Here is a 144,179-nt window from a genome sequence, read left to right as displayed (position 1 = left end):
TGATTGCCCGCCGCGATGAATGAAGCCCTTCATCAAGCCAAATGAAGTTGGCTTAAAGAAGTGCGTTGAAATTCGTTTATGAGCGCTCACCGAACTCTACATGCGCTAATAGAATAACTTAAACATTTTTATTAATTCCTTGATCTGTTTTAATTATTATGTATGTCATGCATCTATTGTAGCCACGTAATAGTTGAAGCACAATTGAATTGAGAAGTGGTTTGACGTATTTATTTACTTCATTTAACCGTGTTATACGAAACATCATTGTGCCTTAAAATTCCATAATACGGTGAATCGCGGGGTACCAGTGAAGAAATTGTGAAAAAACTGCTGTTTTCGTTTTTTATTATGAATAATCAAAACTTTCACGAACAGAAGTCAAAAGCTGTTGAGTTTTATCTCAATTTTGTACCTCTGGAGAAAAAAAATGCTTGATGGAACTCAAACCTCCATCAAGAGACTTAATCAGTTCTGCTCAAGCGACGCGTGTTCAGTATTTCGTGAATTGCGTGGCACGAGTAAGCCCTCCCGACCGCATAAATCACCGTAATACACTATTATTTCTACAATAATAGCACCTAAAACACTGCATGCATATACATAACTGCATGCCGTGTTTTCATAATTTCACATTAGTGTTTTATGTTTTAATTAGCGGTAGTCTAGAGGCATAGGACAAGTTTTTTTATGGCTTTGGCATTAGCACACCACTGGTAGTCCTGGGCCCGAACTGACGCGACAAAAAATTCTTAAACCTAATACATGTATTACAACAGCTCATTAATTGGCTGTTCATGCTCTCTGATCTCTACTGATTTTGATCCTAAACGGCCGTTCTTTCATTCATCTCTCTCAATTTCCCAACCTCTTTCCGTCCAATACCGCTTACAGCGTCTCAACGCCTTCAAGTATCTCATACATTCACTTATTCTATTTATTTGGAATTCTCCCAAAAATATTTTCTCTTTCCTGTATATAACTTCGACGTTTATTTTCCTTTCCGTTTATTTTATTCTTCTCCGCACACCCATACCTCTATAAAGTGTTCAATGCACACTTATTACTTCTGCCTTTAATATCAAGCTCACGAGTCGTACATACGTAACTACGTTCCATAGTTGAGGGGTAACTAATCTTACTTTTAAACCTTTACTAAAGGGTGGTTACAATCTACGCCCGCCTCTTTGTAATTAATTTTTAATAAAAATATTACCGTTATTATAATTATACCTTATCATAGTTCTGTAAAGTTTAAATTTCCTTGTCCTTCAGCAAACAATGCAGATCTTCAGTCGTGAGTATGGGTTCGAAATAGCAATCTAGTGATCCCTGTTATCAATTCACCCAGATGAGTGACAAAGACAGAAAAAAAGGGTACATGTAGTATTCACCTAAAAATCGTATCCTTTTTGCAGAACGCAACCCTGGCAAACACTTGTGAAAACGTTTTCCCCGAATGAAAAATAGTTTTAAAGATTAATGAATGTTTTTCAGTTTACTTGTAATATTTTGAATCTGTGCATTTCATTTGGAATCGTTCAATTTTGATGCATTCACGAAAGAATAACAATTATAATATTTTCAATAAAAGTTTCTTATATTTTTTCTCAATTCATATATCCCGATTCAAATGTCAATGGATAATATTTCCAATTCACTAAGGCTGACTGAAAAATTAAAGCTTGGTCATCAGCAAACGTAACTGATTTCACGAATTCCCCGCCCACTTTCATTCCTACCTCCAGTTCTTCCCATGCCTCTTTGATCATTTCCTCTTCATACAGGTTGAACAGCAACGTTGATAATGGGCAACCCTGCCTTACACCTCTTCCTAACACTGCCCATCCGGACTCCCCGTTCCCCACTCGCACCTGAACAGTCTGAGACATGTACAGGTTGCGGATCAGCCTCCTTTCCCTCCAATCTATTCCAATTTTCTTCAATATACTCATTAGTTTTTCCCAATTCACTCTATCAAACGCTGTTTCGGAATTTACGAAACAGGCAAATCCATCCTGGTTGTATTTTATATTCCTCTCGATTAATAATCTCATTACTGCAAGTGAATCACGCGTACCTCTCCCTTCCTAAATCCAAACTGGTCATACCCTAAGTAATCATTTACCCTACTCTCTATCCTTTTGTTTATGATTCTGAGAGCAACTTTAGCTGCGTGGGATATCAAACTTATTGTCCTGTAGTCCTCACATGATGTAGCCTTTACCTTTTTCGGAATGAGAATTAAAACTGATCTCACAATGTCTTCCGGCCAGATTCCTTCCTCATAAATGCTACGAATCAACCCAAATAGCCTCTTCCTCCCACATTTTCTTATACATTTTAAAAGTTCTGCAGGAATGTTATCCACCCCCACGGCCTTATTTAGCTTCATCTCCCTTTATTCCCTTTCTATCTCATCGTCGAGTATGCCTGGACCTAAGCTATCTTTCTCTACGCCATGTTCCATATCTATGTCTAACTTTGTTGTTCTAAGTTCTTTACCCTACAGTTCTTATGTTGAATAATGTAGGTGAAATTTCCTCGATTATCACCTCTACTCGAGTTTTAAATTATCGAGTGTTTCAACACCATCCGTGACACGTGGAGGTAGGCTGTCATCTGACCCTTGGTGGTGTGGAAAGGGGAATGATACAGGTAAAAGCAATCTCTGCCTCAGCGTGGAGGTGGAGGAGGATTCCAAGGAAGGAGGACGCCAGGATGACGTCTTTTCCAAAAGCTCCCTCCACCGCTTCTTCCTTCCTGAGAATCCCGGGGAGGGGGAGGCAGGGTGGGGAGGGAGGAGGGGATTCAAAGCGGTTGGCGATGGGGGATGGAAATGGGGTGGAAGAATGGCTCTTTCACTCGCGAGGGGAGGCGCATTGGAGATGGATCTTCCTTTATTTTCGTGAGCGAGGATGCCTTCCGTGATGGTGGGGTGGGACGGCTTAAAAGGCGGAGCTGAGAATGAGATGTTGAGGGCCGAGGGGAGCGGCAGGGCCGGGAGGAAGACTGTGCCTTGAATATTTTCGGTTTTTGCGACTCGCTTTTCAAAACCACTTCCCGTCACATTTTGCACGACCTAAGTGAAATCAGATAAGGATTCCTTGTTGCCAAACAATTTCTTCTTCGAATTTTACGTGCATTATTGATTTTTAAAAGGCTGTAGAGGGAAATGGTATAATTGAAACAAAATAAGAATTCCACTCCTAGACACTTAGTTCAGCAAAAGAATTACTATCCCCTAGAGAAGACTGTTGACAGGGAAATAAGTTCACCGACATTTGCTCAATAATTCTGACAAGATAGTCCAGACTCGTACGAGATTTGAATCACAAATAAAGAGAACATTTCCCAGAGTTGGAATAGCGGAATTTAACCTTCACAGCGGAATTTTGTCAGCCTCTATTCAAGTAGCCACTTGTTAGACGATGGGAGGCTAAGTTAGTGTGACGCACGACCGTCAGGGGGTTGGCAGTGTCACTCCACCAAGCACGGTCTGCATTCTCGCGTGTATCGCGAAAAAAAAAAGATTTTTGAAAGAGTGCTTGTATTTTAAATGAAATTGCAATTCTTAATTTTTGACTCATATTTCGGACAACAATAGAATACCGAAGAAAGTGGTATTCCTTTAGCTACTAAATAAGCGTATGCCACCGATAGCTGATTCCCAAGTTTAGCATTTTCCCCATAGTCTTTAGAAACAGCCGTTAATTAAGTCACTTTGGTTGTGAAGAATAAAAATAATAAGCTGTTTTTGGCTCTTTGGGAGAAATGCCTTGCAAGGTAATATATGGCCTTTAATTCACTGCCTTTATATGAGAAAAATTTATTACGTTGACGGATTATTTGACAGTGATTATCGGAGCCATCCTTGAAGTACCATGCTTGTTTAGCATTAATTTAAAAAAATAAAATGGGCGAAGCACCGCCAGAAAACCAATATTTGACAATTGGTTCGAATGTTTAAATTCAACATGAGAAAAATATAACTTGAACAATGTAGTCTTAGGCTTTATTAGGATTCTGACTTCCAATAAATAAATTTAAAATGGCAATAGAGATTTATAGCTAAACACGAGTACTTCCATAGTAATTTTATTTGGAACTCCGAATGACGTACAACCTACCTAATTTTCTTAACACTGTATACCTACCTTTTTTTAACACTGTTTACCTACTTTTTAACGCTGCTTATCTACTTTTCTTAGCACTGTTTTCCTAGTCTTCTTAACACTGCCCATTCTGACTCCCCATTTGACATACGCTTCTAAGCAGTCTGGTGTAGGCTATGGATAAGATCATTATGCCACCAATATCCTTCCATATTCTGTAATGCATTCATTGATTCTCTTAAATTTGCGCTATCAAACGACTCCTTGATATCTACGAGAGAAATATTTACATTCGGGTTACATTCTATGTATTTATTTACAAAAGTAACTTCAGTACTCCCATTAAATTACTCATACGTCTCCACTTCATGAACTGAAACTGCTAATTCCCTGAGTAATCCTCTCTTCCATTGGTGATCTACGTACAACCTTATCTAAGTACAACCTTATTTGTCCGTAAAATCAAAAGTGAAACTCTGAAGTGTCCTAGACGGCTGCCTTCCCTTTTCTGGAATCAAACCTTTCCTTTGAAATGAAACCAAACCTTTGGAAACAAAGCCTGTCGACCAAATTTCCCCCAAAAACATGCTAAGGAGGTGTTCATTAAATTCTTTCTTTCACGTTTCTATTTCTTTCATCATTTGGACACTTCTCATTTCCCCCCTCCCCCAAATCACTCCTTTCAACCAACGCCATTTTCACTCCGCTATTTCTGTCATTAAACGCTTTTAACGAAAATGCCCCATCCAGGGGCACTTGAAATCAGGCATTTTCTCTGATCGATCGTATGCCTGCTCTATTTCATTCTTTCTATGATTATTCGTAGGCAAGTGGACCAGGTTAATGAATCATTTAGTTGGTTCAGTCTTAACACATAACAACAACTATTTATATCTCACCCGCTATATGTATCTTGACTGCGATTCTTTCTACCTTTTCGTTCAACACTGCTGCCACCCCTCCCGTCCTCTCTCTTACCCATTACTACGGATCCAGTCATTCCCGCTAGCCTTTTATTATCTTGCCTCGCGAAGCCCTTCAAGGTCGATTTCCCCTCTCCATGTGCCACCATATATTGTTCATTATTTCTCACTCATCAAAACTTTCCTAAATTTCAAGTCCCTATTCTAACTGGTTTAGTTCTCCTCTTTGTCTTTTTCTATGTAAGGGTCGATTTCCCCTCGGAAGAATTTCGTGTCATGACCACGCCTGAAAATGGAATATGAAATATGTACATTTTTCAATATTACACTTGGACGGACGACGAAGACGACATGCCTAGCCGTTTTCTCAAGCCGCTTTATTTTTCAGAGGTCGCCTAGTTGGACTTATGCTCTGTGTCACAATATATTTAGTTCCTATATCTTCCTGGAGGACCACCAGCAGTTTCTTTGTTTTTATTATTATTTTTTCGTATTGTTTAGGAGTGTAACATTATTTGGTCTCTTATATTTGTCATAGGGGCCTATTTTATTTTGTTTGGTGTATGTCATAGCTCCATTAGTGTTTTCTTTTAATTTATCAAAGTTTATTTTACACTTAGTCAGTGAGAAGTCTGAAAGCTATTCTATGTTTGTTATTTGATATACCATCTCGTTCGTTTTCTTCCCAGGGGGGGGAGACCAAAAGCCAGCCTCAGCGTCTTCCTTTTTGTACCATTTAATTTATCCATCAGGGATCTACTGACTAGTCCCATCCAAGCAGGTGCTGCGTAGGTCAATACTGGTCTTATTACTGTCGAGTGTATTAGTATTTTTACGTCTCGAGGGGTGGCGTTTTGTCTAAGAATCGGTGCTAATTGCGACCTTATAGCGGCCGCCTTATCTCGTATCTGTTTAATATGTATTTATGTACTTGGACGGTACAGAAGAATGCAAAAATATAAATAGATAACGCGTGAAAGAGCACTCACATTTAAGAAAGTTTAAGCTTTCGGGCTTCTTTAGGTAAGACTTCAGGTTGTTATATAAAAATTTATATATATATATATATATATATATATATATATATATATACATACACATATATATATACACATAAATATATATATATATATATATATATATATATATATATATATATATATATATATATATATATATATATATATATATATATATATATATATATATATATACACACGAGGGTCATCCGGAAAGTAGTACCCGTTCGTGAAATAAAGACACAAAAGTAAATATTAACAAACAAAAAATTTTATTTGAAAGAGGATACTTTAAACTACTTCTCAACATAATCTCCAAGCAAATTAAGGCATTTGTCATAACGTGTGACAAGTTTCTGTATTCCTGCTGCATAGTCCTTCGCCGCCAGCTCATTGAGATACGCGAGGGACCCATCTTGCACAAATTTTTGCATAATGCAGATGGTGTTTAACAATTTCATGAACAATTGTTCGAGAAACATTGGGAAAATGCTCACAGATGTCATCAATTGTGACGCGCCGATCGTTCCTCACGAATTCGTCAACTGAGCTCACCAGTTGGTCTGTAATGACAGACGGTCTCCCCGAACGCTCATCGTCGTGTGTGTTCCCCCTCCCCATGTTGAAGTTGCGACACCACCGCCGAACAGACGACTCGTCCATTACATTGTCTCCATACACCTCCTTTAATTGGCGATGAATATCACATGGGCGAACGTTTCTTGCATTGAGGAATTTAATCATTGCCCTCACTTCACAACTGGCGGCGTTCTCAATTTTTTTAAACATTGTAAACAATCACAGAAACAACACAGGCAATGCTAGCGTCACGCAACTTGGCTCAGAGAAGGCAGACAAGCCACTGAAGCTATCTGACCTCGTCCAGCGGCTACTCGCGTCGTCAGCACTTCATGCGGCACGAACGGGTACTACTTTCCGGATGACCCTCGTGTGTGTGTGTGTGTATATATATATATATATATATATTTTTTTTTTTTATACACACGAGGCATATTCATAAAGCAAAGGCCGTTTGCTTTTATTTAAATGTTGGCGCTTCAGAACACACTTTTACTCTGCAGCGCCATCTACCGATTCATTGAGAAGCTATAGCAGCATTTGTTTTGTTTCAGAGGTCGTTTGCTTATCCGTGCATGTAAACAACAATGTCCGCGACAATCGTTTCATCCCGCCAGCTGTGAAGTGCGTTGTTCTGTCATACGAGTCTTGTATGCCTAAGGATTGTCGGCTGCTGAAATTCAAAGGGAGTTATGCCTGGTTTATCGACCTACAGTTATGAGTTAACGAAAGGTTAGACAATAGTGGCGTGATTTTAAAAATGGACAAACAAATGCCCATGACGAAGAGCAAAGTGGCAAGTTCCATGCCGAACAATTTTCTCAACTTGGACGCACTATTGCCCACAATATTGTCACGGAAAATCTGGGATACCACAAATTGTGTTCAAGGTGGGTGCCGAAAATGCTCACCAACCACTACAAAGGGCAAAGAATGTCCAATGGACGAGAGTTTTGGGCCCCCCCACCCCCTCCGTGCAGTCCTGACCTTGCACCTATCGACTACTTCCTCTTCTTACTCTTGAAGCAGTGGCTCTGGGAAAGGTTTTGTTAACCCGGCGAGGATATCTCATTCGAGAACACGTGTCACGAACTGCGGCAGTCGTCGAGAAGCCTCAGGCGCTGATTTCAGAGGACCCGGGGCGATCGCTGAGGATATTGGCGTCAGAATTGAATGTTATTGAGCGAACAATGCGTCGGATGGCAGAGGAGGGCCTACGATACAAGTCGTACACAATAAACGTACGATACATGCTATTTTAGGCTGCCAGAACAAAGCGGATTGCTCGCTGCAACCTGCTAGTGTGTTCTCTAAAAATGAAGCTGCCGGGCGAATCAGATTCTTTTCTGATGAAAACATTTTCGCCGTTGACGCAAAGATCAACCGGAGAAATGATCGCTGGCTCGCCCACGACCCCGAGGACGTCCCGATTGCTACTCGAACATAATTTATGACTAGCGTTCACGTCCTAGGTCTTATATGCAGTGAGGGTGATACCAGACTGCCTAATTTCTTTGAAAAGGGACAAACTATGACAAAAGAAGCCTATCAGCAAATTTTGAAACAAATCGTGAAATCGTGGATGGTAACCGTGGCCTAAGGGAGACAATATGTCTTTCAACAGGATGTTGCACCAGCTCATACGAGTCATTTAGTCCAAAACTGGCTCTCAGACAACATTGACACGTTCTGGTCAACGGAGCCCGGACTTGAACCCCCTCGACTATTATGTTTGCGGCGTAGTCGAAAGAGTTAGCAATAAGACGAGGCACCCTAATGTCGCATCTATACGCCCCGCTATCGTAGAAGCATTCGCGAATCAGGACTGCGCTGTTTTAAAGAGTCCGTGCGATCGATTCAGGATTAGATTAAAGGCAGTCATTGTAGATGAAGGGGGTTACATTGAGTAATGTTACCCTTGACAGATACCACAACTTTTAAGTGAAAGGATTTTCATTTGTATTTTTTAAATAAATTTGCGTTAAAACATTAGGTTCATTTTTCCAGATTTAAGCGCAGCAACTATATATATATACACGAGGGTGGTCTGAAAAGTTTCCAACCAAAAAGAAAATTTCAGGAAAAATTTCTTATATCTTTGTTTGGCCGGGAACTTTTCAGACCACCCTCTATGTATGTATGTGTATGTGTATGTGTGTGTGTGTGTGTGTGTGTGTGTGGGTCGCGGTAGTCCAGTGGGTAGAGCGTTGGACTGCTGACCGGAGGGTCCCGGGTTCAATTCCCGGGCACCTGCAGCTCCACCCAAGTTAAAGTGATTTTCCGGGTACCAGGTCTTCCTGGGAGACCATAACCGGCACATGGAAAGAAACTGGCCCCCCCTACCCTGATATTTGAATTTCACTAGCCGTCGGGCTTAGTACTGGGTGAACTCTGCCATCACCTACCAAACCGATCTTCGGGTTAATTACTGTTATGGTTTATATATATATATATATATATATATATATATATATATATATATATACATAGGAGAAAATTTATGTGATCAATTAATGGCACTAAGATGCATTTAGGACAGGAAGAGCGGTTCGGGATTAGTACTGAGTGAAATCTGCCAGCACCTACCTAACCGACCTTTGGGTTGATTACTGTGTTGATGGTTTATATACATATATATATATATATATATATATATATATATATATATATATATTCATTCACATGGAAATAGATATAAGGAAAACGGATAGGAACACATATAAAGGACCAACACAATAGAGGTGGGGAAGGCGGAATCGAACGGATCACAAGAGTAAAAATATTTCACTGGGACTCGAACACCGGATCTTTCCACTTGCCGGGCGGATGCTCTTAACCTCTTGAACTGTCGAGGAAACGCAATTTATCCTGAGATCCGTGGGTCTAATATGTCGCCTAGCGCCCCGATTCTCTCGCCAAGAGATGGCGATATATATATATATATATATATATATATATATATATATATATATATATATATATATATATTTACATTAAACACGCACGTTTTTGTATTCGTACGAGTGTATTTGCCATTGCACATGAGTACATTTGTGCGCAAAAATACGCGGAATGTGTTGGGGGGGGATGTTACAAAGCGACGAATGAATGCGTGGTGTGACGCAGCGAGCAGAGAGAGAGAGAGAGAGAAGAGGACAGAAGGGAAGTGTCGGAGGAGGCGTGGAAACAGCATTTCTTGAGTTGGAGGGTAGCTGGAGGGAGGGATGAGGGTGCAGTTGGCTCTCGCAGGGTTGAATGGGGGAGAGGACTCGGAAAATTTGAAGGTGAGAGTGATTGAAAAGTCCTCTTTGTAAAGGGACGGGCTTGGAGGAGAGTGGGTGGGGAGGGGAGTTGGTTGGGAGGATGCTCTGGGAAGGGGGGGGACCTTTTTTCTCCCTTTTTATTTTCTCCGGCCTTTTTCTTCCCCACCCTCTCTCCCTCGAGGAGGGGGGGGTAAGGGGGTGCTTCGTCCCCTTCTCCGCCCACACTCTCCAGGGACGACGTCGAGGGACAAAGGGCGGGCGTGGGGCGGGTTTGACATTCGAACTCGGCGGCGGGCGGGGGTGGGAGGGTGTAATGGACTGTCTAGCGCCCTTGCCCCCCCTGCCCCTCGAGAGGGTGCCGCCTGATAGGAGCGCCGAGGGCGGACTGCGTGTGGTTGATTCGGGGTGTGAGCGTTCGCCCCCGGGCAGGGTTGCCAATTCCGCGGCGAGTTATCCTTCTGCATGGGAAAGGTAGATTGGTGATGAGGGAGCGTCGAGAGGGTGGCAGGGGTGTAGGGTGAGGGATTGGGTGTTCGGGGGATAAGGGGGTCGAGTTGGAGTTGGTTGGGGAGACAGGGGTCAGGCAGGGGGGAGGGAAAACGGTGTGGTGTTTTTTATAATGGGGTGGTTTGGAAGATAGCGCGTCGTATTGATTCATGGAAGGTAGAAGAGGCGGTAGGTATTCGAAGCGGACTCACTAGGCCGCTGAACATTTGGTAGTATACTAGTTCTAAAAAATAAATTAAATGTATATTTACTGTATCGCACAGTTTCTAGCGTAACGTGGTGGAAATCTTTAGAAATTAAAGAAGGCGATTGAGTTCACCACGCTGAAAAGTTTTAATCACGGTCTTGGTTTCTTTGTGGTGTACTATTTATATTTAAATTGTCAACATTTGGACGACACACAGAAGGAAGGGGAGGAAAGACCAAAGAAATGATGAAAGGGGGGAAAGAGGAAGCGGGATTTGGGGTAGGGAATGAAAAGAGAAGGGAGGAAGGAAGGTTGGAGGAATGGCAGAGGATGATTCCATCAGTTAATGGCATGGTGATGAGGTGAAGGACCAGGAGAAAACACTAATGGCGTGTGGATGAGGGTGATGGGCGTGTCGGGCGATGGGCTTGGGAGCTGGGCTGACGTGGTGGTCATAGGGAAATGCAATAGTGGGGAGTGAGAAGGATATAGAGATTTCAATTCTTTAGTCGAATCAGTGAAGACGTTACGCTGTAACTAAACCTAGGTCGTAATTAAAACTTTTTACGTGGGGGGATCAAGTGTCCTTTTTCATCAAATATTTTTTAGATGAATACAAACTCCGTCCAGTCCAATCAGATCAGAACTAATCTCCATCAGTATTATTACACTCTCTTCCCTGTGGGTGGGAACTCCGATATTGGTCATTTGCCTCTTAATGTCATTATAATTTTCCATTCATGTGGTCGCATCTGCTTTTAAACGGTCTGTGCGTTTCTTCTTCCAGCTGCCTGTTTACGGGTACTTTAAACGGCTCATGTTATCCTTTTTCCAACATAATCCTCTTTTCTTCTCATTACCGGGTGTTCATATTACTTGCATTCACAATGTCAATTCATATAAACTCACATTCAACCACCTTCTGCTCGCGCTGAACGTAGAAATCTCGGTGCCGAGTTGAGAAGTCTCAGACACTGCAAACACTACTTTAGACCCGCCATTCCCTCAAATAAGACTTTTAATATCTCCAGTTATAGGGCATGTGCCTCGACTGAACGAAAATTATCTTCGCCGACATTTTATTAGCCTTTAGGCTGAAGTTATTCCTGTTTTTACGTTTTAATCGTGACTGAACCAGTATAACCGTCACACTTTCTAATGATAAATGATAATTCGGTGTTCTTAAGGATTCAAATGCTAAATGCAAAAAAATGAATATTACATACAATGTGTTATCAAAAAAAGACCGGACAGATTTTATTCTGCGTAAACCGTTCAACGGATCGAAACGAGGCCCAATGCGCCATCTACCGACACATCTGACGATGAGAGATATTGCGTTTGTTTACGTCGAGAGGTGTTGCGTTTGTTACGCAGCAGCAGCGGTACGTGTCTTAACCTGTTCGTCGCCGCGTGCAACGGCAGAAATGAAGGAGCTAAAGGAACAGCGTGTGTGCGTGAAATTTTGTTTCAAACCTGGCAAAAGTGCGACGTTTAGAATGATTCAGAAAGCCTTTGTTAATGAAGCTATGAGTCGACGCCAGTGTATTGAGTGGAACAGTCGTTTCCAATCGGACAGAACCTCGAAAGATGAAGATTCGCGAACGGGGCGGCCTTCCACTTCGACAGACCCAAACCATGTCAATTTGGTGTACGATTTGGCGCTGACAAATCGCCTTATAACTGTTAGGGAGATAGCTGAGGAAGTGAACGTTAGTTTTGGATCCTGCCAGACAATTTTGACAGACCTTTTGGGAATGACGCGCGTCGCATCAAAATTCGTCCCGCGGGTGCTGACTGATGAACAGAGACAGAAACGTGTGAAAATTTGTCAGAGACTCCTGAATCGAGCAAATGCGGACCTAGAGTTTCTTAAAACCATCGTAACCGGTGACGAAACCTGGGTTTACGGGGCGCGAAGAATCCTCCGCGCCCCGATTCGCGAGTGGCCGTGATGCGTTGGTGGGGAACCCGTGTTGCACACACATCACGAATTCCTCGTCGGCACCCCTCAGCTGAACCACCCGCATCCCCCTCCCCTCCCCATTCTCTTAGCCCGTGTTTGTCCCTTCAATTTTTTATGCTCCCCCCCTTCCCACAAGGGGTTGAGGGGGAGTGGCGGGCGGAACCCCAGTTTGGGGTGGCGTCGGGCAGCCACCGCCGTCGCCCCAAATTGCTCGCTTGGAGAGTCCCGATTCCAATGTGCTCGAGTCCCCCGGGATGGGGGAGGAAGGGGGGAGGAAGACGCCAGGCGGGGGAGGAAGAAGTTGGTGGGCGTGCGAAGGGTTGCCGCCCGAGGATTGGGGGAGAAGGGGGAGAGTGAAACTGGCGTCCAAATGGGGCGCGAAGGGAAAGGAGAGTCGAATGGGACAGGCCCAGAGGAAACGCCACGTGACACTGATTGCCAAAAGGGTATTGGTTTCGAGGAAATTCCCTCGCCGCCTGGACAGGAATCCGTCCTCCAGGAGAGAGGGAGACAGGGAGAGAGAGAGGAGAGAGAGGGAGAGAGAGAGGAGAGAGAGGGAGAGAGAGAGGAAAGAGAGAGGGAGAGGTAGTAGGGGAGTGAGTGAGTGATTCGTACGATTCCTTCCTCCGTTCGGTGGAGAAGGAGAGAAAGAGATGGGTTTGAGAAGAGGTCGGGAAGTCTCTCCAGAAGGTATTTTCCCCTTCCTTCTTTTTATTTTCGCTCCGTGGAAGCCAACGGCGACGTCTTGTCTTCTGTGGTCGGTCGCTCCTCGGGTCTCGTCGTGTGCCTTCATTGGAAAAAGAGAGAGCGGCATATTTATTTTGGCATTTGCATTGGAACGCGAATTGCCTCGTTTTTCGGAAAAGGAATTCGGGCTCTTTATATCGACGCACTCACATGCACTCCAAAATATCTGTCTCCTTGTAGGCTTTCTCTCGTCTCTTGTTCGATGGTGGTGGTGCCTTGATACTTTACGGCCTTTTCGTGGTGATTAAGAAGCGTCCGGCCTTCCCCATTGCCTCCCTTCTAAATTTTGCGAAATTATAAAGCTCCGAATAGAAATTACCTTGGTTGTACACTTGCGGTGTTTTTAAAGTGAATGCTGTTTGCATTCGGGGCCATTATCTTTTATCTTAAACCAGAGATGGAATTGTCATTTTACAATTTTACAATTTGTATTTTCGCTTTGAATGAAGTATTTTGCCGCGTACGGCGCGGAGTTGAGTTTGAGTCCCCTCTCGTGATTTTATGTCATTACTTGAAGAGTATGACGAATGGAAAACCGACGGGACGTGGTTAAATTTTATTTGCAATTAGGGTAAGAGAAATGGAATTGTAATGTAATATTATGTTCGTACGGAATCCATGCAGTGACAAGTAGAGGAAAACTAAATATGGTAAAATGGATTATGATCATCAAGCTTGCTTATGAGTGGAAACAGCAATGATTTTAATGAATGAATGAAATTAATAAAATTGGAAAAGATAATCAAATCAGAATGAAATGTCATCAAAATTTTTTAAATTCAAAATCTGTGCATGGCCCTTCTTAGATATTGATTATCTATTTAAAAAGCCTCCGTCATTTTGGATACGGATGGAACACCCGAGGTTTTTGTTGTGGCTCCGATGGAATTGTCGAGGCCACATAATGCGTAAGCACACTGAGCCACCAGGATACCAAAGGGAGAGAGATCAGCCATTAGTGGATGGACACCACCAATGACAGATTCAGGTGACACATCTACATGGAAAGGGTTTTGTGCTATAAGATGGAATGTGCATTGATTCATTTACGAATGCGTATTCATATTTTTGCATAACATCGCACGTACGATACGTAATAGGCCGATGCCCCACGGCCCTTGTGGCGGCTGATGTAATGTGCGGGTGTAAAGAGGTATCTCTTGAAATTGCCTGAATGGTTTCTCCCATGGAGCTCAAATCCTCAGCACTCGAGGCTCGATAACACATGAAAATTGACGAATATCCCCATTTTCTCCCCACCGGTTCTGACCCTGCCTGCCTGCCAAATTTTAATTTTCATTGCTCAACTCTTCAAGTTTCTTGACCTGATCCGAGAGACGAATAGTCTGCAATTTAAGTCCATTGATATATCCCGTCAAATTGTAGTTGAACATTTGGCAAGTCATTCGAGGAAGATTAACGAAAAGTTTTTACTCATAAATGTTTCACTAAAAATGTAGTTTTCCGCCATATTCCTCGCAGATACTTTACCCGTATGTCATTTGAAAATTGGCGCATATAATTTGTTTTGAGATGAATTACCCATATGGATCATGCGGTTGCAGACCAAAGGATATTTAGGTTTTCGGCTTTATTTGGAGAAGTTATCCATTGAGGAGGAAATGTTTATAATTTGGTGAAGTCCCCTCTTTTATAAATTTGAACTAGGTTTATATACAGTATTATCGCCCTGGATTACTTATTGTGCTGAAACGTAATTCGAATTGATAAAAACTTTTGTTAAAAAAGTGAATTTCATCAAGATTTTGTTGAAGCCCTCCGAGTTGGCATTTCTCAATAATTGTTATTCATCAAATAGCGGTGGAAAATAACCATAGTTGTGCAGAAGTAAGCGAACAATAAAAAAAAACTCGTTCATGAATTCCTTCTATGGCTGAAAAACGCGTTAGTCCAGCGAAACTTCCTTATGTTCCGCGTTCCGTGGGCGGAGAGAAGTGTTTGGACGTCGCGAGCACGTTACACGAGCTCTCAGTTAATCTCGCAGCCCCTTCACGCCGCCGGTGAGACAATCAGGGGTGCGGCAAGGGGGTGTGTGCTCAGGGCATTCACTCCGCTAACTCTTCCAGAGATTCTCTCCCTCTATTTACAGGATCTCCGGGAGCCTTAGCAACGCGATATTTAGCTTCGTTGTCGTGGTGACCAGAGGCGAAGGGTGGTGGGCAGTCTCGAATGCTCCTTGGAGTGGTGGGGGACGTAATTGTCCAAGGGCCAGGGCGCCACTCTCTCTGCCCTCCCCCCCCCGGCCACCCCCACACGGAACAATTTCGTAACTCATGGGGAAATAAAGTTCCACGTCCGTAGCATCAAAGCAAGAGGGCTGGATAATCGATTTGAATAGATCTGGGAAAAAAGGAAATAAAGTTTTGCCTTCCCCCTGATGAACACGTGAGTGAGCAGCTTAAGACAATAAGTCCATCCCTTCTAAGAAAACGGCAGCGTATCAAAGTCTGTAATCCAGGTAAAATTAATTTTCATAGGAAAAGGGTTTTATGCTGCAGAAAATATTGATGTTATTGCGGTAATCCACAGTTTCGTATCCAACGCCTTTTTATTTTGCTCTCCGTAAGCCTGCGCAAGTAAAAGTATCTTCCACATCAGCTGTTACCTTTCAATTCTAAGAATATTCAAGAAGATTTACTAAAATGGGGAATATGAAAACAGATATGTATTTCAAATGAGTTGAATCAACTAAGAGTAATACTGTTATTAAATAAGACGAAAGTAGGTCATTGCAGGAAATAATATTTGTAATATCATAAATTAGATGTTTTTTTTCATTTTTTCTTTATGCCCTCTTTATAAGTCATGTGGAATCAACTGGAACTTATTCACATTTAGTGTTAATTATATTTTCTAATATTAAACCGGCAGTAAATAGCTTTGCCTTAATACAATGTAATTGCACAAGTTGATTTTGGAGCGGTCCCCTAAGTATGTACTTACCACTTGGAATGTTATCAATATCTTAGGAATTATAACTACTTGAATGGTAGTCATCATTTCCAAAATTCTTTGATAAATATTTTCAGACACAGTTTATTGAAATAAAAAAAAATTCATAATCTTCTTATCCTCCAAAATTTTTCTGAAAAAGCGATACTTTTTCTGCCCGACATGATCTATTTGATTGAATTAAAATTATTAAGGCTATTAATTTTTACCGTGTTACAATATTTTAAAGCATAAGATTAATCATATAGTATGCCAAAATGTTTTTCTGTTCATGACAATGCTGTTGAACGAAGAGAATAAACTTTCACGATCTGCATTTGAGGTTCAAGGACTGTCTGGAACGACGGGAGGCTTTCGGGGGTAAGCGAGGACGAATGTGGTGCTTCCATTCGATTCCTAATAAAGATTACCGATATTTTTTTTCACGATTTACATAGAGGGCATAAAACAGCCAAATATTTATCACCTTCTCGTTTTTATACCATTGTTTTCAAAATAACTATTCCAGCTTGCACTTATAATTATCTTTACTTCACCTCTCTTTTATGTCACTTAACAAACTTTGAGCCATTTTTGAAAACACCCTTTCAGATCTTAATTGTTTAATTATCTTAAAAATTAGCAGATTATCCTATTTAGATTAAAACTTCGCAAATCCTCGGAAGGGCTGGCAGGGTGTTTCAGGGTAACGGTCATTCTCGCAGAAATTTAATTATTTCATACACAAATCACTCATCGTTTGACTCGCAGATTTTACGTCATTTCGTTACTATAAATATGAGACAAATCAATTGTAGTTTCTATTAATATGTGAAAAATATCAGGGGTTAGTAGGCATTTTAAGGAGTAGGTAAGGCATTTTAATCGGAAGGAATTTAATGAAAATGAAGGAATTATCGCTGGCAGTGGACAGCCTAGAATTGAATGTTCTTGGCCCCGTAGAGACAGCTGTTGGCATTTACCAAAATTGACTTCTATTAGCTTCCCCGCAGAGTATCCTGCAGAATTTTGCAGTTGGCTGCATTGTATCCGTGCCCTCGGTTCTGTATATAATGACTGAAATGAAACGGAGCATCAACCGCCAGTCGCTTTGTAAGGACCCTCACCAGGGGCGGCTGGCAGGGATATTGTCATCACCATAGTGTCAAAGACGCTTGTCACATACGAGTGTTCCCGTAATCGCTCAAGACGAATGAATCAGAGGGGAGCCTTGAAACAATCTTTGGACGGAGAGAACGTCTTGTCCAGAATCCGAGCGCACATCTTCTTAAAAAGCGGCCGCGTAGAACTCCTCGTACCATCGGCTGAAATCAAAATTCTCCTCAGATCGCCACCTGTTTCTAAACGTTTATTTTGGGCTCACTCAATCACAAAATTTGAAGAATAAAAACAGGCCGCAACGGTCTCACTTCCAGTGGCTTGGAATTTGATCCACCTTTCAATATAGCGACTGCTTCAGACATAAAGGTAGGAGTTCATTCTAATCAAATTATTGGTTTTTCAAATCTTCAAAACCTATCAGGTAAACTGAATGGCTTGACTCAAACTTGACTGAAATGGTCAAGTAAATGATCAGAATGTGTTCGAGAGATATCAAAGCAAACATTGAGGCTGAAATCCAAGAGCAAATTTATTCACACGTACTCTCATCATACATTTGTTGAATGAAAAATACATTTTTATGTGTTTGAATTGAGAAGGTAGGAAATATGCAGAGCTAGGAAGTGCGTTATTTTAATATATTGTATGGGATATAGGGATATTTTGCGCCATTCGAATTTCAGTGGTCTATATATAGTCCCATGGTTCTTCAAAAACCAACCACCACACTGTGAACTACAAAAAAATCCTCTTATACCAGGGGTACACATTTTTTTTTTAAATCCCGAAACCTATTTTCAATGTCAGGTGGTGAAAATTGAATATTAAAAATCGATACCTTGAGTCATGAAAATATGTCAAATACATTCATGTATATGTTTGTAATGAAAAGCGTTTAATCCAAAAGATATGGAATCGAGAAGCATCGAAGTCTCGCCCACAAGGTGGCGCCCCCTGCCGTTTGGAAGAGGGTGGGGAAGGGAGGGGAGGAAATGTTGCGGGGCGGGGGAGGGTGGGTGGGTGGGTGCATTGGTGTTAAGGCGTGTGAGGGAGTGTTGTGGCATTATTCGCGTTCCTCCGGGAAGGGTGGCTGGGGAGAGGGAGGCGACTGACACATGGGGGAAGTGGCTGTCAGGGTTGCCCCCTGGGATGCAGAGTGCCCGTAAGATGAAACCTCAAGGGACTGGGGGGGGGGGGACAGCGGCTGACTTCGTGGAGGGATGCGGAGGGGGTGTTTTCTCGAGGTTGGCTGAGTTCCCCATCCCACCCCTTCCACCCTCGCCGCTCTCTTGAGGCGATACCCAGGGGGTGGGGGGGGCGAAAGATTTGAAGCCGGACGTAGAGATTGCCGACGACGAAGGGGGTGGCATCGACTCTATCTATAAACACTCTCAAGGATGTGTATGTGTATCAATGTGGATGCGAAATGTATTTATAATTTAATGCATTGAAATACACATTCGATCACCAACGACTCATTTTTTATATCTAAACCCACGCCCTACCTTCAAGCCACCCACCCAGGAGGCATGTGGCAGGGGGTGTTAGGTACCCCAGTATTGGGTACCTAAGTGCGTCCGACGATAGTGCTTAGAAACTAGCGCTTAGAAACTAGTACTTAGAATCCGCCGTATTTTTTTTTATGTTTAGCATTTTTTGCTGTGATCGCAAATCATGACTGATAAAGAGCTCTAGATGTATATACATCTACATTTACGCAATATCCTGCAAGACTCCATTCAAGAGCGTATTCTAGGGTTGCAATTTTAGTTGCAATTTTATTTTTAGCACATATGCTGCTAATCACTTAAGCACACACGCACGCACGAGCACACGCAAACACACATATTTGGGTCATGGTAGTCAAGGGGGTAGAGCGTTGGACTACTGTCCGGAGGGTCCCGGGTTCGATTCCCGGGCAAGTCTCTGGGTACCTACAGCTCCACCCAAGCTATGTTATATTTTAGTGTATCAGATCTTCCTGGAAAACCATATGTTATCACAATCAGCGTCGTGTGAGCCGCCGCGTTATCGTGGTGGAAACGCCATGCATTGTTTCTCCACATGCCCGGCCTCTTTCGGCTCACTGTGACCGTCAGCCTCTTCATAACCTTTAAGTAGAAAATTTTGTTGACGGTTTGACCTTGAGGGGCGTCTTTGTAATGAATCAGTTTGCCAATTGAAGAAACACGCCAGCATGACCTTCACATTGGACCGGGACATGCGAGCCATCTTTGGTCGCGGAGAATGAGGACCTTTCCACTGAGAAGACTTGGCCTTTGTTTCAACATCATAACCGTTAACCCAGGTTTCGTCACCGGTTACGATGGTTTTAAGAAACCCTGGGTCAGTATTGGCTCGATCCTGGAGTTCCTGACAAATGTCCACACCTTTTTGTCTCTGTCTTTCATCAGTCAGCACCCGCGCGACGAATTTTGATGCGACGCGCGTCTTGCCAAAAATGTCTGACGGGATCCAAAACTAATGTTCACTTCCTCGGCTATCTCCCTAACAGTTAAACGGCGGTTTTCTCGCACCAAATCGTTCACTAAATTGACATGGTTGGGGTCTGTCGAAGTGGAAGGCCGCCCCGTTCGCGAATCTTCATCTGTCAAGGTTCTGCCCTATTTAAAACGACTGTACCACGCAAAACACTGGCTTAGACTCATAGCTTCATTAACAAAGGCTCGCTGAATCATTCCTTATGTCTCCGTAGCACTTTTGCCAAGTTCGAAACAAAATTTCGCGCACACACGTTGTTCCTTTGGCTCCTTCATTTCTGCCGTTGCACGCGGCGACGAACAGGTTAAGACACGTACCGCTGCTGCTGCGTAACGACTCGACGTAAACAAACGCAACACCTCTTGTTTTAGTCTTCAAATATGTTGCTAGATGGCGCACTGGGTCTTGCTTCGATCCGTGGAAAGGTTTGCGCAGAATAAAATCAGTCCGGTCTTTTTTTGATCAAAAATTGTACATAATGTATGTACACCAAGATAGCATTAGCGAAAAGAAACACAGAAACACACACGTACAAAACTCACACGTAATCCGAATGTTCGATGGCAATACAGGTGTGCCACCTTTCTCAAGGTATAGAAGACACTCAATGAGTATGGAGTCGGAGGAGAAAGGTCGTATTGGCACCGAAAATTCTGAATATGAGTGAGTTTCGTAAGGGTGGGTTTCTGTGTTTTTGTTCACTACTGCTATCTTGGTGTATTTTATTATTATCCGTGAGACGTCCATTCAAGTTTTTTGTCAAATCTTATAAATTCGATTATCTCTACCATATTTAAGAATTAGTGAAAGGATAGACTCATTTTTCGAGTTCAATATGTTAAGTGTGTCACATAAGCATAAATAAATATACCTGAAAAAAATATGACGCAGCAGGAAAAAAAACCCAGGACTCCTAGCATGCCTCACACGATAGGACAGTTCCATAATAGTCTTATGCTGATAAGGGGGTCAGCTTCGAGACCTGAAAGCTTTTTAAGGAAAGAAATAGCTTTAGTTTTATGTTGCCTGTTCTGAATTTCATTTTGCCTTCCATTTTACAACAATGAGTGTAAATGGCCTTAAAGTATTTCGTATATACTCTACGATTTAAGGGTTTACTTGGTGAAAGTATCTGATATCCATGTATAAAGATTTTGTGCTATTCCATCGACTTAATTTTAAGATACATCGCACTTCGCTGATTGTCAATCCGATGATGCCGTAAGTCGATGAAACGCGTCGTATCTTAAAGTCTGTGGGAATGTGCAAAATGTTTTAATACGGATATTTCTTATACTTTATTTTTGTGCGTACTAGCGAACACACATGCCGTGTAAGCACGCCCAAGATTGCACTGAGACGCAAGAAACGAATGAGGGTAGGAGAATGTGTGCGGGGCTGAAGAAGAGGAAGTGGAGTTAATGAAGGGAAACGCTTGGGCGAGGGAGGGGTGGCTTTTTCACGGAGAGGGCTTTTGGGGCTGGCTTATCTCGAGTTCGGATTGAATGGCGGTATTTTTTTAGCGTGTTTGCTCTCTTCGAGTTCAGGAGCCGTTTCAACCGGGACTTCCCGCCGCGGTCAGGTAGATCACTCAATCCCGGTAGTCGACGCGTGCGTGATGGACTGAGCAAAAGATCAAATATCTCTTGTTTGGTCATTATTCATGAGTGCGGAGGTTGAAGAATGGACTTAAGTCTTACTTAATCTCTTTATATTGTCGATAAAAAATCTTCTCCAACTTAGAAAAGGCTCTTGCTAGTTCAAAATTATCCAATATCGTTTCTATGGAAAACTTCATGCACCATCGTAAGGATTTCCCTTGGAAATGTGCTCACCCTTATCAAATATAAGCAGAGTAAACAGAGATCGCATGAATAGATCTATTTTTAAACTTAGAATGTGAATTATAAGGAGTACGAGGCAAAGAGTGTGCATGGATGCAATGAAAACCTAATTACGTTGATACTCTTTGCTGATATTTAATTAATCCCAGTGAGAATACGTGCGCAATAAAATCTTAAGGACTCATATTTAGATTCAAAGAAACCTAATATTGGCGATGCAGAACTTTTATCGTTGCAATAATGCGATACACCACACACAATGAGCAGAAAAATAAAAAAACACAAAAAATGAAAAAGAGTCACTTCTTTTGTAGCTGGAAAAGAGTCCAAATTCCAGTTGACCCTGCCTTCTTCTTCAGTGAATGCCGAATTTACACTGCAAACGGTGGTGACGGCGACCAAAATTTACATGAATACATAGTTGCAAGTGTGAATTTAAAGATACAGGGTCGCACCCAAAGGTGGTAGGACTAATTCTTTTACAAGAATTTCATTGAGGATATACTTACATCGACTTAATAATCTTCAAAGTATGCTCCTTGAGCTGCTACACACTTAGTATAACGTTGCTCCCATTCCCCGTACGCCCGCTGGAAATTTTCTTTGGGGATGTCGTTGATGACCCTCGTCGAAGCCTCTTGAACGGCCTTTATCGGGTCAAAACGTCGTCCCTTGAGCTGTCTTTTCATCAGGGGGAAGAAGAAGAAGTCCGGTGGTGCCAGATCGGGAGAATTGGGCGGGTGCGGCAACGTGGCAACGCCGTATTTGGCCAGGAGCTGTCTGGCGACTAAACTAAAAACGGTGTCCTCACTCAACGACAGCCCGCAGGCGACCGAGGTTGGCGTTGGTCAGTTGCTAAGAGCCCCCTCCACCTTACCCTGCCAGGCAGACCCCCCTCCACCGCTCCGTTCGCGCCAGAGAAAATCAGTCCTACCACTTTTGGGTACGTTCCTGTATGTTCCCCGAAGTATATTTGAGTTAAGCAAAGTGAATGAAAGAAAAAATACAATGCACTTTTTAGAATATCTCCTTTTTCATGTTTTATACCTCCGCCAGATATTGTTTAAGATATACATGCTATTTGTGATTTTAAATTTCCAAAGTGTTTATAGTTCTAATTGGGTGTTTTTTCCATGTGAGAACCAATTCGATATGGTTTACAAAATAATTCAGGCGAACACAACAAACTCCTCTCAACCGCTTCGAAATAAAACAAAATAATTCTCGTTTCCCCGAACTCTGGTCTCCATTACAATGGTCTCATTGAGCGGAGCCATCGAAAGAAGTTATGAGGGGGGGGGGGGAGCGTGGCGGGTGCTTCCTTCCGAACGAGCAGAAAATTAAAGCCTGGGGAAAAAAGTTTGTTTTTTATATTTACTTCTTCCCTTAAAAAAAACCATTGCTAGGCACATTTTCGCAATCGCGCAGATGAGTCGCATTAGTCGAAGTACCACCCAGAAATATCCTAACCGAAATAAAGTCACGTGCAAAAAGAATTAAAGAGAAGAGTGGAAGGAAACATTTTTAAAATCGATCGGCGAGTGGAGTTATTTTAAAAATAGAATGCGAAGCAACCTCTCGAGTGAGTGGGCTTGCACTGGACGGTACTTGGTTCACCAAATCACGGACCCTCTGTCTTTGATGTGAGTATGAGAGAGGTAGAGAGGGAGGGAGGGGGGGGTGGGAGGGAGAAAAAGGGAGAATTTCCGTGAATTCAATGTCGTCGTCGCAGCCGGCACAAAGCAATGTCTCCACTTCACTTGAGTTAAGCAAAAGGCCTCGGAGTAGGTGGCGCCGTGCGAGAGTCCGGGCTTCCCGAATTAGTTCGGGAGGATGTGTGCGATCTACATTTGCACCCGATGCTGCTCTGTGAGGCACCGTCGTGGCAAGGAGTGATTTTACGCCGGGCGGGCAAAATCAAAATTACATGGTGCTCAATCACTAGGCACTAATGGAGAAGTTAAATAATTCAAAATACGAAAATGTTTTCAAACACTTCTAACACAGCATACGGTCTTTAAAAATAAATCATATGTTTTTCTGCGCCCACGAACGAGATGAACTGCTAGTTACTAGAACGATAAAATAAAAGTGAAAGCATATATTAATTACCTGAGGACTATTAGTATTGTAATTATTTCTTTGGCGCCTGCGTACAGCGTTCGTCTCTGATCACTAATCATTGATGGAAAATACGACATCGAAAAACGTTTCTGCAGTCTGTTTTTACGGTTCTGTTGCAGTTATTTTAATACATGTACACACAGGCGCCAGGCACGAGTAAATCATCATTCAATCTTAAGATTGGTTTAACTCACTCGCCTTATCGGCTAACCTCTTTAAATCGGCCCTTCTTCTTTCACCGCCCGCCATTATCCGTTCAATCGGTCTCTTACCCGGCCAATTCTCAGTGATTTCATTCAAACGTGTCGTCTGTTTTGAATTTAAATGAATACTGTGACAAATCGTGAATGATGACGTCGGAGTAGTTTGAAACCGGAATCTCTTGAATCAGAAAAAGTGAACGTTTGTAATCTTGGCATATATTACCGGAGAGATGTAATTTTTACGCCATGCAGTTTTTTGAAATTCGCGCATTCCATTGATCATTACCGTATTTCATTTGTAGTTTAAATGTAGAAATAATTATCAAAATCCCTACGTCACATTCTTCCTCCTTTCCCTTTTGAGTATTTTGCGATGGATTAGTTTTCTAGGTTCAAATTCTTTTCCAAAATAGTTTCCACTTTTTTAAGTTCATTCCAGAAGAGCATTCCAAATTTGGAAGGAGTATATCAACGATCCTTTCTATAATTACATACTATATTTAGAGAGCCAGCAGGCAGCAAGTGCATACAAAGCTTATGAACTCCATACTGTATGCACAGGTTTTCTGTTGGTATTAAGCTGTTAGTCACTGGTTTTTACGTTTCCTCTTTAGTTTCCTTCAGTTATTTTCCTATTTTTTAAATATAAACTTGGTGTTCCCATATTTGACTGCTACAGATATTTCTTAAGAAGAAGAGCCATTAATATATGTGTGGTAGTTTCTATCGAAACAGGGAAACAGGGACCATCGAAGAAGCTGACGTTTATCTTTCTGTGATCCGCGAGTCTGAAGTCTGGAACCGCAAAAATATCCGAGTACTGGCGCCTATTTTTCGGGGTGAATTTGACGAGCAGAGGGTGCAGAGCGCGCCGCACCCAGCCGGAAACATCAGGTAATTATCACCTTTGAGGCTTTCGTGCGAGAGTCTCGTACAATCCCTGGCTGAAGCACTGCCCTCCGGGCGTTGCATTACAATCTAGGAAACCTCTGAAAACGGCATTCCTGACGACATACGTGCTGCCCCCAGGGGAATTTTAGAGCGACATTTGTGGGACGACAAATGCAAGATTTGAAAGAATTACTACATCCCCACGACCAAACCGGCGACGGCGACCAATTCTGATGTTGTCGTTCTTCACGGCCATCCCACGTACGCATGCCATTTTCGTGATGGAGTTGTTGGCACAGAAGAGAACAGCATCAATGCTAAGGAAATGAGAAGAACGGTCGAAATACCAAGCTTTATGTCCGAGCTTTGGCAAATATACCCGGGATGGTGATTCAAACTCATATAGTTATGAACATGGGAATGCTGGATGGAGTTACGGGATCACTTCCAGCAAGGATGAAGTGCATTCCAGAATGCAGAGCTGGATTGGATGCACTTTTGGGTAACGGCCGTTGTACGCATAGCGGTCCATTCGTCCCACCCGCACGGATGACCGGTCGTCATCGTCGAGGCCGAGTCATCCATCCATCCAACGGCGGCTGACGAGGCCGCCATTGGAGCCCGCCTCCTTTCTGCCTTAATGACGGCCGCGGAATCTGATGTTGGCCGGGGACTCCAAACAGATCGTTACGAAATGTGGCTTATAACACGATTCAATATTTTACCGGCACATTTGTCACATCTGAGTAGGTTTCACAGGTTTTTCGCACCCCTTTCCATGCCTGTTAACATATTTTCCTGGAGTGGGCTTTTTCGTTAATGATATCAATTCATAATCCATACGCTTTGCCCACGAATGTGAATATCTTTTTACACCCTGCCTAAAACTTAATTCCCAATGTAGTATTTATTTTATTTATTACGATTGTTGGGAGAAATCATGAGGAGGCAGGAAAAATGGATGAAGGGCGTATTGATCGGCAGTGGGATGTTGAAGACAGTATCAGAGGGGAGAATGTTGGGCAAACAAGTGAAGGGCAGGAATGGGATAGGGATGTTGGATGGGATGAAGGGAGGAATGAAGTAGTCAGAGATGAAGAGGGACCTGAGGTAGAGTAGGATGCGGGATTTTGTGTTTTGTTTGGAGTAATAAAATATTTACTTGGTAGCTGTGTCCATCCAAAAACCTACCTAAACCGGCAGATTACCTGACAAAAATATTTTTTAAATTTATTTTATTTCGCATTTTCATATAATCACTGTAAAAATCCTGCACTCTTTGTTATAGTGATTGTTGCCATAATTATTCATGGAAACGAGGAAGGGTTAAGTAGGGAAGAAGGGACTACGTACTGTATTATGTCTCAATCTCGCCCCAACAAAGATGCTCTTTGATTATTATTTGGATTAAATCCCATGCTAATTACTTAATTGTCATATTTTTATGAGTAAAATGAAATAAAGCATCACTATAACTCTTATTTTATTTCAACTGCATCTATGTATGTGGTACCCATTAAGCCACCATTAGAGTAGTGGTGGTTGGGGTCAATTCAATTCATCTTGAGGGCTTGCGGCATTAACAATTACGTTTTTCGTAATTTCTAGTTAACAATGAATATGTAAAATAGTAGGAATAATGGAGATAATGCTCATTGCAGGTAAATACCCTAGAGAAAGTGAGAAATACTTCCATAGGCATGTGATACCAGCTAATAGCAACAGAAGGATAGGAACTTCATTAAAATGTCCGTAATGAATAGCAGCAATAAATGCCAGATGAAATAAAATTAAAGTAATGGGCTAATTAGGTCGAAAAGAGAAATACATGTATGAAAATAGTTCTCAGATCTCCCACTTATTGTCAAAGGTTGTTTTTTGGCGGTTGGCGGTTCCGGGTGGAACAAAAGTTAACTTTCTGATCCATGGAGGATTGTCAGGATCCATTCTGTCAGCCTATTCACTAAATAAAATGGTATGTATTTTTTTGATTTCGAGCTGCTCTTCGCAAAGGTTTTAGAGTTATAATACCGACAGCAAACCTGTCACATACAAACAAACAGAAAAAATCGGAAATTGCTTAGACCTCGTATGATACCCAAGGGGTCTTAAATCTGCATTTCCAACAAAATCCTTAAGGAGTTTTTTTATGAAAGCGGAATTTTATACTAAGTGCGGAGAAACTGTTAACTAGATGTACGAGTCTCTCGCACTCAAATCTCAAATGGAAATCACTGAGGGGAAATTATCCAAGTTTTTTAGGAAATTAGCCAAGGATTTCATTCAGCGTTTTTTTCCGCAATACCTATGCACTCACGCACAAAGTAACGGTAATAACATTTAAACTCATCAAAATGTCGCTCCGAAGATTTATTCACGTTAAATATTTGAATATTCGACGAGAGAATAATATTGTGAATATTATTTGAATATCGCAGTGCACGTTAGGATTTCTGATGCCATATGGAATATTTTAATTCATTTTTGCACTTTGCTTGTCCCAAGAACATGAATCTAACGACACTTATGTAATACAAATGGGTGACAGTCTCATTATACGTGTATTATTATATAATATTGATCAATGAAGACTCAAGAAGTAAAATCAGCGTGCTGCAATAAATATCCCTTGCCATCATTCCGAAATTTCATATCGACCAGGACTGCGACAAAAATGAAACCATTCCTTGGGATGCCGTTAGAGTCGAGACGACGCCCGTTTGCATTGAGCGAATCTATTTTTAAGAGCGATGTGGACAATAATAAAATTTTATCTGGTTTTGTAAAGATTTTCCTTAATAAATTCGATTTTGTGTTTTCAAGACAATTTATAATGATATTTTTAGGATTTCAATTTAAAATTTCTTAATACTTCTTCAAGACTTCTTAAAAATTAATAAAAATCTCATTCCATAGGACACACTGCTAGGAAGGCTAATGAGAATCTAGAAATGGCGTAAAACCCCTTGGAACAAAACATTTAAAGACAGTAATATAGTATATATTTGTTTTTTTCCAGTGTAATCCAAAATTTGTTAGACCAGTTGGGAGCTTTTTGCTCGACGGTAACAATTTCAGTTTTCAGAGTTCTAATTGCGACACCACAACTGATTTCCTAATTGGCATATGCTATTTATTGCGTGAAGAGTGTTGGCCTAATGATATGAAGAGTTATTTAGGTTCGAAAATGGTATGCATACCTCTCGGCCCTTTGTCACTTTTGTAAAAAAATGATAAAACATTTCCTCAGGTCTTCATCAGCACAAAATGAAAAGCTAATACAAAGAGCCATATTATTCCACCACACCCTCGCAGTGGGGACAATAGTATTTGAAGAACCTTTCGCAATGATTAATTGCCATACTTCCTCCTCTATTCGAAGTGGATCCAAGGATCCATCCCTCCTTCTTTCGCATCCCTTAGGAAATATCTTAGGCTGTAATAAAATCAAAATGATGAATTACTTTTATGAGTGACAATTGTGAATGTTGAATTATTTATATGAGAACACCAACTTTTCTCGCAGCATCGAATTATCAACTATATGGTACATTGCGACCCCTAAATTGATGGGATTATTTTCAATCGTATAATAACATGGTCTTCAAAATATTTCGTAGTGGAAAAAAAGGTTGGATCATTTTTGTTTTCATTTGAAAATGGTCTCCACCCTTAGGATTTTCCTGATTTTACCAGTGCCGTTATGTTATTCTCGTGACCATTCACATGGGTGCGTCACCTCGAACGCTAACGCTGATACTCTCGTAGTAAGAAAGTTGTGGAGAAGCGAGAACGCGTACTTGTAGGAGATTTTAATTTCCGTGTGCATTGGCCGAGCGGCGACCTGGAAAGAATTGGAGGAAACCTGAATGAGGCACTCGTGAAGAAGTCGGGAGGGTGTGGGTGGGGAGGAAGGCAATGCGGAGTCGCTGCTGTTTTTTTATTTCACGAGGGTTCCCAGAGGGGGCGTTCTCTTCCCTCCCCCGTCTCCTTCCCTTCGATCCAAGGCCTCTTTCGAGTCGTTTGGTGCGAGGGGGCCAAGTGGCGCGCATAATCGTTTGCCCCTCCCCCCCTCTTGCCAAGAGAGGGGCGGGGGAGGGAGGGAGGTGTTGGACCATTAGTGAAATTTAAAACTTCCACCTCTTCTGCGAACCGTTTCGAGGGAGCCTTATTCCGTTTTCCTACGTCACGTCCGTGTTTTCCTAGCGACGCGTCCCGAATGGCTGAGAGCAGTTTCCATGAGAACGATTCTGGGCGGTATTGAAAATATAAAAGAATAAATAAATGCATTGTGGAAAAAAAGATCGAGGAAAGAGCGTGCGTCTTGGAGCGTGTGGGCGTTGAAGGAGGGAGGTTTTGCGGAGGGTATTAGCGATGTTACAGATCCTTCTCCTGTCGTGCGTGTGAAATTCTCGGAAATGTAAATTCCATGAAAATATAAGTTTGGCTGTTGAAATGTGAGGGGGTTTGGGAAGTGATGTCGAAGTGATGGAGGAGAACTTCGAGATGGGAATATATCATGCCCTCAATAACCGTCGATTTGAATGTTAATTGAATTTTCAGCCCCATGATTTGAATTAGATATTTTCTACCCTTAAGATTCTTCCTCTCTTTCTCTCTCACGGCTTACCTTGAATTAAAACTGTGGCCAGCAATAGGAAGATTGATATAGGTTTTTACGTGCCCGTGAATTCAATTTTTTAGTAGTCATAAATAATAGATAGATAGAGAGCCGTCTTTATTTTAGGGCGAGATTAAGACGATGGAGTCTCTTTTCTACTACATAACCCCTCGTCACACATTTACAATATTAAACTTGTAAATAAATTACACGAATTACACATAAATAGCAATAAAATTATTGCATAAGCAAAAATGGGACGCTGAAGCTCTATTGTTTGAAGTCACAACGATCGTTTCGTTGAAATTAATGTGTAGTGATGCAGTTATACACCCGATGATATTGCTACGCGACGAAACGAAAATAAGTAAAGCTTTTAATCAATCAAAGTGTGCAATGAGCAGATTTTTCACCTGTTAAAATCCATATTTATCAAAAATATGAAAAATAAAATCTATCTCTTTCCCTCGAAAATGGCCAGGAAAAGAAACCGAAATTGAGTCCATGAACCGAGGACCGAAAAATATTACGGTTCTGATTCGCCCAGACTTTTTTCCAAAACAGTTGAAGAGTGAAGAGGAGAGAATCACTTCGGCCGTTTTTATGTCATTTTGGGAACGTAAAGATATGTAAAGAAAGGCGTACGGCGTTGAAAAGGGCATTCCGAAGCAGGATCTCCGAGGGGCAGATTCGAAGAATCGTTCGAGCACGTCATCCACATTCGGAGAAATGAAGAGGCGAGACGATGACAGAATGCGGAGGTGGAATCAATCAGGAGCAAAGAGAAGAGAAAGACCGCTCACTTACGTCGAACCCACGCACGGAAGGACGCAGGCCTTTCGCTTACATTTTCGCGGTAGCATGCGAGGAAAAGGGACGAGTAGATACGAGAGCTGCCCTTAAAGATTCCTCCCACCCGGAGTCGTCGTCCAACCAACCGCTAAATTTAGCGTCGATCCAGTAAGTAAAATAAGCCGCCGGGATGGAACGCACGGAATAATTTCTTTAAGGAATACTGCCGCCGCTCCCGCCCTAATATCCGTTTTCTCCAACCATCCGTATTCTCCCCTCCCCTCCCCCCCACCGCATTTATGACTTTCATCTTCCGTTCCTATTCCTTCATCAAGCGCCTTCTCACTCCTCGCCTTTTTCTGCGTTCCTCTCTCATCCCGTCACCCGGGCGACGCCAATCCACGCGCCGATTGTCTCGATTTAACCGCCATCTCTTTCTCCCCGTCCATACATAATGCAGCACTTTGGCGGGCGCTCTGGGGTGGGGCGTCACGAAGGGTGTGCTCCGAAGGATGAGTTGTCCACCCACCCCCCAAACCGCTCGTCCCTAACCTGATTTTAATCTGGGCGCCCCAAAATGAAGGAGCGAGGCGCAGCGAGGGTGCGAGGGAGAGAGAGGGTGGGTTGGTTGGGGGGTTGGTTGGTTCGCCGTCGTTCTCCCTTTTATTATTAAGGGTTGAAGGCGTGCTTGCTCTTGGGGGAAGGGGGAGTGTGCGCTAAGAGGCGTGTCGGACGGGGGGTGGGAGGGAAAAATAGGGGTGGTTCTCCTTTGAGGGGGCGGTGGCGGTGGGGGGGGTGCGGTGTCTCCATGGTGATGAGGCTGGAGTCGGAGGGGTGCGGGGGAAGGCAGGGGCGGCGGGAGAGGAGATGCCATCTCGCCGCTTTCTTTACTCGCCCGGGCGCGCTTTCCGTTAACGAGGGCGGGGGTGCCACTCGCGGAGGGCATTCTCATTGCCCCCCGCCCGTCTCCCTCTCGGCCGCAACCGAAGGCCCCAGCTCGCCGCTTCTGTTATCCCGGGGCGCCGCTCAATTCTTTGAGGCGAAGGTCGCCGTTGTGGGGTCAGTGGCGGAGGGGGGCGGTGACGTGTGGTACGCCGACCCGCGCGAGTCAAGGAGCCACCGTCTCTCGTTGAGTCACCGCGGGGAATCCTTTTGTGCCCCTTCTCGAGGCGAGACTTTGCTTTCGACGTGACCTCTCTCCCTCCCGCACCGTGGCCCCGCCCCTCCCTCTCGTCATTCGTCGACTCGGGAGGAAGGTTCCTAGTTCTCTCTCCGAAGTGCTCCGCGTCGTCATTGTAAACTCGTGATGTTAATTGCGAGTGTTTCTTCGCTGAACCTCTTGCATTTGTCTTCATGGCAATATGGTTTTCCTTGGCCACCCCCCGAATCTCCATACCAGTAGCAATTCAAGGAGATTCGTTTTTCAATCTGGCGACAAGTGTTGACGATATGAAGATGCAGATACTCGGTTCCCTAGTAAACTCCAAGCCATGCTATGTGTATTCCGTGATTACTTTAAGCCTGAGCATAGAAACAGACTATAGATACCCAAAAATAAAAAAGGAATTTCTTCCTCAAGAACCAGTTTGCTTTGATGAATAATGCTGTGGTCAACATATTTCATTTTAACAAGCAAATAAATTTTATTATGAAATTATACTATTTTGATTTTAATGACTTGGAAGCGGGATACTTACTACATATATATTTCCACGTCTTAAAATGGAATGAGGAAGATAATATGACGTATTAGCAGTATTATGAATAAAATTTATATAACCGTTATATTTTCAAATTTAATATTTTTATAAATGTTCAACCTTATAATTATGAAGAAATCAACCGAAGAAAACGTTAGACCGTAATTATTTGAAATCGTATATCATAACTCTTTTTTATCATACATTTTCTGAACCATGAGCAGCGTTTTGAATGAAGTAAAGTAAATAAGGGTTATCATTAATAACACTTTTTATTTTAATTTATGGATACTACCAATTAAGGTATGTTTTAGATGGCTCCAGACCAACGAAAATGGAAACGAACAACGATGCAACAGTGCGTGTGATTATTTTCCAGTGGTTGTGAGGTTTTGGCCAAACATGATTGCATGTGGACAGTTGAAATTTCAAATATCCTTTCAATTACATTATATTCGGAATTCCATTTTTTTTCAATTGGTGTTCGAAAGTAAAAATTATGTACTTCACTTGGGAGGTTCGGAAACTAGTAAGTCAAATGCGCCAGGGTCTTGCTCCTACCGAAATGACAGGTAAATAAATGCATGGAAATTTTAGGTTAATGGATGAATCAGGAATAATTTCTCAAGCATTTCTTCCATCCATCTTATTCCTTGCATTATCCAAATTTCATTGGATTCCATTGAAAGAATTCTTTGAAAGTTTATAATTTTTTTGTTTTAACTTCCAATGGAATCAACATAATTACAAAATACAAATTTTAAAACTTTCACTGCCAATCAATCTCCACTTATGGCTTAATAATTTCTAGAAGCTCCTCGTTGAGTGTTAAGTTAACAAACGTCATCCATGACTTTTTAATCTCAGTTAAAATCTGAATTTTGGATACTTGAATTTAAAGGAGACCTCTGAGGAGTTTCAGTGTCCGACTCTAAACGCACCTTTCCTTGTGTTTTTATTGCTTGAGCACCGGATATTTTACAACTGGTACTCGACAGAATTTTGGTCTTTTTGTATGTTCAAAGATCAATCTTTTTGCCAGCTTGTGATAATGATATTGACAAAACTTTCAATAACTTGAGTTTCCTAGCTCAATTCCTTGCGATTTCCTTAGTCAGCATTTACACGTGAAAAATAGCGTACTTCCTCGAGGGCAAAAGAGTCAAAGTTACCCAAAACGTCGTAATTGAATTATACTCGTACGTTTTCTAATATTTTCGAGTGAAATTTTTCTCCTGTATATTGGTCTCATCCCTCCTTTTTGCCTGTGCTCATAAAGTTGATGGCAAATGTGTTGTCCTTTACTCGCGAAAGTCGGGTAGTCACGTAAATAGCTTTAACGATGGTGAAGAAATATAATGCACTCACCCGTCCAACAGATGCCCACTTGTTGGCTCTGCATTCAGTACGCGCGTTCGTCTCATTTGAATCACATCATATAATATGGCAGCCCATGCAAAAATTGAAGTGATAAATTAGCTAATCTAAAATATTATAACTTCATGAAATTTTATTTCAAATAACTATGCTCTCTAGTTTCAGGCTTCACTTCATGGAAGCACTAAGTATCCAAATTAAAATGTGAGCTTTTACACCGAATTGTTTTCAAGGGACAACGCATTTTACCGACTTGCTGCGGCTTCATTCATTGATTGCGGTGCCTGGTGATGCCGTAAGTCAGCGAAACGCGCTCAAACCTTAAAATACGTTCTCCGAAAAAGTGCACAATCTTTTGTGGATTATATCTTAACGTCGAATTTTCGTTAGATTTGCCTCATTTTTAATAGTAAACCTCAATCTAAGAGATTTTTATTCATAAAAGGTTTTAATTTGATTGACTTATTCCTGACTTCGTAGGAATGAGGCGATAGAGTAAAACAATCCAATCAAGAGGACGCCTTGACTCAAATGATGGAGGCATTTGATATCGTCTTCGACGGAAATCAATGATCGATCACCGTCGCAAATAATTCGCCAACCACGTTGACGAATTAGTTCAATTGCTCCCCACCCCCTTATGTGTAGTTGGCTTTGCAGGACCCTTCATTCCCGATTCCCCGCAATCGTTCATTGCCCGGGAGGACGAATGGCGTCAGGGAATGCGTTTTATTATTCGATGGGTTACTCTCGGCGGAAAACAGCTCGGGGGCGGCTGATTTAACACTTTCGCAAAACTTGGAGGATTCGTCGTCTCTGGGAAAGGATTTCGCTGCGTTGGGGGTTGGGGTGCGGGGATTCCTCCGCTCGCTGCGAGAGAGTCGTAATTCAATTAAGGCGGGTTTCCTCAAATAATTACCAAGTTTTAATGGAAGGACGGGCGATGAAAAGGGAAGGGATTCAAAAGACTATCGCCGGGGAAGTTTCCTCCGCCTTCGCCCTCTTCCTCTTTGTCTCACGGGGTGCCTCATATTTTCTTTATCCGAATGCAGAAAGACTAACGACCAGGATGCTTCACTTGTTTCGGAAAAAGTATGTCCTAATCGAGAACCCCGTGGAATTCGGGAGGTGGGGAAATGATGACTCTCCCAATCCCGTGATTCCCCCAAACGCATCCCGTCTTCTGTTGCATGGCTTCACACCGGTCTGGTGCTTTTAATTAGCTTGACGTTTGCTCGCCGGGGGAAACATCTTCATGCCGAAATTTAGGACGCATATTTATACGCCTCGCAAAAGTAGCGAAGGAGAAATTTGGAGTCGAGTTTATGAATAAATTAATTGAGTTCCACCCAATCCAGTACTTTTCGTCTCATTAGTTTCGAAAAAAAGATGTGGTCATGTATCCAAATATACTTTCCAACAACTGTTTCCACGCTGATCGGAGACACGAACTCCGCACTTATGTGAGAACAATCGACTACGTTTCACTCGTTACGAATCGGAAAAAAAGCATTTAAGTCTCAATTTGCAAATTCATGATTTAACATCCGTATTATAATTATTCCTCTTTTGTGATGACGTCCAGGAAAACTATGAACTATTGAAGATTTCAATTATATTACAGTACATACATACTTCCTCACTTGCAGCGCTGTTTTTATCACCTGCAAACCGTGGCTATTATGTTGCCTTCAAATATTAAAAGACCGTTTATATTATTACATTAAAAGTTTATTCACGAAGTAAAGAATCTATAGTGGATATACTCCTGTGGTGAGTTTTGAGTACTTTCAATGAACAAGTCGTCGGCAGAATTTAATTGCACCCTTTGTTGAAAGGAGAAAATGAATCGCGAAACACTTTGCGTAGTTCCGCTGATTTTAATTTAAAACGATACAATAAACAGTGTAAATCATCAGGATGGATTCTGATCAGCTAACAAAGTGGATATTATAGAGTAGTTTGAAATTTTAAGTGAGTCTGAAACCTCCCCTTTCACCCCCAAAAGACCCCATCGATGCCATTAAAATGCTCACATTCACCTCTTCCACCTCATGGAAAAAGGCTCCTTTGTGTGGAATTAGACTGCTCGCATTGACTTTTTATATTTGTTCTATAAGGGATAATTAATTATAGGTCATTGCAAACCTTGCGTACTATCAATTTCAAGTTTACTTATAGCGATTGCTCTGAAAGAAAATTGATGTCATTCCTACCTGTAAGAAAAATTTATGTGAAATAAAAGTATAGCCGATTTAACTATAAGGTTTAAATTTTAGGAATTGTCGCTGAGGTAGGAGTCCATAATGCAAAAGAGATTATAGTATTTTGCGAAGAGCTAAAATAGCAAATGAAATAGCCTTATTTTTACCCAAAAGCACTCTAAAATCACGAAACCTGTGACATATAGATGAAAAACCTTTTCTTGCTCATTTTTCTTGCGCGAATGAATGAAATCTGAAACTTTTGGGACAAGGTTTCAAAATCAAAAGGGAAATTAAATGAAAAATATTTGTCCCAGCGCAGGAAGTGATTTAATTTTTAAACGCCATCTTTGGATCTTGAGCATCTGTTGCTTAAAATATGGTATATTCTGCTGAAGGCTTGGTATAGGAGGAATTACTCCACCACCTCTTCGTGCTTATAGTGGGCGCAATGCAACAGGGCCTTTCCGTTCCGTCCTCACCCCGTCTCCCCGCCTGAGCACGCGTGATCCGACGCGAAAGCGCGCTGCTACCTCATTATCCCTCTGTCGCTGCCGCCGCCGACACAGCAGACCTGCCTCCCACGCACTCTTGCACCCCCCCGTCGGGTGACGGCATTCCCGCGAGATGGCGAAGGGTGGTCCGAGCGGAGCGGAGAAAAAGGAGGTCACTCACTCACTCTCTTCCCACGACGGCGGCGGCGAGGATGGTGGTGGAGGAACCCACCCCCTCCCCTTCCCCCCTTCCATTTTGTCCCCTCTAAACTCTGGTAAAGGGGGCGGCGGGAGGGGGGCGTGGCCGTGATGCAACAGCCATCGCCGCCGACCGCGGTGTCTGACTGCGAGACCGGTCATCCGAATGTGAACCTCCCTAACCCGACCGTGCCATTCCCCCTCCCCCCCTACCCGCTACCCCCTTTCCCCTCGAGGTCGGATGGACGGCTCCCAACGCGCGATGTGCCCAAATTGGCTCCCTGGGCATTCGATTATTTTGAATATGACGCCGCTCGCGGAACTCGGACGCCCGAATTCTGCATTCAAATTCAGTCGGGATGGAATGCGTTGCTGACCCGATACCAATCTAATGCGTGGACGTGAGTGTTTTTTGTCGTGGGATCGTTTTGCGGAATTACGCTTTTTGGTGCGAGCAAACTTTTAAATGCTATCCATACGAGAATGCGTATTTGAAGCGTACTTTTTAGCCTTTAGTTTTGATAAATTCCAAAGAAACTGCGGGAGATGCCGCAACAGTAACTTTTAACGGAGTCATCCGCTAATGTGCATTTCAATGCAACAAGTTCAGAGCGTAAAAATCATTCGCCTTGACTGGGACTCGAACCCAGATCCCTCAATATCCGGTCGAGTGCTTTAGCCACTTAAGCTACCGAGGCGTCCTCTTAAACTCTGAAATTTTGGGGCTTTTAAAGGAACTAGATGTTATGACGAAATACCGTACATACAATGTCACATGCATTCGTAGTCGTGCGCGAGGCGCCACTGTCCACGAGGTTAAAGCCAACTTTAAACACGTATGGTGTTTTCCCTTTGACAAATTCCAAAGAAACTGCGGGAGATGCCGCAACAGTAACTTTTAACGGAGTCATCCGCTAATGTGCATTTCAATGCAACAAGTTCAGAGCGTAAAAATCATTCGCCTTGACTGGGACTCGAACCCAGATCCCTCAATATCCGGTCGAGTGCTTTAGCCACTTAAGCTACCGAGGCGTCCTCTTAAACTCTGAAATTTTGGGGCTTTTAAAGGAACTAGATGTTATGACGAAATACCGTACATACAATGTCACATGCATTCGTAGTCGTGCGCGAGGCGCCACTGTCCACGAGGTTAAAGCCAACTTTAAACACGTATGGTGTTTTCCCTTTGACAAATTCCAAAGAAACTGCGGGAGATGCCGCAACAGTAACTTTTAACGGAGTCATCCGCTAATGTGCATTTCAATGCAACAAGTTCAGAGCGTAAAAATCATTCGCCTTGACTGGGACTCGAACCCAGATCCCTCAATATCCGGTCGAGTGCTTTAGCCACTTAAGCTACCGAGGCGTCCTCTTAAACTCTGAAATTTTGGGGCTTTTAAAGGAACTAGATGTTATGACGAAATACCGTACATACAATGTCACATGCATTCGTAGTCGTGCGCGAGGCGCCACTGTCCACGAGGTTAAAGCCAACTTTAAACACGTATGGTGTTTTCCCTTTGACAAATTCCAAAGAAACTGCGGGAGATGCCGCAACAGTAACTTTTAACGGAGTCATCCGCTAATGTGCATTTCAATGCAACAAGTTCAGAGCGTAAAAATCATTCGCCTTGACTGGGACTCGAACCCAGATCCCTCAATATCCGGTCGAGTGCTTTAGCCACTTAAGCTACCGAGGCGTCCTCTTAAACTCTGAAATTTTGGGGCTTTTAGCTAGGTAGGATTGACCGAGTTTATTTATGAAATATATTTGATCTTAGTTTTATTGATTTTTCACAACATCACTGCATAATTACGAATATGCAGTATAATTCATAACTATGATTCTGTATAAACTCTTCTATCAAAGGTATTATTTATTTACTTGAGTTGAATAATGGAAATCAATCCTATATCCTTTTAATATTTAGGATTAAGTGGCGCTGGTTATTTGCTAAACTCAATGTCGTCTTTTTTAATATTATGCGAAAGAGAAAAATGAATTGCAAACCATATTGTATTAGTGTGATGGGCGCTGTCAGGTTTCTCTATTTATTTCTTTTTCATCTTTACTGCTGTGCGTTGCCGTATGCACGGGTGATCTTATCCGATGATGATATGCAGGACAACTAGAATAACAATAACAATATTTTCAATTATAAAATTCATGCTCATTAAACGAGCCCGTTAAAAAATATCTCGGACCTAAATGAGTCACGGTTTCCACATCTGTGAAGATGTTTCTTTAAACTTTTTGCGAATGTTTTTATCAATATTTTTGCTGTAGTAAATTACATAAATCATAATCAAGCAACTTTAGTGGATCAGGGTATTTCAGTTTCAGAATTACAATACACTTTGATAGTTAGTTTCACTTGCCTCACCCGCCATCAAGGGTATGGAAAATACTATGTTTTGACCATTATTCCTAGTGATTTCGTCAACTGTTCAGAGAAGAAAAATTTGCGATAATAACATTTATTAAAAATAATAGAAACGGGTGATTTCTTTCCGGCGTATTAGCACAAGATAAGCGCAAGTTTTTGGATAAATGGAAGCTTTAAAATTAGTGTCGTGGGGACATGACGCTAGTTGTGATGTTTCGGAAAAGCCAAGTAGATGGCAGTCTCAATACACAATGTCGCGGGGACATGATGCTCGGACATCTAGAAGGACTCATGCGAGCTAGTGTCCTTTTCGCCGAATCCGCGATAGCAAATTTGGCGAACAGTGGCTGGACACAGTCACCCACTACCGAGGTTAACCTGCTCTCTCCCCTACCGCTAATGATACGGAGTTCAGCGCCCGGTCATTGTACCCGGGAATTCATATATAAACCCCGAGCGCCCCAAGCAGGGCATTTGGCTTCGGCCGATTATTCGTCCGGGGGTCCTGAGCTCGGAAACGAAGCGTCGACTGTACCGAGCGTGCGTGTTGCCTGTCATCACGTACGCAGCGCCGGTATGGTCAGGAGTGCCGAAGTCTACCCTCGCTCTCATCCAAGTGGTGCAGAACTCTGCGCTACGGTGCATCTTGGGATGCGGGCGCTACGCCCGCGTGGAAGAGATGCACCAGGACGGGAACATGGAACCTCTGAACGTCCTTCTTCCGGAGCTGTCTCGAAGATTCTTCGAGAGGGCTGCGGATTCAGACGTCGCCACCATCCGACGCCTCGGAGAGATCCAGGTTTCAACGTGGGACCGCTATAAGCGCCCCATTGCGAGCATGGATCGCCAAGATGCCCTCCCAGCGAAGAAGAGGCCCAGGCTTCAGTAGCAGGGATCGCCAGAACGCCGTGACAACGCAGAAGACGACGCCCTGCCTTAGAAGCCTAGGCGGCTGGAAAGGCAACACAGTGGAGCCCCGACCGGAGTAACGGGGGTCCGTCCACGAGAATTGGCAATTGAAAAGCAGGGCAGTGACTGGTAACACTAAAGGTTGTGGAACTCTCTTGCGGAGGCCGAACCGCTGCTGTCTCTACACTGCTCCCTCCCCGGAGACACTAAAGGTTGTGGAACCCTCTTGCGGAGGCCGAACCTGCTGCTGTCTCTACGCTTCCTCTTTCCTTCCGGGCCGGGCTCCTTGTGTAGTAAGTCCTATAAGTGTATAGCAATGAATGCCACTTTGATTCCACGAACCCAACCCTACTATGTCCACGCGACATTAGAAGACAATGATAAATAATCAAGGTTTTTGGCTGAGGCATTGAAATGAGGAGAAAAATGGATTCGCTGTCCCTCAAGCCACTTCAATGGTAAAATTTGATTAAAAAGTCTGCTCCTAGGACTCTTTAGAAAGAAAACATTTTCCAGCGCGGGACAATGGCGCAGGGACACATATTCTAGCTGACAAGGGCGCTCTCCTAAGCAACCTTCTCTCAGTATTTTTCGCCACTTTAATATTTCATCATATTCAGAATTTACCTGGCGTTCATTAATTAGGAGCATGACTGTTCTCTACGCTCGACGCAATCCCATCATATCCTGCGACCGTATCACCCGCCAATTCAGCCGTCAAATGGCGTCGCTACTCCCCACTCCAAAAGTGACTCCGGGGTGCGGTAGAAAACAGAAGAGGGAGGCTGAGCGTACTGTTTCTTCCTCCCCCCCCCTTATATGGAATCCCGCCCGGCCGCCAAAGTCCTTCCAACCCACGTTTAATGTGACTTTCCGAAGCCATGTGAGTGGGGGAGGGTCGCTCTGGGGCTCATTTGGGGCAAAACGGTTCACTCTATGCTGATTATAATAGTTATTTTTATTTTAGGAATAACAGCGCGTAATTATTCAAATTCGAAATCCCTGATTTGGAAATATTGCCACGGGTTTCCACTGTGCTGAACTGTTTCATTTCAGCTGAATTGTGCACCTCGCATCATAATGACGGAGATCGCTTCCGATGATGACTAATATGTTTACACGTTGCGAATTCTGCTGATAGCTAGAGTTGAGGCATTTTTTCGAGCGGTTTCAAATTCTCGTGAGAGTCAGTCCAAAGGCCCAGATGTACTGTTAACATTAAATGACCTCTTTCGAGTCTTGAATATTATGCAGGAGTCGAAAGCAGGGTGCGGTCGTTTTTGTTCGTATTTTATTTCCATCCAGAAGGAACGGAAGAACGAATTAATTCTGAAAGATAACAACTTTTTCATTCCTAAGTAGTCTTATGAATTCACAGTTAGTTGCGAATTTCGTTTGAGCGAACTGATTTCTATATATTAAATAGTATAACTAGCTAAACTGATTACTCCAGCCCCAGATATAATAAATTTCAAATTCATCTGTTAATGTACTTAGACCTGTATTTTTTGTCTTATTGAATCTTCAGCGGTAGGAAAAATACTGATCACAATATTTAGGGGGGGAAATATATATTTCAAACAGGAATATTATAAATATTTCTTTTTATTTATATAATATAAATATTTCTTTTTTATTTTGTCTTATTTTAAAAATAATATAAAATAATTAAACTATTGGAATCTATTTTTTTTAATGAGCTACAAGTTCTACAAGTTTTGAGCTACAATTCTGGAAACTTATGCGTCAATTAAACTAAGAAAACAATTCTCAAGAGGCCAGGTCTCGTAAAGAGTAGAGAACAATAACGACTTTATTTCTACGAATATTTTCATATCATGAATCTAACATTGAACTTATAACTTCTTTATTAAGCATATTTTGTAGAAATTATATGTGGGCCTACACTAGTAACGAGGAAATGCAAAGGTTCAATTCATTTGAGAACGGTAGAGAAACGAAAGGGTGGAATTGTTAGCTTTATACAATATTTATTCCAAAGTCAGAGTTTTATTTGTTATTAATATTGGATGAGAACTTTATTTCAATGTACATGTATACTTTAAAACCATGGAGATTTATTATGATTTCAAAACTTCGATAAATTTTCGTCATCACAAAGTAACGTAATTTGCATAACGGTAACCTATAAAGTATAGAGGAATAATTCATAATAGATGCAATGATAAATGTATAATTTAATGGTTAGTAGCGCTTGATTAGAATTAATTACCTCTGGATTTTGAAGTTCGAATAATTAAACATCACTCACCGTAGAGCGGCACTTGAATACCGTGTTGGCTTGAATATTAATGGCAGGCATTTCTTTATACATTACTCGTTAAACACTTACCGCTTGAAAATTAAACTGCTTTCAAAGAAATATATTCCCCCTCCGTACTGGGTGGAAATGGAAGACCACAGAGCTCGCATCGAAATAAGTTGTTTTGGTGCATCGCATCGCTGTAATTTAAAATTGCAGATCGCACAGAATACACCAAACCGCGTATTTGCTTCCTAGTTTATATTGCCATCGAGTGAAGAGTGCATTTTTATATCCTTTAAAATCATATGGACCGAAATATGGATTGTATGCACCGTGTATTTATAAAATTAATTTTTATGCGGTAGCAAAGAAATGCTTCTCAAATTCAGACGTAGTCATATTTGTAGGTCCCTTCAGTGGACCTGAGGAAGCCAACTGGAACGTTGGCGAAATATCGTCCGAAAAATGGATACACGCGGAAGAAAACCCGAAAGAACCACTTCCTACATCAATAATCTCCGCGGAAGCCTACATGGAAACTGTAGTCATATTTGGTTGGTAAGCCAAATGGACATATATCAGGACAACCAAATTTATATTCAATGTTACCGTATTTGCCGATATCAGTGCACAGTAGTGTTATTGACATTGATATCAAATCAATGCAGTGGCCTTGAACTACTTCTAGAGTATTCCCTCACAAAACGCTGAATGGTACCTCGTATAGTTCGATTGCCTTATTGTTTCACGTGTGCACCTTTTGGGCAGCTCGCTACTCAGCATAGCTTTGCACTCGTAAAGCTTTCATTGCACACAGGTGACCGGTTTTCAAGTCCCGGCGGGAACCCGATGCACCCATTTGTACATATTGCCTACGTTCCAAATTTTCTGAAGGGTAGACTATGTCGTTCTTTCCGGATCCACTCCTCATATGCTGAAGCGGAAACAGCGGATTATTCAGGCTGTGCTCGTCGCGAGTCGCGCACACAAGCTGTTATTTGCGCTGAGAGCAAAGGTAAGTTTGTTTGTTGTAGCGGGCACAATTGAGTGCAGATTCCAAAACTCGCGGCCCACGATAGCGAGAAAAGCAATCCATTAATATCTGTATGTAACTCTTGAAAGACCTAAGAGAATCATATCGTTTGGGGGTAATGCAGGAAGACATCTACATACGCGTATGATCGAATCATTGAATTATTTAAGAATAAGCATTAATTTTATGTCAGTAAAATGAAGCCATCAGATTTCCCTGATGCAGGGCAATTGTATAAGGCAATCGTTTTTGCAATGCATATTATTATCAAATTATATTAAATTTTGAAAAATTCTGTTTTCTTCGTTTTATGTGTGGAAATGAACCTGTTTCTCCAATGGTAAAACTGTTTTCTTTTACTTGTTAATACCTACGCTATTGCTCCCATCTTTAGTCGACTAGTGACGTCATCGCCATGGCAACACTGTCAACAAATATAGATTTCCAAATGAAGTAGACATGTTTCCAGGGACGACATTTTATTCTGTTATAACCTAGGGCAGTGTTGCTACTAATTTTATTATGTTGGATAATTGTCATCTAGAGTTGTTCATAAATAGGATTCCCCATCGAACACATAAAATGTGTCCCTCCAAATACCGACCTTAAGCGGTAAATTACCCAATAATAATATGTATGCATATGTACAAATATGTATATATATATATGTAAATTTATCTACTAAATATATATCCGACAAGGCGAAAGATCCGATGTTCATGTCCCGGTCTAGGAAATATTTTTGTGCTTGTGATCTGCTCGATTCCGCCTTCCCCACGTCTCCTGTGTTCGTCTTTTATAAATATTTCTATCCTTTTTTCAATCTACCTCCATAAGAATGAGTGTATATTATCCCTTTTTATTCACTGTATTTTATATCCCTTTTTCTTATGTCTATTTTCAGGTGAATAAGTTAGAAGCTCAATTAGAACGATTGCATATATACACATAGATGAGCAATCATTCTATTTAGTTATTTTGTTTTGAAAATGTATGATCTAAAAAAACATTAAAGTTAATTGTTGCACCTACGAGTAATTTAATTTTATCCCGTCTAGTTTAGCGTTCAATTGACTCTTGAATATGTCATAGCCTTTACGATGTCGTTTTTGTGTCGTTTAATATCTATCGCACTGATTTTTTTAAGTACACTTGGCAATTAACACAACCCCTTATTTAAATGGGCCAATAAAATTTAATCCCTATCAATAACTCTTCCTATGCATCTGTAACCGCCTTTAGGTCAGCATGGAATTCACCCAATATTGTTATCCTACTCAGCGTTGCTAAGCTCTAGTGTAAGGTTTAAGTTGTAATTGTTGCACAACGTGTACACAGACAGTGCTCGGGCTAGTAAAAGCATTGAAAGATATTAATCTTTTAAAGAGAAAAGTCCAGTGGCCTTCCAATGGGAAGATTGTCGGTTAAACATTAAGCATTCCCAGGACCGTTCTAAAACATGAGCATGAAGCGATTCGATGATGACGACATCAATTGTATTCGTCCAATTAAACCAGGTAAATGCAAGTTAATCTCTCGGCAATTTGGGAGCGTGGATTAGCTGGAGAAGTAGCAGATGGAGAATTATCGTATTATTTAGAGTTTTCAACTGCGTTACGACAGATTTTCTAGAATTTTCTCGACGATTACAGGATACTGATGGGCCCATCAGTATCCTGTAATCGTAAGAATTCAACCCTAAAATCTCAGGCTTCATAATTTTTACTCTCCATAATTTAATTTGAAATTAAAACTCCTTCCCTTCTTCCACCTCACTTCTCCAACATTCTCACTCAGCCTTCAGCATATACGAGTTGTAGTATCTCATGCATCTGTGAACCTTTGTTTCTTTGAATCTCTCCCATCAACCTTCTCCTATCCACTTCCTAGCCTATTTCTTATCTTTCCTTTTCATACTTTCCTTATATCACTGCGTTCACATCTCAAAACCCTCCTATGTAGGCTATCAAACCGAGCCATAAAAAATGCACTCATTGCTAAGTTTTTTTTAGACTTTTGCTAATCACCTTATTTACTGAAATAATCTCAAGGAAGAAGATCCTAAGGCCAATAAAAATAATTAAGAAGAACTCCTATACCGGTATTTCGGTCACCGGGTGACCATCAACGGGGAGAAAATCAAATAGGGCACTTGAACTCGGAGGAAGAATGTGCACCAGGCACTGTCCAAAGTCAAGTGGGTGTTCAGGTCGGGGGGTGAGGTATATATACCTGGAGGGGCAAGGGGGAAGGGGTTAAGTGATGGTCGGTGGGTGGGGGGGAGTTTGTTGAGGTCACGTGGGAAGGAGTGGGGGAAGAGTGGTGGCTATTAGGAGGGGGCTGTCTGTTTCTGAAATGACTAACAAAGTTAAAAAGTGAATTGTTGATGATGCCTGGTTCATTGTTTATAAGTTTATTCTTGTTTAAGTGAATGTGTAATCTCTCACATGCATCGAGTTTACAGTGTTGTATCGGTTTTAATAATGTTAAGTCGTTTGGAGTGATGGAGTGTTCAGTTTCAAAAATGTGTTTGGCGACCGCTGATCTATCGAAACGCCCGTTCTTAAAGTGTGCTACTTGTTCCTTAAATCTGATTTTGGGATTACGTTTCGTCTGTCCAATGTAGGAGAGTTGGCAGTGTGAGAAAGTAATTTCGTAAATACCCGATTTGTCTAACTGTGGTGTTATGTCTTTCGGGTTCCCTAAACACGTAAGAAGAGTGTTACGGTTCGAGTAAGTGACCTTGGTGCCAATTTGTTTAAAGACCTTATCAAGGCCTCGGGTTAATGTGGGGTAGAAAGGTAATGCGATAAATTTATTATTGTTGTCTTCCCGTTGTGGTAGGAGTGTAGTATGTTTATTAGCAAGTTTTCTTTTTTTTTTCTAACTAATTCGTCTATAATTTGGGGTGTGTATCCGTTGTTAATGGCTATTTGTTTGATGTTTTCCAACTCTTTGAAATAGCGTTGTTTGTTGAGTGGTGTCGTCAGTAGTCTGTGTATGAGAAAATTAAAAGCTGCCATTTTTTGTTGAAAGGGGTGGTGTGCATCTGCTTTGATGTAGTTGTCGGTGTGGGTCTGTTTATAGGAGTTCTTCGTAATTATTTTTATTGGCCTTAGGATCTTCTTCCTTGAGATTATTTCTATAACAGCCAATAGCTCCACATCCTCTACCGTATTTACTGATGAGAGTAGAGAAAGAAACTTTGCACTTCCGCATAAGGGTAATACTTCACAGGACCATGGCATCGATGCTCCGCATCATTATCAGGTGACATACATGAAACATTTTCCAACTTATATAGTTGGGCCAATGAACAGCCTGACTCCAAGATGGGAGGAAGGCAGGGGGAGCAAGGGAGAGGGGGTAACTTGGGTACTGTTGCAGCAACCTATTAGTGGACTAGGGGAGGGGGCGGGTATGTATTCGATGGTTTCTGGCTCAAATTTGTGGCAGTTAATGTTCAGTAAATGAAGAACACAGTGTAACACTCCACCGTTGTTAGAAAAAAAACGGGGAAAAACACATTGTGGTCTTCATTTAACGAAAGGGGTGTTTGTCCGCAGTGATTTGACTTAGTAGGGTGAGCGAAGAGAGGGGTTTGTTGGGAGAAATCCTATGGAGGCAGGAAAAGTGGATGAAGGGGGTGTTGACCGGCAGTGGGATATTGAAGACTGTGATAGAGGGTAGAATGTTGGGCAAAAGAGGAAAGGGAAGGAACAGGATAGGGATGTTGGACGGGATGAAGGGAGGAAGAAAGTACTCAGAGATGAAGAGGGACCTGATATAGAGTAGGATGATGGATTTTGTGTTTTGTTAGGAGTAATAAAATATTTGTTTGGTAGTTGTGTCCATCCAAATACCTACCTTAACCGGTAGATTACCTTAAAAAAATATATTGTTTCGTTGATCATCTCAAGTCCGTCATAATGAAGGGATTGCCAAATTTCTAACTCCTCCAAAGCATTCAACCTGCATCCTTTGTTTTTTGGTGTGAAGGATTCCCGGTGTGGAGTTAATGGTGTGATTCTTTTCCAAGAGGTATTTGGCGAATTGGGATCTGCGGTCTTTCTTTGTAAAGCATTATCGGCTTCACACCTTGCTCCTCGGTACTCACACCGTACTCAACCCACACCCTCTCCCTTACTCCCCTTACCTTCCACCCCTCTTAGAGAGCCAGTCTTTATAAGCTGGAAAACTTTTCATGCACTCGCATGCCACCTGATGGTGATGCGCCGCGTCGTAACCATGGTCGTGTGAAGTATTAAATCTTTATGTGGAAGTGCAAAGTTTCTTTTTCTACCCTCATCATGAAGAAATTCCACAAAGTTAACCCTGTCCCTGTTATGTTTACCTTATTTTCTCCTTGTGATGTCTGCCATCAACTCTTTCAACTCTGTGCAAAAGCTTCTTTATCTAAATTCCAAAGAAACTGCGGGAGATGCCGCAACAGTAACTTTTAACGGAGTCATCCGCTGATGTGCATTTCAATGCAACAATTTCAGAGTGTAAAAATCATTCGCCTTGACTGGGATCGTGCTTTAGACACGATCTGATTGCGATGGAAAGGACTTGAAATTATAATGGTTCAATTATTCCACTGCGCAGTAATAATGCTTCAAAATTTTAAAATTTGCCGTTTATAGCGAGAAGTGTTTAAATTTATTTAATACTTGAATTCTAGATGGCTGCCTTTGTAAGCAATAATTCTCTTTGGAAATTTGCAACACTATATTCATTCTTGTTCGGTGGGCAAAGAAAGTTTGAGTTGACCTAACGTTAAAAAAGGTTTTTTGGACCTCGAAGGGCAGGTCAGTCCGGATGACGTAGTTTGCTAGTTTATAGGATTCCTGTTACCTAATGTTTAATATCCTTTCCGAGGCGCAACAAGCGCACTGATTTTTCCATAGCGGTTGCTATATCTTGCTTCGGAATGATCTTGGGGGACTCGACTTTATCCTCTTCATCACTGGATTATATAATGTTTAAATTTGAGTCGAATCCGTTTGATTCGTAATGAAGTGCGTCAATCGTTCCTTTGCCTCAAAAATTCGTCCATAAATTTTTTCTCCGTAATTTACTCATTCATAGATTTGTAATCCAGCAATGGCCAATACGGAACTTAAATAATATACTACTTTGGTATCATTTATTAAGCTTCTGAAAAAGTACTCGGTGATAAGATAATTAACGTAGTTTTTAAAAAATGATCACAAAATCAGGAAAAATGTATGAAATATTTTTATTGAAGGCAATGATCTTTGTAAAAACATTGAATCAAAGAGGAGACATGTGTTCTTCCAAATTAATGGTGCCTACGCTCTACACGACTATCTTATAATGTAGCCAAGCGGAGAAATGGGGAGAAAGTTGTGAGTAACGTGAAAGTGGTAGACGTAGGAAATTCAATTGGGGCGCTAAATACAAGGTGTGATCAAAAAAAGACAGGACTGATTTCATATCTTTTTTATTTCTACGGATACAGCTTAATCGAACTTGTCGCCCTCAAAGTACATGCCTTGGCTGACGACACACCTTTGCCAACGTTTCTTCCAGCTCTCTGAACCCTGTCTGGTAAGCCGCCTTAGGGATCCTCTTCAGGTCCGCTGTACAATTAGTTTTAATAATGCCCGCAATACAGTCAAATCGGCGCCCTTTCAAGGTTGATTTAAACTTTGGAAACAAAAAAAATTCTGATGGAGCCACGTCTGGAGAGTAGAGTGGCTGCGGGATCACGGAAATCCCGGCTCTGGCGAAAACATCAGTCACAATCAGCGCCGTTTGAGACGCCGTGTGAGACGAGTTTTGATGCGACGCGCATCATGCCCAAAACTTTTGTCAAAATTGTCTAACAGGATACAAAACTAATTCCTCAGCTATTACCCTAGCAGCTAAACGGCGATTTGCCCACACCAAATCGTTCACCAATTTCACATGGTTTGGGTCTGTCGAAGTGGAAGGCGCGTTGAAGTTCACGAATCTTCATCTGTCGTGGTTCTATCCAATTGAAAACGACTGTACCACTCAATACACTGGCTTCGACTCGTAGCTTTATTAAAAAAGGCTTGCTGAATCATTCTAAATGTCTCCGTAGCACCTTTGCCAAGTTTGAAACAAAATTTCAGGCACACACGCTATTCCCCTAGCTCCTTTATTGCTGCCGTTGCACGCGGCGACGAACAGGTTAAGACACGTACCGCTGCTGCTGCGTGACGACTCGACGTAAACAAACACCAGCACCCTCGTTTTAGTCGTCAGATGTGCCGCTAGATGGTGCGGAGTGTTTCGTTTCGCTCCGTTGATCGGTTTTTAGCAAAATAAAATCAGTCCGGTATTTCTTTGATCACAGCTTGAACAGCAAGAGGGATCGAAGCTTCAAAAAGAGGAACTCATGGGTCGATGAGTCCCTCTTATTCAGTGGCATTTTTGCAGTCTGACGTAAATCGTGCTTCACTACATTAGTGTCCCTTCAGTTAAGGTGCCCTTCTTCTTTGAATCGTCCTTCATACGATTCTCTCCTTGCGCACCCTGCGTGAGGCAATGCTTCACTTATTTTCTTCACTCATCACGACTGAATCTTGTTCGTAATAAATCATATTCTGCGGATTTCAGGGCATCGTGAATTATCCAACTTCCTGAAGAAGTCTGCGTTGCCCGCGGTGAGGCACATTTCCCAAACTGCCCTCTCTCTACGTAAGCACGTCCCTTCCACCTCTTGAAAGTTTCCCAACGTCTCGGGCATTTGTGAAAGCTATCACCAGAAAAGCTGGTTCCCTAAGTGTTTGTTTTAGTGATCTATTCCATCCATTTTTTAAGTTCGCACCTGTTTCCCTTCATGCATTGGCGTAGGACGAGGAGAAATTCAAAGCTTTGATGATGAGAATTTGCCTAGCTAAAATTATTAAAAAGGTTCCTTCGTATTCCGCGAGTGAAAATGGGATTTCATCGTATGTCTTTCAGGAGTAGATCTGGGTGGGTGTGGAGGAATAGGAGAGGCAACCGGGGTTTATGACCCCAACGCCCAAATTGTAGGGCTGCCAACCTGATATTTTTGGTTTGATTCTGCAGTTTGACCGTGTGTATGTGTACGATAAAGCATGCTATGGCAGAAAGAAAACTAATCAAAAATTATATTTTTCTGCTTAAAGAAGGGTTTTACTCATTGTTGGCGTATTTTAGTTTTCATGAAAGATTTTATATACCCACGTTTTGCTGGTTTATTTCTATCCAAATTATTATTCAGAATTCCCTAAATTCATCCTTCAGGAAGAAGGAAGTGACGGTTTTTCCTGGAATTAATTATTAATGGTTCTCTTTTAGCGTCCAAACGACCGCCTTTACCCATTTATACGAGGGTCATCCGGAAAGTAGTACCCGTTCGTGAAATAAAGACACAAAAGTAAATATTAACAAACATAAAAAATTTTATTTGAAAGAGGATACTTTAAACTACTTCTCAACATAATCTCCAAGCAAATTAAGGCATTTGTCATAACGTGTGACAAGTTTCTGTATTCCTGCTGCATAGTCCTTCGCCGCCAGCTCATTGAGATACGCGAGGGACCCATCTTGCACAAATTTTTGCATAATGCAGATGGTGTTTAACAATTTCATGAACAATTGTTCGAGAAACATTGGGAAAATGCTCACAGATGTCATCAATTGTGACGCGCCGATCGTTCCTCACGAATTCGTCAACTGAGCTCACCAGTTGGTCTGTAATGACAGACGGTCTCCCCGAACGCTCATCGTCGTGTGTGTTCCCCCTCCCCATGTTGAAGTTGCGACACCGCCGCCGAACAGACGACTCGTCCATTACATTGTCTCCATACACCTCCTTTAATTGGCGATGAATATCACATGGGCGAACGTTTCTTGCATTGAGGAATTTAATCACTGCCCTCACTTCACAACTGGCGGCGTTCTCAATTTTTTTAAACATTGTAAACAATCACAGAAACAACACAGGCAATGCTAGCGTCACGCAACTTGGCTCAGAGAAGGCAGACAAGCCACTGAAGCTATCTGACCTCGTCCAGCGGCTACTCGCGTCGTCAGCACTTCATGCGGCACGAACGGGTACTACGTTCCGGATGACCCTCGTACATTATATCTGGTTCAAGTCAAAAGTTACGTCGTTTCGTCGGCTGACTTTCCAGACCCGGTGCTATTTGGCGTGCAACGTAGATAGATATGTTCCATTATCGCTTTTTTTAACATTTAAAAAAAACAATCGGGTAGCGGTAAGCTTATGGCGTTTGCAGAATGGATGCATGTAAATCCTGGTTAAAAGTTTTGTATTCGCATCGTGATTGTCTTGGCCACGTGAGTCATAATTGATTTTAAATTAACGCTTACTATCGATTTTAGCGTTAAATCGTTAAAAATAAATTTGGATTGCAGGCATTTTAAAAATAAGAGAACATTGAAATGCGTAAAAAAAAGGTTTAAACGGACTATAAAGGTTGAAAATGAAGCCAATATTGGGCATTCGCGAATAATTATTATTTTTAGTCTGCCAGTCACAGTAACTTTTGAATTGGCACGCTCAAAATTGCTGCATATCTCAGCTGCGTCTGACAAGACTCCACCTGACACATTCCCATTCTCCAGACCGACATAAAAGATATGTGAGCAGTCAAAAAAATCCTCCCCCCACAGGTCCCCAAAAAGTAAAGAGTATTAATGGGAATGGTTGGGGGAGGTTTTTATCGCAAGGGCACGTTAAATGAAACTTTTCCCCGGGCGTCAAATATCTATTAATAATGTTCTGATAATTTCCGGTCGTTCCTCGGTCAATTGTTCATTTCACCCGTTGAACACAAAACCCAGCCCACTGGTCACTGTGGTTTTCCTTGCATTGACGAAGTCACACGCAGTCCAGTGCATGCCTCCCTGATGGTGAGACGTGTGGGGTCCATAGGACTCATATCACTAACTGCCACGCTTGCGGAAGGACCCACGCAATCTCGACCCATTGGAGGGAAAAAACAGTCTCACTCCTGAGCAAGGTCAAAGGTCATCAGTTAGCAGATCCACGTGTGATCGTGGTCGTTGTATTACAAGAGGTAAGGGTGCGTTCGTTCGAGCGTAGATGAGTGTTCAGCCTTAATCCAGACTCTCACGTTGCGGGAAATACGACTCAGTAGTTCATGTGTAAGTAGGCGTTGTCTTATTCGGTTGGAGGAGGTGTGACTCGAGGCCCCGCATGCTCCTTGCGGCTGAAGCTTCGGCTGTGAGAGGGAAAGGTTAGAGATCATCTGAGGGTGCAGGCTTGGCGGTCCAAGGCTGGGACGGGGAGTGTTAGTGCTTGCTTGGCTGCATATCCGCGTGGACGGCACAGGATGACTCGTAAGGGAGAGAGGACGCTGACGTGGGGACACTATTCGGTGAGCGGTGGGCGTCGACTTCATCCACTTGTCATCGAGGCCGCCACGGTGTATCAACTTCCAGCCGCCCGAAGCCTCAAAATCCTTTGCCCGTATTTGTATGGGAGGGAGAGGGTGAATTCATCTTGTTTGGGAGTCGTAACGCCGCCCTCGAGAGATATCGGCTCCCCCTCATTCTGGATCTCTTTATACTTACTGGCCCCGTGTTGGGACAAATGTGAATTCTAAATTCACAGGGTCAATGAGATTCATCACCGAAGCGATGTTTGCGAGCGAGGCGTTGACTGATGTGGTGTACTTTCAATTCCCTTATATTTACGTTTATTTGGTTTTTCGTCCATTCCAACTTTTGGAGATCGTTTGCCTTAATGTGCTGTATGTCGTCATTAGTTGAATACAAAATAATTGTGATTGCAGATTATTTGAAGCACTAATAAACTTTTATATTAATTAATTTAAAAGTATAAAAGGAAACCTAAAGTATCTCTTTGACGCTTGATTATGGGCAGGAAACGTGAAATTACGTGCCTGAGAGAATGCAGTTGGGCATGCTATATTATGTAATAATAACTTACATTTTGAATTGTTCATAATGGAGAAATTAAATGCAGTTGAATGATAAAGGTTGATATTAAAATCAAGGTCGACTCAAGCGAATTAGATATATAGTATCTTTAATGGGAAGTATACCGGTTATTATCCAAATGAGGAAACCTTTGCCGTACTGTTATAAAGACCGTGAAAAAATTAATTAAAAGTGTACTTCTTTTGAAGTTAATCATTTGATACAGAAGGGAATCAGTATTTTTATTATATTACTTTATGTTCCTTTTATTAATAGAGGGAAGGATGTTAGGCAAACGAGGAAAGGGCAGGAACTGGATAGGGATGTTAGACGGGATAACGGGAGGAAGGAAGTATTCAGAGATGAAGAGGGACCTGATGCAGACTAGATTGCCAGTCCATCCGGAGTCCATCCGAAAACCTACATTTACCGGTAGATTACCTTATAATATAATACATATTGCGTAAAATATTAGAGCCAAAATATTGTTGTACACGATTACTTTAGTTGAAGCAATTCTTATTAAGATTAATAGCTCGAAATATTTATACTGTAGAAGAAAGAATTGTTGACTTTTTTCCAGTTACTCTTTTCACTTCCCTAGTAACAACTGATAAGAACGAGAAACATTCTCAGTGGGATCAAGAACTTAATTGTTAAAAGGATCGCAATATGGTTTGAGAAGGATAACATTAAGTTTATATTTTAATTATACTAGGACTCCTTTTTGTAGCCAATGCAAGTAATTGTCCCTCATAGTTGCCAAAACAAATATTGTTTCTTCTAAAGCAGAGAGTTAGACATTTTTTGATCGATTGCATGGAACTAGAAATGAGTAAGAGTAGCTAAATAGAAATTATCGGTCGTTCAAGTCTCTGTCAGTTTATTGGTTTATTGGTTTTTCTGTAGTGTTCGTAGCACTTCTCCGTGGTCATGGTGTGCGGAAACCGCCCTGCGGCTGACTCCCTGCCACCGAACGCTTTCTTCTGGGTCCGCCGCACGTCGTTATCGCGGCGGGAACTTCGTTTCCCCACTTTGAATGACGCGCCCTGACACGAATGTGTCAACTGAATGTTTCTAAATGTCTTTATCCCCACCGAAAGACTTCACTGGTATATGTTCCAACGAACCACCACGTGTTTCTCCCCCGTGTGGCCCACTGGGGGCAAGGGGGTTCGTGCCACTGCGGGGTTTTGCTCCGAGCCTCATAAACTATAGTAATGAGTCATGGGCACTTAAACGAGCATATGAATCCGCCTCTAACTGGTGCAATTATTCTAATCACACGCTCCTTTCCTAAAAGGAATAAAAAAGAACTAAAATATCATCATCATCATCAGTATTTCAATCCTAGGATTGCGGTTTATTGCAGCCCTCCATTCAACTCGTTTTAATGTCAATTCCCTCAATCCTTGATACCCTCTCTGTTCTACGTCCTTCTTAATTTGTCCTATGTACATCTGTCTTGGTCTTCCTCGTGGAATCTTCCTTTCTATTTTTCCTTCTATTATATTCCTAACCAATACATTGTGCCTCAATGTGTAACTTAAATATGAAAGTTTTAAATTAGGAATACCAAATCTTAATTATTAATATTGTAATTCTAACGGTTAAATTTTGACGGACGGACGTATACAACGCTACAATGACTCTTTACTTAGATCTTGTAGTAAAATAAAACCTGATATCTGATACTACAATATTCCTCTTTTCAATTCCGTATACATCCTTCATCCCATCCAACAACATCCCTATCCCGCTCCTTCCCTTTCCTCGTTTGCCTAACATTCTCCCTCTATCACAGTCTTCAACATCCCGCTGCCGGTCAATACCCCCTTCATCAACTTTTCCTGCCTCCATAGGATTTCTCCCAACAAACCCCTCTCTTCGCCCACCATACCAAGTACTTCCTCATTTGTTTTCTTCTCTGTCAATATCACCTTCTCCATTCTTCTCCACACCCACATTTCAAAAGCCTCCAATCTACGTCTATCCTCCTGCTTCAATGACCACGTTTCCGCACCGTACATAGCTACGCTCCATATCAAAGTTTTTACGAGTCTTTTCTTAGCATCCTTACTCAAAGTCCCTGTCATCAACTCCCTCCTCCTTGTGAAAGCCTCTTTGCCTAGCGCAATTCTTCTCCTTCTCCTCTAGTTTTTGCCCTCCTATTTTAATGTTTAGCTTAGCCTTTTTCTTTCTAGAAAATCGCATAACCTTTGTTTTATTAATATTGATTCTCATTCCATATCTGTCGCACTGAATGTCCAATTTACTCAGCAATGCTTGCAACCCCTTGGCTGACTGACAAACTAAAGCTTGGTCATCAGATAAACTAAATGATTTTACAAATTCGCCGTCCACTTTCATTCCTACCGACAGTTCTTCCCATGCCTCTTTGATCATTTCCTCTGCATACAGGTTGAACAGCAACGGTGATAATGGGATGCACCCCATGACTTACACCTTCCCGCTTCTTCTGGTGATCTCATTAGGGCTATGTGATCACACGTACCTTTCCACTCACTGAACCCAAACTTATCGTTTCCTAAGTCAATTCCAATTCAAAGTCAATATCAATCCCCTGTTTGTTCTACTCTTCATTCCCTTGTTGATAATCCCGAGAACTGCTTGCTGAGTACGAAGTCAAACTTATTGTTCTGTGGTGCTCGGATGGGTGCCTTTCTTTTCCTTGGAATGTGATCAAACACATGTCTGGCAAAATATTCCGTCCAACTTCCTCATAAATACTATGACTTAGTCTATGAAAGCTCTCTCTCCCAAGCTCTCCTTGTCTATAACTAGTTCCGCGGGAATTTTGTCTACTTTTACGAACTTATTTCATTTCAATTACCCTAATACCTTATCTAATTCTCAGTAAAAAATGCCACTGCCTAAGCTGTTCCCATCTACATTTTATATCCTCTTTTCTTATTTAAGCTTTCTGGTGTAATTTATGTACCATCTATGTATTTGTTCTAATCCTCCTAAAGTTTCCTTGGCACAAGTAATTATTTTCCTTACTTCTCATTGGTTTTTTTACACGTATTGTTTCTTCTTGCTTCCTGATAGTGTGTCACTATTACTTATGGCGAACGAATTTCATCTTTCCCTTACACTTTCCATTTCCTCGCAATGCATCCTCTCTGCCTGCTTCTTTTACTCTCTTGGCTTCCGTCTCCGCTCATACGATTCAGATATCGGTCATTTCTTCTGCCTAACTCTACGAGTTGCATAATGCAGATGGTGTTTAACAATTTCATGAACAATTGTTCGAGAAACATTGGGAAAATGCTCACAGATGTCATCAATTGTGACGCGCCGATCGTTCCTCACGAATTCGTCAACTGAGCTCACCAGTTGGTCTGTAATGACAGACGGTCTCTCCGAACGCTCATCGTCGTGTGTGTTCCCCCTCCCCATGTTGAAGTTGCGACACCGCCGCCGAACAGACGACTCGTCCATTACATTGTCTCCATACACCTCCTTTAATTGGCGATGAATATCACATGGGCGAACGTTTCTTGCATTGAGGAATTTAATCACTGCCCTCACTTCACAACTGGCGGCGTTCTCAATTTTTTTAAACATTGTAAACAATCACAGAAACAACACAGGCAATGCTAGCGTCACGCAACTTGGCTCAGAGAAGGCAGACAAGCCACTGAAGCTATCTGACCTCGTCCAGCGGCTACTTACGTCGTCAGCACTTCATGCGGCACGAACGGGTACTACTTTCCGGATGACCCTCGTATATCTATATTTTTCCATTTCCTTCTTTTGACTATCTTTTTAATTTCTCATCATCTCAATTCGTCCGTTATCTATGGTTTCCTCGTACTTTTCCAATTAACTTTTCCTCTAGTTTCTTTTGCGGTTTCTATTATTCCTTACTTTACTTTTTCCATTTATTTCCATTCTTCCTTTTCTCAATCATAATATACTCCAAAGTCCGCTGATACTACTTTCTTATCGTTTCGGTTGTTGTAGGTATATTCCTTAATACCAATTATTATCATTAGGTAATTTACCGGTTAAGGTACGTTTTGGAAGGACTCAACTACCAAACAAATATCTCTCAACAAAACACAATCCCACATCCTAATCTGCAAAATGCCTCTCTTCATCTCTGAGTACTTCCTTCATTCCGTCTAACATCCCTATCCTGTTCCTGCCTTTTCCTCGTTTGCCTAACATGCTCTCCCTCATTACAGCCTTCAATATCCCACTGAGGGTCAATATGCTTTTTATTGTCACTATGCATCCATAAATCCTTTGTTTTAGAAATAACTTAGATTTAGTGAGCAGTTAAGAAATACCTCCAGACATGTTTGCGTTTTTCTTTTACGCCGCCCGCTTACATTTGACCTTGCATATAATTTCACTCAGTATTTTTGGAGAATACCGACTAAGTGGGACAATCGTAACTTATATAAAGGAAGCCATATGAAATACATAAATAGTTATTAGAGGAGTCGACTGACAACTTAATGCCAATTGAAGATACTTGCAACATTAGAAAGAAGAGGTAGCGGGATTTTCCGGAAACGAGGAAAGAATGAATGGAGTGAAACCGGGTGTCCATGTTAGCCTTTTCCCAGTGACGGTCGCTCAGTTAAATCGCCCAGTTAGCCTTCTTGACGGACGACGCACTGCATTCGAAGCAGTCCCCACATGTAACAAACGGGGATCACAATTAAATAAATCAATTTCTGCCACCGCCAGAATTCGAACTCGGTCCATCTGGAAGTAAATCCTGTTCACAAACCTCTTCACGGACTCGGTCCACTGAGACGTAGAGCCTCCACTCGGTGCCTGAATTTATGAGGAATGGATGGATTTCTTCCATTAGCCGTGGATGCATTCCAAAGGACGATTCGCATGAAATGTCTTCCGTGCTTCCCATCGCGAACTGCCGAACACAAGCTGGAGGGGAGGAGGGGGGGGAGGCGGGGGAACGAACCCACCCCTGGGCTATCGGCCGTCTATCGCCCTCTGAATATTTCAAGCGCGATAAAAAATTTATCCGTGTTTTTCTCTGCCCGCTTAAGAGAGCCCCCAACCCCCGTGGCGTATAAGGGCTTCGCGCACGGAACGAGACGAGGGCAGAGATCGAATGGCGACCCGCCCTCCCTCCCATGACCTCTTTACCTTTGAGGTGTATTAATATTTAGCGAAGCATTTATCCAAATCCTTGAGGAATGTGATATTCAAAAAGGAGTTAGGATTTAATTCCCGAGGATCCATCACTCCAGGCAGCACCTGGAGGGTGGGTGGGGAGGGTGAGTTAGTTCATCACTCACTTTGCAGAAAAGCTTCTTATTTATTGTTTACTTCATTTCTGCCGTTCTTAAATCTCTGGGCCCCCTCTCCCATTTCTCCGCGAGGGTCTCCCTTCTTCCCACGCCCCATTCCCATTCCGCTAACGTCTTAAAGGACTCGATGCGGCGGCCGTCGCTTTAAGCGGGATTGATACCCAGTGGAGACAAGTGTGCGGGTGGGTATTTAAGAGGGCGGGGAGGGGTGAGAGAGGATTTGCTCTTTGACGTATTCCTCTGAGGAGGGCTGGGGAGGGAGTTGGGGGGAGGTTTGTCGCCGACGCCGCCCGGCAATGGAGTGCGTCGGCGTGTTAGCGGGAATTCGTAGAGAGATGAGTCGCCATTCGAGATAGTAAGAGGGGAGGAATAGATTTTGAAAAGGTTTGACCCGATAAACCTCGTTTATTCATGGGGCACGTTTTCCCTAGAGTAATCGTGTATTTCGTAATAGCAAACACCAATAAAAAGCGATTAAGATTTTGCGTATGCGCTCTTTCTGAACACCTGATTTGCCTAAATCTCTCTCTCTCTCTCTCTAACAGCTCCGTACGCACCACGCGTTGGGAACCCTCATATAAGACATTCGCTAAAAGAAGACTCATAACAGTTATTTTCAAAATTATTATAACCATAAATTTCAAGGCAGATGTTGTTAATTTCTTAGTTTTATCTCGCATAAATACAGCATATTTCAATGGTCACTTCAATCACTGTTAGAAAAAATGCCATTGTACGTGAAATTTTACTTTTGAAAATACGTAAGTGGTGATGCAGCTATCTTGCTCTGAGACGTGGCAAGCAATCTATAACGATCTGGAGAGATGCGGTCAGTTTTGTGTAGCATTGGTGGTATGTTACTCGGTGACGGCTTCACTAGAAAACAGATAAAATAAGTTAGCTCACGGAAAACCTACAGCCGGCGAAAAATAGTTAATAATTCTATTTTAAATTGGTCGGTATTATTACAATTACATTTTTTACTATTAATAAACTATTTATTTTAAAAGTCTGACTTATTTCTGATGACGTTGAAGCGCTTACTTCATTTGATACAATCTTACCGTCAAAACGATGTTGAGCGGGTGCGAACTTTTCATCCCTCCAGGGAACCTAACAATCCGCAGGGAAGGGCATTTAAAATTAGGAATGCATCTCTGACAACGCTTGGAAATAAAGCCTCAACTTTGGGAGATACAACCAAAAGTTTATGAAGAATTATTAATTACGAAGCTTAAGCATGTAATTTTTGATTTATCGTTCGGTGGTATGTAAAAATAATTTATATAATATACAGGTAATGTAATCTTTAACTACTGAATTTCTTAAATAGTTTTGTAAAGGAGAAAATCATGAATTAGAAATAAATTCTGTTAATTTCTTATATCCCAGGTATCAATTTTTTCCCTGACATTTAGTCTATTTCTTCAGAACTGAATGCCTCTCGACGATATAAGAACAAATCTTTCATTTGCAATCCAGCATTTCAATGATTACGGCGTTAAAGAGTTAAAGTGGTTTTGATTGATTCTCACTTATTCCAGAATATTGTTATTTTTTTAAGTTAATCTCATTTTATTTAAATATTTTAGTCCCAATATGTACAATCGAAGTCAACTTAGTATCAATACCGATAACCATCTCTAATAAGCTTGTATTGAGAATGAAAAAATCCATAAAATAGGAAGGTATTTTAAGAACCCATTTTTACGTAAATATTGAGAATATTATGTTATAGGAAGATGGGGCTTAAAATTGCGTGTATGAGAAATATATCAAAGTTCTTATAAAAAATTCTGCTATTCTGACCGTAAGATTTTTATGAATCAATCATATGATACATTGTTGATTTTATATTTAAAAAATCTTTTGATCTCCATGAACATGATCACTGTCTAAAGTCCTCTGTCGTTTTCTTTCAGATGAGATCAATTTTAAATGTGTTCGAGCCCGAATGTGTTGAGCTTTTGAATCTGTTGCTCTGAGTCGCGTGGGCGGGCTGAGTTCCAGTTTCTGCGGACAAGACAATTGCGGATTTAGGTAACTGCCATAATTTTTGTGTTATAGGTCAATATTGTGCGGCTAAAATAAATTGCAGTCCAGATGATAAATTTCCGTGTTCGTAGTCGAAAACTCATAGTAAATATTTCTCATGGTAAGATTTTTATTCAAATCCAATCACTTGGAAAGGTATGCATTTGCATGTCAACTTAAAAAAGTCTTACATTATATTTTAAATAGAATACCATAGTATATGAATATGATAATAATAAATATGGCCCATTATCGCATTGGGGATAAAAATCTCCTGACTGATGTGTGGGCTCAGTTATATTTGAAATATTATTAAGGGAAGGATTTCTATGATAATACGACACTGATCTCTCTAATAGCCTAACGAACTTTGGATATAATATAAGAAGAATGGTTCAAGTATGAGGGTTGCTAGTCTAGGGGTTGGACTACTGACCAGAGGACCCGGGGTCGAATCCCGGGCCCTCAGATCCTGGAAACTCTTGGGAAACCGTTACGGTCTCAGGAAAAGGAACCAATTGGATTTCACACATCAGGGTAGTGGGGGACATTTGGCTTGGTTCCATCACCTACCAAACCGACCTATGGGTTGTTTTCCGTATTTTTATGGTTCATATGGTTTGTATAAAAAGCATCGGGAAAGGTTTTGGCAAAATGGTTTATTTCGCTAGATTTTGCTACAATGCCCCTCAAAATTTTTCAAAGCACATCCCATGATCGTGGACGCTCACTTTTGCCAGAGCAGCTTTTCCACGACTCCAAGGCTCCCTGGTAGGCGGATTCCAGGAGGTCCTCAATGGTACGCATGCAAGCTTCTTTGACAGCAGTTAAGGGTCCCATGATGGTGTCCTTTGAGGAGGGAGGGAGGATTTCACTTTTGGGAATAGGAAATAATACCCTGCTGGTGCCAAGTCGGGAGTGTGAGGGGATTGGGGAATCGTCACGATGTCGTTGAAGAAGGTCTTCGCGAGCAGAAACTCGGCTCTGCTCTTTTCGTTGTCCGTCCAAATGCCTTCGGGACACGAGTTTAGCGAAGATCTTTTGCATCGCCAAATTTTCAGTAATAATGGTGTCCACTGCCATCTTATCAGTGCCGATATACGATCCGCCATCATATCGGTACTTTTTATACTAACTTTGTATACTATCTCGGTGTTGGTTAACGCTTGACATTTTCAAGATGATAGCACTTTTTGAAAATCTTGCATATCTTAGGAAATCCTATTTATCGAAAAATATGATATTTTTTGTGATTAACATTTTCAAATAATATGTGTACCAGAAATTTGATCTTGATTAATTATCATAAAAAGCATACATTTCAAAGGTATCATCAATGAAAAAATACATGGGCGGAAATCTGTGGAAATTTTTAGGAATTAGAGCGGTAAAACATGGTAGCATATATTAATAATATTTTTTTAAGTCATTACCTTTTTTAAAAACAAATTTCTGTATTTTAACTAACAAAAGTTTATATTCCAAAAGAAAAAACCTCTAAAAAACTGATACTTATGCGTAAAAAGTATTCTATCCATTCTTTTGCATTATTGGTTAAAATAGAGTCATTGAATATAGAACTGCGTGACTTGCATGGGAAATTTTCATTAAGTGAATAAATATTCATTGCATAATACAATATTTTTCCATTTTGATTTCGTTGTGCAGTGAACACGGAGCATATACATGTAATAGCATTTCAATTGTCTGGCTCAGTCCGTGGATGTATTAAATCCACCAAATGGGCAGTTTCCGCTAATTGTTTGTCTCAATTTAAATAAATAGTTTGGAATATTAATTTAAATCGCAACTGACGTTCTAGTTTCCATTTAATCTAAAATTGATGGCTAATTTTCTACGCTCCAGATTTCTTCATGCAATGAATACATCGTGGCTCATGAATATGCATGATTGCCGTGTCAACGGGGTATGCTAGGAGACACAGGCAAGGGTTATATATGAACGGGCAATCTTATGAATTATTGAATTTTTCCCGAACACACGAGCTGCTGCAATATGCTTTCATAAAACCTCGCATGTTAATCACCGCTGCAGAATCTTGGCGTATTTCAAAGCGATGCTTGGTTTTGACATTACAATTCAGAGGATATCTTTCCGGATAATGTTTTATGATTTGAATTCTTATAGGTAATGATATATTTTTATAAAATTCTTAATGTGCTCTAGGTGTCTGTATCCGTTGGCGCGCAAATTTATTCGTGCTGCAAAAATTAGTTTTCCTCATTCGGAGGCCATATTAATTTCCATTGAAAGTCACTTCTATTTTACTTGACACGTAGTGTCTGGCGCAAATGACCCAGATCGTGGTGACCTAGAGGTGACTCGTGCATATTGGGTTGGAGTGCGTAGTTTTGGTAGAGGTAGATTTAAAAAAAATCATGTATTTAAGGCATGTTGTCGTTGACTTCCCTGGGCTCACACCGGTGGTAAAGAAGTTGCTAGTTCCTTAAAAAATATGGAAATGTTGTTTTGTTTTTTTATCAAAAGGACTAGATCATTTAATTATTATGACTTATTAGGTTAATGAAATATATTTCAAGGTTAAACCTAAAGTTTCTATGAAGGATTCATTAAAAGTCATGTTTTCAATATTTCTCTTTCTTCCTATAATATTTTACATTTTGGCATAATTTATCTTGTAATGAACTGTGAAAATGTGTGCAAAAATTGACCAAGAGAACGATCTAATTATACTATACGTCATACATACGAAAGGTAAGGTTTTTTTTATGATAACCGCAGAGTAGATGCTAGTGAAATGGTCTTAACTGCGTTTCCGAATGTCGTTCAGTAATTCGTCTCGTATTGATGGACGCAATCAAGAAAATATCTCCGGGAACCGCAATGCATGAGGTCGGAGAGTAATCATCCTGCTATATAGATGCCTCAGATAGCCACGCGAGGTGGTTGTGCCCGCTGCATGCCAATATTCGGACACGGAAGCATCAAGGGTGAGGGCGGAGGCAAATGGGGGGTCACGGCGTTCGTTCGGGACTTGGGCGGAGGAACGGGGAGTTTCGTGTTTTATCCCCTCCTGAGGCCATTCGAGCCTCATGCCTCGTTGGCGGTGAGCCTTGCAAAGTCCTGCTGCCCTCTCAAAATGAACCTTAATCGCCCAGATTGCAATCGTTCAGAGATAAGTCGATTGTGGATATCCATTTATGGTTTCATTTGGAGTTTTTATTGCCAAAAGTTGATGCAGTATTACCGTCGGGAAAATATTCAAGCGGAAGTACTTAACTGTGTTTATGAATGCTTGTATTTGTTTTCGTCGTCATACATAATAGTTCCCAAATGACTTTAAAATTTTTTTTTAATGTGAAGTTCTTTTATTTAAAAAAATGCTAATTGAAAATCCTGAAGACCATTTCAGGAATCAAACATTTTGTGAAGCTTCGAGAAGTAGTCTCCTTTTGTCGAAGCCATTTTTGCCATAAAAACTCAAAATAAGAATTAATGAGGGAGTCAATGAAAGCTTTGATTTTTTTAAGAAGAAAAATGTTAAGCCAAAAACCAACTAGTCCTGAATAAAGTGATCATGGATAAAATTGTTTTAATATCAAAATAATTAAATTTAATGAATTTATTTTCAGCTATCATACGTTGATATGTCCAAAATATAACAAGCAGTACTTTCTCTCAGACAGAGGGAAATACTGTTGTGAACTTGCGAGAGTCTTCGAGAGTTAGAGAACTCTGGAGAAAATTAGGTTCAGGAGATGTGGACATTAAAACCTTCAAGAGTTTTGCGTTCTTTTTGTCGGGGTCTGCCTTTGCTTCAATTATAAAAGAGAATTCATGAGTGAATCAATGAAAGCGTTTATTTAAAAAAAGTGTAACACGATAGCCTCAACCAAGTAGTCCTGACTAAAAAAATGATCGTGGGTAAAATTGATGCAATGTTAAACAATTAAAATTAAATGAATTTGTTTTCAACTTTCATACGTTGACATGACCCGAGTGTAGGAAGCAGTTATTGCTCTAAGACAGAGAAAAGTATGTTGTGAACTTGACAGAGTTTGCACTCCGGAGAAAATTAGGCACAGAAGATGCATGAAAAATATACCTTCATGAGTGATCAACTCCGGTCAAAAACAACGATACGTTATGAGGCGAATACATTAGTCGAGATTATGTTTCGAAAACGTTTTAAGATTTACGCCGTGAAGATTGTACTCGCGTATTTATAATTTCGGAAATATTATGAAGTTGATCTAGTTTTTTCACGAATATAAATGTCAAATGAAGACAACACCAAGGAACGGTTTAAAGTTATTGCTCTTATTCAAGTTCGCGTCTTTTATCTAGGAATAAGGGTAAACTACAACCCGACCCCGGGGACTGGTAATTTCACTTTTTAGGAGCGTGCCGATGTGACATTGGAGTTGAATGCTGAATGTAGAAATAGATATGGACATAAAATACACTTGAGGTATTATTTTTTGGACCTAAAGAGCGCATTAGTAGTTTGGAGTGCAGTTTCACCTGTGTACAGTTGTTATCAGATCGAAAGAACTCTTATAATCGCAACCAATTGGACTGCACTTAAACATTTCCCCTCCTCCGCATTTGGTTCGATGGGCGATGGTAAGAATTCTGATTCGATAGAATCAAGTCACGGCAGATTCCCACCGTTCGAGGCTGACCATTTCGTGCGCCGGAAATCGGTTTTTTTTATGACTTTCCCTTCTGTAAAAAGGGGAAGATAGTTTTGGGAGCACATCGAAGTGTGTTGTTTCATCTGGGTGGAAGAATAAAGTTTTCCATCCATCTTTCATGAGATTGATTGATAGTGATCCATGACGAAGTCCACATGGCGTTTTCCCATTGCTCACCTTCAAACGTCTCATGCGATAGATATGCAATGTGCAACGTCTTAGGAATAGGAATCCGAATATTCCGTGATGAGATAAGGAGTTTTATGGAAATATTAAGCTCCATGTTTCTCCTTAGGCGCAATTATTTGATTAATTGACCTAATTTGGGATATTGAGACAAATTGAACCGAAACCTGATGATAAAAATAATTATCAGCCGAGCCTCCAAGCCTTAAGTGGTATAATTATTACAGTTTTAACAAAGCTATCCTGCCATTGACGACCTTTAATAACTACTAATAAATATTAATATATCTTTAAAAATATTAAAATTTAATATATATATATATATGAACATTTATATACAAACAGATATAGATAGATAGATAGTGGTCTTTATTTGGGCGATATAAGGAAAATGGATAGGAACACACACAAAGGACGAGCACAGTAGAGGTGGGGAAGAAGGAATCCAGCATCTCACGAATGTAAAATATTTCCTTGACCGGGACTCGAACACCGGATCTCTCCACTTGCCGGGCGGGGGCTCTTAACCACTTGAGCTATCCAGGAAACGTAATTTACACTGAGATCTGCGATGCTTTATGAAACCAAGTGCCCCGATTCTTTGGCCAAGAGATGGCGTTAGGGAGCTGTTTCACCCACCAAAGTAGGCATAGACAAGACACACAGAGGAAAGGATAGCAGTAAAGAAATCATAGAACATTATAAAGGATAAAGCCAGTGCGTTTCGTGGCACGCATAGCCAGAAGAAGAGACGAGCCACATTGGACTAATACACATTCAAACACGAAATCTCACCAAACGGCGAACAAATACTCATTTATATAGAAACAGATATAAGGAAAATGGATAGGATATTAATAGAATGATAATTGAGGTGGTTTCCCGTTGCCTTCCTCAATAGTGTTGTTAACGTGACACCATCACTTACTGGCCGCCCCACTGGGGTCAGACGCCATTGCAGCCGCCTCACTGAGGAACAGACGCTGCGTGGACTACCTTTCGTCTGGCTCCTAACCTTCGACCTATCTGGCATGGGTGACCCTACCAGGAGCAATTATCATTACTCCCGCCAGCACAGCTCTAGGGGTCATCGGAATGCACAAGCCCTTCCACCACGTCAAGGTTGTAGTCCGGGGAGGGATTAATATATATACATGTATATATATATTTTATATATATATATGTATATATATATATATATATATATATATATATATATATATATATATATATATATATATATATATATATGCCAAAAAATGTATTGATATAAATAATATAATGGGGAATGGCGACATATTGAAGTTAATATTAAAAATTACTTTAGGACAACTCGTAGAAATATTTATATTTTGTTACGAAACTATTTACTAACTTTGTGCAGATATTTTTAGCTTATCTTGTTTTTCTAGACATGATTTCCTCATAAAAAAATGAGTACGTTTAGATATTCTGACCTTACTTTGAATAAAAATTTCTCCCAAAACATACAAATAATAATTATTGAGTGATATAACTGCATCAACAATTGCTTTTTACGAACTTTCTAAGAATCTAATTCGAAAACTAAAGAAGATTATTTGGAAAAACTACATATGTGAGAACATCCTTTTATAATGTGGAATCATAATTTCATTAAACAACTGAATGGGCGATGACATGAAAATTATCGAAATGTTAAACATTATTATTCTTATTCACTCAATGGCAAGCATGCGACGCAGGAGGGTTAACCTATTCAAATATTTATTGAGTATTTAGATTGGTTGTGCTTTAGAAGGAATCTTACTGTGCACGAAATATCGACAAGAAAGCGCCGAATCACTTTTCAACGCATGAATTGTGCCGTGTTCCTAGGTTTAACTTTCACGATAGACCTCATGCTCCGATGAAACACGGCCATTCTTTGCCGAAAACATCGATAAATATATAGAGAGTTCTGGGCTTTCAATATTCCAATCTTTAAAATATGGTGCTTGTACTGACCTTAAAGAGCACTGCTTCAGTCAAGTCGGCAGTTCAGTCAGTCAGTACCTTTTCAATTATGTACCTTATGAATGGCATCCTACTCTAATTATGGAAATCAACAATGTGAATACGAGCTTGAGGGATGTAGTGTTTCCAGGATACCGGTCGGTCATTTCTTGATTCAGCCCTTTTTAAAGCTTTTAAATGTATCACGTCAAAGGTACGGGTCGTTTCCTTTCCTTTACCAGTGCCCTTTATCCTTGAAGGAGATTTCAACCCGCACCTCCACCTCTCATAATCTAGAATACAGTGCTATAAATAACCGTATATTCAAAATAATTTCTTACCCAAAGATGAATATTATAACTCTCTTTTTTAAATTTTGCGAATAAATGCGAAACTAATGAAAGCAATCTCACAGTTATATTTTTCTTATGATTTCACGACATGCATAATATACATTTGTCTGTTCTAATATGGGTCAATGATTTCGGTTATCAGTCAAAGTAAATAAGTTTTAGTACGTGTATCTCAGGTTAGTGCATGTATTTAAAGTAATTTTGGATAAAATAAAGAGCTTTCTGGTTGACTACATATTCCTTTGGGTGAAAAACTACATAAGCCTTTCTCGACGTAGTGTCTTTGTTTGTTGGCATTATTCCTCATTTTTCTACCCTTAACCTATGCTTTGAAAATATTGAGTCTTTGGTTGATTTAATTAGCACTTGCTGTCAATCCCTGCGACTGAGTTGGCCCATACAATGCTCTTTGCATGAAAACGTGGCCTTGAATGATGGCCTGTAAGTCGAAAAACCTGTAGCCTTCGTGTTCATTGCAACAAATTGTTGTTCTGAGTGTAATGTAACTAACTTAAAGTATCAACCTAAATTACTTTTCGTAAACTTTGAGGTGTTGTTGTGCCGTTTGATTGCTGAGGTCGTTGTGACCTTCTTTTGTACACAGGTAATGAGAGACACAGTAAGCCTTGAAATTAGGCAAACTAATTGCTTTAAAGCATTGAGAATTGCCTATAGTGCAGGATAGGTACCTAATTTTATCTCGTCTGAGCATTGTGTAAAAATAAGGAGCAAAATATTTTGTGACAAAAGGGAAAATAATGCCCTCAATAAGAGGACACTTGCTTTAGAATGGTAATGAAAAAATCTATTTGCCACCGAGGGAAGCGAAAATGCAAACATAACATTTAATGACTTCAGGCATTGAGCGCACTTTTAACGGCAGCAAAATAGTTGTTTATAAGTTAGGTTTTTAACAAGAATCACTGCGTAGTGTACGCAGAAAGAGCAGTGTGGGGACGGTGTGATTTAAAATATAAACTACGGGCAATTTCCCAAAGGAAAACGAAAATGACCAAAATTTTTCGAAAAAATAGTTCAATTACGCGTTTATAAAGAAGAAATAGCTTTTTACAAAACACCTTAAGGCTTTGATACCCCTCTTTCCAGTCGTCTAGCCAACCATATTATCTCTCTTAGTGAGTCATAAATGGAAATTAAATAAATTTAGATTATATTATCCACTTTGCCTCTGTATACGCGCTCTTTTTGTGATAAATGCTCATACTGACTTACTCCTTACCATAGAAAACCTCTAGTACTTTTTCCGGATATCATAGTAAACAAGAATTGAACGAGTATGTATTTTTGTTGCCAAATGTAATAATAATTTAGACTAAAAATTTCTGGAACAATGATTTTATCATTTTTTTGCAATATTTAGCTCTTATATCGCAAGTGGGAATGATATACTTGTAGTTTCATTTTTTAATTGTATCAGATATTTCTATGATTCATTTTGGTTTTCTTAATTCTTGTTTATTTTAACCCATTTATTTATTAGACAAAAGAAAGTTTCTATTCTATCCCATTTCTATTCAAAACATATTTATTATGACCGGTTTGAAATAATGACGCTAGCATAATAATTTTTCAGTTTATTTTGTGGGTAGGTACACAACCACTCTACGGCGTCGTATCAGTAACTATTAGTCCTCGAGTACATTTAGCTGGTGATTCATTGACTGGACTGCAAAAAGTCAATGAATATAAATTTTGAATTTGAAATAAATTGAAGGTATTTCAATTGTTTATCTCCCGCACGTAACAACAATTTCACATCCCTAATGCTCACTGCTAAGGTATCGAAATAGGACCTTAAAATGGCCTCCGCGAGGGAGAGTAGTTAAATTTATGCATTGGAATTTGACTTGAATTAAGCCTCTTTTTATCATCGCCTTGGTAAACTTTAAAATTTAAGCATTTTTGCATATTCAAAATAACGAAAATGGTTGCGTATAAATTCGCGAGCATTACCCCGTTTTTCATTTAAAAAGGCTAGCGGTCATGCATTTGACTCGAGTGTCCGATGCAACTAGCGGAAATGGTTTTTTTTGGATGATAAAGGAGAAGTGGAACAAACATTATTTTCCCCCGATGATTCGACAAAATAATGGGCCTACTAGTATTAAACGCTATACACACCTATTTTATATGGATATCACCGACTCTGAGTCATAAATGGACATTCTAACGCAATTGGATGTTAATTAAAGATATAATTAAGGAAAATTGGCGAAAATCGAAAGAGTAATCAGATTTTGGGAATCGCAGTGACACTAGTTTCCAGGGGAGTCGACCGACAGCAGAGGTCATTAGCGCCATTAGGTTTTGATGAGTAATTGGGTATAGATAGGGTTTTCCGAGAATTTGAGAGGAAGGTTGGGGAAAAACACGGCATCGGCTTAATGCAACCTACTCTATTCACGAAAGGGGACAAGGGATCGGAAAGTTGGAAGGGGGGCAAGGGATCAGACAATTGGAAGCGATATCGGTCGGATAGCGCAGCACGATACTTGAAATGTTCTCCTAAAGGCACCAAAAGAGGATCGGGATGACCTGGAACATTTTGCCACCGTTAAGATTCGACGATGAAACTGCGATGCTCATGGGAAGAGTAATAAATATGTGATCGAGTCGAGGGTAGAGTGATTAATGTAGAAAGTATTGTAAAGGCATTGGACCTCAATTAATCCATCGCTGTTTTAATAAAATCTCCTTCCCCCTTCCCTCGCGTTTCTCCGTATTTTTGGAAAAGTTGGCGTGCAAGCAATTATGTTATTAGAACTCTTAATAGCTGGAGAGAATGCCATTGATTTATTTATTTTAGCCTCTCATATTTATTTGACTATCTCTTAGTTCTCGTCATCCCATATATAATTATGTGGTGCTCTACTATCGAAGGAATGGAGGTGGGGGATTGAAGGGTTTATTGCAGGGTTTCGGGTATTTCAGCGTGCCGAGTTGTGTCTTGTTAGCTGAGGCTTAGACATGTAGTGGTGGCTGGAGAGTCCATCCAAATTCTACCTTGAACGGTGGAGACTACCAGGGGCCAACTATACTTCAATATCGATTTCGTACTCTGGTCCCACGACTACCGAGAACACTTCCAACCTTCCTCCTCATGCAAGTATGCCCTCCCTTCTTCTCGGATATTTGTACACGTATTTAAAGACGGAGCTACGGAAGAGAATTAGAATTATATTGAAGCCATTTTATCTTTTAGTGTGGTACCTTTGAGGCTTATTCATAAACCGTCCTCGTTCCGTGTATTTCATTCTATCGGTCTAGAGGCTCACAACAAATGGAATTTCACCAAAAGTGATTACTTCCGGAATGTGAAGTACACTCGCCCTATGCGTCTACTGTCATTTGTTTCGTTCGATGAACGCCGGAGTTTGGATAAAAAATCTGTTTTTCAACTTTGTTTAAAACGGAATAAATTTTTGACGGTAGAATTAACGAAGTTGTATATATAAATATATATATAATATAATATATATGTATACACACACACATGTATATATGATGAATTTCGTCCTTTTTCATGTACAACCTTTATTTTGATATCTCTACCGGGATCCGAGGGGTAAAACAGACAGTATTATTTATATTTTCCCGCTATGCGTAGTGATGATCATAAAATCGTTTTTTTAAATAATATATTCACTAGCAAAACTTGAATAAAATTTTCTCCTTTTTGGATAAAAAATAAGGTAGGGGTAGCGAGACCATAAGCGAGCCATGCCATTTGTTATCTTACTATCACTTTAAAGAATCCGAAAGGAATCCATTCCGATCTTCTGCATCACATACGTTTTGAAAATTGTATTTTTTAAATGTTTCCTAATTGATTTCCAAATGGAAAATATAAATTCTTGAATATTGTTTGTACAATGTATAAAACATAACTCCTCACTCTCATTTAATTATTCAGGCAACAGCTTTTTGCTATTTTCTTTCTTTGTCCTTACCCCAGCACAGCTTGACTTTGAGCGGTTTGAAATGCGAGGATTTTGGTGCTTAAACCCCCGTTTGTCCTGCCAGTTACAAGTATTCAACTCATCCGTATCATTTAATCATTTATCTATATGTAGGTAATTGCTGCACAAATCGATGAGTAATAAAAGATTTTGTTTTACTCCTGTAAGGAGTTTGAAAAAATTCCACGATGATATCTAATATCCATCGACATGGAATTGTGAGTCGGCAGCTCAAGATGCCGTGCGTGCGCCTTGACACGAAGTGACCCCGGAAACCCCGGATTCCCCCCTCCCAGTGAGGGTCCGTCCGACCCGGGGGTCCGGAAAGGCCTCCCCCTCTCCCTCTCTCTTTCGGACAGGTTTACGAGGATGGACAGTGTATGCCAAGCCTCGCTTCCTCCATTTTTGAGCTTTGATGTTGTCGACGTCTCCTATCATGCAGTCGGACGCCGGCCCTTGCTCTGGATAATGAGTGACCTTAGTTGCAAATGTTCGAAGAATGGTAATTTCATTAGGATTCACGAGTTTCTCAAAGAATGGCAGTTTTGCATGACGGCGTAAGTACTATGGAGATACAAGAAGGACCGTCTTTGGGCTTTGGTTGAATGTTTATGTCCGTGTACATTTTTCTGTTTGATACCGTCAGCCCTGCAGGAGGAGGTAGAGCAACAGATCTTTCCATGAGCGATAGGCAAGGCGGGCAAGAGATTTTCTCTCCAGAAAATGGAATCGTGGCCATCTACATTAAACATTTAAACAGAATGGATTGATGATGCAAATAATTATTAGAGATTACAAATAAACTCGAAAATAAGGACGAAATCTCTTTAAAATAATTAATAATTAATTGCAGTCTTTAAAATAAACAAGAACTTCATCCGAGAAGCGTTTTACACCAAAAGTACCTTATTAAATATATTAAATAATACTGTATTTACTAAAGTTTTGGATATTCTTGGGACCATTCTGACAATTCTAATGTCAAAATTTTTTAAGCATCACCTCTTAATTTGTATTAATTTGGACTAAAGTTAAACTTAAATGGTTCTTCTTCGCTGGAAGATATCTTAAGGTCGTTAATAACAGCGTAATGTACAAATTTATTATGAAGAATTGGTGGCATTAATATAAATTACCAATATGCTTTACACTTTCTGGCTTCACTTCGTGGAATTATTTGATGTCCATATTGAACGAGTTTGTTATTTTCCACAGAATTTTGGGTGGAAAGTCTGTGCTAATTACAAAATCATTCAATATGTACATAAATTACCAAGTTACAGGGGGGTACCACAGTAATCGCATATTTCAAAGAATTTCGTACTGTAACTGCATAGTGCCTAGACCATCAAATACCTACATACAGGGTTCGTCCGGAAAATAAGTGTACTGAGCTCAGGAAAAAAAATGTATTACACTTTTACATATCTTAAGCTAATATTCCTCAAAATAGGACCCTTGTGAGTCGATACACTTGTTCCAGCGGCGTTCCCATTCCTGGAACGCTCCCGCGAAGGCATCATCGGGAACCTCTCGAAGACACGTCGTCACGGCCTCTTTGACGGCGTCCAAAGTCCCGTATCGCGTTCTTTTCAAACTCCTCTTTATCTTCGGGAACAGAAAGAAGTCCGGTGGTGCCAAGTCCGGGCTGTAGGGCGGGTGCGGCAGCGTTGCCACGCCGTGCTTGGCCAAGAAGTCCGATACGACAAGCGCGGTGTGAGACGGCGCAATTGTCGTGATGCAGCCGCCAGATGTTTTTGATCGCTGGCCGGACGCGGGCGACTCGTGCACTATTGTTTCTGGCACATTACACTGCTCTGCTATCATCCGAACACTAAGACGACGATCAGAGTTCAGTGTGTATATATATATATATATATATATATATATATATATATGTCAAAATGTCAAAACTAAATATGTGAGTGTCCTTCCTTTGTGTTCCTACGTTTAAAAAAATCTACATCTGTGTTTTTATATATTTGTGCGTCGCCGAAGAACGTACCATTTCGAAGATATTTCAATATATATATATATATATATATATATATAGATATACATATATATATATATATATTTATATATATATATATATATATATATATTAACATATGCATGTATTCATATGCGTGTGAGTGAGAGAGAAACATCTGGCGTGTATGTTTATGTCCACCTTCGGATCGAGTCCCATCGCTTTTGTCTTCCCTTCCGCGAAAGATCGCTTCAAAAGCGTCAAGGCGAGGGATCGCCATCCTCGCTCTAAGACTCCTTCTTTTTCCCTATTTTCCTGCCCTTCCCCTCGAGCTGCCTGCTGGATTTTTCTCCGGAAACTTGAACCCTGGGGGGAGATGGCGCAGCAGGGCAAGAAAGGCCAAGAGGGCGCCGGATATCCTAGTCCCTTCGTCCAGCTGACCCTCCAAACCTCTCTCTCCGCCCCCCCCCACACACACACAGCCATTGGATCCCCTCCGCCCACCGAGACATGCGTTCCTTCCGGACCCCCTTTAACCTCCTGCACACGGAAACGTGCGGTTCGTCGCCGTCCTTTGTTTCTCTCTCCCTTGAATTCCTTTTCGCAGCCTTGCGTGCCGAGAAACTTCGTGCCATTTTATTTTTGCCCGGACCGCTCCCCCTCGGAGGCGATTCGCGGGAAAGACGGAGCTCGCTTTATTTATCCATTCCTCGTCGTCATTTTTAACTCCTCTACGCTTCATACGCAGTTCATGCGGTCGAATTTGTAAACTCCTGCCAAGTTGAACATGCATTACCAGATTAATTATCCATCGCAGCGCGCGCCGCAAGTTTTGAGTATCCAACCAGGACACATTTCGAAGATACGCATAAATATTGAGTCGAAATTAAGGATATTTTTTGAAAGAAAGATGTACTCGTAAAGAAACCCAGAAATGAAGTTATTATCGAATGGCACAGCTTTAAATCTGAAACAATTTTCATTGCGTGATATATTTGCAAAGATCTGGAGATTATTTAACCTAATTAAAATTGTGTCGTGAATATATGATATTATTCTTGAGCAAATGAATTTTTTATTTCCCCATCAAGGGTGTTTATATTGTTTTAGACTGTCAAAATGACGCTCAAAGCAGCTGATAATTAACGTATCTTGACGGAGTTTAATTATTTGTCTAAATGCACCCAGCGCACTTAAATTCATCAAAGGTTTTAACAATTAATGTTCTTATTATCTTCCTTCAACGATTACTTGTTATGAAAGGAAAATATAGGTTTTCAAGGTGTATGCAAATGCATTGAACAAGTTCCAATTGAACAAAAAATATAAATAATGTCATGAAAAATATTTCCCATGTCAACTTCCTCTCAAATCTCCACCACTTGGCACTTTCTCCTCTCCTGCCGCCTTTCTCTCTCGTCCGGCATCGTCTTTCTCAACCGCAGACCCACCCTCTCAAGCGCCTCCATTCTTCTCCTTCCCCTTTCATTCTCCACTTCAAACATGTCCTCGAGAACATCCTTTCCCTCTCCTCTTAACGCACCTATTCTATCCACTTCACTTTTCGCTCACTCATTACCCCGAACCACTGTTCTCTTTTCCTTGAACTTTTCCAAAATAATTTCTTACATAAACTTTCTGACTGATTTCATGGCGCAAAAATTAATCGCCTTGACCGGGTTTCGAACCCCCATTCCTTGATTACTGGCAGATTGCTTTAGCCAGTTAACATACCGAAGTCCCTGAAATATCAGACTCTGTAGCCTAACTGGCTTAATTACTCGGCCAGGCATCGATGAATCCAGGTTCGAATCCCAATCACGGCGAACGATTTTTGCTCTTTGTAATTGTTGAATGGTACTAATGCGAATTGGTTGATGACACCGTTAAAAGTTACGCACAGTCATGAAATCTCTCGCAGTTCTTTAAATGTTTCCGACTTCTCTTAAACTTTCATTTGCGTCATCTCACCCAAAAGTGTCGATCCTATTTTCCCAGATGTTCACCCACCTGCTGCGTGAAGGTACACACTTAGCACTAGGCATTACGAGTGATAACGTATGCAGGTAATGCATAATTTATCGCTCATAATGTGCATTAAATATGACAAACCAGACATTGACGGCCAGCTATTCTGGATCCTGTTTAACTAATCTCTTCCACGTTTTCCATTTCCGCTTGGTCATTATAATGCTTTTCTAATCTTGAGAATAATCGGTCAAGAAATATGAATAATTATTTGGAGCGGTCGATCATTTTATTTCTACTTGTGAGTAGCCGGATGTAGATTGCGATAACATCCCTTCCCCCCTATCTTGTGGAGCGAAGGTATTATGTGGATCAATCCCTTGAAATAGTGCGAATTATTTGAAAAGGAATATAGTACTGCTTATATATAATACTAGCTAATATAATAAGGTATATAATACTGCGAATGATGTAACTCCTAGTAAATAAAATAAGACTAAGATTTCACGAGTTCAGGAAAAGAGAGAATAGCACATCATTGCTTTTTTAGCTTTTTCGCGTGTTTGTCTCACCTTTTGATCCATTCCCAACCCAACTCTCTCAAATACAAAACTCAAAATTTTCATGGAGCCTAACGCTTAAAGTGAACCCGTTTCCGTAGTCCCCTAAGTCTTTGAACTTCGATGTTACCGTTTCCGATGCGGGAACAAGTGGTTCGGAATCCACAACACGACAAATCCCCCCGCCCCAGTCCCATTGGTGTTTTCTCAAATGAATGTTCAATGGGCCTCCTATCTCCTCGTTGAGCCGGGTGAGTAAGTACTTCCTTTGGGGTTTCCAATGTTTCTCACGCCATTCTCGAGAAAACAAATCGAATGTCCTTATCAGCTGCGGAACTAGATAAGAGCGTAGAGATAGCGTAACCGTTTTCAGAATTGGTCGGTCTGTCTTTAAGAAATCAATGCTTATCGCTTTAAGGGTCAATTTTTCCCGAAATGACTGCCGAGGGAGAGGGGGGAACAGCGTTCGTAGACTGGCACGCAGGCGTGCATTTGCACAGGAAGTTGGTTCCGCGTGGTCGCGATGCAATCGTTGGATAAGACGGGCAGTCATGATTGCAGAATGAAATTAAAACGTTTTAGAATTCGCAAATTTATACCGAGGACTCAAAGCAACCGGTTTCACCAAATGGACGACATCATGTATCCACATCAAAAGCTAACATCTTCTCAGGGAGCCTTAAAATATATGCGTGAGGTGGGGTGGGAGGGGAGACTGGAACACCCCCCACCATCTCACACCCCTTAGCTTCCTGTGATTCACTCTCCTGCTACTATCCCTTATCACACGCCTCCCCTCCCATTAGCTCTGTAAATATCCCCACCAATCCCCTTCTCGCATTAAAGAATGGACACATACGAGTCCGTCAGCGCACGTTCTGTTGTTTCATTTGACGGAAGAAGTCATCGCTTTACCTTTCCGATAAAAATCAGCGAAATCAAAGAAGAATTTATTTTTGATTTAATATGAGATTTCCAAAATTTTGGAGAGACATGAACGCAGGTACCTGGAGTGAAAGTGAAAGAAGAGAGGAATTTAGGAGTCAAAGACCGGGATTGAGTGGATGCTTTTGCGAAAATTTTAATTTATAAAATCCGTGAAACAACCAACAGAAATGTATTTCCAAAACCTAGCAATGGTAAAAAAGAAAATCAGGCTTTGAATTTCCTTCACACGCTTTCAAACTTAAACATCCTGTTTCCTCTGACTCTCAACTTCGTTCCTTTTTCCGATAGCAATCCCGAAGTTGTATTTAATGACGATATGCTTTGTATGATTGAAATGTACCTCAGAGTAATAATGGTGGAACAGTTTACATTATCGAAATAATTCGAAGCATTACACTTCAAACAAACATGTGAAGATAAAACTGGCGAGGGACACACTTAGTGAAAATATGATGTAATTAATAATATTAAGGACCTTAATAGGTATCGCATCGGATGGATCTGAAACTCTACGTGTTGCTGTGCACGAGTGCATATTTTCAAGTTTTTTATAATATTAGGTAATATACAATCGAATGCATGGAAGGAGTAATATTTCTACCTGCACGTGTGGTGTCCTAACACACCACCTAAACGACCTCTTTGCGGCTTGCGACCAATTGTGGCGATGTGGATGAAACCTGGTCTTTGACAAATTCCAAAGAAACTGCGGGAGATGCCGCAACAGTAACTTTTAACGGAGTCATCCGCTAATGTGCATTTCAATGCAACAATTTCAGAGTGTAAAAATCATTCGCCTTGACTGGGATTCGAACCCAGATCCCTCAATATCCGGTCGAGTGCTTTAGCCACTTAGGCTACTGGACGCCTCGGTAGCTTAAGTGGCTAAAGCACTCGACCGGATATTGAGGGATCTGGGCTCGAATCCCAGTCAAGGCGAATGATTTTTACACTCTGAAATTGTTGCACTGGTCTTTGAGGCAAGAGCATAACCGTATATTGGAGGATTTCCAGATGAGGGCGTAGAAAATATAGAAAAAAATAGCAGAGCGGAGAGAGCTAGACGATCACAGGAGTTTGAAACGGGTTAGGGGCGAAGAGAGGAAGTTGCGATGGCCATGCCTGCAAGAGGCAGAGAAAGTAGGTGGAGAAAATATTGAAAGATTGAGTCGGGTATGTTGAAGGCCGGGATGGAAAGGAGGAAAATATTGGGCAAGAATGCTTTGTAGGCAAGGCATGCGGAAGTTATAAGAAAACGAAAAAGGGAAAATAAAATGCAGGGAAAACAAAAGGAAGTTACTGTGAAGCGTAGAATATATCAGCCGTCAGGGATATCGCTCAGAAACAATTTTGAAATTTGGAAGCAATAAATTATTCTGGAGGTTCTGGGTAACTCATTAAATTTGTCATTGATTACTGTGTAGTTGTAAATTAAATTATTTAAATTTGCCCAAAATGTAACATGCTGGTCACCGTCAAATAGAAACGTAAATTCCCGTACAAATTTTATCAGCTTAATTTTGGTTTATTGTATAGACAACGTGTCCTGGTTTACGCGACAGATTGCGTGGTGCCAAAAGTGTACTTTCACTTTTGGGGAAGAACGAAACAGTTAAGTGTTTTCGATATTTGGGTGCATATTTAAAGGGTGGTGTAGGGATTACTGTGTCCTCGTCTCCCTTTTGAAATGAGGGGACCTGAAGACAGGCACTCAGTTGGCGCACGCACGGCTGCGGAACTGCAGAGCGAACGCAAACCCTTCTCTCTCCCTAGTGCTCACGCTAAGACATTCAAGTTTCCATTGACGTGAAGACGCGGCGTGCGTTGTTGCCAGCAAGAGCAAGTGGTCGGGGGTGGAGGACGCTGCGAGGGGTGACAGAAAGGGACTCGGAGGAACATTTGACTTCTTTCCCCACCCAGCCGACTTCCTCAAAGAGAGGAGCTGATTCTTGGACTCCACGCACCACGTGATTCTCGGGCAGTGTAGCGCCGAAGGAAAGGGTGGGGGAGGAAAGGTCGAGGGCAGAAGTGAAAGAGGAGTTCTTCCCCCAAAGCATGCAGGACTTGTCGTGAGCCCGTTTCTGTCAAGATCGAGATAAAAGGGAGGGAGATTGTGGGCGGGGCGATCTGGAAGCGACCCTCCCTCCCCACACTTCGCAGGCCTTTTTCTTCTCTCGACTCCCTCTTTCTTCATTCTGGACTTCCTTTCATTCATCGCCCCATTCGTCGGATAATTTGAATTAGACGTTTCGCTCGGTTTTTTTTACTCCTTTTCCTTCCCCCCCCCCCACCATCCAGTGCCAGAAACCGTTCCTCTCGCCCTCCTTAGACCCTTGCCCTCGTCTTAATAGTACCAGTTGTCACGAAAGATTTCTTCAAAAAATTTCTCCGTTTCCTTTCGGTTCTTTTTTCCCTCCTTTCCGAACCGCCCGTATTTATTTTTACCTTTCCCTTTTCGTGAGACAAGATGTCCATCTATCTTGATGCTTTCCGCGGACGGAATAATTGTGGGTTTTTCCTCGCCCTCGACAGAGATACGGCCCTCCGATTGATGGAAACGGCCCCCGCGTAATAATCCCGCCCTCGCGCGCGCGTGTGTGAGTGGTGGCCGGCCGAACGGTCGGGGCGACTTCCCTCTCCTTTAAAGCGACAGGCACGCATCTCTGCGCATTTGACGAATGCCTTTTCTATCGCTCGATACACGCATGTATAGTACGTTAAGGGCTCAGATGGGGTCAATCGGAGGACCGCCATTTTCGCCATCGCTCTCGACGTCCTCACTTTTGCGAAAGGATTCATTGTAATAATTTCTCAATGGTTAAAATCCCTTGATGGTAATTCATAATTGACAGGCTATGGGCAACACTGCCAATCTCAAACTTAATCGGAAGTTGGAAAGAATAACATTTGGAAACTTAAAAAAAAAATCCCCAAAATTTGGTTTTCAAGATATCATGCGCAGAAATTTTATAATTACAGGAGATTATATCTATGGGATCTTCAGTTTTGAATAATTTCAATGATATGCCAAGGTATTATTTTGAGCTAAACTATTTTATATGAACTTTCGAAATGCCGTTCGGGTATTATTGCCTCAAAGCTTTTAATGGACACTTCAAACAGGGAAATTGGCTAATTGCATCGCTGTCTTATGCTTTATTTTTCATAAAATATTCTTCATTCAGTCCTATAAAATTAATGATAATTACATTAGACAGGTAGAGCAGCAGTCCTAGCAATCTTCGTTCTTTCGTTTGACGATAATCAATTATGAAAAAATCGAGCCTGGCGTAAGCGGCTGAAGAAATCAACTGACATACTATAATGCAATGATTTACTAGAACAATGCAATGATTGAATGATGTATTTAGTGTATGAACGCACCTGTTTTCGAATATAAAATCAAATGAATGTATTGACTAATATTTCTACATGCATGCCTGGTGCCCTAACACCCCCCGCCGCACGCCCTTACGGCAGCTCGTGGGGTGCTGTGTGGATTTACAATGCTTTTATTACCCAGTGGATGGTGGAAGCTGCAAAGGCGCGCTATTGAATGTCGATGAGTCAACTATCCTATTCGATAGCTCTCAAATTTGGACAAATCGGCGAGTCAAGCCATTCAATGAATGAAGCAAAATCGTCCCAATTTCACCCTGAAATAACTACTTCACAGACTAAACACTGTATTTTACGTTAGAAATGAGTATCTTTTTGGAGATGACGAATTAGGTTTCATTAATCAGAACCAGCATATAATTTTTAACCTCAAATTTGTCAATTGAAGGCAGGCTGCCATACAAACCCAGATGACACCTATTCTGAAAAAAAACATATTATGGAATGAATGAAATATTTCCGACGGGTCAGGGATAATATCCCAAAGGCATTCATCTCCCTTTTTTGTTGAAAAATGAATATATTCATGGAATTCCAAAGTTGCGGAAAAAGAGGACATAATCCAAATTCTTGTTTCGGTATGGTAGAACTTAAAATTCTCATACCGTTAAATAAATATTATTTACGAAATAAAATTATTTTGTCTGACGTTGGACAAGCCACTAAATGTCGTGAAATATTTTGGGATTCATTTCGAATACGGTCAATAGTTATGTAGTTATTATTGCGATTATAAATGAAAGGGCGAAATATCGTGGACTTTTCGTCAGAAACACTTTGATACTGCATGTATTTATATACTTAAAATTCATAATGAAAAGACTTAGTACTTTTCCGCAGATTTTCATTAAAAGGAACAACGCGTTTCGCTGACTCGCTGCATCATCAGATACGAATATACTTAACAGTGCGAGAATACTATATATACGCTGAGAATAGAGTGGAGGGGCGGGGAGGGGAAGGATGGGGAGGGGGCGATCGGGTAGGTTGAAGGGGTTGGTTGGCCAATTCCAGGCTAGTTCCAGCTCGGAAAGGAGTGGGGAGGGGGACGCGAACAGTTGCTCGTTAAAAAGCGTCAAGTTGGGGTATGTTAGGTGCCTCCGTATCTCCATTTGCTCGAGAGCGTCCATTTTTAATCCTTTTGGGAGAATATGTAATATTTCGTATATATTCTCGCATTGTTTGCTCAGTAAATTTGTTCCTGATGTCACCGCAAGTCGGTGAAATTCATCGCACCTTTTAATAAAAATCTGTGGGAAAGTACAAATTCTTTCTAGCATGGATATTGAATGCTTCCACGAAATGAAGCCTGAAACAGTTGAATATATGCATATGTACTTAAAACCCAAATTGTCCGTCTGTTAAACATATATCGTGCAATATCGGAATGAAAAGCATGCTGTTCACAGGTAAATTCTTAGTTGCCACTTTTCTGGGGTCGGGTTAAAGAGACGAAATAGAAAAAAAGAGGAAATGAGCGGACGTTTCAACAGGGAGACTTTAATCTACTAGTACGGGTATTACAAAGCATAATAAAATTAAGGGCATCTTTCATTTACGTAGCTTCTTTGGCCTTTGGCCTAATTATCGTCTTATGGTGAGCTCAATGGAAAGCAATTGAAATCACTTCTGATGTGACAATTTTACATTCTTAGTCATACGCTCTTAGTATTTGGAATGAAATCGCTTTGCAAGAAACGAGTCAAGGTTCGCCCGGCTCCTCAAGGATCCTATCTCTCTCCATGTCTCTCACAAACCGCTCGGAGTCTCTTCGAAATAGAAGCGCCGACATCTCGTGGGGCGCCCTCGAGCGACGCTCTTTCACTTATTAATCATCGAATCGGAGAATCTCATAACACGAAGCGAGTGGCTCGAGCGTGGGGCGAAAGTTTTGATGATTTCCGAAATCCGCGCGACGTCAGAAAATCTTCGCCCGGCAGGTCTAAGCACACTCAGGAGGCGTTAATTCCCCTCCCCCCCCTCCAACCCACTTGGGTACGCCCAGCACGGCGCCACCCCCGTCCCTTTCCCCGGCTGACAAATGACTGTCACGGTTTACCGTTCCAAATGTCCTCCCGGCGAACTCCGTGATGAGTGTCTGTGTGTTCGGACGCCCGCCCGTCCCTCCTAACCCCCTCGGATCCCAAGTTCTGTCGGAGGAATTAGCAGTTCAGACGCTCCTTACTTGGCGACAACTCGAGCGCTCCCTCTAACCTCCCTCCCATTCCCGCAAAACGCCCCCTCCCCCCCCCAGACCGAACTTCTTGCCAGGGACGTGAACTCGCTGCCGACCAAGAATCTGGTGCAGAAATATCCAATGGCCGGGGCTCCCTCAAACGACTTTTTTGATATTTTTTGATAGAAACAACCTAATTCAATCTCTCCTAACAAAAACTACTACTACCCCAAGTCCCTCTTCATCTCTGAGTACCTTCTTCCTCCCTTCATCCCGTTCAACATTCCTATCCCGTTATTGCCTTTTCCTCGTTTGCCTAATATTCTCCCCTCCATCCCAGTCTTCAACATCCCACTACCGATCAATACGCCCCTCATCTACATTTCCTGCCTCCATAGGATTTCTCCCAACAATCCCCTCACCTCTCCCGCCACACCTAGCACTTCTTCATTTGTGTTTCTCTCTGTTCACTTTACCTTCTCCATTCTTCTCCACACCCACATCTCAAAAGCCTCCCATCCACAGGGTGGGTCAGAATGGACTCCCTGGTTTGATGGGTAAATTGTGAAAAAAAACAGCCAAGATAATTAAAATACGTTTTTATTTCTGAAAAATATATCCACATTTATTTTCATTAGGTTTTGAAATTTATTTCATCCAGGTGACGACCTTGGTGAGCGGTTTACATGTTGAGTCATTCAAAAAAAAAGTTTTCGAAAACCCTTGTCAGCATATCTTGCGTTATTCCAGCGATGACATCTGTACGTAATTCCCTACGGAAGATCTTCCAAGGTCCTCGGTCAAACTTTGTAAACCTCCTTGAGATTCTCCCAAAGAAAAAAATCAAATGAGCTCAAATGCGGGGAGCGAGGGGCCGATGGAAGATCCCCTCGTAAGGAGATCAGGCGGCCAGGAAATTGTTCTTGCAGCATTTGGCGTGAGTGAAGGGCGGTATGAACTGTGGCACCATCTTGTGGAAACCAAAACGCATCTGTGTCATATTCCTCACCATAATCTTTCATTTAAGGGAGTAAAAATTCCCCAGCAAAATTGTGCTTGTTTACTTAGCCGGAGAGGTGAAAATGCGCTTCATCGCTGGACTAGAACGCCCTCTGCGTCGAAACCATACTATCGTTGTTCTCAAAGAACGTTTCTACGACCAAACCTCGATGATCACCAGAACACTGCACGGTAATTACTTAAAATGACGTCATTTCCCCCAGCTAACGCTTCTACTCCCACTCCGTTAATACACCTGCGCGCTCTTCAGTATGTTTTTAAAACTAAGGAGTCATATCTGCTCCACCCTCTACTACCATCATCCTGCTTCAATGACCACGTTTCCGCGCCGTACGTAACCACGCTCCATATCAACGTTTTTTCAAGCATTGTCTCAACATCCTTACTCAACGTCCTTGTCATCAACTCCCTCCTCCTTGTGAAAGCCTCTTTGCCCAGCGCAATTCTTCTCCTTACTTACTTACTTACTTACTTACTACTTTGACCGTGTTGGTCCAAAACACTACCGAGATACGTTACTGTTCCACCTGCTTTAGTTTTTGCCCACCTATTTCAATGCCCACACTCGACCTTACTCTTGATCGTCCGTCAAGACCTAGAGGGGGAGGACGAGTTTAGCCCAGAATTTTCGCATCGCCAAATTGATCTGCACTGTCATTTGATCAATGTCAATGCGATCTACGATTATGTGCCTAAGTAGTATTAGTATTCAGGGGAGGCGACCGACTGCTGAGGTCATTTGCGCCATAGGGGATGGACAGGAAAGGATGAAGGGTGGAGAGAAACCCGGCGTCGGCATTAGCCTACTCTTTACGAAAGGCACCAAGGGGTCCGCAGCTTAACGTTCCATCCGACGGACGGTGTATTAAATCAGAGTGTCCTCCACAAAGCACCTCAAGTAGGGATCGAGATACCTCTGAAAAATATTCAACACCGCCGGGATTTGAATCCCTGGTTGGGAAGCCAGAACGATAGCCACCGCCCCATCTCGATCCCCTCCCTGCGCTCACGTACCCGAAGGTCTGAATACACAGCAACTCACCCAACTATCAGTTAAAAATTGTTACCGACACTTTTTTTATGCAAACATTGTATTTTCGATCGCATTTCTTTAGAGTAAACCTGGAGGGATTCAATTAAAACAGCTAAGTTATGGGCGTGAACCTGTGACGTAGCATAATACTATCAACTTGTAAATGTTTATGATACCAATGTCCATGTTAGTTGGCCTACAAGATTTTTATTGAATTTCTTTCTGTGTTTATTTAAGGACGGGGACCGTAGAGAGTTTGTGCTCAATTGACGTCCCGCTAGAGCATGTAATTGGGGAAAACTCGTAAATTTTTTACTGCTATAAGCTCGTTTTTTACATAAAGGTAAGCAGATTAAAAGCTCTGCTGCCACAAAAAAATAAATGCAAGTAATTTTGATATGTAATTCCAGGCGAATTCACGAAAGGTTAATATATATTTCGGGTGAAAGTCACGTTTGGGGTCCTGATCCCTCCCTCTGATACTTTCGTCTCACTTTTATATGACCCGCAAAGCGAAAAACTTGGAGGCGGGGCTAGATGGATGTGCCCGATTAATCACTGGTCAGTGAAAGCTTCAAGTTTGCCGTTCGCGGCTAACTAGTAATTACACATTATATGATTGTAGTAAATCGTGCCGACGGCCATCCCTGATTGGCGGAGATTAATGCGTTTCGCAGATTTATTAAATTTCTCAAAAGCCGTCGTTGTCTGGCTGCTCTTCTGTCTTTTCCAACACTATGAAGCTAACGAGCAGGTTATGGAATCTACATTCAGATTTGCGTAACTATTTGATGGGTATCTTTTGCACAGTCTGTAAACGTAGTACTGCTGGACGGTTATTAATAACATCTTCATCAATGTGTAAATCATGAAAAAAATGTTTATCTTTGAAATAATTGCAAAAAATGTTGCCAGGAATAAGTTTTGTGTCCATTTGAATTGGAAGTGCATATATTTGAAACGCATTGTTTAACATGAAGTTTAGTTAAAAATCTTTAATGACGCATGCAGCCATTGAAATGCATCGACATGCGTGTTGATTTGAAAAAGAAATTTAATTCTTTATTCCTTCTTCCATTGCAATTCTTTTGAAGGCTCGAAATTTATACATACATTTCTTCTACCGAAATGACCAAGGTCAAACAACGAAGAAATCAGCCTCTCTTAGTGACCTCGACAACGTGTAGACGAAATAAACAAAAATTCATAACCAACGTTTCTCGCTCACAAGAAAAAGAGAAAGAATGCCGTGCAAATATTACTTAGAGATTAATAGAATTTCAATATTACTCGAAGGCCTGTAAACCCATTATAAGTAAAAGTGATTTGCATTTAGGTTAGATAAAAATGCAGAGAATCTGGATTGCACCGTTTTCTGTTCGCTTTTATTTAACGAAGCTGCAAAGACGGATAAGACATGTTTTCATTTCCGCGGAGAAAGAAGCAGTAAATCATTGAACCTATTACCTATGAACCAGTCATAAAGATCAATTTGATTTCATCATTTACTAGTGATCAAGGTTATTTATCAGCCTAGTGTGTTATGTAGGTACAAATACTTGAAAGCGTTTCGATATAATTCTTTTAGCAGACATACGCTACTAAAAGAGATGAGGTATCGACAAAAAACCTATTTTAAATGATTTTGATAATTCTTTCTGTGTGCTTCCGCCAACAATTCATCTGGACGCATGAATTGCCATTTATGTAATAAAAGAAATTTACGCTCAATCTGCGATCCCTGTCCAAAAAAGCCTCTTGCGATTTTAGTAACTTTTTGAGAACGAAAGACGTAATGAATATTTGGTGTCTTCAACATCTTCCCTAATCTCCCGGAACATTTTGCCCAGTTTCACGCAAACCTTGATGGCGGATCGCAATTGCAACAACCGGTTCATGACGGCGCATAACAAGGTCACTTTCTAGAGGTTTCGTGAATGAACAATCCGCGCTTCGCCAAAGGTGGGAGAGCAAACCTCCACCGGCCTCCAGCCTTTATTAAGACTGGAGGTCCCGCAAACTTAGCCACAGACACCGCCTCCCGTCGGTCCGTCCCTCCAACCGGGAAAAACTATATTCCCCTACTTTTGGGACAGACCTTGGGTATTTTATATATATATATATATATAGTATTATATATACATATACATTTATATATATATATACATATATATATATATATAGTATTATATATACATATACATTTATATATATATATATATATATATATATATATATATATATATATATATATATATATATATATAAAATATCTTCGAAATGGAACGCTCATCGGCGACACACAAATATATAAAAACACAGATGTAGATTTTTAGAATATAGAGACACAAAGAAAGGACACTCACAATTTGTTATTTTACGTTTCGACAGCACGGCTGTCGTCTTCAGAATCGACAGCCGTGCTGTCGAAACGTAAAATAACAAATTGTGAGTGTCCTTTCTTTGTGTCTCTATATTCTAAAAATCTACATCTGTGTTTTTATATATTTATATATATATATATATATATATATATATATATATATATATAGTATTATATATACATATACATACATATATATATATAGTATTATATATACATATACATACATATATATATATATGTATATATATTTATTTATTTATTTATTTATATATAAACATATATATACAATATGGATATATATACAATTTATGGTGGGTCGCGGTAGTCTAGGGGGTAGAGCGTTCGACTGCTGACCGGAGGGTCCCGGGATCGATTCCCAGGCACGGCACTCTCGGCACCTGCAGCTCCACCCAAGCTATGTGGTTTTTCGGGAAACCATAACCGGCACAGGGAAAGGAACTGGCCCCCCTACCCTGATGTGTGAATTTTCACACGCCGTATAAGGCTTAGAACTGGGTGAACTCTACCATCAGCTACCAAACCGGGACAGATTTATATGGTTTATGGTTATACAATTTATGGATGTATACATATATATACTTATATGTATATATATATGTGTATACATACGAGATCTGTTAAAAAATTATCGCGTAAACAGCAGACGAAAATATTGATGAAGTGAAGCAAATAGTATTGGCCAATCGTCGAATCACCGTTAGAGAAGTTTCTGAGGACCTAAATATATCGATTAGCTCGTACCATTTGATTTTTACCAATGAATTGGGCATAACGGTGGCCGCGAAATTCGTACCATTGCTAACGACTCTGTCCGCAATGACCCAAATTTCCTCAAGAGGGTCATAAGTGGTGACGAATCATGGGTTTATGGTTATGATGTGGAAACTCCTAAACTCCCAATCACCCCAATGGAAGCTGCAGCACGAGCCAAGACCGGAAAAATCGTGCCAAGCTCGGTCAAATGTGAAAATTTTGTTTACAGTTTTCTTCAATTGCAGGGGCGTGGTTCATCTTAAGTTCTTGCTACAGGGCAGAACGGGAAATAAGGAATATTACCAGCAAGTTATGCGCAATTTGCGCGAAGCAATTCACCCCATGATTATGTATTTTCCATGTATACATACGTCTTTTGTGGTGTCTAAACCAAGTGTTGGTGATGAGTAACCCCAGTCTCCTGCAGAACTCAACTACTTTCTCCCCTCGGTCATTCCTCGTAACTAAACCATAGTCCCCCACCTCATTACCATCTCTTCCTTCCCCTACCGTCGCATTCCAATACCCCATCACTATCAAATGTTTCCTTCCGGGAATACACGCGATTATGTCCTCTAACGGATCGTATATCCGATCGACCTCTTCTTCCTAATGATTGCTCGGTGGTATATAGTATATACCTGGATAATAACCAAGTTCTTCGGTTCTGCTTTTATCTATACTTGTAAGAATCTATCCGTTACCTGCTCTATGTTGACTACGCTTCTTCCTACCTCTTCATTTAATACTATGGCAACCCCACGTTGGCTCTCATCCCCACCGCTGTATATTATTCTATACTTATCACTCCAGTAATCCCCGCTATCTTTCCATCTCACCTAGCATAGACCTAAAATATCTATATTTCCCCTTTCCATCTCTCGCTTAACATTCTCCAATTTCCCTGTCCTCACCATTGTCCTAACGTTCCACGTTCCTATTCTAACTAATTTGGTCTTCTTCTCCTGCGTCTTCTGTCCTGCTGCTGCCGGTTTTCCCTTGCAAGAGTTTTGTGGGATGACCACCGCAGAAGCCTTGCCTCCCCAACAGCCGTGCACGACACACGGCCGATAGGGCCGGGCCCCGTAGTTGACAGTACTCAAAATCTCTGTTTTGTCCATCATTTAAATCTTGGGAAGGATAATTGAGGTGGTTTCCCGTTGCCTTCCTCAATAGTGTTTTTAACGTGACACCATCACTTACTGGCCGCCCCACTGGGGTCAAACGCCATTGCAGCCGCCTCACTGAGGAACAGACGCGGCGTGGACTACCTTTCGTCTGGCTCCTAACCTTCGACCTATCTGGCATGGGTGATCCTACCAGGAGCAATTATTATTACTCCCGCCAGCACAGCTCTAGGGGTCATCGGAACGCACAAGCCCTTCCACCACGTCAAGGTTGTAGTCCGGGGAGGGATATCTATATAATAATTAATATAAATTAATAAATAAATATATATATATATTTAATATATATATATTTATTTATATTTATATATATATTTATTTATATTTATATATATATATATATTTAAAAAACAGATTTAGATTATTAGAATATAGAAATCATGTCGTCTTCAGAATCATGATTCTGAAGACGACAGCCGTGCTGTCGAAACGTCAAATAACAAATTGTGAGTGTCCTTTCTTTGTGTTTCTATATTCTAATAATCTAAATGGAAAAGTACGAGCCTTTCATTATATTTTAATAATGGATATTAATTACTTCCACGAAGTGAAGCCTGAAACAATAGAATATACTGTTTTTAAAATATTTGTGCGTCGCCGAAGAGCGTTCCATTTCGAAGATATTATATATATATATATATATTTATATATATATGTATGTATGTATATATATTTATATTTATTTATTGGGACGGTACAAAAGAACACAAATAAAATAGTAACATTTGAAAGGACACTCACATGGTAAATTTTTTAAGGTTTCGGCCTTATCCGAGGTCTTCTTCAAGTAAAACTATCCACAGTGTCTTTTTAAGTGTTACTATTTTATTTGTGTTCTGTTTCGCCGTCCCTATGTTATACTGCTGGTTTGAGTGTCTCCATATAATCGATGTATATGTATACGCATATATATATATATATATTTTATAAAGTGGTGTGGCATCAGTGTGTGTGTGTGTGTGTGTGGAATCATGCGTCATCTGGAAGGATCACGAAATGTGATGTCCGTGTGGCGGGGTGAGGAGCTGTTCACATGGTAGTATCTTGGAGGAGCACCTGTATTTCTCTGAGCACCCGGACACCCGCACCAAGGCTCGTAGGGAGGCGAGGCAGTGCCAACGCTCACGCGTTCAAGAGATTTCAACCGTCGCCGCCGTCTTTCGTGTGTTGTTCCCCCTGAGCCAAACTCCTCGCGCGCGGGGCCCTTCGCCTCTCTGCCCCTACCGACAAGTGCTGCCGCCGATGGTGCTGCGCCGCGCCGAGGAAACAAAAGACCGAGAAGGGATTTCTCGAGCACGAGGAGCGAGCGACGGCGGCTCTCGAATGCGACGACGCCCCACTCCATCCTCGTCTCGCCGTCGCGGTTATCCATTGCCCTTTTTTTATCCATCTGGTAAGACGAGAGTACCTCAGACCACGACATCGACGTGCGTTTGTTCCCCTGCTCAAGCTCATAAGCCTTTAACGGCGAGGGATTGTTTATTTTTTCTTCGTGGAACGATTAGTTCATTCGCGAATGAAATGAGTGATAAAAAATCAAGCCGTTTGAGAGGACGGGTTTATAAAACGTTTGGGGCGCAATCGAGTTCTACGGCATGTGAAGCAATATTCATTCAAGCGGAACGTTAATTAAAGATCTGCCGAAAACTTAAATACCGCGAATTGTTCAACCTCGATTTGGATTGATGTAACAAGGGTGGAGGATAAATCTACAGAGATACTGATATTAAGGCCCACCCCCCTTTGGTGAGACAATTAAGTTTCTACAAAAATTCGCAAGTATTGCCAAAACGTCTGAGGACCTCTGTTGCTAAACTTTCGAGTGTTGTTGATGGGTAGCGCTCGTCTCTGATGCCTCATAGAGTAATCGAGAAAGAAGAATAATCTCAATGATATTCATCTGAATATGTTTACTCATTGATAGTCCCATATTTTGCTTTCCGTGGAATTTAATCTGTATCAGCATTGTTGCAAATAGTGTATTACCATATCTATAGATTCTGAAGACGACGGCCGAGCCTTCAAAACGTCAAAACAACATATTGTGAGTGTCCTTTCTTTTGTGTCTCCATTACGTAAAAATCTACATCTGTGTTTATATATATATTTATGTGTATATATATATATATATACATATATATATATATATATATACATATATATATATAAACACAGATGTAGATATATATATATATATATATATATATATATATATATATATATATATATATATATATATATATATCTAGGAAATATTTTTACTCTCGTGATCTGCTTGAATCCGCCATCCCCACCTCTCCTGTGCTCGTCCTTTGTGTGTTCTTATCCCTTTTCCTTATATCTGTTCCTATATAAAATGAGCATTTGTTCGCCCTTTGGCGGGAGTTCACGTTTGAATGCATATATATAATTATATATATATATATATATAATTATATATATATATATATATATATATATATATATATATATATATATATATATGTCTTCGAAATGGAACTCTATTCGGCGACGCACAAATATATAAAAACTCAGATGTAGATTTTTAAACCATAGAAACACAAGGACACTCTCATATGTTCTTTTGACGTTTCCACAGCCCGGCCGTCGTCATCAGAATGGCGTTCTCGGGGAAGAGCGGAGAGGATATATGCGGGGGAGAGGTGAGGGAAGGAGAGGTAAGGGACCAATAGGAAATGAACAAGGGAGCGGGAGGGGATATGTAGGCAGCCATATGATACATTCAGTAGGCTTGGTTCAGCCCTGGCAGTTTAAATGACTGGGTCACGCAGATATGCACCACCTGTATTATACTAGCGGATTTGGGCAGGGTTTCCATCTCCGAAACGGAGAAGCAGTCATCAAAAGATTGATTGTGGGAAGCAGTGTGAGTATGCGATATATAATATTTTTTGACGCATAGGTGGCCACCGGTTGGTAGTTGGTACTAAGTTAGGGGGAGGGTCTTAGAAGATTTGAATTTGCAGCATGGGCGGTTGCATGGTGCGGATAGAGGGAGAGACGGGGGCGCTCGCATTTGGTTCTGTTGACTTATGGCTCATGGCTCCTGCATCCGCCAATCTTTTTATGGGTAAACTAGAACATGCCTTCCTGCAACAAAAACCCTCTAACCAATCTTCTCGGCCCGCTATATCGATGATATTTTCCTCCTTTCCCCCTGGACTACTGCGACCCATATATATATATATATATATATATATATATATATATATATATATATATATATATATATATATATATATATATATATATAATGGGCTGACACAACATAACACAAATAGAACAGAATAGACACATATAAAAGAACACTTACACGGTAAATTGTTCGAGCTTTCGGCCCTCTCAGAGGCCTTCTTCAAAAGAGAGTCTCTCTTGAAGAAGGCCTCTAAGAGGGCCGAAAGCTCGAACAATTTACCGTGTGAGTGTTCTTTTAAATGTGTCTATTCTTTTCTATTTGTGTTATATTGTGTCAGCCCATTATTGTGCCGCTCGTGTGAGTTTTTCCGTACAATCGTGATATATATATATATATATATATATATATATATATATATATATATATATTACCTTTTTGGGAATAGGAACTAAAACTGATATGGATCATAAACAAAAGGATAGAGAGTAGGGCAAATGATTACTTAGGGAATGATCAGTTTGGGTTTAGGAAGGGGAGAGGTACGCGTGATGCCATTGCTGTAATGAGATTATTAATCGAGAGGAATATAGAACACAACCAGGAGGTATTTGCCTGTTTCGTAGATTTCGAAAAAGCGTTTAAGAAAAGGGATGCCCATTATCACCGTTGCTGTTCAACCTGTATGCAGAGGAAATGATCAAAGAGGCATGGGAAGAACTCGAGGTAGGAATGAAAGTGGGCGAGGAATTCGTAAAATCAGTTAGGTTTGCTGATGACCAAGCTTTAGTTTGTCAGTTAGCCAAGGGGCTGCAAGCATTGCTGAGTGAATTGGAAATTCAGTGCGACAGGTATGGATGGGATGAGAATCAATGTTAATAAAACAAAGGTTATGCGATTTTCTAGAAAGAAAAAGGCCAAGCTTAACATTAAAATAGGAGGGCAAAAACTAGAGCAGGTAGAACAGTTTACGTATCTCGGTAGTGTTTTGGACCAACACGGTCAAAGTAGTAGGGACGTAAGGAGAAGAATTTCGCTAGGCAAAGAGGCTTTCACAAGGAGGAGGGAGTTGATGACAGGGACTTTGAGTAAGGATGCTAAGAAAAGACTCGTAAAAACTTTGATATGGAGCGTAGCTATGTACGGTGCGGAAACGTGGTCATTGAAGCAGGAGGATAGACGTAGATTGGAGGCTTTTGAAATGTGGGTGTGGAGAAGAATGGAGAAGGTGAAATGGACAGAGAAGAAAAAAAAAGGGGAAGTACTTGGTATGGTGGGCGAAGAGAGGGGTTTGTTGGGAGCAATCCTATGGAGGCAGGAAAAGTGGATGAAGGGGGTGTTGACCGGCAGTGGGATGTTGAAGACTGTGATAGAGGGTAGAATGTTGGGCAAAAGAGGAAAGGGAAGGAACAGGATAGGGATGTTGGACGGGATGAAGGGAGGAAGAAAGTACTCAGAGATGAAGAGGGACCTGATATAGAGTAGGATGATGGATTTTGTGTTTTGTTAGGAATAATAAAATGTTTGTTTGGTAGTTGTGTCCATCCAAAAACCTACCTTAACCGGTAGATTACCTTAAAAAAAAAATATATATATATATAACTATATATATATATATATATATATATATATATATATAAAACTATATATATAACTATAATATACATATATTTAACCAGACACAGAGTAATCAATCCTAAGGTCGGTTTGGCAGTTGAAGATAGAGTTCACCCAGTACTAAGCCCAATGGCAGGTGAAATTCACACGGGGTAGGGGTTCCAGGAAGATCTGGCACCCAAAAAATCACTTGGCTTGGGTGGAGCTGCAGGTGCCGAGAGAGGCTTGCCTGGGCCCTGCGGTCAGTAGTCCGACGCTCTACCCTGGACTACTTCGTCCCATATATATATATATATATATATATATATATATATATACATATATATATATATATATATATATATATATATATATATATATATATATATATATATATATATATATATATATTAATGTATGTATTTGTCTACAATAGATAACATGTAGAAGGAGAGTCACGTTTAAGAAAGCTTTCGGTCTTCTTTGAGGTCTTAAGATAAGCTTGATGGTCTCAGCAAGGGGGAATGTGAGGTCAGGAGAGGGAGGCGCAGGGTATGCTGGAAAGAGAATTAAAGATGTCGGTTAAGGGTGGGAAATTTAAAAGATCGGCAAGATAGTATACAGATGCCTCTGAATGTTGAGCACTATTTATATCGAAGTCGGAGTTTTCAAAAGCGCCTTTCTCCAAAACCTATAGCAGCATAGCCTGTGGAATACTACTAGATAATAAAATGCAACCATTTGAGAGTGTAAAATCATTCGCTTTGACCGGAAATCGAACCCGGATCCCTCAATTTCCGGTCGAGTGCTTTAGCCAGTTAAGCTATCCAGGCTACTTCTTAAACTCTGAAATTTTGGTTCGAATCCCGATTCAGGCGAATGATTTTTACACTCTGAAATTGTTGCATTGAAATGCACATTGGCGGATGACTCCGATAAAAGTTACTGTTGCTGCATCTCCCGGAGTTTCTTTGGAATTAGATGACACAATTCAACCCATAGATGTAGCTGGAATCATCAGTACGTAAGAGAATGCCTATGGGAATCTTATTTATATGTGTTAGCCTATGTTAAAACAGTAGCTTTAAGGTAAAGTATATCAGAATTTATTTGCGATTTGAACTTGTCACATTTGCCCCCTCTTAAAATTCAAAGAACTGTGGAAAATGCCGTGTTAGTGACATTTAGCGGAGTCATCCACTATTATGAATTCAAATGCAGAAATTTGAAAAAAAATCATTCACCTTGACTCTGATCAAGGGGGTCTAATAATAACTATAATCTACTTGTACCAAGCTTCTTAAAAAATGCAACTGATACTTTCATCAGGGAGGTTTAGAGAATTTAATTTTTAACATCATACAGATGCTTCCTTTCATGTTCTCTTCTCCTATGAGCACATTAAATGTGACCAAGCAAATTTTAAGCTGAAAATTGTTAGAATGAATTTGAATAATCGCCATAAATTTGGTTTCCAAAGACATCAGATTTTAATTGGGAACTTTTCCACTTTGGAAATAGTACAATATTTCTCTTGCTATCATCAATCAATTACTATCATCTTGAATGCACGTAATATACCGTAAAAATTGTTAATATCTGAAAGGAAAAATCGTATGGGACCCTGCCTTGGGTTTTGTACTTGTTTGATTGAGCTCTCAGAAATTCGATTTGGTTCTCGCAATTTACCGATAAAAAATTGAGGAAATCAGTGAACATTTCATCCAACCCCGCGATTGAGCGCAAGTACGCATTTGGCGTTGGGAGAATGCTCTCTTTTTGAGCACAGCACATTAAAGCTTTGGTGAGTATGACTCTTCATTGATTGTTCTATTTGAACAAATAATAATAATTAATTGGGCCCCTTCGAGCAGGATCGGGCAATTTTTGTTTCAATTTTAGTTTTTTTCGGGGTGCCTTATGTTTAAACCCCCAATACAATTTCGTTAATTTTACAAAATACAAAATATGAGTTACATGCCATTCCTTTCAGTTACTCTCCCCGTTCTTACTTTATCTTTTGTTGATAAATCTTTCCAATATTTTCCTAATCGGTCTCTCGTGTAGATATTCCCCAATTTGTTGGACGTTATGCAAATACCCAAGTATAGCCTCCAGTTCGCGTCTTTCCTCGGCATAAATTGGGCAATAAAGGACTCTGTGTATATCCGTATCTTCCTCCATCATGCATTCACACGTCCCCTCTTTTTTTCCCCTATTTTCTTGAGGTATGATCTAAACTCCCCGTGCCTTGTTAAAATTTGCGTAATGCCTTTGTAAGTTTTAAAGTTGATCTTCATTTTTTCCTTCACGCTAGGTAAAAATTGTCTGGTTGTTTTCCCCTTTTCTAATGTTTCCCATTCCCGTTCCCACATATCCAGGAAATACGCTCTTATAAAATTCCTGTTCCTGCTCCATTTCTCAGTTGGAGACAAAGCCACATCTCCCAGAGTAGCCTCTTCCATCTGTTTCATCCGTGCCTTGATTCTTCTTTCCTCTAATGAGAATGTTATCAGCTATATCCCAGTTATTATTTGTAGAGCTTCATTACAGACCGTATTGTAGCTCCCGGATATTGCAATTAGGCAAGATCTTTGGGCCTCTTCCAGTTTTCTCCGGATTTTGCTGTAATTGAGTCTCTCTCCCCACACCTCACAGCCGTATGCCAATATTGGGATGGTGACTCCGTTGTATATAGTTCTTAAGCTATTAGTGGTGATGCCAAATTGGTTTCTGCACAGCCTTCTTAATTTTTTAAATATTTTCTTGACCTTGCCTGCTGCGTAATTTGCGTGCTCTTGGAATGTTAGTCTCTCGTCGAATTCAATGCCCAGGTATCTGAATGTGAAGGATCTTTTGATGTTTTGACCAAAGATTTTTATAGTTGGTTTTCGTGACAATTTTTTTCCGAATACGACGTACTTAGTCTTATTCACAGAAATTTTTAATTTCACTTTCGTACTCCATGACTCCACTATATGGCAACATTCTTTTGCGAGTTTTTGTATTTCTCTCCTGGATTTGCAGGCATTGTGATCACAACGTCATCAGCGTATGCCGTCGATCTGCAGTTTCCAGGAAGGGGCTGATTCAGTAAATCGTTCATGGAGATGTTCCAAAGAAAAGGACCGAGTATGGATCCCTGTGGTGCCCCTTTTTTAATGTTCTTTTCAACTTCCAGATTATTTAGTTATATTTTGGTGGTTTCTATTCAAGAAATAGTTTTTAATAAGTTCTACTATTGGTCCCGGGATTTTATAATTTTTGAGCTGGATTATAAAATGGGGCCACCATAGTGAATCGAATGCTGCTTCGTAATTAATGAATGAGGCCACCTTATACTTATATTAAGATTTTTGATTTCTTGCAGCAGTTTTATTGCCGCGGCTGCGGTGGATCCGCCTCTTCGAAATCCAAATTGGCTTATGTGGAGTAGATCCTCCTCACCAACTGCTTCTTCAGTTTTAATTTTGATGATTCTTTCGAAAATTTTCCCCATTTCGGGTAGTAGTAGTGTTATGGGTCTGTATGCCTTAGCATCAGAGGGGTCTTTTTCCTTAGATTTCAAGATGGTGCATAGGACACCCCTTTTCCATGCAACAAAATTTGAACAAATGCAAATGCGGGGTCCTCACTTTTACTTCGCTCTTCACCCTGGGGTGAACGCACCGGTTCTTACGACCCGCGCTCTCTTTCATTCGGCCAGCTTCTTTGGACATATCCTTCTCCTGAGTTTTGCCGAACTCATTTTCCACACTCCATCCCTCTTCATCGCAGAGTTTCTCCTAAGAACAGTGGCCGGTCCTTTCCTCAATAAGTCATTCAAAGGACGTCTTTAGAAAAATCACAATTTTCCGATCATTAGAATCCTGATTTAGTATTTGGGCGTAGTGTACCCCGGAGGGAAGGACGGGTAAGTGGGGGGGGGGAGAGGAGTTTAAAAAAGAGGAAATGCATGGAAAAAGGAGCGAGGAAAAGTCGGAGGAAACGAAAAGTGGAGAAAAACAGAGGTGGGTGCGGGAGCGTGGTGAGCGGAGGCGCCGCCAGAGGCGCGGTAATCACTAACGAGATCCGCGCTGCCCTCTATCCCCCTCATGCACCCTCTCCTCGCGCCTGCGCACTGGCGTTCAGCGGTCATTCCCACCGGTCGCGGAAAAAATAGGAGTTAATGCAATATAAAAAATATTTCATTCGGTAGTTTGGAAACTCTTCTTTTGTGCCTTTCGAATATTTTTCGGGATGATGAAAAACTGCGGAGTTCTCTCTCCTTTTGAATCTTTCGCATGAATCGCTCGCGAGGGTTGAAATCTGTTACACGGGGTAATTCCGGCTTTGTTGCGATCGCATTCGAATCATTTTTCTCCGTTTGATGGGCGCCATGGCGTACAATTAAGATTCATTGCCGGGCACGTAGGAATAAACGCCATGCCGACGCGGTTTCAAATATTCAATGGATGATTTCCTGCTAAATGGAATGGGTTTCCTCCAAATAATTGCATTTGTTGGTTTTCGGTTATAAGCGAATTAAAATATCCCTTTCTTAATCAAATATTTCCATTCCTATTGTATTTTCACAATGTTAATCTCATAATGGAAACTTATACACCTGTGGAAGTTACATCTGCAATCGGTTCCTTTCAATCCTGATAATTTACTAAATTCAAAAGAGTTTAATTTAAAACTTTAATCCGAGTGGAAAAGGTTTTCCAGTGAAAATGGATCCCTCTGTCGGAGTTGGAGCAATTGGGCACATAAAATATGATAATAATCCAGGCGCCGTTTCTGCTCTTGCATCGTTCGAGAACTAATTTATCACTTAAATTTGCAGGTTCGTTATGGAGAAACTGTCACTTTTTAATTTTAAGGTATTTTGTTAGGACACGATGTTTCAACGATCAAGTTGTTTTACTTGAATTTGTCTTTGTTTACTACAGCACCGCTTTTTTCATTCCGATGATGACTTTGAAAGCCGAAACACGAGAAGTCGTGTCTAAGCGAAATACTGTGTAATTGGAACGTTTAGTTTTTCATGTTAAAATGAACCGATTACAATAAGTCAAAGACTTTCATTTATGGAAATATTGCTGGTTTTCTCTCATACTCCCTGTTTATTTTGACCTGATTTTCTATTATTGGGAAAACTAAATTTTCGCCGAGGCTGATTTTAAAGATTTTGACATTTTGAAGTAACAATCAAAGTAATGCAAGTACCTAGCAAGTATATTCCACCGCTTATCAACAATCTCTACTCTCGAGTGTACACGGTAATTATGTGCATAAACTCTGAAAGCTGGTTTTATTTTCCAAAGAACTCCTTCATATTTATAAGGTAAAAATTTAGACTAGTCTAGAGAAAGGTTCTCAAGAATATCTCGAATTAGATAAATCAAAATGAGTATTTAAGTCAATTCAATTATCTAAGTGGATGCAGAATTTAGCAAATATCATTCTATTAAAAAAAGTAGGAGGCATTGCGTAATTATTTTCCTAAATTTTATAGCAAATAGTTATTTCATGTTTCATCTTAAAATGTGAATTCCAAAATTAATCGTTGCGAAGTTGCTGTCTGTAGTTCAAAGGATGCCTTTTTTGCTTCGTGCGGATTCTCTTCCATGTTACTAAAGCATAAATATAGCTCTACGCAAATTCACCCGGGGCTAGAGGATGCAATTGATTTCGGCAGACGTTTTGAAGTTTCATCGACGTTCGAAACAGAACGTGAAGCGGAGGAGACGGGAGAGGAAATCGCTCGAGCCAATATTTCAATCAGAAAATCCCAATTTGCAGTCGCGCTCAACTCACGACCGATGGTGACGAATATGGTGCAACGCGCTGCACCATTCCGTTTGACACGATCAGGTGAGGGTTGTTTTAGATCTCATCAGTGGGGTAGCTTCGGAGCCATGTGTACCCTTTAGATTGCGGAGGCTTAGCCGAGCATTCAGGGAAAGTAGCAGCGAAGTATCAGCCTTCAGCGATTGACATGGCAACGAGAGGGATGGGAAAAGTCTTTGCCCACGTTTTGGGCGTGCGAATATTTTTATGTTTGATTCGGAGTGCGTTAATCGCTTTATTATACGGAATCGAATAGAAGTTGATGGGAAACCACAAATAGTACACCATTGAAATACATGAGCCAGCAGAAAGTATTGCCTCCGGGATACTTTGCAATATACGTTCGACATTCAGCATTTAGTTTAAAAACTACGCTATTTACCCAAAGGAACTTTGGCCATCAAAATCAAATTTCAAATTGATTGCCGTGGCATGGCGTCTCATAAAAAAAGGTTAGATTAAAGCAAAAATACAAAAAAACTGGATCGCAAAATAACATGTTATTAATTATTAATGATAACGTCAGACGTTAAATTTTTAATTATTATTAATACAGACGTTACAAAAACTGAAACATTCTGGACGTAGGGTAACGATGGCCTTGTGTAAAAAATCGAAATGAAACGCGTGGGAATCGATTGTTCCCGTCAGACAGGAGATTCCGTTTCAGACTTGAAATGGAGAATGTGATCCACTGCGCATAACATTACTGAAGAAGAATATGGTGTCAAAAAACTCGTCTAGCATGATGCAGTGCGTAGAAGTGCTAATTTAAGAGATTAGTATTTCAATAGCCAGTCTCTTGACTTTATTCTGCTTAATTAATGCCATGTGTTCTACATTAAAGGCAAAATAGTATCACTTCAAATGATCTCTACCTCTGCATCCGTGTAATTCCTTGGAAGTGGCCTCAAGGACGTGTGGAATGCGGTGCTTGGGGTCCATTCTTTGATCCAGAAATGTCAATTCACGCGCACTATTGAATATATCAGCTAATATAAAATAGCATACGCGAAGACACACATACATGTCTCATTATATTGCATCATGCAACAATCGCTGTTTTTTAATTGGCTCTTTGGTTTGATTTTGTTATGTCGTGCTGAATAAGGGCTAGTGTGGGTGTGACTCTGTCTGTGACGGTTTCAATTTCTCTCTTGTTTCATACCGGAGGGCAAAATTTACCAACTTTATTTAATACCCGAATAATTTCCCCCGTGTTGGGAAAAAACTCAGGCGTCCGGTGCTCTTCTAAAAGTCCAACTCGTCCACTATCCTCGATAATCGAAAGGCGCTCGAATCAATTCCTCCAGTGTACCCGTCCCGGCTCTTCCCTTGAATTTTGCAACTAACCAGCAGATTTTTCCTGGACCTTTTCAAATTTCTTAATTAACTTTATCCCCACTTGATCGCAAATACCTGCTGACTGTTCAAAATTCGTCCCAACCAAAGCGTGGAAGCATTTATCTCTTATTTTTTCATTCAATTTTTTTATAATTCCCCGAAAAAAGCCTAACCTATTTTAGGCTGACCCTCGCAATGCTCTCTGCATCTTCATTTACATCAATACCCTGCGAGCCACCAAAAAGGTGTGTGGCAGGGGGAACTCTGGGGTGAGTTCGTCGTCAAACGTTAGGCTGCAGCTTGGCGCCCGAGTATTTGACGTTTTATAAAATCCTTGGTACGATCCCATTTATGAAATTTACAATTCCATTCTGTTTCATCTTTTCTTTTATTTCAAAATCTCGAGGATAAACAATTTCTAATATTGAATTCCAAACCGCTATTTCTTGCCGCAATGCGTTAACTTTATGTAAATCGCTAGATAGCAGCATGGGATCGAGCGGTGTCCTTATTTCTCTGCAAAAGGGGCGAGGCCTCCAAATCTTAAATTTAAATCTAATTTATACGTTAAATTAAAATAAAATGTATGTGTGTTTTCACACACATGAAAGATCTGTGGTTCAAGTCCAGGCCAAGGAAATATTTATACACTTGAGATCTGCTCGACCTCTCCTCTATTCGTCCTTTCTATGTGTTCCTATCCATTTTCTTTATATCCATTGCCATTTGTTTGAATATATATATATATATATTCAAACACGAAATCCCGCCAAACGGCGAATAAATACTCATATATACAGAAACAGATATAAGGAAAAGGGATAGGAACACATATAAAGGACGAACACAATAGAGGTGGGGAAGGCGGAATCGAACGGATCACAAGAGTAAAAATATATCTAAAGAGTAAATATATATCTAAGAGTAAATATATATAAAGAGTAAATATATATATATATATATATATATATATATATATATATATATATATATATATATATGTATATATATATACACACATAAACACAGATATAGATTTTCGAGCATTCGAAACGTCAAAACTACATATGTTAGTGTCCTTTCTTTGTGTTTCTATGTTTTAAAAATCTACATATGTGTTTTTATATAATTGTGCGTCGCTGAAGAGCGTACCATTTCAAAGAAATTTATATATATATATATATATATATACTCTTGTATTCATTTATATATATATATAATATATATATATATATTCAATTTATATATATATATATATATATATATATATATGTATATACACTCTTTTCCGCCCGCGCGTGAGGCGTGAGGCATATATACTAATATATATATATGTATATATATATGTATAAATATATATATATATATATATATATATATATATATATATATATATATATATATATATATATATATATATATATATAAGTGTATATATATATATATACACACACACACATTCATTTACAGGGTACGGCAACATAACTCCCTTTTTTAAAGGGGTTTTGCTTTAGAAAAATATATGTTACCGTATACACACACATGTCATTATTGTCGATCAATTTGGATAGTCTAAATGTAATGGATTTCAAGGAAGTCTCCTTGAAGCGGCTCATTTTCCATTGTGGCATTATTGATTAGCAATAATGCCTAGTTGCCGGAGAGGCGCTCTGGTATGTCGCACGGGCCACCGGTGCGCGTGGACCGCCCGCCCTCCCTCCCCGTGGGTGGCTGGTTTGAGGGTTGCACTACGCGGTCGACTGGGGTGGTGGTAGCGGTGATGATGATGCAATCGCCTCCCACCGATTCCGAGTGCGCCCCGCGACTCTTTTCCGCCCCCGTGACTCCAGACAAGTGGGGAAGGAGGGCGTGAAGCGAGAGGCGCGTGCGTGTTTCAAGGCACACGCGAATCGCCCCTGGAGTGCGGCCGTCTCGCCATATTGATTGCGTGTGCACGTCATATCTCGCGCGGGCACGCGCTCTGCGGGAGGGGGGTTGGGGGGAGTGCACTGTCGCCTCCGGGGGTGGGGGGCGGAGAGGAACGCAGGGGGAGGGGGCTTCGGGCACAGACGGCCTTTCTTGCTTCCTCTGCGACGCACTCGTCCTGGGTTTTCTTTCGGTTTTTTTCCAAAGACCTTCCGAATGAGATCCAGCGCTATGATGATCGTTGCTCGGCGTCATCTTCGCAGATGAGGAATGAGTCCGGATTTGCATTCGCCGTACACTCGCCATTAGAAGACGCTGGCTGCGGGGATTCCTATTTTACGCCCGGTCAATATTTCAGGAGAATACAGGAAGAACATTAATTTTTCTTCCCCTTTATTATATCTTGGATCAAATAAATACGATACATAAATACTTCTACTTTGAACAAGTAAGCGAATGGAAATTATATTTCTCTCCCTTTGGCGAAAAAGTAACATTTAATGCCCATGTAGACCTTTTTAATGTGTTAAGTTTTAACACAATAAAAAATTAAGGATGTATAGTTACTTTAATGGACACTAAGAAAACTTTGAAAATTTAAGAAACATAATTTTGTAGTCATTTATTGGAGAGATTCCTATAGCACATTTTGGAAATTCCCCTGAGAAATCTGCGTTTTCGAAATGAGACTCCGCCCACCTTCGAGTAGTGTTTTTGGAATGTTAACTTGATTGAAATTATGATATTTGCTCTAGGATCGTTTTACATCCTGGAAAAGGGAAACCATTGAATGTGGCTTTTGAGACTACTTGGTTTTAAATATATCTCAATGCATTTTTGTCGATAAGAGGACACTCACTTGTTAGGCGATCTACGAATGTATTTCAGTACAATGATCTGACACGAACAAAAGAGTGAAAAAAACACAAAAGAAATAGCGCTAATAAAAAAATCCGTGTTAGCAGTCACCGTCATCCGTTCGATGCTGCGGATTATCATTTCCAAAAGTCCTCAGAGTGATTGGCGCACTGAAGATCCGTGAATTCGGTGACAGCGTTTGTTACCTTGGCAATCAATGGCAGACAGACTTTTTGGTCATTTTGACGGACGACGTGAAAATACTGCAGAGTTCAAATTTCTTCAGGTCAGTGACTTCCAGAATAACAAAAAACATTTTTACCTTCCCCCAACACTAAGTGAATGCCTAAAACAATTTAGAAATGCTGGCACGTCAGCGAAATATTTTCTCACCCCGGGTCCAGGTGGCGGGGGCCACCGGATATTTCCTCTGGTGTATTTGTGCTTCCTTTTGTTTCTGATCGATTTTCCTGATGAAATATATTTCTTTACATTAAGATCCACAGGACCCATGGCCTTTGTATTCGTTTGAGAGTCTTAAATTAGTCTATTTTTCTGAAGTTTTGTAACTTTCATGGGACGTGAACATTATTTAGAAATGGAAAGAGAATTAATTAATCGATGCGCATTAGAAGCATATGTATCCTTCCTTTATTTTATTAATAAAGTATTTTCCCCCACACTTGATGATGATGAGTATATTTGCTTGACCATAACCCCTTTAATTTTTACATAATAAATAAGAAATATATGGCCATTCGAGTCAGAAAGGTAACGGATATATCGACAAAATTAGCTTGGTGTGGGACTGCCCAATCTGTAAACGCATTGATGCAATGAACGAGAATGATTTCTCATTGAACTGATAATATTTCCTCATGCCTGCGTCTCTGTTTGCCAGGCGGCTTCTTCGGGATATCGATAGCATTTGCTCATTACTTAAAGGGAGAAATGATGGACTTAGCATACGCTTTCAGAGGTCAACGCACGGTTGACGGAGCCTTTGTAGTTCACTGAGAGAGTGAAATACTTCCCGGCTCCGATTCCATTGTCCAAATGTCAAAGTTTAAAATCGAGTCTCGTGGTTGGTTCGAGAGAAATAATCCCCGAGGGGGGCGCCTCTGCTCGCGCGGGAAGGAAAGCGATGGGGGAGGAATGGAAATTCCCCTCCCTCGGTGCCAAAACCACTGCTCCTTCTGCTGCCTATCCCACGACTTCCCAAATTATCGCAGTGGTCGCCGCCCCTTGGAGTGAGGGCCGACACGAACTACGCATCTCTCTCTCTCTCTCCCATCAGGTGAATTTCACGGAAGGCTTGTGCGGCGACCGGTGGGCGAGATTTCTAGAGAGTGCTCGCATCTACGTGCTTCTGCCGGATAGCAATCAAGCCTCGCGTGTACAACAAGCCTCGGTAGGAGTGTCTATTGTTGAAATTTCTCGGGCTGTGGTTCATTAAGGTGGTAAGGATTCGTATCCGAACTGCCACTCTGGTCCATATGTCACTGACGGCCGGCTCCACAACTAATGACCACATTTCTACCTCGTATTGTATTTCCTTCGGCCAGCTCGTATTTGGCCGATCATTAAATTCTCAAATTCGTCTATGAGAAGAGGTTTTAATGTACCAGATGATATTATTCTACGGAAATTTAGACTTTCAAAAGTTGAATTTAGTGGCATAGATTCACAAATTGAGTAGTTTTAGGCGTGGTGTGGTGGAATTCGAACGTAATAAAAGAAAGGTAATACGAATTTTCCCCTAGATAAGTTTAATAGTGCGACCGGGTTTCGATGTATTGCATCATCTTCAGGCAACTTTATATCTTGACCTAAACATAAATAAATGCATCGTGCTGTTAAACTTATCTCGGGGAAAATTGTCACTATCTTTTCATTATTTAGCACAGATTCAGTCAATGTTTTCGAGTGTATAGACTGTGCAGATTTGGTCAAGCATATTTTCATCAACTCTAACGCCAACGTTTTTTCTTCAGATGAGTCTCAAAGACACAAACATTTTTTATTTCACTTTTGACGAAGGATAAAAGCTTTCACCCTGCATTATTCGATGCCGTTATGAATACGTTGCACTAGTGGCTGTAGCCGGACCAGTTTGTCCGTACGGCTGCAATTGGATTTAATTCGTACAATATGCATTTTTATGTTCTTGGGCCGTTTCTTTGCCGCGGCGTCGTCTGTGAGCACGCGAATTTTCAGACGCTTCAGACAAATGCGATTTGATTGCGGAGAACTCCGAATCCATCTCTCCTGCCACTTTGGATTTCTCCCGGCAACCTACTCCCCAAACACGCCTAAGCACTTCCTCGTTTGCGTTCCTTTCTTTCCAATTCACCGTCTATGTTCACACCCACATTTCAAAAGCCTCCACAAGCGCACACACACGTCACGCAAGTGAATATGAATGTGGCCACATGGCGGTGCAACAAAATACCAGAATAGGTCACTCACGATTCGATCGCTTGAATGTTTCGAATGGCATAACCCTTTCCTTCTGCGCAGCAAAAAGAATCAACAAATCCCTTAGAAGGCTCTGCTTCTTACGCTGAAGAAGGTGATTGTGACACCGATAATAGTGTCTAGAATGTGTTCCTTTTCCGGCTTCGTCCCGCCTGAGGTCGCACTCATGCATAACGTATGTGCTGTCCACAGCTTACGTCGATGTGGCGCTAATTGCGCGAGGGGACGGCATTTCTATTGAACCCATTATGGCAGGTGCGATGGGAAGGGGGTGCGGGGGTGCGCGAGCCGCGCGCGTGGCATCGGCGAGGGCGGGAGGTGTGGATGACGGGTTCCGGTGCCAGCATTCCGCCCCCCACCCGGAATCAAGCGCCCTCTGGCTCGCTCCGCCATTTTTTGGAATCGGGGAATTTTCTCAACACCCCCTTCCCCTTCTCCATCCTTTCTTGCCCCTCCTCGCCCCTCATCCGCGTCCGCGAGCCCATGAGTCGAGGAGCAGAAGGAAAGAAAAAGTTTGGGAGGTAGGCCTCCGGGGTCGGCTGGGGGCGGAAGGGTTGAAAGAGGAGGGGGGTTGGGTCGAGGAGTCAACGGGGAAGCCCTTTAAAAGAGTGTGTACATACATACTCCCTCACATCCGCCCTCCTTCCACCACATAATGTGTAAGGGAAGACGAGGGAGAACCGCGGGAGGGAGGGAAAGGAAGGCTTGCTCCTTTTAAATTTTCTACTCCTAGCGTCTTACGTACCCTCCTCCTTCGCCTTCCCCGCTGACAAGAGCCCTCAGACCGCCACCTCCCGCCCCGCCCCCTCTCCTCTGCTGCCCTCAAGTAGGCTCCGGGTCGTCTCCCTTAGAGATCCTCCTCCCTCCTCTTTCTCTCAAGCTTTCATTTCCCGCGCCGAACGGTCCTTAATGGTGAGCGATGTTCTGCGTCAGATACGCGAAAGGCGCGCAGCAGTACTAAAAGCACAGAATGGCTGGTTCTATTTCGCGTCCACCCGGAGTTTCCTCCGTTCGAGGTCTCCCCGGATTCCGCCTCGTCTTCTGCGCGTCACCACACGGACTGGAGTCCCCCCACCATCAAGTCCCTCTCGCTCCATTTGATTGGCGCACCTTTCGATTTGTCTCGTGTCCGCGTGCATATTTCGTGCGGCCAGCGACGTCGTGTGTGTCGGATACAGTGCGAGTCACTTTGCAGTGTATCGGGGCAGATGGGAAACAGATCCGTGCTGCGTCTGGCTTACCCCAAATTTGAGTTTCTCCTCGAATGATTCTCTCTGGACCACTGTAGGTAATGGTGTGCCTTTCTGATGCCCCACAATTCCACCGTGCTGGATGACGAGAAGAAACATGAGTTGGCATTTCGGCAGCAATCCAAGCCTTGAAGAAAAATGTGAGAAATTTTGACGCAATTATGCGGGTATTACAGTCGTTGCATTTATTCATTTTTTTATCAATGATTTTGATGGGGAAAGATGATCATGTTTTTCACCTAATATTGAAAATCGGCCAATTCATTTTACATAAAATTTCTGATAGGACTAATTCTATTCTACGTGATGTCTTCTTCCAGAGTTGTCAATTCGGATATCGGTTGGTTGTCGTTATTTTCAAAACTATTATGTCTACGTAAACTTCCTCATTTATTCATTGCTCCGTGCACTAACGTGTCTTATTCCTTTACTCGCTATCGTGTCTACCGAAACTGTCGGTATGATTAACCAGGCTTACGGGGAGTCAGCCATGTCCAGAAACATGATCTTTCGGTGGCACAAGATGTTCGTGGAGGGCAGAGAAGAGGTCGACGACGAACCACGGCCTGGACGCCCATCAACGACACTCACCGACGAAAATGTGCAAAAAGTTCGCGATGTACTGAACTCTGATCGTCGTCTTAGTGTTCGGATGATAGCAGAGCAGTGTAATGTGCCAAAAACAATAGTGCACGAGATTATTAGGGATCAAAAACATCTGGCGGCTGCATCACGACAATGTGCCGTCTCACACCGCGCTTGTCGTGTCGGACTTCTTGGCCAAGCACGGCGTGGCAACGCTGCCGCACCCGCCCTACAGCCCGGACTTGGCACCACCGGACTTCTTTCTGTTCCCGAAGATAAAGAGGAGTTTGAAAGGAACGCGATACGGGACTTTAGACGCCGTCAAAGAGGCCGTGACGACGTGTCTTCGAGAGGTTCCCGATGATGCCTTCGCGAGAGCGTTCCAGGAATGGGAACGCCGCTGGAACAAGTGTATCGACTCACAAGGGTCCTATTTTGAGGAATATTAGCTTAAGATATGTAAAAGTGTAATAAATTTTTTTTCCTGAGCTCAGTACACTTATTTTCCGGACGAACCCTGTATGATTGTATCTTCCGAACAAATCTCGCACGCACGGTTTTTCTGCATATCAAATCCTAGTTACCACATGCAAAGCTCGTGCTTCTGAGACAATCAATTTGCTCTTTCAAGGGCTTATTAGGAATCATCATTCTAACTTGCGAATGTTTAATATTTGTATATTGATTTTCATTGCTTATTCTGAGGATGTACTTTCTTCATTCCTTTTTCTCCAGAATCTGATCTTCTATCTCAGCAGGTATTACTGTGTAATTCGCAAATTGTTCCATGTGCAATATTATATTATTTATTTATTCTTAGTCCATAAACAGTACTTTTTGGCCTTTTACATTTAGTCTGTTAGGCCGTTATTAACGGATCCTTCGAAATCTCACCCCGCGGTCTTCACCCCTTCTTCTGATAATCGAGAAAACCTCTCCACGAAGATCCACCCTGAGGAATGGGCATTTAAGCCACGTGGGGATAATTCAGAACTGCAGAAATGATGAGGAACGAACTTTAAGTTGATTTTCGCGAGATATTCCGGAACTATTTCCGATACGCGGCCTTGCATTACTATCGTGGTATAGCATCCAGCACGTCAATCTGAAATTTGAGATAAATAGATTGACATAGCTTTGGAGAATTTCCAGCACACCGAATACTTCATTTGCAGTCGTTTGTGCTGGAAAGCAGTGTAAATATTGCCTAAATATTACAAATTGACATGGCCATAATTTTTCTGGCCGAAACCAGGACAGTGGCTTCTTTGTTAGTGTTGGTGATTCTGGAGATTTGCAAAGGAAGCTTTGTTGTTTGCTCCCAGCCTCAGAATGATGTAGCCAAAATTCATCTGCGGAGATTCCCTGCGAAAAAATCTCATCATATTCCTTTAAAATCAATTTCAACCGCAAACAAACCTTCACGCAAACGTATACACGTAAGCGATTCCTCTGATATGCAATTTTGCTATCACTTACGTCCGAGTGGCAAGCAATGGAATTTTGAGTGATTCTGATAGCCCTCTTGACTTTGTTCGACGACCTTCTGAAGCACTGGGCGGAGAGGCGCCAATGCTAACTCCCGAAAGAGCAGTCATTGGCGCTCCGTGTACAACTTGCTTTGGTATTAATCGTCTCCTTTCTTTAGAAAATGTCAACCGCCTTCTAGCTGTATTAATTAATGTACATATACTTTATATAAAGGTCTTATATCATTAACAAAACCTATGGCTGATGCTTTGATCGGGCGAAATGTAGATTTCTATGCAGCGTATTATTTGTAGCATTTTACTTAAATTTCAGGAGTAGATGGTATCGTTGCCGCACACCTGGAAGATGTTTTCACATGCCGCAACTGTCGCCGGCGGAAAAATGACAAATCAACGAACCTTGTACCACATACTATACCGTACCGTACACATTGAGCCGGCAAGACAGCCGACATTTAAATTTATCCGCAATAAACAATGTGACAAAAATTAATGATGACTATTTACGTTGAATACCATGAGTGATACATCCCCTCCCCATCTCTCCCCCCTCCAATTTCCTCTCTCCCTCCTCTCCCCCCCCTTCTCCACCCAGACTCTTTTGCAACCCCCGGAGAAAACCAGTCCCAACCCCATTTCATCCCTCAAACCCCGGTTGTCCCGTGTAACCTTCCCCCTCATTATGTCCCGATCTTCCACGTCTCCCCACGAAAGCGTCCGAAATAAAAGACAAACCCTATCTCCCTCCTCCATTCTATTCGTTAGCATTTAATCTGCGTCTTATCCGAATCTTTTCCTCTCGCTCATAGCAGTCCCCTTTCCTCCCCAGCAGCGTCTCCAGATTCATCCCCCTCTCCCTTCCATCCCCCCCTTTTCTCTTCCTCATTTCATTTAAGGATTCATATTCCCACCCCCTCACCCCGCCCCCAGCTCCCCATCCCTCCAACCACCTCCCCCGCCTCGTATCTCTCCTTAGCACTTTCCCCTTTGTCTTCAAATTGTCTCCAGGGCTTAAAAACGCGTTCGTCCAACCTGGTCTTTTAATGAACAGGAGTCTCGACAACAATCGCTCTTTCTTACCAGTGCGTGCGCGTTTGTTTACGTATACATTCGCAATTTAAAAGCGTGCAGTCTCTTGGCATTTTGCGTCTCGAGACCACACGCGTGGCGGGCGTCGGCTGGGAATTGTTTGAGGGTCTCCTCTGCGAAGTATTTCTTCTCGATGGCGATAGACTCCTCTTCTTCCCACCGCACGGCTGTAAAACAACGCTCGAGGATGAGTGAGTGAATGCCACCAAGGAAACGCGTCCTCTGTATATATGTACATCCATTAGCTTTTATGCACTCGTCGGCAAAGTAATTGCCGGGGAGCGTCTCGAGTTATCCAGGTACCCAAGCGAGAGGGACTGCCGGCTGTTATCCCCGGCGAGCGGACGCGACGAACGCCCTCCAGCCGGAGCTGCAGAGCCCGGATCGATTCCCGAGGGAGGGATTTCCTTACTCCGTCCACCCAGTTAGCCTTAGCTAAGGAGTAACGAATCAAAGGACGTTGCCGTGCCAAAGAGGGGACGCGAGTGTTGGTTCCTAAGTAAGTAAGTGATGTCCAAAAGTTTCATGAGAAACGCCTTGTTTCCCACGGCTTTCTTCATAAAAAATGTGTAGTTTAGCAACAACAAGAAAAGGAATGTAGGAGTGAGTTTCTCAGAAAAAAGGAAAACTGAGATAAAAGCGGAAGTGGGAGGGAATGAAACCAGATGAGATTGGCCGTTAATACATTTGAGGGGGTATTACAGAGTAACACCGGAGTAATTGAGGGATATTAGTGGAAGATGGCGTTGTTTGAAGGAATAATTAATAAGAAGAAGAGAATTGGTGACATGCAAATCAAGTAACGACGAAGAACAGATTAGTAGACTTAGATTAGTACATTATTGAGCGATTGGATCTGAAATCTGGTTTTTGACCAGAGAATGATGGGAAGATTAATTATTACGGAATATTTTCAAGTGTGGGTTTGACGAAGGATGGAGAAAAGAAGTCGGGCAGAGAGGGAGAGGTATGCAGGGGGCGGAGAGGAGGGGTAGGTTCTATGGGTCGTCTGGGAATAAGAGAGAGGATTAGGGAAGGGATAGAAGGAAAAAGGCAAGTAACGGGATGCTGTGGAGGCCGTGTTAGAATGTGGAATATGAATAGGGTGGGCGAGATGTGGGAAGGGAGGGAATAGACTTCATTGACGGATTGATAACATGCAGAAGATGAGAAGAAATGAAGGAAATATTGAAAGGAATATACGATGAAATTCCCGTGGTGCGTGAAAGTTATTTATCATTAGGGAACGTTCAAATCCTAAATTTTGTATGTAAAATGAATGTGAAGATGTGGCCACAATTTTTGTAACTCGTTTCAATAAGGTCTCGAAATATTAACATTTTAAAATCTGAGATAGCGACAGCACAAGATGAAATTCGTCAGGAAACCGAATGAGTTTTCATCAAAATCTACCGCAATAATAAACGCGAGGGGTGGTACATTGGCATGGTAGCCTAGTGGGTAGAACATTTGGTTACCGATAGATGGAATACAGTTTCATGTGCATCTATGGCTGAGGTTATTTTGCAAATCGTAGAGATCGCGAAATAAAAAGCTGCTAATTTTTCGATAATTTCAAATTATCTAAAATCACAAATACACATTGTGTGTCCAATTCGAATTTGCTTTAAAAATCGGTTTAGACAACCAATTCCATCGCATAGCAATAGCTTCAAAGTAACTCTGATACCTAGACTGCCTCTCTTAGCCTATTATTTTTTCTTTCGGTCTTTCGGCAGAAAAATTGCCACCCGCAGAGAGAAGGGGCGATTGATGCATCCTATAGACTTATTTCCTTTGGTGACAAGATGAAAATAGTTTAATTCACAAAGGCGAAAATACCCCCTTCTCAAACGTGCGATTGCTACCCCTCCCCACTGCTAATCCTGACCACGCAATTACAAAGGCTCACACGGAATGCGCCTAGCCACTTGATCGGGTCCCGCATTCGAGTGTACTGAGTGTTGCCCATGGATACACCTCAGTTTTAATTTAAACCGTGAGATTATATCGGTAGCAGTACTATTAGGTTAAATGGATTGTGACACAGGGTTTGGAACGGGTCGCACTACTCTGTAAATGTTAGTTTGACATATCGCACGGCTTGAGTTGCGGTAGGATCTATCCCCCCTATCAATATGAAGTTATATTATCAAAAAAATGTTTGCATATAGAAATTTTCATTTTTTATTTAGTTTTATATGCAGAATATTACCTACCTTTCACATTACCTATTAAAAATCAATAAGGAATTTCATGTGAATATTGAACGGATTTAGTTTTCGCCTAAATCGCTGCCAAAATCGATCTTAAAGTCAATCCCAATAAAGCAAAAGAAGCGTTTGATAGCAGATTCTTCCATCTGCCCATTCACTCGCAGCAAAACTCAAAACTCATTTTGTTATCATAAAATCGCTGCGAAAGTCTACGGTGACGAGGTGTAAAAGACTATGATGACGTGAATATCCCACACTTCCTCCTGAGCGTTCCGTTCTCCTTAAGGAAATGTCCTCCTCGAGGGCGGGGGATGAGATCTCCTTGGACCTTCACGGCCCAGTGAGCGTGTTTTCATTCGCAGCACAACTCGAAGCTTCCGAGTGATCGACGTAATTCTATCCAATTGTCCATGGCAACGGAGGAATGAAAGGGAGAGTGGGAGGGGGGAATATTATGATGTCTATCCCATCTCCTCCTCCTCCGTGTTATTCCCTCTCTCTCTCTCTCCCTCCCTATCAAAACTACTCATCTTAAGCCCTTACAATCCTTTTATCGAATCCGTCTTCTTACCTCCTTTCCCGAGTCTTTTCGGCCGTTTTCTGCCTCTTCAACTCGACGCTCCCGAGTCTAAACATAATCTGCTCCTCCGGAGAATCGATAGGGAAATATTTTCCTCCGCCTTCCGTCCCTCGCTTTTTCTTCATCCCTGGAACTCTTTCGCTCGTGATATATTTTTCCTTCTCGTGAGCACAAGGAGAGTTTCGCTTGGCCGATCTGGATTATCATTCGGGAGGAAAATCCCACGTCTCATTCCACGATTATCTCTGCGACTTTTTTTTCTTTCGGAGTTTTGTTGGAATTTAATGAGCAACCACTAGAGGCCTAATTGAATTTTATACGATCGTTGTGTTTCGTTCGGATATTGAAAGGGATGGGAGGGTTAACGTTTTGAAAAAATTGGTGGTATTTGGTATGAAAATTCAATAGGAACCATCGCTATGCCTTGTTTAATAGCCATGAACCCATAGGCAATCATCGCTGCTTTCCAAATACAAGCGACCACATATGAAAAACCAATGCGTACGTTATTATCGGTAGATTTAAATTTATTTGTTTCCGATGCAAAGCAATATCACGAATACAGGGGGTGGCAGCATGACTCACTGATTTGCATAGAATGTCAATTAAATCAACAAAGTATTCTGCCACGCTCTGCATTGCACAAACATTGCAAAAAATGCAAGGCACACTTTATCATAGGAACTCCAGGAGAGGAACAAGTCCTCTTCTGGAGCAATATATTCCTCTGCATCAGCAGAATTCAATCATCGTTGGCATACACAATCTTCTCAACGGGTAGAAAACTCATAGAGCTGGTATTTACTCGCTGCAAAAAGGGGCCCACTTTTTAGACGATATAAAGGCTGGCAGATATGACGAAAAACTGAGGAAAGGCGTAGTCAAACGGCAATTAGGGCAAAGAAAGAGAAGTAAAGGGTGGTTTGTGACCGTCCAAAACCTTTACCTTAAAATAGATAGATATACTTGAATGAATAAATGGATGAATACATATAAATATATATATATATATATATATATACGCGGGTCATCCGGAAAGTAGTACCCGTTCGTGAAATAAAGACACAAAAGTAAATATTAACAAACATAAAAAATTTTATTTGAAAGAGGATACTTTAAACTACTTCTCAACATAATCTCCAAGCAAATTAAGGCATTTGTCATAACGTGTGACAAGTTTCTGTATTCCTGCTGCATAGTCCTTCGCCGCCAGCTCATTGAGATACGCGAGGGACCCATCTTGCACAAATTTTTGCATAATGCAGATGGTGTTTAACAATTTCATGAACAATTGTTCGAGAAACATTGGGAAAATGCTCACAGATGTCATCAATTGTGACGCGCCGATCGTTCCTCACGAATTCGTCAACTGAGCTCACCAGTTGGTCTGTAATGACAGACGGTCTCTCCGAACGCTCATCGTCGTGTGTGTTCCCCCTCCCCATGTTGAAGTTGCGACACCACCGCCGAACAGACGACTCGTCCATTACATTGTCTCCATACACCTCCTTTAATTGGCGATGAATATCACATGGGCGAACGTTTCTTGCATTGAGGAATTTAATCACTGCCCTCACTTCACAACTGGCGGCGTTCTCAATTTTTTTAAACATTGTAAACAATCACAGAAACAACACAGGCAATGCTAGCGTCACGCAACTTGGCTCAGAGAAGGCAGACAAGCCACTGAAGCTATCTGACCTCGTCCAGCGGCTACTCGCGTCGTCAGCACTTCATGCGGCACGAACGGGTACTACTTTCCGGATGACCCTCGTGTATGTATGTGTATATATATATATACACACACATATATATATATATATATATATATATATATATATATATAATTGATTTCGTCGACGTGACACGGAAGTGCCGAATAATAAATTGGACAGCAACAAACAATAAAGAAACACATAAAAAGATCACTCACACGTTATTTCTTGATCATTTCGACGGAATTTTGCTTCGTCTTCATCGGAAGATAGAGAAGTAATGACTGCTGGAATAGTAGAGGTGAGGGGTGCGAGAGAAAGGGAAGGGGGCCAGGGGAAGGGGAGAACGGGAGGCGGAGGAGGGGTGAGAGGAATGGTTGGGGAGAGGAAAGGGAGAGGATTGGCTAGAGTGAAGCGGAGATGGGGCAGGAGGGAGAGGGAGAAGGTGGAATTGACACAAAATCGGAAAAGAAAAAAATCTGCTCACCTTAACTATTGCAACATCCTAGACCCAGGTTTCAACTTACAAAGTCGTGATCAGGACCCTGCAAGTCGAAACAAAGGCCACGCACACCAAAACTCATGCGGAAAAACAAAGTATTCAACTGTCCGATAAGCATCGCTTCCACAAAGTGACAATTCAGGCCATTCCCATCAGTGAACATCATTGAGGCCCGAATGCTGAAATGGCATTCATTTGGCTCTGCATGGCCTATCTACTTGAGCTATCGAGGAAACGTAACTTACAGTGAGATCTGTGGATTCTTTAAATCAGCAAATGCCCCGATTCTTTGGCCAAAAGATGGCGTCTGGGGGCTATTTCACCCACCAAAGGAGAAATAGACAACAAGCATAAGAGGAAAGACGTGCGGGTAAGCAATCATACAGGATAGGATACAACATCATAAAGGATAGGTACATTGCGTTTCATGGCACGCATAGCCAGAAAAAAGAGATGAGCAAATATATATGTATAAACATATATATAAATAAATAAATATATATATATGTATATATATATATTTATATATATATATATATATATATATATATATATATATATATATATGTATATGTATATATATATGTATTTAAAATAAATATATATATTATTATTAGGTAACCTACTGGTTAAGGTAGGTTTGTGGATGGAAACAGCTACTAAATAAATATTTTGTAACTCCTAGCAAAACATCTACATCAGGTCCCTCTTCATATCTAAGTACTTCTTCTTCCCTTCATCCCGTCCAACATCCCTATCCTGTTCCTTCCCTTTCCTCGTTTGCCTAACATTCTCCCTCTATCACAGTCTTCAACATCCCGCTGCCGGACAATACCCCTTTCATCCAATTTTCCTGCCTCCATAGGATTTCTCCCATTAAGCCCCTCTCTTCGCCCACCATACCAAGTACTTCCTCATTTGTTTTCTTCTCTGTCCATTTCACCTTCTCCATTCTTCTCCACACCTACATTTCGAAAGCCTCCAATCTACGTCTATCCTCCTGCTTCAATGACCACGTTTCCGCACCGTACATAGCTACGCTCCATATCAAAGTTTTTACGAGTCTTTTCTTAGCATCCTTACTCAAAGTCCCTGTCATCAACTCCCTCCTCCTTGTGAAAGCCTCTTTGCCTAGCGCAATTCTTCTCCTTACGTCCCTACTACTTTCACCGTGTTGGTCCAAAACACTACCGAGATACGTAAACTGTTCTACCTGCCCTAGGTTTTGCCGTCGTATTTTAATGTTTAGCTGAGCCTTTTTCTTCCTAGGAAATCGCATAACCTTGGTTTCATTAATATTCATTCTCATCCCATGCCTGTCGCACTGAACTTCCAATTCACTAAGCAATACTTGCAACCCCTTGGCTGACTGACAAATTAAAGCTTGATCATCAGCGAACCTAACTGATTTTTACGAATTCCCCGCCCACTTTCATTCATACTTCCAGCTCTTCCCATGCCTCTTTGATCATTTCCTCTGCATACAGGTTGAACAGCAACGGTGATAATGGGCAACCCTGCCTTACACCTCTTCCTAACACGGCCAAACCGGACTCCCCGTTCCCCTCTCAACTGAGCAATCTGAGACATGTAAAGGTTACGGATTAGCCTCCTTTCCCTCCAATCTATTCCTATTTTCTGCAATATACTCATTAGTTTTTCCCAATTCACTCTATCAAACGCTTTTTCTAAATCCACGAAACAGACAAATACCTCCTGGTTATGTTCTATATTCCTCTCAATTAATAATCTCATTACAGCATTGGCATCACGCGTATCTTTCCCCCTCCTAAATCCAAACTGGTCATCCCCTAAGTACTCATTTGCCCTACTCTCTATCCTTTTGTTTATGATCCTGAGAACAACTTTAGCTGCGTGGGATATCAAACTTATTGTCCTGTAGTCCTCACATGATGTAGCCTTTACCTTTTTCGGAATAGGAACAAACACTGATCTCACAAAGTGTTCCGGCCACATTCCATCCTCATAGATACCACGAATCAGCCCATATAGCCTCTTCCTCCCACATTTTCCTAAACATTTCAATAGTTCCGCGGGAATGTTATCCACCCTACGGACTTATTTAGTTTCATCTCCCTTAATGCCCTTTCTATCTCATAGTGAGTATGCCTGGAACTAAGCTATCTTCCTCAACGTAATGCTCATTTTCTATGTCTAGCTTTGTTGGTCTAATTACTTTACTGTACAGTTTTTCTATATATTCCTTCTATCTCTCTTGGCCCTTTACTGTGTCAGCTATTATCTTGCCCGCCTTATCTCTAACTGTTAGCATAGATCTTCCTTTCTTACTTCCGGATAAAGATTTAATTTTGCTATACAGCGTACCGATTTCACCCTTCCTCTGGATACTCTCCATATCCTCACACTGCGTCTTCCACCATGCTTATATTGCTTTATTTGTTGCCCGCCTCAATTTATTGTTTAATTCTTTGTACTTTATTTTGCCTAACTCTGTATTTACATTCTTCCATTTTCTTTGCTCATCGATCTTTGTTATCATCAAATCCGTGATCCATGGTTTCCTAGTCCTTTAAGCGTTAACGGTTCCATGTCCGGTGTCTTTTGCTGCTTTAGACAACCCTCTCTTGATCCTTGCTAGTGTTGTGTTATACATTATATATATATAATTATATACATATACATATATATATATATATATATATATATATATATATATATATATATATATATATGCTTTCGTAGAAGTAACACGGAAGTGCCGAATATTACAATTCACAAGTAATGCATTACTTCTATATCTTCAGATGAAGACGGATTGTTTCCGTCGAAATATCAAGAAATAACGTGTGTTTTCCTTTTTTTTGTGTTTCTCTATTGAATGTTACTGTGTATTGTACAATATATATATATATATATATATACATACGAGGGTCATCCGGAAAGTAGTACCCGTTCGTGCCGCATGAAGTGCTGACGACGCGAGTAGCCGCTGGACGAGGTCAGATAGCTTCAGTGGCTTGTCTGCCTTCTCTGAGCCAAGTTGCGTGACGCTAGCATTGCCTGTGTTGTTTCTGTGATTGTTTACAATGTTTAAAAAAATTGAGAACGCCGCCAGTTGTGAAGTGAGGGCAGTGATTAAATTCCTCAATGCAAGAAACGTTCGCCCATGTGATATTCATCGCCAATTAAAGGAGGTGTATGGAGACAATGTAATGGACGAGTCGTCTGTTCGGCGGTGGTGTCGCAACTTCAACATGGGGAGGGGGAACACACACGACGATGAGCGTTCGGAGAGACCGTCTGTCATTACAGACCAACTGGTGAGCTCAGTTGACGAATTCGTGAGGAACGATCGGCGCGTCACAATTGATGACATCTGTGAGCATTTTCCCAATGTTTCTCGAACAATTGTTCATGAAATTGTTAAACACCATCTGCATTATGCAAAAATTTGTGCAAGATGGGTCCCTCGCGTATCTCAATGAGCTGGCGGCGAAGGACTATGCAGCAGGAATACAGAAACTTGTCACACGTTATGACAAATGCCTTAATTTGCTTGGAGATTATGTTGAGAAGTAGTTTAAAGTATCCTCTTTCAAATAAAATTTTTTATGTTTGTTAATATTTACTTTTGTGTCTTTAATTCACGAACGGGTACTACTTTCCGGATGACCCTCGTGTGTGTGTATATATATATATATATATATATATATATATATATATATATATACATACACACATATGTGTGTGTGTGGGTGTGGAGAAGAATGGAGAAGGTGAAATGGACAGAGAAGAAAACAAATGAGGAAGTACTTGGTATGGTGGGCGAAGAGAGGGGTTTGTTGGGAGCAATCCAATGGAGGCAGGAAAAGTGGATGAAGGGGGTGTTGACCGGCAGTGGGATGTTGAAGACTGTGATAGAGGGTAGAATGTTAGGCAAAAGAGGAAAGGAAAGGAACAGGATAGGGATGTTGGACGGGATGAAAGGAGGAAGAAAGTACTCAGAGATGAAGAGGGACCTGATATAGAGTAGGATGATGGATTTTGTGTTTTGTTAGGAGTAATAAAATATTTGTTTGGTAGTTGTGTCCATCCAAAAACCTACCTTAACCGGTAGATTACCTTAAATATATATATATATATATATATATATATATATATATATATATATATATATATATATATATATATATATATATATATATATATATATATATATATATGGTTTAGTGCTGGGTGAACTCTACCAACACTTGTCAAACCGACCTTCGGGTTGAATACTGTTCTTATGGTTAAAATATGTGTGTGTGGATATGCTTGAAACGTCATTCTGCTCCTAAGCACTTACTTCGTAAACCAACTTTCATATATTATTTATTACTTAATGCCGACATTCTTTACATGTAAGCAATATTCTACCGGGTTAGGGTTGGTTTTTGCGAGACCCAGACGCTACATATTAATGTACTCATAGGCCAGGATGGCCCCGATCACCCTTTACTCTTATACTACGCATTACTATGGATAATTATTTAGCTCTTCAAATCGTTCAAGATGAATTATACCTTACTTTACCTCGCCTCCTGGCCTTATCTCTATTACTGTTTTTAGCATTTAATTGCTTCTCTGCATGAATTACGTCCCCTTGTCCTGTCTTCTTCGACAAATCACCCAATAGTCGTCTCTCTGCCCCCACCGCCCCTAGAACCTCTTTCTTTTCGGTACATATTGTTTCCCTTATTTATTTTCACTTCCACATCTCGATAAACTTCAGTCTACGTTCATTTGCTTGCCTCAACGACCAAGTCCCCGAATCGTTTGTGCACAACTACTCTCTTCATGATAGTTCACACTAAAGATATTTTTCTTTGCATCTTGAATCATGGTCTCCGTCATCAACCCTCGCCTCTTTACTTGCAAATAAATCACGTGAAGAAGCTTGTACATGTTTTTCACTTAATATAGCTCGTTTTTTAATGTCCTTACTACTTTATTTACCTTCATCTATGTTTGCTGAGATATTTTTAAGACACAGAATCCTCGGATCCTGTAAGAAATAATTAACTTCATTATTATTTAACAGTTTACCTTTCAAGGTGTAGGTTTTGGATGCATACCACTGGCAGTGACACATTTCTTAGCCTCTCTCGAGTGGGGTGATGGTTTAAGCAATGTTAATAGCTCCTGGTAGGGTCACCTTTGCCAGGTCGGTGGAAGAGTACGAGCCAAGCGAAATGTAATCCGTGCAACCCCTGTTCCTCAGTAAGGAGGCTAAAAAGGAGTCCGACCCCAGTGGGACGGCCATCAAAGTGATGGTTTCACATTGATAACACTATTGAGGAAGGCCGTGGCGAAAAACCACTTCAATTATTTATCCCAAGAATCTATGATGGCAAAATTAATAGCGCCATGCATGAACGAAATAAAATTTGGAGGAAAACTTTCGACAAGTATAACAATAGTTTAAATATGTACAATGTTCAAATGTAGGGCCGAAAAAGAGAGACGGATGCAGGGCATAAGGCAAGGAATAGAGGAGGATCCAGCGAGGGCAAACCTTGGCGGATTGTATGCAGCGACCAGAATTTTGCAATTCACACTGATAACGAATATTGCTTGGGACGAAAACGGGAATGCACTTTTCGAAATCGTAGAGGTCACGGGACAGTGGGAAGAATGCAAAGAAGGCAAGAAGATGGAAATGAAGTAGAACTAATTGAGCAGTTGGAGCATGTAGAAATTGATGGGGATGTAGATAACTCCGCGCCGGGCCGACCTATCAGCAGACCTGAATGTATTACAGCGCTGAATGCAAGCCAACTACGTGGACAATATTTCAGTAAATATATTAAAAGCTTAAAAATTAAGCAATCGACGAACTTAACCAGAATATCTCGCAACGTCATATCAGTGGAAAATTACCGATGTTTTTTCAGAGAAAGCAAAATATTTACAATTCCAGAAATGGTAAATGAAGGAGACCACTCTAACTACAAACTGATGCGCCCATTACTTCATGAATACAAATTTCTGCTCAAAATCGTCAAAAATGGGCTCAGGGGGAAAACGGAGCAATATGCTGACGGCGATCAGTTCGGATTCAGAAAAGGTGCGCATTAGAGGGGAAGAATATTTAGAACAGACAAATCACAAAAAGAAGACTGGGAATAATACGAAGACCTTATGCAACATTTATTGACGAAGGGGAAGTCCTCGATGAGGTAGATTAGAAACTACTCTTTTTAGCAAATGAAGAGAGTGCAATAAGATTGGGGAATGAAAGGATTGATGATGAACATTTCAGATACCAAAGCGTGGAAATAAGTTTTGGCGGGCAAAAAATAAAGATGTAAAAATAAGGAACGGTATCACAAAGCGGTGCCCCATTTCACCCTAATTATTCAACGTGCTCCAAGAAAATGTTGTGAAAAAGGCAGCCAAAGGGAATTGCAATAAATGGTGAACAGACCCTCATTATTCGTTTTGCCGATGGCGTCGCAGTTATAGCGGATTCGGAGAGCGAATTGGATCGTGGGCACGATATACCTACTTCAAAAGGAAATTAAAAGACTCGAACTTACTATTAGCAAAACAATACTAGAACGAAGGTAATGGATAAATGAAACTGGGATGATGGCGCAAAATCGATGTGTTCAGCCACAAAAGAAGAACAAGTATAGGATTTTTGCCGTTTCGAAAGTTGTAAAAAACCCAAATGAAAACAAAAGCCTGATCAATGTTGGAAGGAAGTTAGTGGAGGCATATATATATATATATATATATATATATATATATATATATATATGCATATACTCATTTATATAGAAACAGATATAAGGAAAAGGGATAGGAACACACATAAAGATTCCGCCTTCCCCACCTTTATTGTGTTCGTCCTTTATGTGTGTTCCCATCCCTTTTCCTTATATCTGTTTCTATATAAATGAGTATTTATTTGCCGTTTGGCGGGATTTCGTGTTTGAATATATATATATATATATATATATATATATATATATATATATATATATATATATATATATATATATATATATATATATATATATATATATATTGTTTATACGGAGTTTATAAAAACAATAATAACCTTTCTTGTGGTTTTGAGACATGAACCCTGAGGAAGCAAGAAAAAGATAAAATTATAGCTAATGAATTTGAGTTTGGCGAAAAAACACAAAAATCAGTAAAATCCAAAGAATATAGTTTTTGAAGGAAGTAAGGGAAAGCAGAATCCTATCATACTATATAAGTAGTAGTATAATCGTGTAGTTGAAAAAAAGAATACAAAGGTTCCTGAATAAAGTGATGGTTTCGGACGTGACTTAGTGGAACGAGGAACAAATAATTTTGAATAAAACTTGATGAAAACGTTAATCGTCAAAACCGTGGTCGTGTAAGTATATTAAAAACGTGGAAATAGCCAAAGTACCAAGTTTGATTCAAAATGCAAAGCAAAGGTTATCAACCAATTAATAAAACACAGCGAGATGGTGGGCAACACTTTTGAAGAGAAAAGGTCATATACTCGAGGTGAATGTGAGCTTAGAACTCCCGTGCTCCGGGAGATGATGCACCAAGTGAATGGCGCTTTATCATTCCGCGTAACGGAGATAACATTGGGAGAGAGAGAGAGGAAATTGGTTGGAGAGACATCGACGAGATAATGCCTTTCGCTACATTATGACCGTAATGATTCCCAAGAAGGCTTCAGTGCATAACAAACCATTATCAGAATTAAAATGAAATTAGATCAAAAATAATTTAAAAAATGCTAAATACATTTAAAAACATCAGCAGTTGAAGTATTTATCACAAATTCCACGAGATGTGTAATTCTACGATTAAAAATCATTAATTCGTTTAATTATATCGGTAGTTATAATTATAAATAACCCGATCAATCAACTAATAACCCCGTAAATTTTGGTAATAAGTTTCATAAGTTAACGTAATTTCAGAAATATGTACCTCTGTACATTGGATATCACATAGAGGGCGCCATAAGTCTCCCGTGGAACCCCAAGGGGTCCGTATTTTGTAGCACTGCCCGAAACCGAATGCCCACACCGCACTCAATTTCTCTTCAAGCACCCTGGTTGTTATTTTCCAATTCTCAGAGACTTAAAACTGATATAATTCGTGTGATGTTATTTAAATAACTCTCTTGAATGCTAGAGCGCATCATTCCTTTCATGGTAATGGCACATGGCTTTACAGTCCATAGTTATAAATTACGCACGAATGGCTAATGCATTCTAAAGTGAGCTCCGATGACTGTATGAATATTTAGTCGGTCCATCTGTTATTTACATACCCGCCTATTTCTTTCCTATCTCGCGATCAATCAAGTCGCATTACATTTTCCTTTTGTTTTTGCCGTCGTAGGGCACCTTTGTTAATACTACCACTTTTTTTATTGCATTTCGAAATTCTCGTGATGCTATTTCGTCGACCGGTCCGGGTGGAGCTCAAAAAGATTACGCAATCGAGGATGGTGCAAATAATTAATGACAAAATGTCCTCGTCCCCACATTGTCGCGTCGTCCTTTTACTGACAATGGATATGTCCTATGATCGCCGCCTAGGGTGGGGGGAGTTCAAAAAATTATTCTGGCTCTCTGCCGCCGATTCAACCCTCCCTCTCCGCCCTCGGGATGAATTAATGCCCCTGCTCATGACATCCCATCGGCGTCTTCAGCTCCGTATCGCGCACCACGCCTAGAGCATACGATTTTTGTTCCGTGAAATGACAGATAAACGTTGTTTGGCCGAGAATTAAAATGATAATTAGGGAAACAGTGCTTCAGCGGAAATTGTTCGTCATGAAAACATGTTGAGATTTTAAAATATTGTCCTGCGCTTCAGACGACGTCATTCTTGTGAACAATGATGTCCAATTAAAATCAGGAAGTAGAGGGTCAAGGGGAACTCAGCCGGCGTTCCTATCTGTGAATGAAAATTACGATAGCAATGGACGGCATTGAAAAAATTAATAAATAAAAATTTTGACTTTTATAATGTCAGAATGTATGGAATATAATTTCAAGCAACAGTTGCCGACGAATATTAACGATAGTAGGGGCAGAAAAACACGTAATGTCACGTTTATAGAATATTTAAATTGTAAATATTTTTTTCAGGCGAACTTTTACTTGGATTATTAGTTATTAGATTAAGGTTATTGTAATTTTAACGTTTTTAATATTGCAATCGAAAGATATAGTAACCAGCGACCAATATTTAAATTACTATTGTACGTGAATTCTCCAGGATTCAGCAATGAATCTTTTTTCTTATTTATATTTTGAGGGGCATGTAATAATGTCAACAGCACACTTATCATCTTGCATCTAATGTAGTCTAATATCGGTCCAAACAAGCACCTCCTGACCAACCCTTGGCTTGGGAGGAATTAAAATGAAACTAAAATCTTGGGTAGGCAAACGTGTAAACACATTTTAACGCGATTAATGGTAAAATAAAAAAATACTTAATGCAAAATTATGTGAAATGAAATAAATGGATAATCTTATATTTTTAAAATCAGGAAGTATACGTCAGCAATGGAAAAGAGACCTCAATAGACACGCTTTGTCCTTTTGATATTTCAATGACGAGACTATCGGGAAGTTCAATTGTAGAATCATATTAACGAATTCATTGCTTCCTCTGCATTATATTCCTGCTGGCGAAATGAGCGTGGTGGCGGCGTAGCGCGGACATTAGCAACTAACTGGCCTCCAGGCAGCGTGGGGAGTTCAGCAGATGGAACTTGGCCCTCTCCATTGTATGTAGGAATGAGCGTGCTTCCCTATTGCGCTCAAGTTTCATGCTTACATTTCCCTGTTTTAACCATCATAAGCACGAGGTAGAAGCATAGACAGCGAGAGAGAGAGAGAGAGACTGCCTCGGGATTCAAATATGCAGTTATCTATGCATGAATCATCGGATTCATGCCTATAAATTATGCACAGCAAAAAACAGGGTGTCCGAAACATACACGGAGCATAGGGAAGGTGTTTACTGTTTTCCCTGATAAAAAGATCAAAATGTAATATGCCGAAAGCTATTTTAACTCTTCTACAAACTTGGATTTTTATTTCCACCGTGACTTCGCCATATTTCATCGTAAGCAATCAGTGATTATTATATCATACCCCAAGAAGGAATGTAAAAACTATATCGCTATGATATTGCGAATTCGTGATAAAAGTATTTTTACGACCAAAGTACCCTACAAGAGTTATTTAATGCACGCGACGCTATGCAGATGGCCCCCATGAACAGAAAATTACTTTTCTGAAAACGGAAAAAAATATTTCATGGAGAATATGATTGCCCTTTGCTCCGGCGTAGTTGCCTGGAATTCAATTTCACACATACAGTGGAATGCGTAAATTTAATCTCCGTATGGAGATGCAAATATTCTGAATATTCAACGGGAAACGATGATTCTATTATAAAAATGTTTAACGGCGCCTGATTTAATAGCGTAGGAGTTAACTGAATTATGGAGCGAATGCATCTCTTTACAAAGCCTAGAGCGTATCACTATTAGTATCTAGATATTACCTTCGGTTTGACCCGTACATTTTGCGTCTCTAATTACTGTAAGTGGGTAAGCAGACGAAGAATATTATGTTAAATTTCCGGTGCCGTCGTGATTTCGCTATGCAGTAATCCCTTCTTATTTTACGGTCTGCGGAGTGCCTGTTACCTATCAGAGAAGCTTTGGGCGGTGTAAGTACCTTATGTTTATAGCCCTGCAACTTGTAATTGAAATAGGCAAATGAGAGAGACAATTACGAGGAGTGAAGTCCTCCACGATCACCAGGGTGATGAGGAAACTTTAGGTCTGCAGCGATATCCTTCAAGTCTATTTTAAGTGGAGCTGAAGAAAGTGCTTGTCATGGTTACATTGTGAAGGGCCGGGAGTTTTTAATTGCAAAAAAATCTTCAGAATTACACTATTTACGGGACAACATTTATTAACTAGCTGCATTTTTATTCTTTGCAAGCGTAAGCAATCTTTTAGTCTATGAATTACTGACAACAGTTTTAATACGGTCAAAAACTAAAACTTTACCCTGGTCTTGCGTGTGCCCAAGATTGTGAAGGATCTAGACCGATGCCAAATATAATCAAATCTATTTCCTTTGTAATGTAGTTTTCACTTTAATGGATTTAACATTATTTCAAGAGACTGTATTTGATGATATTTTTTGCAGTCGATACCTACCAGGCGTAGACACTGCAGTTTAAATGTCAGTTTGTGTCGTATTAAATCATACGCGCAATGTGAGCACACATCTTGTAGAATTACAGTTGACGTAATGCTCATCTGCTTCCACGTAGAAAGTAGAAGAGTGCTCTTGTGATCTTAGACACTCTGACAATGCCAAGACATCGCACATGCCACGTCCCCCACAAATTAATTATGGAAGTCGAGCGTTTGTCGGTGATATGCGAGGGGTCGGAGGTTCTGGGTCCACTGCTCCCCTAACACCTCTCCAATCCAGCACCACTCGCAGATCTAACGCCCCTCTCGGACGAACGGAACAAAGTAGTGAAAAGGTTCAGCTGTAATATGAAGTTTGGCTTATGTTAATGTTCTGCACCCACCCTAAAAGGCAAAACGGCGTGGAATTTACGTGGGTATCGGGGATTTTACACCACTGTTGGTTTTGCGTATGATTAAAGAGCCCCTGCAACTACGTTGCCCCATTTTGGTGTAGTTCTCTAGTGTAAACACGCCCTCGCACGTATGCGCCCTGTGTTTTGAGATTCTTGTGGAGGGTAGCGAGGGAAAATTCGAACTAATTCAAACATGGAGTCGATGGTCCACACGAGGTACTTCGAGTGCCCTTCGATTGCTCTCCTCCCTTCCGCAACTCCAACAATGTTTCCACCGACCTAGTACTTTGAAAACTCTCATCCTTCAAACTTCCGATCGACCCTCTCTTCATCTCACCTTGCCGATTTTTTTCTCCATTCCGAAACCCATTCTTTAAGCTCCCCTAATGATTCTCTGCTCACTTTAATTTTCTACGCACCGTTGCTGATGAACAAGTTCACCAGACCGTCGTTAATTGAATTCCGCTATTCCACCTCACTCCCTTCCCTCCGTCCTCCGGACCCCACCCCCATCTCCTTTCATCCCCCATCCCCTCATGTATCCAGTTTTATTTGCTGCTTTTTTGTATTAATTCGTTCCTTTGTGATTTTTCATTCCTGTCGCTTTCCTCACGTATTACATTATTTCGTTATAAATACCTGCGACGAGTTTCCCAACATCGTTCGCTTTCCTCTCCCCTTTTTATTTCAGCACAAGAGAGAGAGAGAGAGAGAGAGAGAAAAGGCCTTCGCAGATATCTTAATTATTGCCAAATTTCCCCGTGCTCGATCTCGTCGCATTAGTCCTTGATCGTCTACTCCACACACTCCTTTCTCTCTCTCTTTCTTTCTTTCTCTCTAATCCTGTTCTCTCTCTCCTCTTTTGTTTCCCCTCCCATAGGAAAGTGAGAAAAAACGTTCGTTGTTCATTAGCAATAACCGCTGATCAGGAAAAAATCAAAAATTCCCTTGGCTAAGGGTTGTATGGAACCAAATCGTTCTTTTCATACCGTAATGGAAAGAGCTTCCGTGCATATATTTTTTAAATTGTCATTTAAATCAGCCAAATTTAACGATTTGCAGATTTCATAATTTCGGAATTAATGAGTGGTTTATCTTTTGCGTTCTGGAGAATTATTAGCATTATTGGATTGATCAGTCCTTCTTTATTTTCCATATGTTGCATGTTAATCATAAATTTTGATGATGGCGAATTTATTATTCCCATTAAATCCTGATTTTTACCCCCAGAATCGGGAAAAGGAAAAAAAACATATTGTCATTTTCTCTTCATTTTACGTTTGTATCCAGTGTCCCTTTAATTGGTCATCGCACGGATATATTTAAAGTTCTGACTTTTCTACTTTTATTTTTATTTTTCTCGAGTTTTTTTACTCTTGAATATCCGCGAATTTTACCCCTCTCTCTAAGAGAAACAATTGGACTTTTCAAAATACGATCCGATTGTTTTTATTTGACGGAGCTGCTATTCCTAAAATTTTTGTTCCGATGGCTGATTGTTAACTGAAACACCCATTTATCTAATCTGAAATCCAAAACCTATCGCAAAAGCTGTTTAGTTTGTTAGTGTCTACGTAGACTTAACTTATGTACTTCTACCCACTTTGATCTCCATAGTTTCATCTTTCATGCAATTTTCTCGATTCCTAATACACACCAGATTGTCTTTCCACTTTTTGAACTGCGTATCAAGACGCTTCCTTTTCGACTTTTATGTCCCTTCATGAGAATTTACCTCAATTTTGTAACATGTCACCATTAGAATCTCCTCCGATTACCCTTTACTATAGTTGGAGCGTCTTTGCCTGCGCTGGTCTCCGATGAATATGGTTTCTTCCCCATCATCATCATGAACTGTTAGCACGCGTAGCTTGTTCGATGCTGTAGTCCTTTTCTCGGTATTTCTCAAGCAGCGAACCAATCTGCCCGGTGACTCTCTACACCTCTTCCCTTTCGCATTTACTTCCACCGCTTTGTGGAGGCTTTTCTACCTTATATTTGATAAAAACCAAGCAATTATGTCGGCATACTTCAAACATTATGTACTTAAGTTTTCCTCATTGACATTGTTTTCGAATATTTATATATTATTATCCTTCCATGCATGCAAATTTCTCCTCGATAATTTTCTATTTTCGTGTGAGTGTCCAAGTTTCCTCTACCCATTTCATGGAGGCGTTAGTAGAACATTAGGCTTATACGTATGCGTTATAAAATTATTTATCAGGCAGACTTCTTTCTTTCACCGGAGAATTCTATTCTTTTGCATTTTAAATCACTCAAAAATTGCATTTTTTTGGTTCAAAGAAATATTTCAAATTTTTATCTCTTTCTCTCTTATCGGAAAGCATTGCTGTGTATTAATTAAATATGTTAGTGCTTCTCAGCTATCAAAGCAATCAATTTAATTTATCTTTACTTTCTGGAACCATTCCGAATTCAGTCAGCGAAACGCATTGCGTGACATGGTCATTTGTGAGTGGGGTGAAAGCTAAGTTTTATTAAGTGTAAACTCGATGGCCAGCAGCTGCCGGGAATTCCAACGGGTATCTTCAGCAGAGGACCTACAAGTTGTAGTATTTGCATTCGTTGTCGGTGATAGCATTATTCTCACTCGGTCGAGTGTCGACCAACGGTGGTTTTCAAGCGCTTTCACCGAGCGGTGCTTCGAGAGCAGTCGTATTTGGCTCTGCAATTCCAAATAAATGCGCACCTCATAGAAATCCTCCCTCTCCACTCTTTCCCACCCCCTCCCCCTCTCAGTAATTGAGTCCCGCTCACTTCATTCCCTCCTCGCTCCGATCCGTCCGTGATCATCCGTGCTTCTGCGAACACCAACTCCTTAATGGTGCGTGCGCAGGCGTTTGTGCTTGCGTGGGCATATTAATGGCATCCGGATGAATCAATGGCGGGAAAATTCCAGGCTGGTCAGAAATTGGAGCTCGGAAAGGATTTCTTTTTCACCTTATTCCCTCACTCCGGCAACCGACCCGAGGAACGGAAAGGGAATGAGAGGAAAAAAAATTAAGAGCATCGAAAACCCTTAACCAAGGTATTCATTTTAATTCCCCTTAGGTCCGCTCTCGTTCAATGGTGCCGGGGTAGGGTTTCGAGTTTCCCTCGTCCGAAATTGTGGAGTGGCGAAAAACTGTTTCCCCGAGTGTTGACTTTGCTGCTTCAAGATTGTGAATCTCCCATCCTCGGCTTCCCGCCCCGTTCCCCCTTCCCTGCTCTCCTGCCTTCCCTTCTCTCCTCCAGGAGATCCCAGTCATCATCTTCCCGCTCTCCCTCCTCCGACCGCAGCCGCCTTCCAGCCGAGGGTCGATTTGATCCTTCCCGTGGCATTCTTCCTCATCCCCGCCGACCCTAACACATCCTCGCCCCCCTTCCGCATAGATCTCTTCGCTCGGCAGTTTCTGTGCTTATCCCGTAGCGGGCGGGCCTTTCATCGCCCCCCGCAAGACACTCTTTTCCGAGGGGAAACCTTTCCTTCCGCTCATCTCTCCGTTAATATTTATTTCTCTTTTGGGTGCTTCTTATAAAGGCGTGCGGAGTCCAGACGGGGTCGAGGAAGGAAGGAGTTGGATCATTTGGTGTTTCTTTGGGAAGGAGGTTGTCCAGTAGAGATTTGACCGGGCCCCGAGGGACCCTAATTGGAGAGAAACTCTTCTCGTTTATTTACTACTGCTGGGCCCGGCTTGCTAATCGAGACGCGGAGGGGAATGGAGAATGCGGAGGCGGCGTTCTCATTTCAATCCGCTTCTTCGAGGAGACCAAGGATTAGATCTTCTTGTGGGACACTTCAATTAAAACCGTCCATATTTAGGGATTACTCCATGGAAAACAGCGTTCACCTAATACGGAATCAATTGGTGCAGTGACACGGGAGGTATCACTATCCCGGCGAGAAGTGAATTGCGAGTAAATCGAAGTGACCGCAATTACCGGATTCATCATTGCACCATCCCCCTTTATGCGTTGAACCGAATTGGAACCGCGGAACTAGACTTATATTAGGGGAAGGGTGCGATTATCCACATTTTTGCATGCAGATTTTATTTAACTATATCGGAAGAAAGTTATAATGAGATATACCTTGAACAGTTGACCGTTTACATTATGCATTTGCAAAAGATAAGCGATATTAAAGTAGTAGAAAAAATAAAGAGTAAGGAAAATTAAGATATAAACTTGAAGAGTTTCGTAATGGAATCTATAACAACTCTATTATTAACTAGGATAATAGATGAACCTCGTAACTTTTTCAAGTAAAATATAATGATTTACGCTTTTACATTCTCCAACTCCCACAGCAATATTTATATCAATTGGAAGATTTTTTATCTTTAGCCTTCAAGTCAGCATTTGAAATAATCCCAGAGTATTTGATTGAAAAAATAGTACTATTATTTTGAAGCATTAGGCAACTCTGTGTTATTTTTATGCCGCATTTTCGTGCATCCATACTCTGTTGACTTTGGCGCCATCTCTGCTTTATTAAAGCGTGAAAACGACGCTTGAAGTATGGATTTTTGTTAATGTTTGCAATATATTGACTCATTGTGTTTATTGAAATGCTCTTGTGTGAAATCAAGTTAAGGAAATTCAAAATGCATGGATAATGCATATGCAGATGAATTAATACCTGCATTTATTGCTCCACCTCTGATTCAGAGTCACAATGTGTGTTTTCCCTCGTCATAATTACGTATAAAACGCGGGAATATGTGATAGAAGTAAATTATAAACTGATTACATGAGTTTAAAAAAATGTTTGAAGCACGAAATCCTCTACACCATTTTAAACTAATATTCTATTTGAAATAATTTCGATTAATTCTCTCCCTCTCCCCCTCTCTCCATCTCTCTCCATGTTTTTTGCCTTCTCTAACTCCGCTTAACCAAATGCATCTGTCAAAATGTTTCGCTTCATAATTGCAATCATAAATGCGTTAGTACGTAATTATCCCCATAATTGAGGACTCGTAGAGTAATAGTAAAAACATTTTATCTTCAATATTTAATAAAAAAAAGATCGATGCTAATTTGGGCGCTGACCGATTCGATGCATTAATAATTTTCCATGCCGAAGTGAAATAGTGAAATTCGTTTAGCATAAAGCCATAATGATCACTCCTCGCCCATTTTCATTTTTGGCTCGTTCTAATACGGGAGTTAGTCTCGGTATAGTGTGCATTTGATGCACGATTTTGTGATAGATTTCATGGAAGTTTTTATTTTCATTTTGCTGCAAAATTTATTTTTGTAATTTGTTCGTAATCCATAAAAGCTTTATAAAAATCATAATATTTGTTGTTTTCTTTAGGTTTTCAAAAGAGTGTATCCCAGATTATCAGCTTAAATGGTGGCATTTTGGTAAGTCAGAGCAATCTTGAGACATGGTCATAATTTTTTGTAGTTTAAAAGATTTTTTGGCGAATCTTATTTTCCGGTATAGACGTATTTATTTCCTTAAAAATTATGTTTCTTTCACTATTGCGGTCTGAGTAGACCGTTGTGAACAAACAATCAAATCCTTAAAGGTAAGACAAATCCGGGAATCGCAAGAGCATAGGTGACCGACCTCCCCTCCCGAATAATACCGATATGTCGAATTTTTTCCTAAAAAATACCTAATCAGATTCCAAAATCATTCAGAAGAAAATAGAGGAGGAAGAACGGCCCTGTGGGAAGTCCATCGGGCAAGCCTGAAGAAATAGGGGAATGGAAATTCATGATGATGAAATGAGTGGTAACCCTGGCGCCTCCGTCTCTTCGGTGGGCGGCTCCCTTCTTTGTGAGGCTAGGGGCGGTCGTGGCGGGCCGGGAGGAGAAGCCGAAACTGAATGATGCTCTCACGGGCGAGGGCTTCCTTGGAGGGGCGCGTTCCTTTCTCGCTTTTGCTGTTCGGAGAGGCGTTAGTAATCCGCAGAATCCCCGGCTGCGGAGCGAAAAGACTTCTTCCTCCCGTCATATCAAATTCACTCCGCGGATCGAAAGCCTCTTCTTCATTTCTATACACATAGATATATTTTTTCCTCGATGGGCTTTAAGAATATGTTTGCATATTCAGCAGCTTCTTTTCCTCGTTTTCTTATCGAGGTTGTGTCTCTATAAAATAAGAGAGAAATAAAAAAAGAAAGAAATGCTTTCAAGATGTCGGGTGGAGGCAACTGACAGTTGAGGCATGGCGGCCGCTTAGCTCGTCTGAAAGGGAGAATTTAGAGGAAAAAAGCGGAGAAAGCGACTCGACTGCTCCTTTGATTTTTCCGAGACAATTTTCCTCCTTTGACTTTAATCTTTGGGTGTATGGCGTGGGCTGTGAGGATTGCGGGGGCACTGCATTTTTGCTATAGAGGGTGCGGAATTCAAAATGGCGACATCAGTCGGCATTCTCAATGGAGAGGGAACTCGAGTCGCCCTTCTCTTGTTCCCGACAGAACTCCCGCGTCGAGCGAAGGACGCTAAGCCTTGGCGAGGAGGGGCGCTTCCACCTTCATTCCACTCGGACATCAACAACATTTCACACGGCAAAACCTGTGTGGCAGCAGATTGGATACAGCGGCGATCTCGACGGGGGAAGCTGCGAATATTTTCAAAACAGCAACAGCAGCTAACTCAGAATATAGTATGCATGATGCAATGCTAAATAAGAATGAATACGAAATTCTCCATTTGAAAATAGGAAATATTTTCTGTTTTCTGGTAGATGAAACGGTTTTGCGAGTTGTATTTTACGGTTCTCATAATACATCGTGGAAGGAAAAGAGGCTTCGTTTCATCGCTGTATCCAATGGTCTACTATCCCTTTGATTCTCGATCTGGTTTGAGGTTCCAGGTTAATGCGGGATCAGCATGATTGTCTTCATGCCATAATTTATTTATTTTTATTTGTGCGTTTAAATTCAAGTTTGACAATCAGACAGTTGGCAAGGATACAGTTAAACCAATCAAAGTATAGCATCAGTCCATAGAGGCACAGTAAACCAGCTCACCAAAGGTACCAATTACGTTAAACCGATTAAAACTCATAAATTACGGTTACAGCAAGTTACAGTTGCAAAAACTTGAGCCAAACTAATCATTAATTAGAAGCAAACCAGTCACCAGCCAGATGAAAACAAGAAAAAAAAGTAATTTAATCGAGGTCTCTTCTTGAAGCTACTGGCATTTACAGGGAAAAGGTAAAAACATTTCCAGGTAAGTTGTTCCTATAACGTATTTAGGAAGGAGTGCTTGCCAATGTCGCTCCTTTGAGTGAGTCATTTTAGTTGAAGTCTCTGGTCTCCCCTTGCTTGGAAACTCCTGCGCTATCCATTGATGCATCATGATAAGCACAGGGCTATTTGGAGTCAAGTATTTGAATAAGGGCCTGGGGAACCTTGAGCAACGAAGACGTGTGAGCGTCATAGACCTCTTGTTAGCTCGCCCGCGAGAAGGAAGGGTTGGGAAAGGGGTCAGGAGGAGGATCACAGAGGAGGAGGGGGGCTTGAACCCCTGTGAGCGAGTGCATGCACTCTCGGAAATGTGAGAAGGGCTGAGAGTCATCGTCGGACACCCGAAGTAGCCACCCACCCACCCGCTCTAGCGGCGTGTTTGGCACCCTTGTGTCTATTGTTGCGCTCGGTAGTCCACGGAGACGAGGGGAGGAGGCGAGACGGGTCGTTGACGCTGCGGAAGAATTTCGTGCACGGGAAATGGCGAGCAGGGACTTACCTTGCATTCCATTTCCAAAGCCTCGTTCTTCATGACGGCAGAATTACCTCGGTGAAGCGACAGCATTGCATCGTTCCCTGGAAGAGCCTTGGTACATAAATAGAGTAATGGGAACGCAAGCTAAGAGGGTAATGCTCAACAGGGTTGGGTACTTCTCCATTTTTCCAAGGAATAGAGATTTGATTTCAATATTTGAAAGCCAACCAAAGGAAATTTCGGAGTAATGAGAACGGGAAACACAGAATGTACGCAGGAAGATTAAATTGCATTAGATTAAATTAGGTGCAACCGGCCAGAAACTTGGTTTATTGCAACATTATCTCAGAACGATCATGAACAGCACACCGTGGGAGGGTATGCAGTTCGTTTCAAAGAAACTTAAATTGAAGCGTAATGAAACCGTTGAAAAGTAAGGTGAAAAATCAAAGAGAGGTTTTGTTATTTGTCTTGTTTATATCACATTTAGAATTTCATTGGGAATTATTGAAGAGTGTTGACTCTTAAAGTGCTTAACTTTCAATGAAAGATCGGTAGGTATTGCGAGAAGACTCAGTCACACCGGGTCCCTTTCGGAAACCCTGGGAATAAGTGTGAATGAGGGTTTTTTATAAATATAAAGAACACAAGCTCGCAATAGAAACCAAGAATTATCAAATATTTGAAATATATATTATTATCACAACAGGTTTCATCAGTTCATATATTTTTTGCTTAATTCAACATTCATGTGAACTTCATCCAATTGATTTGCGTGCTCTTTTCAAAGTGAAAAGGTAAATTTGTGACATCAATTGAAAGAGTTTCAAGAAGAAATGTTTACGTAATCACTAACTCAAATTTCGGTGCTTACTTTTGACGATTTCCACATTGATGAAAACCTTTATCAGAATCCGAATTAACGCGGTACCATTCCTGCTATAGGGGAATTTCCCAAAAATGGAAAAAATTTTAAACTGGTGACAATTTAGTTCGACTATTTTTTAATTCATCTCGTAATTTTGAAGTGAATACTCAGTCTGTTGTTGCTTGAAAATTATTCAATAGGAATGGGACCTAAAAATAAAATACTGGAAAAACGTGGCAAACGCATTTGTATCATTTCATAGGTTGTATATTTCCATCTAGAAAAGGAAGGATTATGACAAATATCGGCTTAAAAAAGAAACATTCTTGAAAAAGCTATAAATACGTAACTTGTAAATATAAACTCGTAAACATATAATTGTGAAGCTATAATGTCATCGGTGAGGATTTGCCCAATGTTCGTTCTATGGAGATCAAGGATATTTTTTCCCTAAATCAACCGACCGAAATAATACACTGAAAATCAGAACGTAATGCTGGATCTCATTCCTCGATTTCCATTGAAGGGAACGAAATTAAATGGCACAATTACTCCAAAAAGCATTGCGCATTTCTATGGACAGTCCTTAGTCGACAGTTAATTTTTTAGATTCATATTCATTATGTTTTCTCAAATATAATATAAAAATGTATCATTTCTCTTTATATTTTGCGTAAACAAATGAGTGAGCATATAATGTCGCCTCGACGCAACGTTCCTTGATGCGCCTCTTCTCTCCACAGCTATCAGAATCTCTCGGCTGGCTCGCCCTTGCCTGTTGTGCCACTCCCCTCGCTTGATCTTCGCGCCAGAAGTTGTTAACCCGGGCGCCTGCATTAATGGATTGCTTCGCTCCTCAAAAGGCGTCTTCGAAATTTTTCCGCCCTTGCCGCCACGAGGAAAAGCGGACGGAGGACGAGGGAAAGGCGGGCGATGAGAAAGGATTCTGCCACCCCCCGTGGGGAAGGCAGCGGGCCGACCTGCGGAGCGAACAGGGCCACGGAACAACATTTTAATCGCCTCTTCTGCGCGTCTTATATCTTCGCCACGGTGAGTTCACTTTCATTTAGTTTTATGCCGCGTGTATTTACCCTGGAACATTTTCCTTTCCACCTTCCAGGGATTGCCCATCCCGCTGGAGGAGTCATCCAGGCACGCATGCGTACTTCGGGTCATAACCTGCTCCGTTTTATGTTTCTTCCTTACTTTTTAATGGAGTGTCGGCTGCCTCTCGAGTGGTCTCCTCAAAAGCCGTCGGGCGGCGACCCTCCCCCGCCGCTTCCCCATCCCCCCCACCCCCTCGGCCTAATGTCCTTATCGTGTTACCAACCCTCCCGAGGAGGAACCCTACACCAGTTCCCCTTCTCTTCCCCGCGAACCCTACTCGCGCCCACTTGAAACCGCGACCGCTCGCCCTCTCCAGGGTCCAGCGCCCCCTCCTCTTCCACCACCACAGCCCCCCACAAAGCACCTCCCCCTTCCCACGCGGGTGAGGATGGGTCTGCATGGAAGCCTCTCTCCGCCCTTGCTCCCATTCCTTTTTTACGCCCCCTACGGGTGTTAAATAAGGAGATTAACGGAGCCATACACTTTCAACTCCCCTCTACTTCCTTCTTGCCTCTCCCCGCACGGCCTTCTTTCTCCGGCTGCCGCTGGCATCCATCCCGTCCGCCATCATCCGCTAATGCCGACCTACTACGCCCCCCCACCTCCCCGCTCATATCCCCCCTTCTCCTTTACCTCTCGTCAACCCCCCCCCCCCGGCCACCGCCTACTCCTTCTCTTTCCCCGCCCCCCTCTTCTCTCGCAGAAAAGCTGCTCTTGGTGACTCACGGGGAAAGAGAGAAAACTAGGGCCAGCACAGATATTCTAGGCTTCGGAAACTAGGCACCAGGATGGGACCGGGAAAGTCCATCCGCTGCTTCTCGTAGGTAATGCTATAAGTATTTGCCTTTAATAATTCCCCTCCATTTTGATGTCAAATTGTGTCGCCTCAAAAAGGGGCCGGCACACTTCCCTCTTCTTCTTGGAAGTGTTCCTCATACGCTTTCCTCCCCAACAACTTTTCAAGGTGCTTTGAATTCGATGATTTGAGGCTCCTCTACTTTTGAAAATTCATCCTCACTGATTGAATAAATTTAGTAATTTTTTGTGCGAAAAAACACAAATTTTATTTATTCAGTTTTCAAGGAACTTCTTCGTTTGTTACTCTGCCAACCCTTATTATTAGAATGATTCTTCTTTATCCCCTCATTTTCATTGCCACCGAGTATCATAACTCTGTAGTTTGTGATAATTGATTTTTAAACACATTAAATGATTGTCCATATTACTTTGGAAATGGATTTGACCTCCATTACCTGTATTACAAAAACTATGACTCGTCAGCTTCATGTTCGTATTCTTACATAGGATGGGAAGAGTATTGCATTTCAAATTAGGAATTTAAGTTAAAAAACCTACTCCCGCACTTTAATTTGTGCAATATGAAACATTTGGAGGAATAATTCAGTCATCCGATTCATCGAAGACGCCGGCAGGAATAATACACCGGAAGTGAAGAATATTTAGGTGGAAGAGTATTTAAGTTAGGGCCAATTTGGATTAAGGAATTTAGGATCAAGGGAAGCTTTAGTATTCTAAGACTCGCTTTGAAAGAGAGGAAGACGAGGAAGGATAAACCCACCTTATTCGCATCCCTTAATCTGAAGAAAGCCTTTAGAATTGTGACATGCTCAATAGTGGATTGGAATTAACATTACGTAATGACAGGAGATAGATACACGCTCTATGCGTATAGAGATCAGGCCGAAGTGAGCAGTTGCACTGAAAGCAGGGAAGAAGCTAAAATATTGAAAGGTGTGAGACTAGGCTGCTTCATTATCGAAATTAGTGTGTAATGTGTACATTGAATGGCTAATTTACGAGATTAAGGAAAAAATAGGCGCACGAATTCAAAGAATCAAAAACGTTTCTTCAGGGAAGAAAGAAGAACTTACACGATCAAATTTGCTTGAAAAATACTCGTTAATTTGGCGGAAAGGATGGAAAACTACCTCAAGGTAAAGAAGATTAACCCTTAAAGAATAATGCAGTAGGAAGAGGGAGGCAAATTTACTGGTAAGATTTAGGGGCAGACACGTGGGAAAATGTAAAAGATATTTTCATGTTAGGCAGCAGGAACATTCAATCAAACTAGCCAATCACTAGTGACAAATAGCACGAGCATAGGCAAATGTAAATGATTTGATAAGAGTTATATATGGAGTCTGCTTTGCCACGAGTGTAAGACTTGGAGGGTAGAAGCAGCAGAGAAGAGAAGATTGGAATCGATATACCGAAGAAAGACGAAAATGGAATGGTTTAAGAGAGAAGTAAGTCAACGGAGGACATTTAAGAAGAAGGGAATTGAATGAAGACTCCTAAGGCTCGGTAGAATACTAGAGACCATAATTAGAAGCAACATAACAGGGGAAGAGGAAGAGAGATCAATACGAATGAACTACGAGGACCAGGTAATAGGATTTGTTGGTGGGAGGAGCTACGAGGGAGCTTAGAGATTTTCATAAGAAAAGAGGAATTCAGTTTGAAGAGACTGATCCTCAGATTGATAATCCGAGATGTTGAGATGCCCATAACTAGATACTAATGCCTAGGCCAAGAAACCCAAGCGTTCCTCGACATCCGAGGCACCGCTACCGACCCCTGCTACTCCTATTCCTTTCCACATCGCACTCCCTTTTGACATCTTTGTATCCCCCAACCCTGGCTTTATCACCCACGGCTCAACTCCTGCCCTCTGCGGGGGATCTTAGTGTCCTTAAGATTGTTGCCGGGATCTTAAGATGCTCGTAATATGTGCCTGGAAAGCAAATTTTCGCGGAGTAACTCTCTCCCCAGAGTAACCTTGCTCTTCGCGTCCCTCCCACGGCGCCACTCCTAATGCGGCGATAATCGCGCAGGGCACAAAGGGGAAGGAATGTAGAGAGGATGGGGGAGGGGGGGGCAAATATTGGGGAGGGTGTTTAAACCTCCCCGCTCCCCCCGTGAGCAGATAGGGAGACCTCGGATGCTCATGATTTTTACATAACTCCTCCCAGAATTCCCCTCTGGCGTGATGACATCGACACGAGGCCTATCGCGAGTGAGTGTTCCCGTCCGCGGGCGATAAATGCGGAGGAGACCGTGTGTTTAACGAGTCGGACGCGCCCGAGTCGTTCCAAGAAACTCTTACTTTTGAGAGATACGCACAGCACATTGGCTGCATCGCAGAGTAGTGAAAAAAATTTAAGATGCACTCAAGAACTTGATTTGAATGTAAACCTTCGATAAAATAAGTTTAATAGCTGATAAAGGGACGCTCGACGCTTTTGTCCCTTGGAGGCAAAGATGACTGGAAACGGAAGTGAACTCTCGTGTAGTGTTCTACTTTGCATGAAGTCCGTTGCTCCAAGGGAGTCGTGTTTGTCTGGTGAGGTAGAATATACATAATTAGCCAATAAATTGATTAAAATGAGGCGAAATATTTTTGACAGTGTTTTACGTAAAAATACGCGGAATTGGCTGCGAATTAGTTTTCTCATACCCAGCGGGATAGGAGTCGCCGCTTAGATTGATGCCTAAAATGATAATGGCTCTAAATATTTTTCCAATTTACTAACAATTAATCTATTCTTGAGATTCTAATCTAATCTACTCTAATCTATTCGTTTGATAGAAGTAAAGAAAATGCTCCAGGGGAAGACAAATATCAGCTGATTGTATGACTCTATTCCTTAAAAATCTACCGAGGCTGATTTTATTATGCAATAAAAAACCTTTCTCGATTTCTATCCATTACCTAAGGATTGTTCTTATCGCCCAAACACAGTTTTAAATGAAAAGAACAATAGCTATTTCGGTGACGAATGCTGCGACTTGACTAGGTATCACAATAATGCATCAGGTTCATATGGACAACCAATAGACGTAGCATTTGGTGGCCTAACCTCGTTCAAAAATCCTTTACAGATGTATTTTAACGTCGTGAATCAAATAATGAAAACAGTTGTCGGTAGATGTCTGTAACCGAGGATGGCGCCAAGACGTAATCACCTTACTTTCAAAATTCAATAATCTAAATATTTAAAAATTCTCGCTTTTCTCTTTATTGCATGATGTAAATAAGCACATATGCGGGCTGGTGTACATTTTCTTATGCATGGGAAATGCACGTTTATGCAAAGGTGTATATTGATACACGAAAGACTGGTGTCCTATCAGCCCCTGCCACAAGCCCTTGCTGCGACTTGCTGGGTATAGTGTAAGCGTAGACCTCGAAATGAGGTGTACAAAAACCACTAAAGTGGATAATTGTGAAAGTATGCCTGCCTGCAAGCTGTGAGATCAGCTCATAAAACTTTAATTTTTAGAATTCAGAGGATTCGCGCGAGGCGTTTGCGCCGTTATTTCCACCCAAGCAGCCAGAGAGTGTTAAAATGTTGTTTTTTATATGTCACATGTTTATTCGATAGATGAATAAAAGAGAATAATTTTAAACCAACGATCCATATTTTGTGCATGCGGTTAAGGAAGATGAGATGACATTTTAAGTAACTTTTATTTGCATTTTGAATATTACCGTACGGTTTTCCGTCCAGGTGAGTGGATCGTTCGGTTAGAGAGATCATGACTGACCCTGAAAGCACAAATTCCTATAGTTGCTAATGTACACTCCACCAAAATCGAGCAGCATGATATTGGTGTGTCCCAGTTTAATAACTGAAGACGTTGCGTTGAAAGGAACCACCGACTGCCCATCCTGGAGTGCGTGACCGCATCCCTCGAAGGACCTGCGGTGTGCCTATTGGTTGAGTAGTTAGATACGACTAATGTATAGCCCCGGGCTAGCACTGCAGAGATTTCTCATGGGTACTCCGAGGAAAACCGGTGCTTCTTGATTTTCAGATGGGGAAGCGCAGGAGGCGGGGAGGAAATAACTGGCTGCCACGTTATCCCCCTGGTTTCCATGCGCCGTAAATCTTGATGTAGCTGCGTAACTGAGGCTCTGACAACTTGTCGTTGGCTGTGATGGATGGGACTTTGGCTTTCAGAGTCGTCTTCTTCTCCCATGGAATCTTGCTCGTGTTCACCGCTGCATCTTTCTCACCCACTCCATCCTCTTACTCAGTAATGCGAACGTCTTACATATTTTCAACGTCAGAAAATATGAACCGGTCCATGAAATGTAAAATGGACCAGAGAAAAGTATTATTGAACTTCAAGGAAAACAATTTGTCCGAAATAAAAAAGGATTCAGTTATTGTTACTCCATATTATTGTTCTGTACTAACAATTATAGCTCACTATGCTATACCATATAAATAAATACTAAAATATTTGTTGGTGGGCCTGTGTTTCACCACATACTGTCAGCATCAGTCGGTCAGTGAAATTCAAAAATATTTTGAGTGGCCTAAACAAGTATTTTCTTTTAACATGAATGAATATAAAGTCCGAAAAATTAACTAAAAACTGAATCAACGGCAGAAACAAGTCTTCAAATATGAACTGGTGAAATAGTCTTTCCGAAATTCCTGAAGTTCCAAAATATGCCATAAAACTGAAAATACGAAATAAATATATAAATAAAACGAAATTTAAAAGTAAATAAAACGATAATTAAAAATGACAGTTAAGAAATTTTGGATGAACAATCGTTTTTGTGGAAAGTGACTAAGCAGAGCCGTTGGCCACAATGAGGGCACAAACATTTTAAAGCGATAGACTTTCGTAATCGCATAAAATTTTGCATTTGGAATAGAGCACGAGAGCCAACTTTTCCTCCTCGGGAAATGTGATTATAAGGTCAAAGAGAAGTGTTCTATTGATAGAAATGAGCTCTTACGGCTAGTAATATTGAATGAATGTAAAACTCCAATAGCCGTAAACAGTTTACCTTTCTAAACAAAGTACAAATGAAATTAGTTGGCTAGCGCCACAAGTCAAGAAGGGGTAAAAGGTAAAAAGGGAAGGGATAAGAAAGGTGAATACGAAAAAGGAAAGGGAAAAGAAAGGTGAATACGAATACGCGTATTTCGGCTACAAAGTAGCCACTTTCTCACTTCGACTTGTGTTGTCGTGACGATTACCCTTCAGTACGCTGAAGAGGGCTACTTTGTGGCCGAAATACGCGTATTCGTATTCACCTTTCTTATCCTCTCCTTTTTACCTTTTACCCCTTCTTGACTTGTGGCGCTAGCCAACTAATTTCATTTGTACTTTGTTTAGAAAGGTAAACTGTTTACGGCTATTGGAGTTTTACATTCATTCAAGAAGTGTTCTATTCCGCTGGTTAGGCCTCATTTTGAATGTAATGCTAGTACTATATGGGATCCTTATGAAGTTGCATTGACTGCCGAATCGGATCGCGTGCAGTGAAGAGGAGCTAGATTTGTAAAACGCCGTTATGATTAACTGAATACCGTATACAAAATTATTAGAGAGCTAAGTTGGGATAAACTCCCGGAGCGAAGGTTAAATTACAGATTGAAGCTCTTGCATAAATTGGAAGGGGGTCTCTTTAAGCAGTGATGTTGAAAATGTGTATTACCCCCATTGCACTACGTTAGGAGAAATCATGTTAGTGAAATTAGCGAGATTAATCGTAGAACAGATAGATTTCAGATGGCATGTTTTCCACGAACGATAAGAGATCAGAATAAGTAACGGATCCGACGGTCCGACCGCGCTGGGGGTAAAAGTATTTTGAGTCAAAAGTAGTTCAGTGAGTTATCACCCTCTACCACACACCCTTGCGGTGGCTTGCAGGGTATTAGCGCCTGTCCTATTTCAACGAAAATTTCTTTTTCAACGTTTTTATGCTTATAGCGAACTTATAAAATGACAGAAAAGTATGGTAATTGGGGGAAATATTGAAGGATATATGTCTGATGTTAAAATGCTGGAAACCGTGATTGAGGGGAAAATTCAAACATGTGATGAAGAGGAATGAAGAGAATCAAATTTTCAGGCCGAATTAACGAAGAAAAGAACAAGGAAATAATAGATGAAAACAAATGAGAAAGACAACAGTTGTTTGGGACCGTCCGAAATCTTTCCAGGATGAAATTTAAGCATACTTAAGTGTCGCAAGTGGTTGAAATGAATGGTCCATACGAGGAAATACTCGTACTAACGGTTAGCAAAATTTAATGGCATCCACGATGTTTTCCATATCTGCGTCCATTGAGCTGTAAAATTAAAAGGCGAATCTTCCTCGGGGTTCGTTCCGCGCACAGTTCGTCGACCGTGCGTCGCATCTCCCTCTCTTCGTCTCCATTCGACCCCCGAATCCCAGCCGGTTCAATCCCCCTCGGGTGCTCTCAAACCCCCCTCTTAGCCCAGCATTAGGCAGGGCCAGGCGTTTTCAAGCACTGGCAGTTGCCAGGCGTCTCAAGACCCAACGTACCCCTCTTTGTGCGTTCGCGAAGGGGAAATGCGACAAGTAAACACGACGGAGCAAACAGAGAGAAAATGCATCTACGAAGTCTGACGGTTTGA

The sequence above is a fragment of the Hetaerina americana genome, unplaced genomic scaffold, assembly GCF_022747635.1.
Source record: "Hetaerina americana unplaced genomic scaffold, ioHetAmer1.1.p SCAF_9, whole genome shotgun sequence".
NCBI classification, from domain to species: domain Eukaryota; kingdom Metazoa; phylum Arthropoda; class Insecta; order Odonata; family Calopterygidae; genus Hetaerina; species Hetaerina americana.
The sequence above is the reverse complement of the archived record's forward strand: the minus strand, read 5'-3'. Positions refer to the sequence as shown.